The sequence below is a fragment of the Myotis daubentonii genome, chromosome 4 (assembly GCF_963259705.1).
Source record: "Myotis daubentonii chromosome 4, mMyoDau2.1, whole genome shotgun sequence".
NCBI lineage: Eukaryota > Metazoa > Chordata > Mammalia > Chiroptera > Vespertilionidae > Myotis > Myotis daubentonii.
Genome location: NC_081843.1, coordinates 79,253,816 through 79,397,994, shown reverse-complemented (window position 1 = coordinate 79,397,994; position 144,179 = coordinate 79,253,816). Strand labels below are relative to the sequence as shown.

Here is a 144,179-nt window from a genome sequence, read left to right as displayed (position 1 = left end):
TTTTCCTTTTAACTGAAGAACGTCCTTTAACATTTCTTGGAATGCAAGTCTGCTGGCAACTAACTGTATTGGGTTTGTTTGTATGAAAAAAGTCTATTTTTTACTTTTCTTGATGGGTCTATCTGCATAGTGACCTTGGACAAAAACATTAAAAGTCCTACTTGCTATTGTCCTATTTCTATAGTCATCTCCAAGCCATCTAGGAAAATAAAAATGAATGTCCGCTTGCTTTTTGTCCTGGTTTTCTGTGATTTTGCAGCAGGAAAACAAGCCCAAGCCAGTTGGTTGTTCCTAGTTTTCTCATTTACCTACTGACATTTATAATTCTCACCTATCCAAGTTAATTATTTAGGGCAGAGCTCTTTAGAATTTTCTCCCTTGGTTCTTCAGGCAGACATCATATCTAAGTTTAGAGCAGGGATGGGGAATGTCCAACCCACAAGCTGTGTAAGGCCTACAAAATCATTTGATCTGGCCCTGCCAAGGCATTATGGGTGAGTTAATTAAATGTTTGACCAAATATAATTTTTATGTTGATAATTTTGTATGGCCCCAAAAATCTATATATATAAAGAGGTAATATGCTAATTGGTCCTAAAGGTGTCCCAGTCTTTACCAGTCAACAGGCAACACGTGCACAGGAGCTGGTGGGTGGGGACGGGTGTGGGGACTTCCACCCCCAGCGAAGGTGTGCGTAGGCCTGCCCAGTGCTAACGTCATGCTGCCTGCATGCATTCCTGCCCAGCGCTGAGGGGAAGCTGCCTGCCTGCATCCCTGGCCTGGGACATGGCGCTGCCTGCATGTGTCCTCACCCAGCACTGAGGTGAAGTTGATTAAAATACTTCCTCTAATTAATTCCCTTTTAATGTGCACAAATTTTGTGCACTGTGCCACTAGTGATGTTATAAATACCCAAATGGGCTTTGGCAGTAAAAAGGTTTCCCATCTCTGGTTTAGAGAGTAATATGTCATCAGTTTCATGATGCTTGGTAAGTAGTTTTTAGAGAGTATGTTTGTGGCCATTCTTTTGTCTTCATACTGCTGGAAGTTTTAAAAATAAACCTTTTTAAAAAAATACATTTTTTTTTATTGACTTCAGAGAGGAAGGAAGAGGGAGAGCTAGAAACATCAATGAAGAGAATCATTGACTAGATGCCTCCTGCATGCCCCCTACTGGGGATTGAACCTGCAACTGGGCATATGCCCTGACCAAGAATTGAACCTTGATCTCCTGGTTCATAGGTTAATGTTCAATCTTTGAGCCACGCCAGCCAGGCTTAAAAATAAACCTTTTTTGGGGACTAATTTTAGATTAAGAGAAAAAGTACAAAGATAACACTGAGTTCCTATAATCCCACACCCAGTTTCTCCTAATACTAATATATATTACATTACCATGGTACATTTGTCAAAATTAAGAAACCAACATTGATACCTTACTATCAACTCTAGACTTTATTTGGATGTAACCAGTTTTTCTACTCTCTTTTATTCTTTGTTTCAGAATCCATAGTTTTCTTCTCTATTTTAAAAAAATTATTTTTAATTGATTTGAGAAAGCAAGAGAGAGAGACACACACACACAGAGAAACATCAATCAGCTGTGTCTGGCATGTGCACGGACCAGGAATCAAACCCATAGCCTCATATGTGCCCTAACTGGGATTAGAACCCACAATCTTTTGGTGTACAGGATGATACTCCAATCAACTGAGCTACACCAGCCAGTGCTTTCTTCTCTATTTCTGATTCTTTAGGTTCATTTTAGTTGGTTTCATGTTTGAGTGTTATCCCCCCCATTACTTTACAAAGCACTTACATTCTATTGCTGACAGCTACAGTCTGAATGTCTTGCTTGATAATGACACTGACAGAACAAATCACTAGAAATGTCAATTTTATATTAAAATTTTCCCATTAAAACTCTAACAGTATTTTTAAAAAACCTAATGCCAAGACTTACTTGCCTACAACTAATTTTATAACTTTTAACTTTTGTGCTTAGTTGTCTGTTTCTCCAAAATCTGAAGGCCTCTGCAGAAGTGATTCCAGACCTGCAGAGCCACGATGAGCTTTCTGAATTGACGGTAATGAACACCATCTTGTTTATTTTAACAGTACGTGGTTGAAAACTGTTTTTGAACAGGAATTGCTTATCCTAAATAAGTAAATAAATAAATTTAACAAGCACCTATTAAGCATCTATGATGTGTTAGGTGCAGATGGGAATACTACAGTAAACAAGATAAAATACCTCGCTTCATTAAACGTAGAGTCAATCCCTTCTACTTTGGGGCCCAGACTCTTTTAGACTCAGAGGTACTCAGATCCACGCAATCCTCACTTGGAGGACAATAAGGTCTGACTTGCTACTTGGCCATTCTCAGGGCTGGAAAGATATTTCTTTTACAAAAACAAATGACCAACGAAATCATAAACCTAGATAATAGGTTGACCCCTTTAAATGGGTCATAGTTCTCTGGGATATAAGCCATTATCAATTTCACATGTGCACACACACATACACATACACACCTACACACCTTATTTGAGGCTGTATGTTAGGTATATTAGGTTTGTCACCCCACAGAAATAAAAAGTAACTGGCTATTCATTTGATTTAAGTTTATATTTGTTAGCTGAAAAGTGAAATTGAAGAAAAAAGCTTGGGGATATTTAAATGGCTTACTTTTTAAGGAAGAAACATAACCTTCCTACACTGCAGGTATGTAATATTAAACATGTTAATAACTTAGGTCAGTAGCTGTATCTAATGATTTTTGGAGGGCTGTCTTGCTCTAGATGCTATGATTCTGATTACCTGGACAATAATCTCTGCTTGACTTACCTGTGTGTACCACTTAGGAGCACACACTTGAGGAGTTTGGAGATCATGTATTGCTCCATATTTGTAGCATTCCTCTTTTCAACAGGCATAAATATTTGAGGGTGGGTTGTGTTTCAGTAATGTTTGGTCCCCAATTGTAACATGATACCTCATCCTTATATAAATTTTTATGTAATAGAGGATTTTATTTTCAAAGGAAACCATAAGTGAAACCAGTCTTGAAGATTCAGCAGCAGTTAGTTCTCTAGTGCCAGGTAAGGATTTTGAAATAGCTCATGGGATTATATACAGGGTGCCCCCCCAAAATAATAAGGGGAGTGTTTATTAAAATACATTTGATTTTCAAAATGTAATAGAAATCAGCTGATAATGTGTGTGTATACATTTTTTGGGACACCCTGTATATGTGTACATAATTTATATGTAGGGGATTTTAAAAGAGAGAGGATTTGTATTTGTGCCTCTTTTCTTCTTAACACAGAGACAGCCCAGAGTGAAGCCCAGTGGTTTGGGGAGGCAAAAAGCCTGAACCAGAGACTGAAAGAAGCCTACACCGATGCCAGTTTCCGCCGCATGTATATGCTTGAGGTCTCTTCCAGTCTGGCCACAGACCACTTGCTGAGTTGTGATCTGTCCCTTGCTTCAAAACACATCAGCACTCCTGTGCAAAAGCCTGTACTGTTGTCTGATGTCTTTGCCAACTTGAACTCTGTCATGTGTGTGGAGGGTGAAGCTGGTAGTGGAAAGACAGTCCTCCTGAAGAAAATAGCTCTTCTATGGGCATCAGGATGCTGTCCCTTGTTAAACAGGTTCCAGCTGGTCTTCTATCTCTCCCTTAGCTCTACCAGACTGGACCAAGGGCTGGCCAACATCATTTGTGACCAACTCCTAGAGACAGAAGGATCTGTTACTGAAATGTCCCTAAGGAACATCATGCAGCAGTTAAAGAATCAGGTGCTATTCCTTTTGGATGACTACAAAGAAATGTGCTCAGTCCCTCAAGTCATACAAAAACTGATTCATAAGAACCACTCATCAAGGACCTGTTTATTGATTGCCGTCCGCACAAACAGGACCAGGGACATCCGACAATACCTACATACGATTCTAGAGATCAAAGCGTTTCCCTTCTATAATACGGTCTACATATTACGGAAGTTTTTTTCTCATGATTTGACCCGCCTGCAAAAGTTTATGATTCACTTTAAAATGAATGCAAATTTGGAGGGAATTCAGAAAACTCCTCTTTTTGTAGCAGCAGTTTGTGCTAATTGGTTTCGAAACCCTTTTGACCGGTCCTATGATCATGTAACTGTTTTCAAATCCTATATAGCATGCCTTTCCTTAAAGCACAAACTTTCAGCTGAACGTTTCAAAGCAAACGTGTCCTCCTGTGGTAAGCTGGCCTTGAAAGGGTTTTTCTCTTCTTGCTTTGAATTTAGTGATGATGACCTTGTAGAAGCAGGAGTTGACAAAGATGAAGATCTAACCATGTGCCTGATGAGTAAATTCACAGCCCAGAGGCTGAGACCAGTCTATCAGTTTTTAGATCCTGCATTCCAAGACTTTCTTGCTGGGATGGGGCTGATAGTACTCCTGGATTCCGATAGGCAAGAAGATCAAGACTTGGGACTTTATTATTTGAAACAAATCCACTCTTCCATGATGACTTTAAGTTCCTGTAACAATTTTTTGAAATATGTCTCCTGCTACCCTTCAACAAAGGCAGGGCCAAAAATTGTATCTCATTTGCTTCATTTGTTGGACAACAAAAAGTCATTGGAGAATCTATCTGAAAAAGACGATCTGAAGCACCATCTGGAAGTTTCAGAGAGCGTGCGCCTATGTAGGTCATTGTGGCAATTAGCTCCAGAAGATTGCTTTTCACTCATTTCAAAACATTTACTGACTTTTGCTATAAAAATTGCTTATCAAAGCAACACTGTTGAAGCATGTTCTCCATTTATTTTGCAATTCCTCCAAGGGAGAACCCTGACTTTGGATATGCTTAATTTACCGTATTTTTTTGACCATCCAGAAAGCCTGCTATTGTTGAGGAGCATCCGAGTCTCCGTAACTGGAAACATGAAAATCATGTCACCTGCACCAGATAGTTCATGTCTTGAGAGATGTTGGGACAGATCACAGGCACCAACTATACAACAGGACTGTGCTGCTGCCTTTGAAGATATGATGGAATGGGAGCGGAATGTAGTTGAAAAACAGAAAGACATATTGAGGTTTATGAGTATGATTGTCAAAGCACCACCAGACATCAGCACTGGCTATTGGAAACTTTCTCCAAAGCAGCACCAGATTCCCCTTCTGGAAGTCCACGTGACTAACATGGATGGTGTGGACCAAGAGATGCTCAGGGTTCTAATGGCAGTTTTTTCAGCTTCACAGCACATTGAACTTCACTTAAGGGGAAGCAGGGGCTTTATTGAAAGCCTTCGCCCAGCTATTGAGCAGTATAAGGCTTCTTTCACCAAGTGCTCCATAAATGAATCTGAGCTGAATGCAGTAGAACAGGAATTGCTTCTCAACCTGCCTTCCCTGGAATCCCTCGAAGTCTCAGGAACAACCCAGATACCAGGTGTGTGTGTGTGTATGAATATATTTTAATTGGCTATTCTGATAGTAATTTTATTTGCTCACTCTTAGTTTTAGGTGGATAAAACTTCTGAAATCATGAGACCATAAATGCTTGCTGATAGAATAGATATAATATAAACCTTCAGTAATTTATTTTTGTCAGTACTATGAATTAGTGAAAGTTTTCTAAATAGAATGTTGGAAGGTAGGGGAGGGTGGGGGTAAAGGGGAGATATCAACCAAAGGACATGTATGCATGCATATAAGCCTAACTGATGGACACAGACACCAGGGGAGTGAGGGCATGAGCGGGGCTGTCGGGGAGGGCCATGGGGGAATAAGGACACATATGTAATAGCTTAATCAATAAAGAAAAAAAATATTTTTTAAAAAAGAGCTGGAAAGAAAACAGGAGTGGAAAATTGGTAACTGAGGGAATTGTAGACCCGTTTCTTAGAATATTTCCCTGTGAATATTTCGCAGTAGAATGCATTTTGGTTTTCAATTAAAAAATAAAAGCATAACCCTAACCAGTTTGGCTCAGTGGATAGAGCGTCGGCCTGTGGACTGATGGGTCCCAGGTTCAATTCCAGTCAGGGGCATGTACCTTGGTTGCGGGCACATCCCCAGTTGGGGATGTACAGGAGGCAGCTGATCGATGATTCTCTCTCATCAATGTTTCTAACTCTCTATCCCTCTCCCTTCCTCTCTGTAAAAAATCAATAAAATATATTTTAAAAAATAAAAACATACATATATGTGTATATATATATATGTGTGTGTGTGTGTGTATCTTCTAAAAAAAAGAATGTTTTTCAATCAGCTCAGATAAAAATTAATGAAAATTAACTAATTTCAAACAACTCAGATAAAAATAATAAGTTAATACGCAGACACAAATTACTTATTAGTAAAATAATGATCTGTACGTAAGTAAAGATGATGCCTGAGGATTGCCCTCACCCTATCTGCTAAGTGGAAGGAAGAGCTTACACTGTACTGTCTGGAAAATAAGTGGGAAATAATATCTCCCACTTATGTGTGTCTCCTTTCACTGCTTTAAGTAATGTTTGCAAGTTTTCAGTGTAGGCTTTCTGTTTCTTTCATTAAATTTATTCCTAGGTACTTGTGTTTTTTAATACTTGTGTAAATAATATTTAAATTTTTTTTCCATTTCTACTTTTTGCTCTTGTGGCTTTGGTTTTCCAACAGTTTGCTATATGTCTAAGTATTATTTCTTCTGGCTATTGTAAGTCATGTTGCTATGAATATGGGTGTACATATTATCTCTTTGAGACCCTGCTTTCAATTCTTTTAGATATATACTTAGAAATGGAATTGCTGCATCATATTAATAATAGTAATTTTGTTTTTGTTGTTTGTTAATCCTCACCACAGGATATTTTTTCCATTGATTTTTTACAGAGTGGGATGGGGAGACAGAGAAACATCAACACTAGAGAGACACATCAACTGGTTGCCTCCTACACACACCCCAACCAGGGCTGGGGATTGAGCCTGCAGCTAAGGTTCGTTCCCTTGACTTGAACAGAACCCAGGACCCTTTAATCATGGACCGGTGCTCTAACAACTGACCCAAACGGGCTAAGTCAAATAGTAATTTTACTTAATTTTTGAGAAATCTCCAAATCTCTTAATTTTCCAGAGTGGTTGCACCATTTTTATTTTATTTTTAAAAATATATTTTTATTGATTTCAGAGAAGAAGTGAGAGGGAGACATAGAAACATCAATGATGAGAATCATTGATCAGCTGCCTCTGGCATGCTCCCTACCGGGGATTGACCTGCAACCTGGGTATGTGCCCTGCCCAGGAATGGCACCGTGACTTCCTGGTTTATAGGTCAGTGCCTCAACCACTGAGCCACACTGGCCAGACATGGCTGTACCATTTTACATTTTCATGAGCAATGTACAGGGCAGGGCATGGGCACAGGGGAGGGTGGCTCCAATTTCTCCACATCCTCATCAAAAAAAATTTTTTTATTATAAAGGCATCCTAGTAGGTGTGAAGAGGTATTTCATTGTGGTTTTGATTTGCATTTCCCTAATGACTAATGGTTTGTGCATGTTTTCATGTGCTTATTTATTGGCTGCTTGTGTCTTTTTTGGGAAGACATGTCTAGTAAGTCCTTTGCCCATTTAAGATATATATATATTTTATTGATTTTTTTACAGGGAGAAAGGGAGAGGGAGAGAGTTAGAAACATTGATGATATAGAAACATTGATCAGCTGCCTCCTGCACACCCCCTACTGGGGATGTGCCCGCAACCAAGGTACATGCTCTTGACTAGAATCGAACCCGGAACCCTTCAGTCCACAGGCCAACGCTCTATCTACTGAGCCAAACCGGTCAGGGCCCTTGCCCATTATTTAATTGTATTGCCTTTTATTTTATTTTATTTTTATAACATCATGACATTTTTTTTATTGATTTCAGAGAGAGGAAGGGAGAGGGAGATAGAGATAGAAATATCAATGATGAGAATCATTGATTGGCTGCCTCCTGCACACACCCCTACTGGGGATCAAGCCTGCAACCCAAGCATTGCCCTTGACTGGAATTGAACCCAGGACCCTCCAGTCTGCAGGCTGACGCTCTATCCACTGAGCCAAACCAGCCAGGGCTAATTGTATTGCCTTTTAGTTCTGAGTTGTAGGTCTTTGTATATTCTGGATATTAAATCCTTATTGGATGTATGGTTTGAAAATATTTTCTCTTTTACTGTAGGTTGTCTTTTCAATGTCTCAATGATGTCCTTCGATGCACCGTTTTAAATTGGATGAAGTCCAATTGCTAGTGCTTTCTAGTAGCATATCTAAGAATCCTTCTAAGAGTTGTATAGTTTAGTTTTTATATTTAAGTTGTTGATCCATTTTGAGTTAATTTTGTATATGGTGCTGGGAGGTAGGGAGTCCAACTTCATTCTTCTGCATGTGGAAATCCAGTTGTATTTGTTGCGACGAGGTCTTATTTTTGTGAATCTGGACAGTAGCACAAGGCTTCCCACACAGTAATCAATAAGTGCTGCATAAAGCAGTATCTTCATATATGTACTTTCTAGAAAAGAATGTTTTATGGTATTGACATCTTGTAATTAGCTAGTTATAAAAAATTGGAAAGGAGCAAAGAGAAGACCAGACATTATAAGCATGTGCCCTAAAGAACACTGGGGAGAGATCCAACAAAGGGAAGATAGACGCATGCGCAGTAAGGTTGGGATGACGGAAGGGGTTTGTCTGTCAGTCACACCTGGGGAGAGAGATGGTTGGCCAGAATGGGTGTGGCCACTGTAAGTGCTTGGAAATTTGGGATATTTAATCCCCTGAATAAAGGAGTTCACTCTCGTGGTTCCTCTTGGCACTTGGCTCATACTTGGCTTACTGGCATTCTCCTAAGTGGCCCACACACACAGTGGACTAATGAACTAATGGACTGTAGCTAGCCTAATTGTTGTATTGGGCCCAGCTGCAACATGGAACTATAATTCTGGATACCGGCTCTCATTTTAGCCCTACTGAAACTCCAGCTACACTTCTATGAGTGAAATAGGGCTTTGGAAACTCAGGGATATAATTCCTCGGAAATAAAGTTTTCTGCCATATTGTATCCTCCTGTGCAAGTCTGAGAAAATTCCATTTCTTGGCATATGGCAAGGACCCCACTCCCACTAACAAGGGAGTTAGACACGTTTTTCTCCAGTAACAGTATGTGAAAACTTTTCATGTGAAAATAGTGTGATGAATCAAAATGACAGTTTCAAATTTGCCATTTTGGAACTCTTTACATAAATAACGGGAAACTGTGTGCTGTTTTCTAGATCAACTCTTTCCTAATTTGGACAAGTTCCCATGCCTGAAAGAATTGTCTGTGAATATGGACAAAAAAAATGTTTTTTCAGTTATTCCTGAAGAATTCCTAAAACTCCACAATATGGAGAAATTATTGATTGAAATTTCCGCTGAGAATGGTCCTTCTAAAATAGGTAAGGATGGCACATTGACTTACTTGTTCTTACATCACTTGGTAGAGCTACTTGGCCAGTGATTCATTCATTTAAGAGTAAAAGCTTCTGTGGACCTGTGGGTAAAGCCTGTATCCATGGTAAATTGGGGGAATAGCACTTTCTCATTAAGAGAATAGAGAGCTATTTGTAATTATTGAGCCCTTACTACATGCTAGGAAATTATTACAAGCACTTTACAAATATGAGATCATTTAACCTTCATATCCATTCAAGAGGTAAAATACTGTTATTCTCATTTTACAGCTGGGAAATTGAGGTATGAAGAGGTAATTGCTCAAGTTCACCCCAACTAAGGAAATGGTAGCCTGTGATTCAAACACAGGAATTCTAACTACTACTAAGGCTGAGCTTTTAAAAAATATATATTTTATTGATTTTTTACAGAGAGGAAGGGAGAGGGATAGAGAGTTAAAAACATCGATGAGAGAGAAACACGGATCAGCTGCCTCCCACACACTCCCCACTGGGGATGTGCCTACAACCAAGGTACATGCCCTTGACCGGAATCGAACCTGGGACCCCCGGTTAGGGCAAGGCTGATCTTTAACCACTGGTACACTGTCTCTTCAAAATAATTTGTAGAGTTCTTTTGTTTTAAAGTTACAGATACCTGCCAAATTAGGTGGAAGGAAGTATGCTGATTGGTAGCAATTGGAAGCATTTCATTTCACCAGCCTATGCTCATGGTTAATGGACAACATGTGCAACCACCTTTCTTAAATACATCATTTAGCAAAATGACTTAGGCATCATCAATCCCTTAGTTCAGTAAAGACGGAACACTAAAGATTGAGGAAATGTAAATCTCTATGGAACTGACATGCAGAGTGGCATGCAAAAGAATTCACTGAGCTGAAGCAGGAAGAAGTTATTTTCTTAAATCCGTTAGCAATTTACGCATCAAATTTAGATTTTTGTTTCAGAGTTGTCATTGCTTTTGTTTCTTTGTATAGTATTCCTATTGTGTAAATGTCATGTGCACACTCAGAAGCATTAAGATATTAAAGCTGAAGGTGAAAAAAAAAAGAAATAAAGCTGAAAGTGACTTTACTGAGCCAATGCCCTTCTTTTACAGAAAGCTGATCCCCAGAGAGGCTCAATTCAAGTTCACATAGCTCACTAGTTAATTGCAGAACCTGAACCTCAGCGGCTTGATTCATGGTTCATTACATCGTGGTGCTTTGTTTTAATTCAAGATTGTTGAACCAAAATAACAAATTATGTGACTAATCCTGATAGAAATTTGCAGTCTTCCCTAATTTCTTAAATCCTTGATATTTTACAGTTAAATTAATTGAGAATTCGCCAAACCTTAATGTTTTCCATCTGCAATGTAATTTTTTTTTGGATTTTGAGTCTCTCTTGACTGTACTCGCTTCCTGCAAGAAACTCAAAGAAATTAAGTTTTCTGGAGCATTTTTTAAACCCATCCCATTTGGTAAGAGTTACAATTTTAAAATTTTGGTTTAATGCAGTTTTTAAAAATAGCCAAATTTTCAATATGCAATTGATGCCAAAGAACTATTGTAATAGATATATGATCTTAAATGAGTTATCAAATAAGTTGTATTTGTTTCTAAAAGTTTAAATATTTCTAGTTATCAGAATTATTTCCTGCACAAAGACTTACCTATTTAGTCATACTAATTAATTCTATCTGAATTACTGTATTATTTTCTATCACTTTAAAAGTATTCTTTAATCACATTACTTTTTGGTATATGAGTTGTAACTGACATAACTAGATTTTTATTTTCCCTTTTATAGTCACCATTCTGACAAATTTTATTTCTCTGAAGATATTAAATCTTAAATTCCAAGAATTTCCCGATAAGGAAACATCTGAAAAATTTGGTATGTATACAAAACAGTGCCTTTTACTTATTCTTTATTCTCTTCCTCCAAAATCCTTCCATCTATTTTGCATTAGCTACAACAAATCGTAATATGTATTAACTACCCTGGCTAATTAGGAGGAAGGGACAGAGCTGCTCAACTTTTACCCTCACATGCCTTGATTATTCTCAGAGTGCCTTAAGGGTCATTACACCACTATGCAATTTCATTGGCAGGTACCCGTTCCAAACATGTTAACTCTGTTGTTTTAAGTTTCTGGGATATAGATAAAACTATCTTTTAAGGTTAAGAAAACTCAGTATGTGAAAACCCAGATTTAACAAAATGACTGGCTATAAAAAGAGCTTAATTACTTTTTCATTTTTTTATGATTACAAAAATGTATGCTGATCGGGAAAAAACAAACTGAGGCATATTAACAATTTTAAGTTTATTTAAGTAAAAATGGATTTGAATTGGGGAACATCCTGTTTAGCAGACAGAAAGGAGCTCTGAGGAGCTACACAGAATGACTTTTATAGGCAGAAGAGAGCAGGAACGAGAAGTTATACCAGGTAAAAGTGTTGGTTGATGATTGCAAGGATAATTTCCTTTAGGGCAGTGGTTCTCAATCTTCCTAATGCCGCAACCCTTTAATACAGTTCCTCATGTTGTGGTGACCCCCAACCATATAATTATTTTCTTTTTTTTTTTTAAATATATTTTATTGATTTTTTACAGAGAGGGAGGGAGAGAGATAGAGAGTTAGAAACATCGATGAGATAGAAACATCGATCAGCTGCCTCCTGCACATCTCCTACTGGGGATATGCCCGCAACCCAGGTACATGCCCTTGACCGGAATCGAACCCGGGACCCTTCAGTCCGCAGGCCGACGCTCTATCCCCTGAGCCAAACCGGTTTCGGCACCATATAATTATTTTCGTTGCTACTTCATAACTGTAATTTTGCTATTGTTATGAATCATAATGTAAATATCTGATATGCAAGATGTATTTTGTTACAAATTGAACATAATTAAAGCATAGTGATTAATCACAAAACAATATGTAATTATATATGTGTTTTCCGATGGTGTTAGGTGACCCCTGTGAAAGGGTCGTTCGACCCCCAAAGGGGTCGCGACCCACAGGTTGAGAACCACTGCTTTAGGGGGATGGCAGAGTTCTAAAGGTTGGTAACCTAACCAGTGCTGCTCAGATGATTCCTGATCACCTGGTTTAAGATGCTATTTCTGGAGAGCTGAAAGCCGAAGTCTTGGTTTGGTGACATGGGACTTAGCATAAGCGACTGTATTTGGGGATTATGTCTTTTTTTTTTTTTTTTAAAGAATATATTTTATTGATTTTTTTACAGAGAGGAAGGGAGAGAGAGTTAGAAACATCGATGAGAGAGAAACAATGATCAGCTGCCTCCTGCACATCCCCCACTGGGGATGTGCCTGCAACCAGGGTACATGCCCTTGACTGGAATCGAACCTGGGACCTTTCAGGCCGTAGGCCGACGCTCTATCCACTAAGCCAAACCAGTCAGGGCGGATTATGTCTTTTTAACTCAGGAAAACATAAGGTGAGTCAGTGGAGATATGGAGTGAACAGTTAGTTCCTTTTAAACTTTAGCATGCTTAAAGATCACTTGGATCTCCTCCTCCTCTTTTCTTCCTTTGGAGGCAGCCATGTGGGTAGGGGAAGAGCAGGAGGGCTGAATGGGGCAGAGGCAGGATCAGGGGTCAAGGAAGTGCCTGGTGTAGACAACAGGTTGATTAAATACGCTCAGTATAACAAGAGCCAACTTTCCTCACTGTTAGAGAAGGAATTTATAAATATTGAAAGGGTAGGTTAGAAAGAACCTGAGGTATTAAATTAGATTTGGAAATATTGGTGTGAATCCATGATGTTTTTTAAAAAAGCGTTTTTATTGATTTTAGAGACAGAGGAAGCGAGAGGGAAAGCTAGAAACATCGATGAGAATCATTGATCATCTGTCTCCTGCATGCCCCACACTGAAGATTGAGCCTGCAACTCGAGCATGTGCCCTAATTTGGAATTGAACCGGTGACCTCTTGGTTCATAGGTCCACACTCAACCACTGAGCCGCACCAGATGGGCTGAACTCATAGTTTTATCCTATTCACATAAACAGATCAACGTATACACAGATATATCCATTTATCTATATATTTCTATACTCAAACACACATTTATATTTCTAAGCTCAGTCAACTGAGACACTAGAAAATACCTTAATAGCAATGAGCACAACAGATGCCCAGATCTTGATTTCTGAATATTGGCTTCCCAAAAAGGAACACAAGTTCTTGTAGAAATGGCTTATTTAAGAACTGGGACAGTGAAAGCAAAAGTCTGGAACATTTTTTTTTTTTAAATCCTCACTTGAGGATATGCTTTTCGCTGATTTTAGAGAGAGGAAGAGAAACATCAATGTGAGAAACATTGATTGGTTGCCTCCTGTACACACCCCAACCGGGGATCAAACCTGCAACCTGGGTATGGGCCCTGACTGGGAACCAAATTCCCAACCTTTCAGTGTACGAGGACAACACTCCAACCAACTGAGCCATCTGATCAGGGCCTGGGACATTGTTTTAAGGTAGAAAGTGTTCAAAACATCTCTAGGTGTGACGCCTCAGAAGTAGAGAACTTTTTAGGGATCAAGTAATCTATAATGTACCATGTTAAGGATGGAATCAAAGTGAAAAGGAAAAGGAAAGATAGAGTGGTGGATTGTGAGGCTTTAGTGCTGTGAGGCAGAGGGAAAAATCACTGAGATAATAGCAGGAGGTGAGATTGAAAGAAAGGGGCAGAAGGCTTTCAGGAGCTAGGAGAGTATCCAGGATGCCAGAAGTAGCTTCAATCTAAAAGAGGAAATGGGTATGTGATAGGTATTCTGCACTTCAGTGCAGGAAAGACTGGGGAGGGTGAAAAAATGGTTGTCTGGACATTGTAATGAAGATCAAGGTGGCCCTAGCTAGTTTTGCTCAGTGGATAGAGCATCGGCTTGTGGATTGAAGGGTCCCAGTTCGATTCTGGTCAAGGGCACATGCTCGGGTTGCAGGCTTGATCCCCAGTAGGGGTCATGTAGGAGGCAGCGGATCAATGATTCCCTCTCATTGATGTTTCTCTCTCTCTCCCTCTCCCTTATCTGAAATCAATAAAAAAATATACTTTTAAAAAAATGATCAAGGTGTAGGCTGACCCCTTTCTCTTGTCCTTGGAGAGGAAGAGGAACAGTCTCTATGCTACATGGGGCCTCTTGCACTGTGCATGATTTTGAGGCTAGAGACCACTGTTTGAGAACACAGTATGAAAAAGCTTCTTTTTTTTTTTTTTTGTCTTCTGATAGCCCACACTTTAGGTTCTCTTAGCAGTCTGGAAGAATTGATCCTTCCTAATGGGGATGGGATTCATCAGGTGGCCAAACTGATCATCCAGCAGTGTCAGCATCTTCGATGTCTCCGAGTTCTCTCATTTTTCAAGACTTTAAATGATGACAGTATAATGGAAATTGGTGAGTTACCCTCAGATAAAATGTTTCACCTTGTCCTTGATGGGTGGTTCAGTTGGTTGGAACATTGTCCTGTACACCAAAAAGACTGTGGGTTCAGTTTCCAGTCAAGGTGCATATCTATGTTGCAGCTCAATCCTCAAATCAGGGTGAGTATGGGAGGCAGCCCATCTTTCTCTCTTTCCCTCCCTCCTTCTCTCTTCCTCTCGCAAATCAATAAACATGTCCTCAGGTGAGGATTTAAAAAACGTTTCAGCTTGCATGAAGCCAGTGATATTACTCAAGTTTTCTGCTTCAAAATGTCGATACAGTTGCCCGGCCGGCGTGGCTTAATGGTTTGAGCGTCAACCTATGAACCAGATCATGATTCGATTCCTGGTCAAGGCACATGCCCAGGTTGCAGGCACAATCTCTAGTGGCATTCAGGAGATGGCCGATGAATGATTCTCTTTCATCATTGATGTTTCTATCTCCCCTTCCTCTCTGAAATCAGTAAAAAAATACTTTAAAAATATGTCTATACAGATTTTTCTCTCTCTAAAAATGTTCAACTCACTTCATTATCTCTATTTTATCGTTTGTTCCCTCTAATGTCCTGGTCAGATTTGGAAGTTAAACATGTCCTCCCATTTGAGACTATACAAGCTCTCAAGTCTGTGTTTTTTTTAAAAAAATTTTTTAAATACATTTGTGTTTTTTGTTTTTTTAAAATATAGTTTTATTGATTTCAGAGAGGAAGGAAGAGGGAGAGAGAGATAGAAACATCCATGATAAGAATCATGGATTGGCCGCCTCCCGCAAGTCCCCCACTGGGGATCGAGCCCACAACCCAGGCATGTGCCCTTGACTGGAATCAAACCTGGGACCTTTCAGTTTGCTGGCCGATGCTCTATCCACTAAGCCAAACCTGCTAGGGCAAATTTTTTGTTTTTATTGATTTTAGAGGAGGGATGGGGAATGTCTGGCCTGCGGGCTGTATAAGGCCCATGAAATCATTTGGTCTGGCCCTTCGAAGCCATTAGGGAATAGTTAATTAAATGTTTGACCAAATATAGCAGGATAATTTTTAAGTTGATAATTGTATATGGTACATGAGTGATAATATGGTTATAAATATCCAAATAGCCCTTGGTGAAAAAGGTTCCTCACCCCTGATTTATATGTATATATGTGTGCGTACATATATGTATGTATGTATGTATGTATTGGCATTTTCTATTTCCAGTGGTGATGAGAGAGGAGGTTGGTTCAAATAATCTAGTCGATCATTATTGAAACAAAAGTCTTATGATTCCCATTTCATAAATATTTTGCTTTTACAGCCAAAGTAGCAATCAGTGGAGGTTTCCAGAAACTTGAGAACTTAGACCTTTCACTGAATCACAAGATTACAGAAGAAGGATATAGAAATTTCTTTCAAGTATTGGACAACTTGCCAAACTTGCAAGAGTTGACAATTTCCAGGCATTACACTGAATGTATCAGAGCTCAGGCCACCACAGTGAAGTCTTTGAGTCAATGTATGTTACGGCTGCCAAGTCTCACCACAATCAACATGTTAAGCTGGCTCCTGGATGCAGAAGACATCACACTGCTTACTTCGACAAAAGAAAAACACCCTCAATCTAAACTCTTCAATATTCATTGGAAATGGAGATTGCCATTCTCTCCAATCATCCAGGAATAGAAGATTTAGCTAAAAACTACTGAATCAAGAAAAATTTTGTCAACAATTCTAAAAACCTAATTATCCAAAAACATTTTACTAAATATTGCAGGCAAAAATAATAGTTATAAAACATGTAAGGCACGTAAAAACAGTAACACCCTGCATGCCCACCACTGAGCTTAAGAAGCAGTATTACCAGTATCTTTGAAGTCTCTCAATGACCTTCCCAACTAAAGTTTATACATCTAACCCTCCATAGTCCAGCATTAGCATCAGGTTTTCAGGCTAACTGTGGTAAAGAGAAACAAAGCCAGAAGGAGAGGGTGGAGGGAGGTGCACTGATCTAGCTAAAAGTCAGTGTGGAAGAATTCAGGTTATATATGAAATGACTAACTTAAGGACTAAATCAGTTTCACACATAGGTGAAACAAGAGTTCACTTTAACAGTCTTTAACAGTCTTTTGTGGGCCAAGAGATATTCCCTAATCCTTGTAGGATCTGTTCTGTATATTTAATTTTGGTGTAGTCAAGTTTACTTATACCTTCCCTTTATCCACTGCCAATGTGAAGAAGAAATAGGATTTAGGGGAAAATGCTCTAATTCAGAGGCTTTTCATTCAAATGCCCTGACACTCACTTGTATGTTTCTAAACTTCTTCCTTTCTCACATATCCCAACCTCTCCAACTTCCTAAAATCCTTCCACTGTGCCCACATGAGTAACCTGCCTAATATCCTCAGCGTCTTTTCTAAACGTTCCCTGCACCTTTTTATTTTAACTCTGTATTTTTTCAAACTTTTTTAAAAACCAGGACCCATAGTAAGGAATAAATTCTATATTGAAAAATTTGCACATTTATATACATATTCACAACTGAAACAAGATTAGAAAAATAACTTTCTAAAACAAAGCTATATTATATTTTACTAATATGCAAATTAACAAATAATAAAAAACCACAAAATTCTTTTAAAGAGTTGTTTATATACACCACTTTCAGTTGTTTATGTATACTGTTTTCTTTCTTACATTTCCTCCCACCAGGATTTTACCTCCTCTTGGCCACCAAAACAGCTCTTATGAGGGTCACTGATGACCTCCACATTGCTAAATTCAATGAATACTTCAGTCTCATCCTACTTTTGTTATGAGCATTTGACCCATCAGTAGCTTTGATGTGGTTCATCACTCCCTCCTCAAAACCTTTTCTTCATTTGATTTCCAAGACTTCCCTTCTAATTCACTGAGAGTTCTGTTTCCTTTACTGCTTCTCCTCATATCTGATCTCTAAACACTGGGAGTACCCAAGTTTTCCTCTGACATCTCTATTAAATGCACTTCCTTGGCTATCTCATGCTGTTGAATGGCTTTAAATTCAATATCTAGGCTAACTTCTAAATTTTCATCTCTAGTCCAGATCTCTCCTCTGAACTCTACTTATATCCAACTCCCATTAAGAGCATCTCAAACTTCATAATCCCAAACCCAACTTCTACCCTTCCTTTCCACCAAAGTACTCTTTATTCAGACTTCTCCATCTCATTAAATTCCACTTGCCTCGATCAAAACCTTTCATACTCCACCTGTATATCTACTGGCAAATCCTGAGCTCCATTTGCAAAATACACTGAGCTCCAACCACTACTACCCATTGGTCCTAACGGGTTGGCCTGCTTCTTCCCTTGAAACTTACGATCTATTTTCAACATAGCAGTCAGAAGGCTCTTCATAGAAATGCAATCATGCAACCCCTTTTATTCAAAATCCTCCAATGGATTCCCAGCTCAAAGTAAATGCTGAAGATCTTACAATGGCCTACAAATGACCTGACCCCTCACTACCCGTCTTACCTCTGTCTCTTTAATCTCTCCTCCTTGCTCAATTCCACTCAGCTGCACTGGTTTCTTTGCTGCTTCCTGAACATGCAAAACATGCCGGTCTTAGGGCCTTTGCACTTGTCATTTCCTTTGCCAGGGAGGTTCTCCCTCATTTATGTGAGTGGCTCTCATTACCTTCAGAACTCTACTCAAATGTTACCTAAATAGCCCTAACCTGTTTGGCTCAGTGGATAGAGCGTCAGCCTGCGGACTGAAGGGTCCCAGGTTCGATTCCGGTCAAGGGCATGTACCTTAGTTGCAGGCACATCCCCAGTGGGGAGTGTGCAGGAGGCAGCTGATCGATGTTTCTCTCTCATCGATGTTTCTGACTCTCTATCCCTCTCCCTTCCCTCTCCCTTCTTCTCTGTAAAATAATCAATAATATATATTTAAAAAAGAAAAAAAATGTTACCTCAATAAAGTTTCCTGACCTTTCTTTTTAGAAAGGCATCCCACTTCCAATCTCACTCTGCCTAACCCATTTCCCTACTTCACTTTTCTCTACAGCATGTATCACTATCTGCCACCTTATAAAGTTCCCACCACTATAAGCAGTAATTGTTATGTCTGTTCACTGCTGTCTCCTAAGAAACTCGAATAGTGCCTAGCACACAAAGTTAAATGAGATTTAGCCAATCAATGATTCTCTCTCATCAGTGATGTTTCTTTCTCTCCCTTCTTCTCCGAAATAGAAAATATATTAAAGAATAAAAATAGCCCAACCAGCGTCGCTCAGTGATTGAGTGTTGACCTATGAACCAAGAGGTCACGATTCAATTCCCAGCCAGGGCATATGCCCAGGTTGGGCGACTCGATCCCCAGTGTGGGGCGTGCAGGAGGCAGCTGATGAATGATTCTTTCTCATTACTGATCTTTCTATCTCTCTCTCCCTCTCCCTTCCTCTCTAAAATCAATAAAAATACATTAAAAATACATATTTTTTTAAAAGAGCCCTAACCAGTTTGGCTCAGTGGATAGAGCGTCGGCCTGTGGACTGAAGGGACCCAGGTTCGATTCCGGTCAAGGGCATGTACCTTGGTTGTGGGCACATCCCCAGTAGAGGGTGTGCAGGAGGCAGCTGATCGGTGTTTCTCTCTCATCGATGTTTCTAACGCTATCCCTCTCCCTTCCGCTCTGTAAAAAAATCAATAAAATATATATTTAAAAAAACGAAAAACTCCAAAAAATAAGTAAATAAGATTTGCTGAAATAAATGACTTTCCTGAACCTCTGACCACTCTCCAACTATTAAGTATTAAGGGAGATAATATCCGAAAATATCTTAGAAGGCAAGTAAGCTGCCTTCATAACTCAATTTAACCTGGCACATATTTGGGCAAATAAAATATGCTAAATATATAAAATATTGGCTGATTGTGATGAAAAATGGTAAAAAGCTACTTAACCTGTACTAGAAAGCTTAAGCCATAGAACAACCCATTTTGCAAAGTTTACGTAACACACAATATTCATTTATTCAAAAAAATATGTACGGTTATGCTGGCATATTTGGTTTTCCCATGCAAAACCTCAGAAAGAAATAGCATTTATATATTAACATCTTCTGCAGCTAAACAGACTAGAAAATACCCCAGGTGCCATGGACTCCAAACTTTAGACTAAACTGAAACAATATCTCCTAAGAATTTGAATGGAAAGATAGAGATATAGTCAAATGAATGAGAGATGGAACTACAAGGTGGAGATGAAGAGAGAATAGCTTGGCCAACCATATTAGGTGTGTGCATGATGAGCACGTGGAGGAGGCCGGAAGAGAGAGGGGCAGTCAGACAAGAGAAGGTACAAGGAGGAAAATGACAATATGACTTTCAAGAGACAATACAGCTTTGGTTCCTGATTGGCTGGGCCCAGTCCTTGTGACACAGCTTCAGCTAGGGTTTCTTAACCATGGATTCTCATTAAGATTGTTTTATAATTGGTTGTATCTTTATAATACTACCCCCTTTACCCTGAGTAGTTTTCTTTCTACACACTCTACCCTTAACCATATATATTCCAAAGAAAAATATTCAGATAGTCAAGATTAAAAAATATTTATCATTTATTTTTAAAGGCATCAGTAAAAAGCTTAATATACTAAGAAAGTTACAATATACAAATGTGTTGACAGATTGACTTTTCTGCACTATATGTGACTTTGAGTTTCTTTTAATTACTCACATTTCCATTGTTCAGTTATTCAAACTGGTTATTCCCTACAAATACCTGGCTGGTTACTTAAGCACAAGTCACATATGACAAAGGTAAATGTAGAAGATTGTGCCATTCAACCAAGTGCTCATGAAGAAAAGATGAAAACTGTTCACATCGACCAGGGCATATCAAAACACCCTTCTCCTTGGGAGAGAGCTGCACCTTAATTTGAAAGAAAAAAAGTCTAGATATAATTATGAAACTTAAAAACCTGTTTTCTTATAAAATCATAAAGAAGAGAGGAAATGGAAAGCAATACACTCATCAAGGTAAATAAAACTAGAATAAAAATGTGCTAATATACTTAGTGTAATACTAATTTCTATATTTATGGAATAGTTAAATAAACTAATTGTGAAATTCATTTGGAAGAGTAAATGGGCAAGAATATTTTTTTAAAATTTAAGGAGCACTGGTATTTGATGTCTTATATACAAAACAATGATCAAAATCATGTGTTAAAAACAATTTGGGTCTGCTGTACTTGAATTCTCATTAAAATTACTAACAGTTATTTATCACATCTCTTTATGTTTCTGTATACTGTTTGTAAAACGAATTAAAAGGAAATACAGGTGACTCTCGTTATTCACGGCAGTTATGTTCTAAAAAGTCACCACAAACATGGAATTTATAAATACAAAGCCATCACTCCTAGAAGTGATGGCTTTTTTATCAACCAATAGATAAATAACCTTGTTTTATGTGTTTCCATTGAAACACATTATTAATAGTATTGATGCATTAACACTGAACTCACAGCCAACAGCACTACATCTCATGCCCAGAATGAAGCTTAACCAACATATGTATTTTCTCTGCAAGGCACATCTGAGTTCTTGTACCTGGGAAGCACTAGATAACCCTTCTGCATAATGTCTGAAGGCCATTTTAAAGTGTGAAATCAAAAGGCACAAAAACGTAGCACTCAGATTGTGAAAGGGCACTTGTTTATAGTATGAGTACTGAAACAAGAAAACAGCATTGCTCAACATCAGCTGGGAACATCTATGTCAGGTGACTCAAAGTTTTCACCTTTCTGCATCTGTCCATGAATTATAGCGAAAGTGCCAGAAATACTGATCCTGGGGTTACAGATAAATTTTAGCAAGTAGGCAAATTTGCAAATCCAGAATCTATGAATAAGGAGGATTTACAGTAGATAAAATTTTATAAGCAAAAATTTAAAAGAGCAAACAAATATTTAAAATGTAATAGGGGAATAACCATATAGACACAGGAAAAAAAATGAAAACATTAGAAGAAAATCCAAAAGCCATAAAAAAGGAATGAATCTGACTATATAAAAATAAAGTAGTATGACTACATAAAAAGCAAACATTTCTATCAAAATGACAACTGCTATCACTATAAGCAAGGTCAAAAAAATGATAAACTAGTTGTAGAAAAAAGTACCTACAACTCATATCACAAAGGGATGGTTACCATTACAAAGAATTTTTGCAAATCAACAGGAAAAACATATCCAACTTGAAAAGTGTGTAAAGGTGATGTTCATAAAGTTTTTAGAAAACATACATAGCTCTCAAACACATAAAAAGGCGCTAAACTTCACAATAAAATAATTATAAATATAATAAGACAATCATTTTCATCTATTAGATTGACAAAGACCTAAAGGTTTGATAAATTATTGGTTTGGCTGTGGGAAACAAACGAACAATATTGGTGGGAATATAAATTAACACAATTTTTACTGAGAACAATTTAACAAAAATCTATTAAAATTATAAATGCATATCCTCTTCAATCCAGCAGTTCTATTTATTTAATTTTAGAAATGTACTCATATATCTACAAAAAGAATTATGTAAAAGAATACTGACTATATATTAAACAGCAAACAATTGCAAACAGCCTAAACTTCCATCCATAAGAGGTCAATTAAATAAGTATTATGGCCCTAACCGGTTGGCTCAGTGGATAGAGCGTCGGCCTGCGAAATCGAGAGTCCCAGGTTCGATTCCGGTCAAGGGCATGTACCTTGGTTGCGGGCACATCCCCAGTCGGAGGTGTGCAGGAGGCAGCTGATCGATGTTTCTCTCTCATCGATGTTTCTAACTCTGTCCCTCTCCCTTCCTCTCTGTAAAAAAAAAATCAATAAAATATATTTAAAAAAAGTAAGTATGATGTACATTTATACATAAGAATATCCTGTAGAGCGTCGGCCTGCGGACTGAAAGGTCCCAGGTTCGATTCCGGTCAAGGGCATGTACCTGGGTTGTGGGCATATCCCCAGTAGGAGATGTGCAGGAGGCAGCTGATCGATGTTTCTCTCTCATCGATGTTTCTAACTCTCTATCGCTCTCCCTTCCTCTCTGTAAAAAATCAATAAAATATATATATTAAAAAAAAAAGAACATCCTGCAGCTGTTTAAAACAAGGATTTTTTTTAAAAAATATATTTTATTGATTTTTTACAGAGAGGAAGGGAGAGGAATAGAGAGTTAGAAACATCGATGAGAGAGAAACATCGATCAGCTGCCTCTTGCACATCTCCCACTGGGGATGTGCCCGCAACCAAGGTACATGCCCTTGACCGGAATCGAACCTGGGACCCTTGAGTCCGCAGGCCGACGCTCTATCCACTGAGCCAAACCGGTTAGGGCTAAAACAAGAATTTTATACACTGATACGGAATACATATACATCTAAATATAAACAAGAAATGCGGAAAAAGCACTTACTTCTTAAGGAATACTGTATGAATTACCTATAAAAATAAAAAATTAAAAGTTTAAACGATTGATACATCTTATCAGATTTATTTTAATTACATGTTATTTTTTATGGTCAATAAATGCACAGAGCACAAAAATACAAAAGGGTACATTGTGCAGTCTCTCTCACATGCCTTCGTCTTCTAGTTCCTCTTCATAGGTAACGTATCACCCTGAGATGATAATCCATGCATATACATGTACGTAAACATATGTTTACACAAATAGCAGGCAGTGTAATATACAAAGTTCTGTGTCTTATTTTCATTTAAATATATCTTCCTGTCAGGAATGATACACGTAACAAGCAACAATGTAGTTAAACAATAGAATTACAAGAACAAACTGAATATTAGTTCAAATTTTAAAACCTTTTTATAAAAAAGAATAACAATGAAGAATAATTCTTAAACTATAACAAGTAGATACTTTTTTTTTAAATATATTTTATTGATTTTTTTACAGAGAGGAAGGGAGAGGGATAGAGAGTTAGAAACATCAATGAGAGAGAAACATCCATCAGCTGCCTCCTGCACACCCCAGACCGGGGATGTGCCCGCAACCAAGGTACATGCCCTTGACTGGAATCGAACCTGGGACCCTTCTGTCCCTAGGCCGACGCTCTATCCACTGAGCCAAACCGGTCAGGGCGATACTCTTAACAATTAGACAAGTATGAAGAAATGAAGGCATTATTAACTAGTTTACTCTTTTGAGGAAGCACTATGACAACATATGATGGATCTACAGAACTATTTAGAACTTGAAGCCCAAACTTAAAAATTAACCAATACACAAAAATAATTCTACAGAATAGTGTTAAAAAAAAAAAGCCCAAAGTAGCCCTAGCTGGTTTGCTCAGTGGATGTAGCATTGGCCTGGGGACTAAAGGGTCATGGGCTTGATTCCAATCAAGGGCATGTACTTGGTTGCAGGCTCCCGGCCCTGGTCAGGGGCATGCAGGAGGCAACCAATCAATGTGGCTCTCTCATTAGTGTTTTTCTCTGTCTCTCCCTCTCCCTTCTACTTTCTAAAAACCAATGGAAAAATATCCTCAGGTGAGGATTATTAAAAAAAAAAAGGCTAAAAGTAGATTACTGCCAAATAGAAATATATATAATAACCCCAAATGTGATATATTAATCTTACATACTATAGAGATATAGAGGTAATGTTGTTTAGTACATTTTTTTAAACCACCACAATACAATAGACCAGTGACTTTTCAACCACTATGCTGCAAGAATTTTTAAAACATTCAATATCTGACTATTTAGTCAGGAGCACTGACCTCTTTTCCTTAGATAGTCAAATAAAAAACCACAACAGCCAACATAACAGCCATCCGGTGTGAATGAATAAAAGTTATTTCTATTTTGTCAGATCAGCAAAAAATACATTTTTTGATGTGTTGCAAAATTTTAGTAATTAGTTTAATGTGTTCCACAGGATGAAAAATATTGAAAATTGCTCCAATTCTAAACTTTCAGAAAACATGTAATAACTGAAAAGTCATTGTTTAAAAATAGTAGGAATAGCTGGTAGTGTACTTGTTTTCCTGCCAGATTATAAAACTCAGCACAATATACAGGGTGGGGCAAAAGTAGGTTTACAGTTGTTTGTATAGAAAATAATATAATCAGTAACCCTACTAATAAAAGACACAGATGCTAATCGACTGTACCTTCGCTACACCCATCAGCCAATCAGAGTGATATGCGAATTACCTGCCAACAAAGATGATGGCTAATTTGCATGCTGCAGGCAGGGCCGGCCCCCATGTGCCGCCTAAGCCCCGCCACCAGCTGGGACCCCCAGGTGCCGCCTAAGCCCCAACGCCAGCCAGGACCCCTGTGTGCGGCCCTGGGCAGTGGGGCTTGGCAGCACTATCGGCCCGAGGAAGCCCTATTCTTGCAGGAATCTTCCTGCAACGGGCCTCTAGGAAGTAATAATATACAAATAAACTTTTGCACTCACAATGGTAAACCTACTTTTGCCCCACCCTGTATGGCACAACTGTTTTCAGGCACTGGACAATACATTGTATAGGGCTGAAATCCTTGAGAAAGGGAAACACATAAGGTGAACTTCACTTTCACCCCTTTTTTGGCTGGACTCAATTTTCAAATTGCAGCATGGAAAGTGAAACTTGTGCAAAGAGTATTGTTCTTGGGTGGAAGAAATAGATTGTAGTTTGGGTCTTGGAATAAGGCAGCTGGAATTTGAAGACGCAAGTCTAAAGAGTGATTTGAAGAGAAGGACCTCCAGAAATTTATATAGGATTTCCATTTAGGTCCTTGACCAAATCCTAAATTATGTATACATGGGACAAAATTCCACAAAGCCTGGAAAAAACAGTTGCTAGGGTGGGGATGTGGTACGGGACTGAAAGCTGAATGGAGAATTCTGAGGTGGTACACACAGAGCTCCATCATTTGCTGTGTGGCCCAACGCAAGTCATTTTACTTCTATGAGCCTTTCTCATTTGTGTAAAACGGGAATAATTATCTAACTTGATGGTGCTATATGGATTAAATAAAATATCTACCTCTAGCAAACACATTAACGACTCAAAAAAAATTATTAAAGAAAAATTTCACATGGCAGTTTTTAGTTTCCTGTATAATAAAAATGCAAATTAATAGATACCGAAGAGTCTACTGAAACCAAGATTTATAAAGTAAGATTTTTTTACTCTTAACCAGAAGTCTTTATGTAAACACAAAGACTCAATAATACTCAGATACACTGCTTCACCTCTGTCTTCTGCCTGGAAACCAAGAACTGGTTTTATTTAAAACTAGTGGCCCAGTACATGAAATTCATGCACATTAAAAGGGCATTAATTAGAGGAAATATTTTAATATTGCTATTTGCCCTTTCTCTATAATAGACATGTCAGAGATGAAAGAAAATTAGTAAAATGTGTATGAAAATCTTCCTCCTGTCAGAGTCTGAGGCATGCCACGGGACCCAGAGTCAAGTCCCCGCACACCCACAGCACCTCAAAATCACACAAGACCCAGACCCAGCCGGCCCCACCCCCAGTGGGCAAGATCCAGACCTGGCTGACCCCACCCTTGTCAAGCCCTGCCGGGTGGGGGGGCACAGCCTCAGGTCCCCTGGCCCAGTGCCAAGCGGGGGGCGCAGTCTCAGGTCCCCCGGCACACCCTCAGGTCCCCCAGCCTCCAAAGAGGACCACACCAAGACACATCATAATTATAATGTCAAGAGCAAAAGACAAAGAGAGAATCTTAAAAGCAGCAAGAGAAAGAAACTCAGTTACCTACAAGGGAATACCCATACGACTGTCAGCTGATTTCTCAACAGAAACTTTGCAGGCCAGAAGGGAGTGGCAAGAAATATTCAAAGTGATGAATGCCAAGAACCTACAACCAAGACTACTTTATCCAGCAAAGCTATCATTCAGAAGTGAAGGCCAGATAAAGAGCTTCACAGATAAGAAAAAGCTAAAGGAGTTCATCACCACCAAACCAGTATTATATGAAACTAGGGGCCCGGTGCACGAAATTCGTGCACTGGGTGGGGGGGGGTGCGGGGGGAGTGTCCCTCAGCCCAGCCTGCCCCCTCTCACATACTGGGAAGCCCTCAGGCGTTGACCCCCATCACCCTCCAATCGCAGGATCGGCCCCTTGCCCAGGCCTGACACCTCTGGCCTAGGCGTCCGGCCAGGGCAGCGGGGACCTGCAGTGGCAGCGGGGGGTGCCGTGATCGCGTGGGCTCCGCCCCTGCCCCTGCAGGAAGCCTCTGGCTGAGGCGTCCGGCCCGGGCAGCGGGGACCCGCAGCTGCAGCGGCCCCGCGATCGTGGGCTTCGCTTTAGGCCCAGGCAAGGGACCCCTAGCTCCTGGGACTGCCAGCTTCGACCGTGCCCAGCTCCCATCGCTGGCTCCACCCCTACTTCCTGCTATCACTGGCCAGGGCGGAAAAGGCACCTGATTCTCCGATCATGGCTGGGGGGCAGGGCAAAGGCGGCCCCAGGGCCGCCTTTGCCCTGCCCCCCTGCTCTTAGCTCCCCCCTGGGTTTCTGATCACTGTCAGTGGCAGGGGGCTTCTTCCTGCTTTCCCTTTCACCTCCCTGCATTGTGCCTACATATGCAAATTAACCACCATCTTGTTGGCAGTTAACTGCCAATCTTAGTTGGCAGTTAATTTGCATATCTCGCTGATTAGCCAATGAAAAGGGTATCGTCGTACGCCAATTACCATTTTTCTCTTTTATTAGTATAGATGCTGAAAGGTATCCTTTAAGAAGAGGAAGAAGAAGAAAAAGGTAAAGATACAAATTATGAACAACAAATACACATCTATCAACAAGTGAATCTAAAAATCAAGTGAATAAATAATCTGATGAGCAGTATGAACTGGTGATTGTAATAAAATCAGGGACATAGAAAGGGAATGGACTGACTATTCTTGCGGGGGGGGGGGAAGGGGTGTGGGGGTGTGGGAAGAGATTGGACAATAATCGTGCACCTATGGATGAGGACAGTGGGTGGGGAGTGAGGGCGGAGGGTGGGGTGGGAACTGGGTAGAGGGGAGTTATGGTGGGAAATAAGAGTAACTAATGTAATAATCTGAACAATAAAGATTTAATTTTAAAAAAATGGGGAAAGTGAAAAAAAAAAAATGAGATGTAGTGCCTTGCCTCTAATGACAGAGGAAAGAAATATATAAATATAAAGATAACATAATGAGAAAAGGTATGTAATAGAAACAAGTAGAGAGCAGATTGAAAGAGGGAAAATTATACAAATGGGGAGATAAGAAGGCTGACTGGCATTAGGAACAAAGGTAAGACATTTGAGCTAGCTTGGGCCTTGAAATATACAATGCCTCTGAAGGCTTTGTATACTTTCTGTCTAGAAGACTTTAACCTATTTCATCCCCTGCCTAATTTTTCTCTTCACCCTTTTAGACTTGGCTCAATAACCTAGCTCAGTGGTCGGCAAACTCATTAGTCAACAGAGCCAAATATCAACAGTACAATCGAAATTTCTTTTGAGAGCCAAATTTTTTAAACTTAAACTATATAGGTAGGTACATTGTTATTAACTTAATTAGGGTACTCCTAAGCTGGCCTTTGCTAAAAACGTCCTCAATCAGATTGAGGTACGTTCGCTGAGGTTGATCCCTTCCAACTCTCCCATCCACACTCGTCTTGTATACTTGTTTCGCCCAGGCCGAAAACCGACTTTTGTGCATGGGCCATGAAGTTTCAATCGCACGTGCGCGCCTGCAAGTGGTATTTTGTGGAAGAGCCACACTCAAGGGGCCAAAGTGCCGCATGTGGCTCGCGAGCCACGGTTTGCCAACCACTGACTTAGCTGAAGAAGAACATCAATGAAATAAAAAATGACTGTAATCAAAGAATAAAATATAGGCAATTATCATTTATTTATTATATCTTAACCTTATTGTTGAAATGACTACAGATGTTCCTCCTCTTTGCCTCCCTGAGTAATTTTACTTTCAAATGTGATGTATGTAATTTAAAAAATACCCCACCCAGAAATGCATCTCCCATTTTGAAAATCAAAAAAAAAATATGGTTTTCAAAATTTGCTTTTCAAGGCAACATGGAAATATCTACCAAAAGTCATAATAATATCCACAACTTTTATCAAATAGCCACAACACAGAATTTTACCTTAAGGCTATGACAGAATAGAAACAAATCACTACACGTAAGGAAGTATTTACTGCAGCGCTATCCAGAATGCTAAACTGAAGGAACAGTGGCATAACCTATCAACAGGCTCCATCTCTGGTAGGGGGCATGCAGGAGGCAGCAGATTAATGTGTCACTCTCACATTGATGTTTCTCTCCCTCCCTCCCTCTCTCTTCTTCTCTCTAAAAATCAATATAAAATCTTAAAAAATAAAAAAGGTGATGCTGGCCCTGGCTGGGTAGCTTAGTTTGTTAGGGCACAGTCCCAATACGCCAAGGTTGTGGTTTCAATCCTCAGGGCACATCCAAGAACCAACTAATGCATGCATAAATGGGTGGAACAACAAATCAGTATTTTCATCTCTCTCTCTCTCTCATTTCAATAAATAAAAATTTTTAAAAAATGTAATGTTAAGTGGGTGCGCGCACACACACACACACACAATGATGGCATCCACATAAAAATATAGATGAATATGAGTCAAAAGTGTAAAGTAATATGTGAAAAAAATACAGCCCTAGCTGGTTTGGTTCAGTGGGTAGAGCATCAGCCTGCGGACTGAAGGGCTCTGGGTTCAATTCCAGTCAAGTGCATATGCTGGGTTGCGGGCTTGATCCCCAGGAGGGGGCATGCAGGAGGCAGCCGATCAGTGATTCTCTCTCATCATTGATGCTTCTATCTCTCTCTCCCTCTCCCTTCCTCTCTGAAATCAATAAAAATATATTTTAAAAAAGTACATCTGGCTGTCTGACCACAGTGATGCAGTTTTACCAATGATTCTAAGGATCTCTTTATTGAAAAGTATGTTTTTCTTTTTTAAAATATATTTTTATTGATTTCAGAGAGGAAGGGAGAAGGAGAGCTAGAAACATCAATGATGAGAGAGAATCACTGGTCGGCTGCCTCCTGCATGCCCCCTCCTGGGGATCGAGCCTGCAACCTGGGCACGTGCCCTTGACCAGAATCGAACCTGGGACCCTTCAGTCTGCAGACCAACGCTCTGTCTACAGAGCCAAACTGGCTAGACCAAGTATGTTTTTATTTCCACACCACCAACCAACAAGTATTTGATGAGATGATAAATACCTTGATATCATGACAATTCTAGAGGGGATACAGATAAACCTTTTATCAAATAGCTTTGGCATCAAAATGTCTTTAATATTGTTTTATATTAACTTTTCTACATTTTAAAATTTTTTAAAAATATGTTTTCCACAAACTATAAAATTTATACAAAAGATTTCTCTTCTATAATAATGGCATACTTACTCCTTAATTAAAATGTGAGCACCTTCCTTCTTTTTGATTTTGTTTGAAACCCTGTAAGGAAAACAAAGAAATTTAAAGAATAGCATATACATATGAATAAACATTTTGTTTCACGTAGACATTTTACTAATTCTATTTAATAAAATAATGATGAAAAATAAGTTTATAGCCTTCCAATGCTCTTTAAAAGTGATCACAGCCATGGCCAGTATGGGTCAGTAGTTAGAGTGCTTGCCCTTGAACCGAAGCCGGTTTGATTTCAGATCAAGGGCACATACCTGGGTTGCAGGTTCAATCCCTGGACCTGGTCAGGGTGTGTGTGGAACATAACTAGTCAATGTGTCTCTCTCACATCAATGTTTCTCTCTCTCCCACCCCCTCATCCTTTCCTAGATTCCACTCTCTAAAAAATTAATGGAAAAAATATCCTCACATGAGGATTAACCAAATCCCCCTGCCCAAAACAGGAAGACTAATGAAATTGAAAAATAATTTAGAAAGAGTGTCATCAAATTAGAAATTGTATAATCAAAATAATGTAATAACATGAAAGATTTTAAAATATATATGTATTTAAATATATTTTTAATTGATTTCAGAGAGGAAGAGAGAGAGATAGAAACATCAATGATGAGACAGAATCATTGATCACTGCATGTCCCCCACTGGGGATTGAGCCCGAAAACTAGGCATGTACTCTGACTGGGAATTGAACTGTGACCTCCTGGTTCAAAGGTCAATACTCAATCACTGAGCAACAATGGCTGGGCACATGGAAGATTTTTAATTGCACTATAATTACATTAAATGGGGACAATAGAAGAATAATTTAAGCCTTAGGCAAATAGTTGTATTTTTTCAACTTTAAGGTAGTTTTAAACCCTTAGGATCTGGCTAATGTAACAAATCACCTTTTTAGTCACAAACACAACAAAGTCACAACCACAAAGTGTCAGGAAAAGATGTTGAATGATCACTTACCATATAGTAACCAGTGTGATAGCCACTCATGTACCAAGAGATTAACATACTTCCCAAAGCATCAGCATCGTCAAGAGAATCTGGACATATGGGAGGAGGTGGGGGAATTATCTGGAAATGAAGAATAATATACTTTAAAGTCAGTAAACAAAAATGTGAAGTCTGGAGATCCATTTTATAGAGACAATGCTGGATGTTAACTGTGTCTTTCCCTAAATTCCATGTTATCTATTAAAATTATTTTTAATCTGACATTTGAAGAAAGTCAACCAGTAACAACAACAAAATTAAATTGAACAACAATAAAAAAAAATAGGTCACATAAAATGTTTAAACATCTTGGTTTGATTAGATATATTTTTCTGTTCCTTTATGAAACAATGGGTAAAAGACCAAGCATAAATACTTTGATGGTTTTCCTTAAAAAACACCCTAACAGTATTTCAAATAAAGGTGTTGGGTGAACATCTGCACTGCCCCCAACCCAACACACACAGTTGGCCAAAAAGTATCTTTGTATCTAGGTTACTGTTGTTATCTAAAAGTCTACCAGTAGATATCCAAATAGTCTACTTGATCACAAGCTAACATCCAAGCACACCTGGAAAGACAACACATAAATCCCTGTATGCAGTATACTTAAATTCTTTCAAATACGAACTACCTCCCTATAGAATAAGGGATACAATTTCTACCAGGAAGGATGCAGGCAATATAGGACTACGAGCTAGGGCAATAAGAGGAATGAATGAGTCTGGTAGAGAAGGGCATTAAAAATTAAAAAAAAACAACCCAAAAAACACAAAAAATCCCATCCTGGCCAGGTGGCTCTGTTGGTTGGAACATCGTCCCATACACTGAAAAAAAAAAAGGTTGCAGACTTGCCCTAGCTGGTTTGACTCAGTGGATAGAGCGTTGGCCTGCGGACTGAAGGGTCCTGGGTTTGATTCTAGTCAAGGGCACATGCCCAGGTTGCAGGCTCAATCCCCAGTAGGGGGCATGCAGGAGGCAGCCAATCGATTCTCTCTCATCATTGATGTTTCTATCTCTCTTTCCCTCGCCCTTCCTCTCTGAAATCAGTAAAAATGTTTTTTTAAAAAGGTTGGACACTTAATTTCTAGGTTTCAGGTTTGATCCCTGGTCCGAGGGCATATGGGAGACAACCAATCAATGTTTCTCTCTCACATCTATGTTTCTGTCTGTCTCTCTCACTTTCTCTCAAAATCATTAAATATATCCTTGGGTGAGGATAAAAACAAAACAAAAAAAACCCGAGGTTTGGTTCAAATTTTTACCCATTAGAACCTATGTATGAAAGCAAAGTTTCATCTGAATTGTTTTGTACTTACTGGTGGTCCAGAAGGAAACGGAGGCAGCCAGCATGATAGGAAGGGAGGTGGTGGAGGTGGTGGTGGTGGTGGTGGTGGTGGTGGTGGGCCATTAAATTTTAGACCTGGCTGCAAAAGTATTTCAAAGGAAGATTAATTTACCAACTTCAATATGAAAAGAGGAAAAAATATTTAATGTCAAAAGAATTTAAATAAAAAATAAAAAAGATTAAATAGAATTGCATGTACCAAATGCTGAAATCAAATAGACTCATTAATCTAGATTTTTCTCATTTCCTTTCTATAGAGATTCAGGGAGTAAAATCAAAGTAAGAAAATATTTTAATTACCTTATAAATCAAGAGATAGTGTTTTTAGCAAGATATTTCAATCATAAAACAATATATCCCATAATTTCATTATCTAGACTGTATAATCTTTTTATTGATGTCCTTTTAGTAGTTACATATGCTAATTTAGAGCATATATTGTAAAAATTAGTAAACTCTCATTTAACAAGAAAAATCAGGCCCCTTAGACCAAAGTATGAGATACACATACATATATACAGACACACACATAAATTGATTTGATCATTCTAGAAACTCTAATATAATGTAAATCTCAAGAAAAGCCTTGCAACCCTGGTTCAGTAGTTAGAGCATCAGCCCAAGCACCAGAGGGTCTCAGGTTTGATTCCTGGTCAAGAGCATGTACCTGGTGCAGATGTGTCTCTCTCGCATCAAAGTCTCTCTCTTGCATCAATCCCTCTCTCTCTCTCTCTCTCTCTCTCTCTCTCTCTCTCTCTCTCTCTCTCTCACTGCTCCTTTCCATTCTTTCTAGAAATCAGTGGAAAAGATATTCTCACGCCTTAGGTGAGGATTAAAAAAAGAGAGAGATCTTGAAGAAAATGTTAAGGAAATGTTTTAATAAATCATGCTTGATATCTTTATTTTAAAAATTTATTATTTCCTCAATACCATAACCTCCAAGGAAATCATTGCTTTAGACAAAACAAATAGGGACATACTTGGGTTCCACAATGTAACCTAGAATATAAATCTTTTTTAAAGTTTATTTGTTACTTATAACCAAAAGAAGCATTAAGGAAAACAATATTTACTCTATAACAGTTTGGGAGCTCCTTAGGATTTTACCCGTATTAGATGTAAATACTGTATTCTCTTCCAATTTTTATATATTTTATCCAAGTGACTTCGGGAACTATGAGGATAGTCAGCTGATAAAATATACTTTCTAACTTAAGTTCACTACATTATTAGTCTAATACAGGGGTGGGCAAACTTTTTGACTCGAGGGCCACAATGGGTTCTTAAACTGGACCGGAGGGCCGGAACAAAAGCATGGATGGAGTGTTTGTGTGAACTAATATAAATTCAAAGTAAACATCATTACATAAAAGGGTACGGTCTTTTTTTTTTTTATTTTAGTTTTATTCATTTCAAGCGGGCCGTAGTTTGCCCACGGCTGGTCTAATACCTAATACTCCATAAAAGTAGTTGGAAAAGCTTTTCATTATAAAGTATTCTGCATTACTATCATATTTCCTCTCTGAAGAATTCTCAAGTGTGTATTTATAATACCTACAGAAAGCCACAAGTTTCATGGGAAAATCTACAATGCTCCTAATGGAAGGTTTGAAAATGTGTTGAATGTTTCAATATTAACTACTAGAGGCCCGGTTCACAAAATTTGTGTATGGGGGCGGGGGTTCCTCAACCTGGCCTACACCCTCTCCAATCTGGGACTCCTTAAGGGGATGTCCGACTGCTGGTTTAGGACCGATCCCTGCTAAACTGGCAGTTGGACATCCCTCTCGCAATCCGGGAACGCTGGCTCCTAACCGCTTGCCTGCCTGGCAGCCTGATCCCTAACTGCTCTCCCCTGTCTGCCTGATCCCCCTAACTGCCCTCCCCTGCCAGCCTGATCCCCCTAACTGCTCTCCCCTGCTAGCCTGATCACCCCTAACAGCCTCTGCCTCGGCCCTGCCACCATGGCTCTGTCCAGAAGGATGTCTGGTCTAATTAGCATATTACCCTTCTATTACTATAGATTTTCTGGGAAACCTTTTCTGTGTAAAAATTACCTTTCCTGGTCCCAGTCCTGATCTTGGCATGGGGGGTGGTGGAGGGAGAAAATAGTTCCATGGAGCAGCTCTTGACTTGATGTTATTTGGTTTATTTCCACGAGACCTGGAGGAGTTCTCACTTTCATCTGTTGAAATTTGACTTTCATTTTCATTCTTTAAAAAGAAAAAATATATGTATTGTTGTTATATAGGTTTCATTAAGAAAATTTAATGCCTCAGTGGATCAAACTGACAAGTTGTTATATCACGTAGTTTCTCATCTCGTCTCTACTTTCAAGAACTTTATTTTTTGTATCCTTACCTCCTGAGCATTCTGTTCTATATTATTAGCTACATCAGTCGTTGGGGAAAGTAGATCAGACAGATTTTGCTGCTCTCTATTTCCATATCCAGTGTAAACCACAACACAGGTTTCTCTCTTAAAATCAACTGAAGCAATGGTAGCTGGGTAAATGCAGCCATCTTCTGACCAAATGGCTGAACATTTGTCACCAACTTTCCACTACAAAAACAAAAAAAGACACACATACACATAAACACATTTATTTCAAAGAGGGTAAACTATTTTCTTGTTTGGGTGGGGTTGGATGGGGGATGGGGGTAGTATCCAGTTAACTAATCTGGAAGGCAGAATGAAACAGTGAAAAAGACTTAGAGCCCAAAACACATAAATGTGAACTCCAATATAAATATAATATAATCCTGTCATATAATATAAATTCTGCCATTTTTATAATCATGGGCAAGTTTTTTAACCTCTTTGAATATTATTTTCCTGATCTGTTAAGTGGACATAATATAACCTACCTCACCTCATTTATTTGTTGTGAAGAATAGAAAAGAGGGAATATGTGAAGTGTCCAGCATCTCTGGGCTGACATACAGCAAATGCTTAACACATATTAGTTCTCTTCCCCTTGGTAATGATGAAACTAAAGTGACTAATGAGACACTAAAATATTTAGCTTCCAGGTCTACTGTTTTAAATAGCAGAAAAAACTCTATCTAGAATTTTAGGTTTCTGAGTATTAACAGGTTTAGGATTTTTGAAGGGGAAAAAAGGCTGGCCACCTCTCAGTTTAAAAAGTAAAACACTGCCAATTCAGTTCCAGGCCCTCAGGTACTGCTCTCAAATAGCACTGCCTTCTTCCCTTTCCTTCCCATATAAAGTGAACACTGTACTGAATTTAGTATTAATCAGTCCCACCTAAGTTCTTATACCTTTATTGACAGGCATGTTCCTAAACAATAGAAAGTTTGATAGTTTTAGAAATGTTATAATTACATGCCAATGGAAAACACTGAACTAATCACTTAAGTTAAAGGTATTTTACACTATTTAATAAGAATGGTATGAAGAAAATCTTTGAAGTTAAATCTCAATATTTTAAAAATAACCTGCTTCAAGGGAGTTGTGGTGTTCTTTTTTTGGCTTTTATTCTTCTTAGCAGGTTTTCTTTTAGGGGTGCCTTTTGGTTTATTTGAAGCTTCAGAAATGTCACCATTCTTTAGAGCGTGCTATGAAAATAAGAATAAAAATGTGCATGTTACAAAATGATACAGAAAAAGTCACGATTCAGTTATTATAAACCTCAGACAGCCTCTACTTCCTATTTCCACCATCTCACATGCTACAGAAACTGCTCTCAAAGGCATCATATATCTGATAATCAGCTCTAAAGACCCCTTTGTCAGCGAAGAAACTTGCTTAGAGAAGAACAGAGGCCCCCAGCACACTGCCCTGGCTAAGCCCTTAGCAGAAGGCAACACTAACCATGTGAATGAACCATCGTGAAAGTAGATCCCTCACCCCCAAGTGAGACACCCCAGCTGATGTTGGCTTTGAACCCCATTTTAATCTGCACTTTACTGAACTGTCATGGTAACCCTAAGTTAGTGTACTTCTAGTTTAAGTGCATACTGGAAAGCATGCTATTGACAAATTTAGAATTCAGCTTCAAGGATGACACACAGGTTTGATCTTTCTACCTTATGGTACAGGAATGACTACATGAAGGAAGTGGACTCTATTCTTGGTGTTCTGTATGAGCCTATGCTGTGCCTGAACTAAGAGGGCTCACATATGGTGCTCAATAAGACCAAATACCTGAGACTGTGAGTCAAGTGATGATGTTGGACAACTGTGTAAATGTCTTGTGTGGGCCACAAAACAGACTACACTCCCCAAAGAACTGTACATTCCAACCATCAAGAAAACCTGACTTGAAACCCAACTAATTGGATTTGGGGGAGATTACGTTAATTTAACATATGTAAAGCAGTTAGAAAAGTGCCTAAAACACTGTATACACTCTACAAGTATTAATTACTGCACTACTGCTATTTTTTACCATTATTTCAATAAAGACTTGTTAAATGTTTAAAAATTAAAATTCAACTATCCTTCCAGTAATCTGAATTAGATAACTTCCATAGGTTTATGCAATGTAAACAAATTAAAAGCAACAAATGTTTAAAATTCCAGTTAAATCTCCTCTTAAAAGGATCACGTACAGACAGGCTACCTACCAACTTCTAAAGGAAAATATCTAATTTAACTAACCAATGTTATCTTTTAATCTTCAAAATTAGAACTAAATAATACGTATTTTAATACTTTACTGTAAATGTTATCAATTAATTTTCCCAAGTGACTAACATGAGGACCTAAGCAAAAATGTAAACATTTCATACCTTAAATGAAGCCACAGCTTTATCATATGCTTTTATCAGTGCTGTATCATCCCAAATGTCAGAATCATCACTCTAGGAAGGATAAAGAATAAAAACAATTCATGTTTGGATAGGTTTCATAAAAAAAGTATGCCAAGAGCCATCTAATCCAAACATAAAATTAAACTAAAAAATGGGTACTTTAAATCCTAACTATAACCACAAGAAACCTACCTGCTTAGAGATTTTGTAGCATTATCCCCAAAGTGAAACATATGTAAATGTTCTAAGAGGTGTGCCATGAAGTGAATGCTCTACAATTTAACCCCAATCTACCAACCACAAGGGGATCTGTTCAAGAATAACTCACATTTCAATCTTTTCTAAGAGCAGATAAAGGGTGTAGTTTGGCCAACCAAGTAGTATAAGATAAAGGGCCTCGTTTTAGTGGGAAAAAATATATTAAGTAATCTGGAAAAGACCTAAAGCTTATTTCTATTTTTGAATTTAAATTTAATGAATACTTAGTAGAACTTAAACTTAATTCAATTAAAAAATGTTTTTGAGCACCCACTAGCTACTAAGCACTCATCATTGAGAAGTATATGAAATCATGCTACCTGCTCCCAAGACAGACATTCTAATCATGGATTTAAAACACAAAACAAAAAAGAATATAAAACAAATATAATAAAATACTTAAATGTGAAGTACAAACAATGTTTTAAATGGAAAGAAATGGATTTTCTCATTTCAAGATGAAGATACAGAAGATTCTGAACTCACCTCCTCCCACCAACACAATAAATTTACAGTTGTCTGAAACAATACCCTCTGAAAAAATCTAAAAATTAGTTGAGCAACTCCTACACATTGGGCAAATGAGGAAAAAACAACAACAACATCAAAGCAGGTAGGTTTATCTCACGATAAACCCCAACCCTGGGGCAGCAACCCATAATTGAGAGGAAATTCAAGGCCAGAAGCTCCATCCAATGAGCCAAACCAGCCAGGGCTAAAAAAACAGTTAATTGACTGAAAAACCAAGCCACAAACTGGGATAAAACATTTGCAAACTACCTATCTGATAAAGGTTTTATATATAGCATATATGAAGAACTCTCAAACCTCAACAAAGCAAAGCAAACAGCCCTAACCGGTTTAGCTCAGTGGATAGAGCATCGGCCTGCAGACTGAAAGGTCCCAGGTTCGAGTTTGGTCAAAGGCATGTACCTTGGTTGTGGGCACATCCCCAGTAGGAAGTGTGCAGGAGGCAGTTGATTGATGTTTCTCTCTCATCGATGTTTCTAACTCTCTATCCCTCTCCCTTCCTCTCTGTAAAAAAAAAAAAAAAAAAAAAAAATCAATAAAATATATTTAAAAAAGAAAGCAAAGCAAACAAACCAATTCAAAAATGAGCAAAACATCTGAACAGACACTATACCAAATAAGATATATAGATGGCAAATAAACACATAAAATGATGATCAACATCATCAGTCATCAGAGAATGCTAATTAAAACCACAAGATGCTACCACACATCTATTAGAATGTTTACAATTCGCACAAGGCTGACCATACCAAGTGTTAGCAATGAGGTGAAGCAAATGACACGTTCATACATTGCTAGTTGAAATGTACAACCACTTTGAAAAGTTTGACAGTTTCTTGGAGTTAAAATAACGGACCCAGGTATTTACCCAAGAGAAATGAAAGCACATGTTCACATAAGTTTTCTAAGCTAGTAGTCATGGCAGGTCTATTTGTAACAGCCCCAAACTGAGAACAACCCAATACTCATGAACAGTAAATGAATAAACATAGAATAAACATTAGAAAATGCAAGCTAACCTATGGTGACAGAAAGTGGATCAGCAGTTGTCTGGGGACAGGAGATGAGAGATGATAGAGAACTATAAAGGGGCATAAGGAAATTCAAACCAGCCCAATACCGAGATCACATATAGAAGCCCTGAGGCTATAAGAAAAGATATGGCCAGCCAGTCCCTAGCTGCAGGGACTCAGCTATTGTAGCTTCAGCCACTACGTGGATGCAACCACATGAAAGTTCTCAAGGGGAAATACCCAGCAAGGCCTTCACAAATTCCTAACCCACAGAAACTATGAGAAATAATAAAATGATTATTTTCAAGCTACTAAGTTTTGAGTAATTTGTTACACAGCAACCAAAACAGACCACTAGGGCTGCCTTTATATTTGTTTCTCAGTCACCACCAGTAGGATGACCTTCCGGATGAAGCCCAGGTCCGGAGGGAAGCCGGCAGCCGGGGGAAGGAAGGCCTACTCTTGCACGAATTTCATACATCGGGCCTCTAGTTATATTATAACCAGAAACTACAACCTCTCCATAAATCCTATTCTCCAACCACCATCTTCCAGGATCTACACAGCTTATTCCTTCTAATAGTTGACAATCGTTCCACTTCACTGGGAATAGCAAAACACTGATCCTCTCACTTTTCAAACTACCTCTCACTGTCCTAATATCCTCATATCCTTTCTTAGCTTAAATTTCATAGTCAACCATTAAGTTAATTCCCCCGTACCCCTCTCTCTTACTTCCTCATGCTCACTTGGTATCAACTATAGGCATACCTCAGAGATATGGTGGGTCTGGTTCCAGACCACCCTAATGAAGTGAGCATTGCAATAAGACAAGCCGAAACGCTGTTGTAGGAGGAGGGTCTTGCCTTCAGCCTGTAGAACTCACATACCTGTGAAGCCAATGAAGTGAAGTGCAATAGAACGAGTCGTGGCTGCCCAACCCTATTCACTTCAACCACCAGCTCACTCTCTGCCTGCCCTCACAAACTTGAAGTGGATGAGCTGGTGGAAAACACAGTCATGCTGTCTAGTCTTTAAATTCACGACCGCTAATCTCAAGTAGACCTTTAATGTTGCCTCGGAACATTTCCATGACATTTCCTTACTCCAACACTCATCCACTCTCCTAGAGGCCTACTTTCCACCTTCTCCCGCTCAAACCCCCAGCATCTGCCCTGTCCTCACTCCTGGCTGACACTTCTTTTACTGACAGAACAGCAACGATCCAAAGAGAAGTTCCAGCTCTGTACCCATATAACTGTGACCACGTTAACTGTCAATGTTCCCAACAGAGGCCAAATCCATCCCTCTTTCCCACTCTGAAGCACTACTTCAGCGGTTTTCTCCTGCACCCTCCATGTTTCCATCCTTACCGGATCTTTCCTATCAGCCCACAAACAAACTGAAATCTGTTTCTCCCATCTTAAAAACACAACATAAAAAAATTAATAATCCTCTTTATCCCATTTCCCCCTCCAACTATTGGCCAATTTCTATACTTTCTATTTACAGTAAAACTCAACTATTTGTTCACAAACGTTGCCTTGAATCTCTCTTCTCCCACGCCTGGACTCACCCTCAACCAGATTTCATCGCCACTATTTCACTCAAAATGAATTTCTGACCTTCACCTTTATACACCTGCTCTACTTTCAGTCTTCTCCATCTCAGCTCATCCGTAAAGGCGACTAACTTCATCTTTTCAGGACAATCTTGAAGTTAGCCTTGACTTTCCTCTCTCAAATCTCCACGACTGGGTCCGTACGCGACACCTGTTGCCTCTGGTCCCAAAATATACCTAGAGTCCAAGCAGTCTGTTCTCCTCCGCCGACACCCTGATCTGAGTCTGGATCGTTTTAATAGACTCCCACCGGGTTCCCCGCCTCGCCAGGCCCGCTCCGCTCACAGCCCCCAGTCGGAACGGACAAACCAAAGTACGAGTAAGTTGCGGGAGGGCCTCGGCTCAAAGCCATCGAGGCGCCCAAGCTGCGCAGGGGAGGAGCTGGCTGCTGAGGTTCCCAAACGGGAAAATCTGCAGAAACGACGAGGCGGACCACCGTCCTGCAGTGAACGGACTGGCCAGGTCCTGCCCCGCGCGCGGCTGGGGACGCAGCGCAGGGGCCGGCGATGGGCGCGAGGAGCCCGCACGGGCGCCTGCGGGAGGCCGCGCCCTCACCTGGCCGGCGCCGCGCCGGAACAGCACCGAGCCCTCCTGCTCCGGGACGCCGCCGCCACCTCCGCCCCCCATCGCCATGGCGAGGATCCCACCCGCGCGCGGCGTGGGCTGCTTGCCTCGGAGAATGACCATTTCCGCCGCAGGGCCCTCTGGGAGCGGAAGAGTACGGTGGCCCGGAAGCAGCCGGCGGCCCGGAAGCAGCCGGCGGCCTGGAGCCTTCCGCGCCCTATCTCCCAGCGGTCTCCATCTTCCATGTTTGTTTTTCCTCTCTGCATTCTCTCAATTCTTCGATTTCACTGTTTGGTATCTTCGTAGGTTCTACCAGGGTATTTTTGTTTTGAACAGTACGTTTTCTTTGAGAATGGTGCTCATTGCAGTGGCTGGAGTGGCTCAGCTGGTTGGAGCAGCCTCCCATACACCAAAAGGTTGCTGAATGGGAGGGCACAGAGCTTGGGGGTTGATTACCCCCCGAAGGGCGCGTATGGAAGGCAGCCCCATAGATGTTTCTCTTACATCAGTGTTTCTCTCGCTCTAAAATCAATAAACAATTCTCAGGTGAGATTTTTTTTTTAAGTGTTCATTGCAGGTAATTTAGGAAATATGGGTAAACCAATACAATAAAAATCACTCCATAGGCCAAGAGGTCCCCGGTTCAAATCCGGGTGCCCCCTCCAAAAAAACGAAAAAAAATCACTCCATAGGTAACCGATAATACATTTCTTAAAGTGCTTTAGAGAGGGTTAGCCTCGCCCTAGCTGGCTTGGCTCAGTGCCTGCGGACCAAAGGATCTGGTCAAGGGCATGTACCTTGGTTGAAGGCTTCTCCCCTACCAGGACCCTGGTCATGGCACTAGCAGGAGGCAACCAATCAAGGTGTCCTTCTCACATTGATGTTTCTCTCTGTGTGTTTTCCTCTCTCTTCCACTCTCCCTAAAAATCAATGGAAAAATATCTTCGGGTGAGAGTTAAAAAAAAAAAAAAAAAAAATGAAATAAAGCAGTGGTTCTCAACCTTCTGGCCCTTTAAATACAGTTCCTCATGTTGTGACCCAACCATAAAATTATTTTCGTTGCTACTTCATAACTGTAATGTTGCTACTGTTATGAATCATAATGTAAATATCTGATATGCAGGATGGTCTTAGGTGACCCCTGTGAAAGAGTCCTTAGACCGCCAAAGGGGTCGCGACCCACAGGTTGAGAACCGCTGGTTAGAGCATTGTACTGATGAGCCAAGGTTGCAGGTTCCATCCTGGATCAGGGCACATACAAGACTCAACCAATGAATGCATAAGTAAGTAGAACAACAAATCGATGTTCCTTTCTCTCTTCCTCTTTCTAAAAATCAATAAAAAAGTTAGATCCAGAAACAGAAGCATCGAACAGCATCAAACCTCAGAAGGTGGGGAGGGTGGCTGGGGGACTTGTATGCTTGCATATAAGCATAACCAATGGACACAGACAGTAGCGGGGGTGAGGGCACGTGCTGGGGGGTGGGAGCGGATGGGGGAGAGGTCAATGGGGGAAAAGAAGACATATGTAATACTTTCAACAATAAAGAATTTAAATTAAAAATAAATAAAAGCAAAAAAAATTTAAATCTTAATTTTCCTGGGCAATTGATCCAATAACAAGCTATCTGTGAACTTTTAATGTGTATAATGAGCGCTTTGTAAAAGGTTTTGTTTTTAAGAAGCAAAGTTGTAAGGGAAAGCCTAGAGTAAGTTTTAAATATTCCTGGAATTAATAAGGAAGTGCATTTGAGCAACTTGTAAGTCATTCTTCTTATCTCACTGACATTTTCATGACTTGGCCATCTGAAAAGACAACATCTTTCAATATGTGATTATTATAAAGCAAGTATTTTAGCAGATGAAGCTGTAGGAGGCAGTTTAATGACTGTTCTTATTCAGTTTTGATCTAATGAAAAACCATGACAATCATAAAAATAATTCAATTTTAATTGAATTTTTGGTGTTTATAGATCTTCATCACAAAAGGCAATTAGGAATTTACCTAAGGAAGTTGACATACTCCCTGCTTAGTTGCTCTCCTTGTTAAAACCATTACACAGATGGTAAAATGTACAAATCATCTGATTGTCAAAGCCAATTTTATATTAGGTTTCCACTTTAGGGATATGTCCCCCCCACCAAGTTTTATTGAGGTATGATTGAAGAATGAAAATTGCATATGTTGTGATAATTTTATATATACTGATTCGCCAGATTATTATGACCACCCCATCAGTACTTCATTGACACTCCAAAAATACTGAATATTGAAAACTTCCTAAGCAAATACTCTCAAGGTTTTGTTATTATTATTATTTGCATAACTAATTAACTTCATTGTACTGATGGGGTGGTTATAATAATCTGGCCGGTCATAATAATCTGGCCACTCAGTGTATACCATTGTGGGGGATATTCTTTTTAAAATTCAGTAGTTTTGAAACAGATTATAGACTCAAAACAAACAGCAGTAGTACGCCTGACTTAAACAAAAAAGCTCTCTTTATAAGGTGGAACTTGAAAATATAACAAAAAAATATATTTTCACTTTCCAGAATGGGTAAACTCTTTCCATCTATAAAAATATGGGGAAAAAGAGCAATATGATATATATATTTAAAGTTAGAAAAATAATGCTAGTAATCAATAGTTCCTTTTAGCCCAATTTCAGAAACAGCCTAGTTTGATAAGTGGGTAATAATTTCTTACACTGCCACTAATAGAAAAGGCATTCGAAAGGAATCAAGTAACTGATGAAACTGACCTCAGTATATCACCTTGGGCAGTAGCAGCTGCTCCCTCTTATTTTCAGCAGGACTTACGAAGATTGCTAATTATAATGCACTACCTCCTATTAAGGATGATGTAACGTAGTATTTTTAATGTTTATAAGGGTGTTTCATGGATTTTGGTATTTTTCAAATTACATTGTAAAGTTGGTACTACTTCATCTAAATAATTTTATCTTGCTTTGGTAACAACTCAAAGCAATAACTTTGCTGACTTGTTCCAATTATTCACCTGTATTTTCCCCTTAATATTTTGTAATTAATCAGTTTCCCTCTTTAAAAGTTTAGATATTTTAATTACTTTGTTTAAATATGCTACATGAAAAGAAACTAAAATGTCAGTATAGTCCTACCCGGTTTGGCTCAGTAGATAGAATGTTGGCCTATAGACAAAGGGTCCGTTGCAGGCCAAGGGCATGTACCTAGATTGCAGGCTCGATACCTGGCCCTGGTTGGGTTTCATGCAGGAGGAAACCAATCAATGTGTCTGTCTCACATCAATGTTTCTCTCTCTGTCTCTCCCCCTCCCTTCCACCCTCTCTAAAAATCAATGGAAAAAAATACCCTCTGGTGAGGATTAACAAGATAATAAAGTGTCAATATAGTTCAGCAATTACCCTTAATTTTCTCCCTCTTTTCTATAAGAAATGTCTGGTGATGTTGAAGGTACAAATCAAACCCTGTATTTTAACAGTTAATTTATTCAAGTAAATACCATAACATGAATAACATACAGTTTGGATATGTCTCAATGATTAATTATAACCCAGAGATCTTCTTTATCCTAATATTTATGTTCTTTGGGAACTGTAGTTTTCCCTAGATTCATAAGAATTGTTTAACTTTTAAAAAAGTCCAGCCCTGACCGGTTTGGCTCAGTGGATGGAGCGTCCGCCTGCAGACTGAAGGGTCCCAGGTTCGATTCCGGTCAAGGGCATGTACCTTGGTTGCGGGCACATCCCCAGTGGGGGGTGTGCAGGAGGCAGCTGATCGATGCTTCTCTCTCATTGATGTTTCTGGCTCTCTATCTCTCTCCCTTCCTCTCTGTAGAAATCAATAAAATATTAAAAAAAAAAGTCCAAAGTTATTCCACTACATGGGCTATCTTAAATATGAAAATTATTCATAAAAGAAAGCAAATAAAGGATATGGCTTAAAGCATAAAAAGTTCTCTGTACTCATGGCTTATCACTCTGTAGAAATTCTAGAGATAGAATTACAGAAATCAGACCCATAAAGAATCTTTGTGGTACAATAAGACTTCTTCATTATTCTTTTCATTAGAATGAAACCTAAGCTATTATAATCCTTTCTCCTTGTGACTACCCTCATATAACATTTTGAAGACTGAAATTAACTGAATAAATAGAACAAAGCTTTACTTTAACTGAAAATCTGTGCTAATATGAAGATAAAAACTGAAGCTAAACAATTTCATGTTTGCCTCATTCAGTATTCGAGACACTTAGAATTCTGTCCTATTTGTGGGTAGTACAGTTGGTTAGTGACCTATCACAAGATTACCAGAACCTTCATTAAGACACTAAGAGAATTCTGAAGTTCTGGCCATTAGCATAGAGGTAGACATATTAGATGATAAGTAAAAATTTGTTTGTGTGATGTGAAAATTCAATTTGAATAATACTTTAAAGTTATCTTATTTACTACTTCAATGGCATTTTTATTCTTTTGCAATAATTATGCATATTTACTTCAGAGAAGAACAAAGTCTCTAACCTTAGTTACTCTAGGTTTATTTTCAAATTTATAAATATCATTAAGTCACCAGTTTTTTTGTTTTGTTTTGTTAATTCTCACCAGAGGATATTTTTCCATTGCTTTTTAGACAGAATTGAATGGAGGGAGGGAGAGAAACATTGATGTGAGAGAGATACAATGATTGGTTGGCACTGGCACGCACCTGACTTAGGCTGGGGATAGAACCCACAACCCTTTGGTGAGGGCCATCACTCCAACCACTGAGCACAATGGCCAGGGAAAGTCACAAGTTTTTTAAGAGTCTCAGAACAGACTGAAAAACTGGCACTGTTGTCCAGCTGGAGTGGCTCAGTTGGTTGAGCATCACCCTGTGCAAGGAAAGGTATCGGTTTGATTCCCAGTCAAGACACATACCTGGGTTATGGGTTTGATCCCTGGGGCACATACGGAAGGCAACTGATCTATGTTTCTCTCTCTCCCTCTCTCTCTAAGTATGTCCTCGGTGAGAATTAAAAGAAAAAAAGGCACTCTTACAACATAAAAGGTGAATCCTAATGTAAATTATGTACTTGTGTTATATTATGTGTTAATGAAGGTTCATCAATTACAACAAATGTACCACTCTGGTGGGGGAATATTCATAATGGGGGAGACTATGCAGGGGATATATGTAGGGGCAGGGGGCATATGAGAAATCTCAATTTTGTTGTAAAACTAATTCTGCTAGAAAAAATTATTATTTTTTAAAGGCACTAATTTAAAAAATGTTAAAGCTCTAAAGTAAAAGTCTTACTAGTACTGAGACCCATTTAGTTTATGGTCATTTAGTTCCAGGTCATTTGTACTATGTATTGTAAATTCTTCAAGCACACCAGTTGATTATAAAGCAAAATTAGATAAATGCATCTTAAATTCTATTATATAATAAAGTTGACTTTAAAAACCTACCTTAACAAAGTTTTAAGACAAAGATTGTAGATTTATATAAGAACTCCTATTATCTGATCACATTACCTCTCTACTTAGTTATATATGTGCTCACTGCTGATAAAAAATGTTCACCAACATGTCACACGCATGGTTAGTGGTTTATTCTTTGAAGAAAGGTTCTGTAACATTACACTAAGTCAGACTGAAAGGTAAAGTTTAAAATAGTTTTTATAAAGATATGCTGTAACATGTAATGACTGTTCACTCTACAAAATCTTGATCATAGAGCTTATAATACACCTAGTTGGCAGTAGTACCCAGGTTTTCCAAATTGTCAGTCATCATTTTTCTCTTGTCTGCATAGATTTCTTCTCATTAGCTGCTTTCTGCTTTTGTTGCATGATCTCAGAGTCTCTATAATGGGAGAAAAGGCTGTAAGTTATTACAGAAAAGCTGATTACGTTCTCATTTGTGTTCCGTATATAACCCATTCAGTATATTAGATGGTATTTTTGCTAAATGAAGTTCTAATGGTGTGACAGAGTTGCATGAGGTTCTTTACAAATTATAGCTTAAGAACTTTAAGTTCTTTATCCATGGGCTGGGATGATAATTATCCATATAGTTTTAGTACGCCTGGCACACAACAAATATTCAACTGTTACCCCTTTCTGCAGGTTAGGCCTAGTTCTACCAATAATTTAAAAAAATGCATTCCATTCTCCACAAAGAAAACTTCAGTGACTTGAGAATTTCATTAGCATCACTTACCTCTGTTTTCTCTGAGAGGCAGTCAAGCTATCATCTTTTCTTTTTCCCTTGCTAATTTCCTGGGATTTCTTCATGTTTTTCTGGCGGGCAAGTTCTCGTTGATTTCCACCTACAAAGAAAAACAGTCATGCTCTGTACCCATCTCCAAAATCGTTAATTTCAGTATAAGGCTCTTAAGTGCATCTGAAGTTTGCTTTTTAATAGAGGAGCCAGTAAAGTACGGCACTGAGTGGTGTTCTCAGTGTTCTCAGATCTGACTACAAGGAGGAAGCATAAAGGTAAACACTTAAGACCTTTAAGAGTATTATACCAATCAAGGTGTTCACTGGCTGCAAATGCCAGATCTCTTAAAAGGGCATTCCATTCCAACCGTCTATATATGCGTCAGTATTCCAAAGTTAGTTCTGGCTTCTGCGGGGTGTGGGTGGAGTGAGAAAGCTAGATACACAGAGACCACACTTCGCACAAGCTGGCCCATCACAAGACAACTCTTAAGCAGAACGCCTGTGAAACATTACCTGCGAGGGCTAAACAAAAGAACTAGGGAGGAGACTGGGTCGGAGCTCCGGGTGTTTATTAGGCCTGATGAGGTTCAGTACCAGCTATAAACCACCTCCGGACCCGGACCCCTCCGGAGTGGCCGTCTCACACCCCTCGCCTCCGGGCAGGGGTTCCCCACCGTGTAATCCCGCACCAAGGGGCAGGCACCCTCCCAGGCCCGATCGGAACCCAGGGTCCCTCTCTGCTGTCTGAACACAGGGTACGAAGGGGATTCCCCGCCGGCCCCTGGCCCCCCGCCTGCCGCGCCGGGGTGACCCACTGGCTTCCCTACCGCTTCCCCAACCCGTCCGCACACTCACGGGCCATGCCGACCAGCGGACGGAGCACGGAAGAGCGACTCGAAAAGCACCCGCTGCCTCGCGCGCTCAGCGGACGTCCCCGCCAGCGGGTCGTCCGCCGCCCCGCCCGCCGCTGGGCCACGCCTCTATCCGCCCTCCGCCCCGCCCTCCGCTGGGCCACGCCTCTGTCCGCCCGCCGCCCCGCCCTCCGCTGAGCCACGCCTCTGTCCGCCCTCCGCCCCGCCCTCCGCTGGGCCACGCCTCTGTCCGCCCGCCGCCCCGCCCTCCGCCCCGCTCTCCGCTGGGCCACGCCTCTGTCCGCCCGCCGCCCCGCCCTCCGCCCCGCCCTCCGCTGAGCCACGCCTCTGTCCGCCCGCCGCCCCGCCCGCCACTGGGCCACGCCTCTGCCCGCCCGCCGCCCCGCCCTCCGAGGCCCGACTTCGGCGCCCGGCTCGGCTGGTGAGCCCCTGCGCGTGCGCGGCGGGGCGGCGGGCGGGGCAGCCCTGGCATCATCTGCCTTGCACGTGGGGTAACGTCCCGAATACAGGTCTTGTGTATGAGAGGGGTGTGTGTGGACTTTCCCCAACATGTACCGGGCACTGCAGCTTGACCAGCCCGCATATCTTTCCGACAAAGAACGTTAGCTTTCTTCATCTCCTTGCAGCGGCGGGAAGGGGGTGAATGGGACGGGACAGATGGAGGGGTTAACTGCGAAAGGCAGTGTCTGGCCCTTAATTTCCTTGCTTATTCTCGCACCAACCCTGCAAGGTAGGCAGGCTTCATTGTTCTCAGTTAACTCAAGAGGAGACTGAGCCCTCGCTGGTTTGGCTCAGTGGATAAAGCGTCGACCTGTGGACTGGATGCTACTGAGTTCAATTCGGGTCAAGGGCACATGCCCAGGTTGCGGGCTTGATCCCTGGTTGGGAGGGGGGGGCAGTAAGGAGGCAGCTGACCAGTGGTTCTCTCATCATTGATCTCTCTCTCTCTCTCTCTCTCTCTCTCTCTCTCTCTCTCTCTCCCTATCCCTTCCTGGCCTGGCCTGTGCCCTCTCACAATCTGGCCTGAGGGACCCATCCCCACCCCAGTGCCAGAATTTAGTGCAGCGGGCCTCTAGTAAAAATATACGGGGGGGGGGGGGGGGGGGTTGGGGGGGGAAGGAGAGGAGACTGAGACTCAGACTAGAAGTTACTGACCTAACTGTTATAGAAACTGTAGAAGTGAGAGTCAAATTTAAGACGGACTCTAAAGTCTGTTCATTTCCCATTTTATTCCAGTGCCCTGTCACAGTCGATGGTATTTTAAGAGTTTTAGATTAATGGTTTTGTACTTGGGTTGTGTGATGGGGAGATGATAGCAAGGGATACAGTCTTACCACACATTTAGAATAGCCCAGAATAACTTTGGAACCTACCTTAAAGCTGTAGAGTATCTGCTATTGCTAGAAACAGACCTGTAAGAATGCCTATGGTTCATTTGGTTGGTACCTATTTACTTCATCTATTCCATTAGTCATTATAAACTGAGATGTGTAGAATTAGTCTGGATGCCCTAAAATTACCCTCAATTAGCACTCAATATGCTAGCTATTATTGTCCTTTCAATCTCTGAGAGTCTTGCTTATGGTCCTCCACCTGCCTTCCCTGCTCCTAAATATAGTTTACAGGCCAAATGGAACCACTTAGAAAACCTCTTCTGGAATAACTTGAGCAGGGGGGAAAGATTGACTTTCTAACCAGCCTCTTTTTAGAGATAAAGACATTATGAGGTGCTGGAAGCTGGTCCATCCTTGCTGCTTGACACAGTCGCTGCAGGGAAGAAACATCTGCACAGCATATGTTTCAAGGGACCTGGTGTATATGGCATACTGTTCTTAATATGTTTGCTCCCCTTCTTGGCGCTATGTGTTTTAACCAAGGTCACCTCTCCGAGAAAGGTTGTTTCCCCAGGTAGGGATTTTCCCCTGAAGTTAGGGAGGGAATAAAATCCCTTAACTAAATGCCAGGCGGGTAGTTAATCACTTTAACTACGAACAATCACCCTTAAGCTACATAATCTTTACTTCCTGGAATGGAGATAAGAAATGCCCTAACCTTTGGAATAGAAATTGACAGGATTAAAATCAACTGGAATAAATGCAGATGTAACAAGACAATAAAAGACAGAACTTGGCTGGAGATCCTGGCTAGAGATCCTGGCTAGGCTGCTGATCAACTGAACACTGACTGTCTCTATGTCATTTCTTCTTCACTGACTCCGTCCACACCTTTGGGACCCCCTGGACCTGCTGGGGCTGGACCCCAGCAATGAGGTCAACAAATGATAAGTGCTGGCAAGGATGTGAGAAAAAGGAACCCTCATGTACTGCTGGTGGGAATGCAGACTGGTACAGCCACTGTGGAGAACAGTTTGGAGTTTCCTCAAAAATTAAAAATGAACTCCCATTTGACCCAGTAATCCCACTACTAGGAATATATCTCAAGAAATTAGGAGCACCAATCAGAAAGGATATATGCACCCTTATGTTCATAGCAGCACAATTTACAATAGCTAAGATTTGGAAACAGCCTAAGTGCCCATCAGCAGATGAGTGGATTAAAAAAAACTGGTACATCTACACAATGGAATACTACACTGCTGTAAAAAAGAAAGAACTCTTACCATTCGCAACAGCATGGATGGACCCCGAGAGCATTTTGTTAAGCGAAATAAGCCAGGCAGACAAAGATAAACATCATATGATCTCACTCATTTGTGGAATACAATGAACAACAAACTGATGAACAAAAATAGATCCAGAGACATAGAAGCATCCAACAGACTGTCAAACCTCAGAGAGATGAGGGGGCGGGGGGGGGGGGGGAGGAGGGACAGTAAGAGATGAACCAAAGGACTTATATGCATGCATATAAGCATGACCAATGGACACAGACAACAGGGGGGTGAGGGCATGTGCTGGGGGGTGGGAGTGGCCAGGGAAAGGTCAATGAGGGGAAAAGGAGACATATGTAATACTTTAAACAATAAACAATTTTAAAAAATAAATAAAATAAAGACATCCTGAGGAAGGGCTGGAAAGAATTTGGGATTGAATGGTAGGTGGCAGAGTTGTTCTTGTATATGGTCTTAATTTACAGTCTAATTGAGCTTTTTCTTTGCAGCTGAAAATACAATTTTCAAGTTGTAGGGATGCACATGATGTGCAACATGTACATGAGAAACGTTGGGTGTGTCTTTTGGGGAAATTGGAGACTTTTTAAGTTATTATGATGCCATTAAGAATTTACTCTGCCCTGACCAGTTTGACTCAGTGGCTAGAGCGTCGGCCTGTGGACTGAAGAGTCCTAGGTTCGATTCCGGTCAAGGGCATGTACCTTGGTTGCGGGCACATCCCCAGTATGGGGTGTGCAGGAGGCAGCTGATCGATGTTTCTCTCTCATCAATGTTTCTAGCTCTCTATCCCTCTCCTTCCTCTCTGTAAAAAATCAATAAAATATATTTTAAAAAAAGAATTTACTCCATAAATTTGGGTGTGTAACAAATATTTTGACTTTAATAATAAAATTAAATCTGACTCTGTTCTCACACCTTTACTAATGGGAAATTAAATCTTGGTCATTATTGACTTCCTTAACTGCAGAATACCCTAGACCAGGGGTGGGCAAACTTTTTGACTCGAGGGCCACAATGGGTTCTTAAACTGGACTGGAGGGCCGGAACAAAAGCATGGATGGAGTGTTTGTGTGAACTAATATAAATTCAAAGTAAACATCATTACATAAAAGGGTACGGTCTTTTTTTTCAATAGTTTTATTCATTTCAAATGGGCCGGATCCAGCCCGCGGGCCGTAGTTTGCCCACGGCTGCTCTTAATGTGGAACAAAACACTTGAAGAAAAGCCTTGTGTCTTCAGTTTATACCAGAATATGCTGTCCAAAGCTATATGGTCCTGGCAGTGGCTCTAAGATTTTTGAGACACCTCCCAAATCTTTTTGATTTCTTTTAAAATATATTTTTATTGCTTTCAGAGAGGGAGAGATGACCCACTCTCTTGCCATTTTTCCTTCATCATAGAGGCCTTCTCTAACCATGCAACCTAAAGCAAGCCAGTCTCCTATTAACCTCTGTCATATTACACTTTATATTTCTTTTATGAATTTAATTCATTCTTTAAAAAATATTTTTGATTTCAGAGAGGAAGGGAGAAGGCGCGCGCGCGAGAGAAACATTAATGATGAGAGAGAATCATTGATCAGCTGCCTCCTGCATGCCCCACATTGGGGATCGAGCCTGCAACCTGGGTGTGCCCTGATCAGGAATCAAACTATGACCTCCTGGTTCATTGGTCGACACTCAACCACTGAGCCACGCAGGCCGAGATGAATGCATTCTTAAGTTATCTTGTTCATTTGTTTATTGTATTTTTTCTTCTGCTACCAGAATGTCTTGTTTATTGCTCCACTGCTACCTCCTGAAGCAGATTGATTTACAAAGTTTTAACTATAATAATTTTTGAACAGGGAACACATTCACATTAAAAATACACAAGCACATACAGTGAATGTTCTTCCACGACATATTTCCCTGAAACTCAGTTTCCCTCCTAGGAGGTAACTATTCTCAGTTGCTTCACATCTGAATTTCTAATCCATTTCTACTCAATTTAGAGTTTCTAAGCCTGGGGATGTGCTAGTACACAGTCCCTGCTCTACAGGACCCTCTAAAAACACAACCGGCCAGCGATTTTAGTAGTTCCCGTAAAATCTGGGGCCGAGGGGTTGACTAGCTTTCCCCCTTCTTTTCAGCAATTTCTAAGGACGCCTGGAGAGGGCAGAGCACACAGCCTGGCATCTCCGTTTCTGGCTCACCAGCAACCCGGACTTCGCAGTTTTGACAGTTACCATGGCTGCGGGCGCTGTGCGTCTGACGTCATTGCGCAGCGCTGGCTGATGATGCTATTAGTTTAGGCGCCTTGCAAGGGCGGGGAGCTAGGGATTGGGGGGAACCCTCCTCTGAACGTAGCAGGGTCATGAGGAAGAGGCGGCGGCGGGAGGCAGCCGGAGGCGGCGGCGGCGCGAATCTCCGGTAGCTGCCCGCTGGGCCGGCTCGCGGCTTCGTGGAAGGCGTAGCTCCTTTCCCCTCTCGCGCCGCGGCCGGGGCTCGGGGCTGAGAGCGGCCGTGGGCCGCCTCCCCGGGCCCCCTGGCTCCGCCATGTTCCGCCGGGCACGCCTGAGCGTGAAGCCGAATGTCAGGCCTGGTGTGGGCGCTAGGTGCTCCGCCGCCGGCCATGCCCAGCGTGGACGGGAGGCCCCCAGGCCGCCGGAGCCGGCAGCGGCCGCGGACCCCAAGCCGGCGGAGATCACGGATGTGCCCCCGGTGGATTGCGGGGCCGCAGAGCCGCCAGAAGAGGCTCCCAGGAGCAGGTACGTGCTCGGAGGGGGGAGCATTTTCACCTCCGGGCCTGTCCGCCGAGTTAGTGAACTTCACAGTAGGAGCCAGTCCCTCGCTAGAACTAAGTTTTACAGTTGAGGCCGCAGGATGTAGATTCTGGGGAGAGAACCAGGCCTTCGGGTGGCTGTGGGAGGAATCCAGGTGTAACAGTGTTGAGGTGAATAGCCACACGTGGTATTATTCATTGGAGGGTTTAGATGACAGTAGTTTTCATTCTTCTGGAGTACTTTTGCGGGGGTAAGTAGTTTTTTTAAATTTTAAAAACATTTTTATGTATATTTATTGACTTTTAGAGAGAGGGGAAGGGAGAGAGAGAGAGAGGGAAACATCAATTTATAATTTCACTTTTTATGCATTGATTGGTTGCTTCTTGTATATGCCCTGACTGGGGATTGAACCCACAACCTTGTCTTAGGCAGCTTTGCCTTATCTGGAGGATGCTCCAACCAACTGAGATCCCTGGCCGGGGCAAGACATTTATTATTATTTTTTAAATTTTATTTTATTTATTTACTGGAGGCCTGGTGCATGAAATCGTGCATGGGTGGAGTCCCTTGGTGTGTGGCCTGCTGGAATCAGGCCCCAGCTGGCGCTCACAGCCCCACCTGGCACCCTGCCTTGGCCTGGCACTGCCCCCTCACCTGCTCCACCATCCTGCCTGCAGGGCGATCAATTGGGGCTGGTCTTAGTCCCCCCCTTCCCCCCCAGCTCCCTCAGCACTTGGGAGCCTGAGAGTGGCCCTGTCCCCTGCTGCTGCTGGTTGCTGTCGGTTCCGCAGTGCCTCCACTGCCACCTGCCATGCTCTACGTCGCCCCCTGGTGGTCAGTGCACGTCATAGCGAACGGTCAAACTCCCGGTCATTCAGTTTGCATATTAGGCTTTTGTTATATACGATTTAGTTTATTTTGTTAAATATATTTTTATTGGTTTCAGAGAGAAAGGGAGAGGGAGAGAGAGAAGCATAAATGATGAGAGAGAATCGTTGATAGGCTGCTTCCTGCACACCCCACACTGGGGATCCCTGTCAGGGGAATCGAGCCCCGACCTCCTGGTTCATAAGTCGAAGCTCAACCACTGAACAGTGCCAACTGGGCTAGTTACTTATTTATTTTTAAAATTTATTTATTTTTAAAAAATATTTTTATTGATTTCAGAGAGGAAGGGAGAGGGAGAGAAAGATAGAAACATCAGTAATTACAGAGAATCACTGATTGGCTGCCTCCTGCACACCCCACACTGGGGATCGAGCCTGTAACCCAGGCATGTGCCTTTGACTGAAATTGAACCTGGGACCCTTCAATACACGGGCTGATGCTCTATCCACTGTGCCAAACGGGCTAGGGCTTTAATTTTTTTTAAAATATATTTTTTATTGATTTCAGAGAGTAACAGAGAGAAAGAGAGAGAGACAGAAAACATCAGTGATGAAAAAGAATCATCGATTGGCTGTTTCCTGCATGCCCCCAACTGAGGATTGAGCCCGCAATCTGGGCACGTGCCCTTGACTGGAATCGAACCCAGGACCTTTTGGTCCACAGGCTGATGCTCTATCTACTGAGCCAAACCAGCTAGGACTTCTTTTTTTTTTTTTGTATGTTTTTATTATTATTATTTTTTTTAGAGAAAGAGAGGGAGGGAGAGGAATAGAGAGATAGGCCCAGCTGGTGTGGTTCAGTGGTTGAGTGTTGACCCATGAACCAGGAAGTCAAGGTTGGATTTCTGGTCAGGGTCCATGCCCTGGTTTCAATCCCCAGTAGGAGGAAGGCAGGAGGCAGCTGATTGATGATTCTCATCACTGATGTTTCTATTTCTCTTTCTCCCTTCCTCTCTCTGAAATGAATAAAATTTTTTTTTTAAAAAAACATTGATTAGAGAGAAACATCATCGAGTGGCTGCCTCCTGTATGCCTCCTGCTGGGAATCGAGCCTGCAACCTTGGGCATGTGCTCTGATCAGGAATTGAGCTAGCCACCTCTTTTTTTTTTTTTTTTTTTAATTAAATCTTTATTGTTCAGATTATTACATTTGTTCCTTCCCCCCCCCCCATAACTCCCCTCCTCCCAGTTCCCACCCCACCCTCCGCCCTCACTCCCCACCCACTGTCCTCATCCATAGGTGCACGATTTTTGTCCAGTCTCTTCCCACATCTCCCACACCCCTTTCCCCCCCAAGAATAGTCAGTCCATTCCCTTTCTATGTCCCTGATTCTATTATAATCAACAGTTCATTCTGTTCATCAGATTATTTATTCACTTGATTCTTAGATTCACTTGTTGATAGATGCATATTTGTTGTTCATAATTTGTATCTTTACCTTTTTCTTCTTCTTCCTCTTCTTAAAGGATACCTTTCAGCATTTCATATAATCCTGGTTTGGTGGTGATGAACTCCTTTAGCTTTTCCTTATCTGTGAAGCTCTTTATCTGACCTTCAATTCTGAATGATAGCTTTGCTGGATAAAGTAATCTTGGTTGTAGGTTCTTGGCATTCATCACTTTGAATATTTCTTGCCACTCCCTTCTGGCCTGCAAAGTTTCTGTTGAGAAATCAGCTGACAGTCGTATGGGTATTCCCTTGTAGGTAACTGAGTTTCTTTCTCTTGCTGTTTTTAAGATTCTCTCTTTATCTTTTGCTCTTGGCATTTTAATCATGATGTGTCTTGGTGTGGTCCTCTTTGGATTCCTTTTGTTTGGGGTTCTCCGAGCTTCTTGGACCTGTAAGTCCATTTCTTTCACCAGGTGGGGGAAGTTTTCTGTCATTATTTCTTCAAATAGGTTTTCAATATCTTGCTCTCTCTCATCTTCTGGCACCCCTATAATTCTGATGTTGGTACGCTTGAAGCTGTCCCAGAGGCTCCTTACACTATCCTCGCATTTTTGGATTCTTTTTTCATTTTGCTTTTCCGGTTGGATGTTTTTTGCTTCCTCGCATTTCAAATCGTTGACTTGATTCTTGCGCTCCTCTGGTCTGCTGTCGGGCGTCTGTATAATATTCGTTATTTCAGTCTGTGTGTGCTTAATTTCTAGTTGGTTCCCCAATATAAGATCGAGGGTCTTATTAGTTTTCGTGTAGATCTCATTAAGTTTATCGGCAGCTTCTAAACAGTTCTTGAGAGACCTTAAAAGTGTGGTTCTGAACTCTATTTCTTCCATTGACAATTTTGTCCTGTTTCTTTGTCTCCGCATTTTGTTATGCTTCCTTGGTGCACCCCCTAGTGGTCTTTGTTCGCAGTCTTATAGATAAATCTTGATTGTTGTAGCTAATTCCAGGGAGGGTTTGACCTCCAGGCCAGGTGGCTATGAGAATCAGCTGTGTCAGCAGTGAGAGAACTTCTGTCCTCTAGGGAGGTGCTAATCTAGCCTTTGCCTGAGGCTATCCGGCAAATGCCTCTGTGCAGGGCTTGGGCGGGGCGGGTCGCACAGGATCAACAGGGTGGGCCGGGGAGAGCAGTTATGGCGGCTCTCAGTCCTGTCCCAAGGGGCTCTGCCTCTCTGAGTCCCAGCACCCGCTGCAAAGCTTGGAGAGAAAGCTGCACTCGCTCTGACCGAAGCCAGACAGTCCCGCTTCTCCCGTTTGAGTCTGGGTCCCTAAAGACTCGCCCGGATCTGGTGCTCAGAGTCTGCGACTCCCTCCCGATTGAAAACAACAACCGCGCCCTCCGCCGCCAGCCCGCTCCTCGCACTCCGCACCTCAGAATTTGACTTCAGCACTGCGCCTCCTCTGAGTGTCCGTGTGCGTTTCTCTTTCCTCCTAGTTGTAGGACTTCCGCTCAGCCAGCGTTCCTGTGGTTCTGGGTGATGTTCCTTCCGTTTTTTGGTTTCACTTTTGAAGTAGTTGTTCAAAGCAGCAAACTCCGGCGTTAACCTATGCCGCCATCTTGGTTCTCCTAGCCACCTCTTGATTCATGGGTTGATGCTCAACCATTGAGCCACACTGGCCAGGCTAACCTCCCCCCCCTCCCCCTTCTTGACTTACCTTGCTTTCAAACCATTCCTGAAATAGTTATATCCAACGTGAACTGTATCTAGTATCTAATTTGGAGTGACTGAGCACATTTTTTGGGGTGAAGAGTTTGATAGCTGTATAAATAGAGTTGTGCCTGACAAAAGACAAATGATTTCTGCCTCAAATAGAATTTTGTTTGATTAACATAGCTAAGTGTGTATCTTCAAATACTGCAATTCAAATATTTCAGAGGTTTGATGTGTATATTTGGTTTAACTAATCTCAGGTTGATAATTAAAGTAAAATGCCAAAATTTAGATCAATTTAGATGGATGTCAGTGTGGATTATAAAATGGATGTCAGTGTGGATTATAAGCTTAACTTACAAAAAATAACTTTGGCTCAGTGGATAGAGCATTGGCCTGCGGACTGAAAGGTCCCAGGTTTGTTTCCAGTCAAGGGCATGTACCTTGGTTGTGGGCACATCCCCAGTGTGGGGTGTGCAGGAGGCAGCTAACTGATGTTTCTAACTCTCTATCCCTCTTCTTTCCTCTCTGTAAAAAATCAATGAGATATATATGCTTTGTTATCTGATGATTCAAACTAGGTTAACTAAACTTTGTTTTTGTAAGTTAGGTTTTTGTGTTTGTGTGTTTTCTTTTTTGAGGGACTCAGCATGAACATAAAATTGTGCTGTAATGTGCTTAAGGACTTAGACTTTACATATCTGTTAAAATGATTTGCTAAAAGTTTTTATTCCAACATCTGTTACAACAAACATACATCTCAAGTCAATGATTTTTTTAAATAATGAGATTTTACTGTTTTGGATTTTTACCAAATTAGTTTAAAAATATTTTTATTGCCCTAGCTGGTTTGGTTCAGTGGATAGAGCAACGACCTGTGGACGGAAGGGTCCCGGGTTTGATTCCAGTCAAGGGCACATGCCCAGGTTGTGGGCTCGATCCCCAGTGGGGATTGTGCAGAAGGCAGCCAGTCAATGATTCTCTCTCATCATTGATGTTTCTCTCTCTCTCTCTCTCTCTCTCTCTCTCTCTCCCTTCCTCTCTGAGATCAATAAAAATATATTAAAAAAAATAAAAATATTTGTATTGATTTTGGAGAGGAAGGAAGAGGGATAGAAGCATCAATGATGAGAGAGAATCATTGTTCAGCTGACTCCTGCACGCCCCCTACTGTGGATCAAGCTTGCTACCCAGGTGTATGTTCTGACCTGGAATCGAACCAAGACCTCCTGGTTCAGAGGTCAACACTCAATCACTGAGTAACACCAGCCCGGCCCAAATTAGGTTTTAAAACTAAAATATTTAAAAGAAGATCCAATATACCCTTTTTATTTTCTTTTTGAATTTCAACAGTAATGAAAAGACTGATGGTAAGAATGATGTTGAAGAATCCAGTAAATCTTCCTCTGCTGTTTCACAGAGAAGAAAGCGAATATCAAGTACTCCTACTCTGGTTAAGCCTAGTGTCAGTGTTCCTTCAGAGCCTCATCCCTTATCTACAGTTAATCAAGAAGATCCACAGCCACACCCAATACCAACAAAAGAGAAACAGCCATGCTCCGACAGATACCGAATATATAAAGCCCAGAAACTGAGAGAAATGTTAAAAGAAGAATTAAGAAAAGAGAAGGTAAGAGAGGAAAATCAGAATTTTGACTGCCTGCCAGATTTCAGTTTTTATGTCAGTTATCATTGGGAGGAAAAATAATCATTTGTAGCATTATATGGGGGAACAAAATCAAGTAACATCCTTCATGTTAACAGAATATCCCCTTTTCTCTCTTTTTTTTTTTTTCTGAAATATTTTTTTATTTTAATTCTTTATTGTTGACCCCTCCCCTCCCTTGTCCTCTACCAGCCTGGTCCCATCCCCTCCCCCAGCCCCGGCCTTCACCACCCCCCGCCCCCATTGTCTGTGTTCATTGGTTATGCTTATATACATACAAGTTCTTTGGTTGACCTCTTCTCCCCTCCCCTTTTCTTATCAGAATGATTAAGATGCACTGTGGATTTAACCTTTTTTTCCATTATACTAATTTTTATGTTTTATTTATCTATATTTTGATTGTTTTTGGTGAAGGCTACAAATAGAAGCTTCATGCATGCACACAGATACACATATAAGCATATTTATAACTTTGTTGTTTTTTTAAATGTTTTTATTGATTTCAGAGAGAGGAAGGCAGAGGGAGATAGAACATCAATGATGAGAGAATTATCGGTCAGCTGCCTCCTGTAACACCCCTTATTGGGGATTGAGCCTAAAACCAGGGACTATGCCCTGACGGGGAAATCAACCACCATATCCTGGTTCAGGAGTTGACTCAACCACTGAGCAACACTGGCCAGACTGTGTTTTATTTTTTTAATTGTTTTTATTTTTTATTTTAATTGATTTTTAGAGAGAGAGGAAGGGAGAGGTACAAAGGGAGAGAGAGAAACATCAACTGACTGCCTCCTACAGATCCCCTACTGGGGGTTGAGTCTGCAACCCAGGCACTGCCTTGATAGGGAATTGAAACAGCCAGCTTTTGGGCAAGTATGGGGCAATGCTTAGCTAACTGAGCTACACCAGCTGGGCATACTTATAACTTTTAATCAGATTTTTTTATGAGGATGTCCAAGTGACATGAGTTACATTCATTTGATTTAAGGCAAGTATAATTGAGCAAAAATGAATTAGAAATATTTTCTAAATTGACAATATGGAAAATTATAAATGGAAAAAATATTCATGTATGCATATAGTAGAGTCCATGTCCTTTTTCATCTTGAAGCTTATTTTTCTAAGAGGGCAATGTAACAGCAGTGAAGCATGCAAGCTCTGGAGTTAGTTACTAAAGGTTTGATATTAGATTCATCCATTACTGACTATATGACTTTAGGCAATTTAATTTCTTTCTATGTGTATTTCCTCATCTGTAAAATAGGACTAAAAATAGTATCTACCTAATTGAAGGATTGTGAAGATTAAATGCATTAATACATGTAAAACTCATTTAGATTAGTGTCTGGCAAATAATAAGAACTTAACAAATGTCAGCTTTTAATTATAGCATTCTCTTCTTTTTTTAATTAAGAGGAAGGCACTTAGCTTGGTGCTTTACGTTTGTTATCTCAGAATCACTCTTTTACACCAAAGGAAACAAGCTCAGAGAGGTTATTTTTTTTATGTTACACATTTGAATCCATATTCTCTAAAACCTAAGCCTGAAAAATGTTCTGTTTTATAGAATATGCTTAATTAGATTTATTTTGGGCAATTAAAAATTAAACATTTGCTTCAAGAATTTTATAAAATACACAGAATTAGAATTCACTGCAGGGTAAGCAAAAGCTATGTATTTATAAATTCTCAGTAAATTATTATAGTTAGAAGGCACCAGTAAGCATGATTTTATACATTGGGCTTTTATCCAGTCCTAGTCACTTTAGTTTTTAAAATTCCTTAATATGCAACAACTTCTTAATGTTCAGCTTATAAAATTTTCCCTAAAATTGTGCATAATTGTGGTAGGAGTAATATTCAAGCATTTGCAATGAATGCAGTAGTGGACTGTATACTTGAATATAGTTACATTTGAAATTCTTCTATATTTAAAAATAAAAGTGGATTGATCTGTCTCCTCTGTCTTCTCTCTTTCCCGTTCTCTCTCTCTGTATCTAGAAACAGTGGAAAAACAAATATGCCATAAATGAAAGTCAGAGACCACCAGATCGTTCAAAAATGACTATGAGAGACTTCATATATTACTTGCCAGATAGCAATCCAATGACGTGAGTAAACTTTTTGTCTTACTTTCTTTGAGTATCATCTATAGAGTAGTTTCATGTTTTCCAAAAGCACGTTGACAAAATTTATAGCAAATCTGATGTCCTTTTAAATAGAATTTTGCAACAAAAATTAGTGGTATTTCAAGTAACTGCTTTCTTGGTGGTAAATGATCCCTTTACCTCTGAGCTTCAAAGTAAGTTTCCTTTGTTACATTATTAAGATGTAGTAAAACTAAACAGCTTTTCTGTAATCATGATTGCAATTTCTGTTTCTTGTACACTATAAACTGATCTAAAGGGGTGATCTGTTTATTAAATGAAGTAGCATTTGATTAAGAAATTCTCTGCCGAAACCGGTTTGGCTCAGTGGATAGAGCGTCGGCCTGCGGACTGAAAGGTCCCAGGTTTGATTCCGGTCAAGGGCATGTACCTGGGTTGCGGGCACATCCCCAGTAGGAGATGTGCAGGAGGCAGCTGATCAATGTTTCTCTCTCATCGATGTTTCTAACTCTCTATCTCTCTTCCTTCCTCTCTGTAAAAAATCAATAAAAAATATATTAAAAAAAAAAAAAAAGAAATTCTCCAAGAACAAAGCTTCTTTAATCAGTTAGTCTGGGGAGGCCAGATTATGACAAATCTCCTCATTTTTGTGCATTTCATGGTTTAGCGAGCCGGTGGATGTAAGAGTAGTGGCATATTTTTAGTATAGCCTTTTTCATATTCACAAGGTCTTTGGCCTAGTTCAGCTATTTTCAACTGATGTGCTGCAAGAATTCTTAAAACATGTAATACCTGACTATTTACTCAAGGGCACTGACCTCTCTTCCCTGAGATTATTTAAAAAAAAAAAAAAAATGACAACAGCCAACACAATAATAGCTGTCTGGTGTGAATGAATCAAAATGATACCTATTTTTTTATGTCAGCTCGGCAAAAAATATATTTTTTGATGTGCCGCAGAACTTTAGTATTAATTTACGTGTGCCATGAGATGACAAAGGTTGAAAATCACTGGCCTGGTTGAAGGTAAGTCCAGAAACCTAGGTTTTGAATGGTTTGATAAGGCCACTCGGTGGCTTCATGCCTTTGGACTGGTAGCCTGTCTTCACTGCGGAATTAGAGGGTAAGAGAGTTTCCTACTTAGGGCCTAACAAATTATTTATACTTGGTTTTTGACTAAAGAATTGACTGTTGGGACACACCATCATTAATAGTAGTGTTATGCTATATTATTAAAAAAATGCAAGTTAAAATAATTCTTGCCTACAGATAGAATTGACAAGATGTAAATTAATTATTTATTAAGAAGTATTCTGTTATTTTTGTTTAATAGTTCCTCACTGGAGCAAGAAAAGAAAACTGAAAAGTCATTGACACCAGTTCAGACAAGAGAGTAAGTGTCTCATCTTATTCTTTTTAAATATATTCTGGTATGGATACATTAAAAAAAAAAAGAAATCAAATGATACTTTTTATAGTCAGATTACATGTGATAGCAATTTTTAAGTAGAATTGTTGATAAGAATAAAGTTAGTTTGATTTTAATCAGTAGGAAAACCCCAGACTACTCATGTATTACATATATATGGCCAATGTTATGATTTTACATTAAAGCTTTTAGAATTAAAAGGGTTTTGTTTTGCTTTAAAATAATAATATATTCACATGCTACAAAATTCAAAAGGAACAAAGATATACTGAGAAAAATCTCCAATTCTGTTTTTCGGCCATTTAGTTTCCCCAGAGGCAGCATGTTACCATTTTTAATGTATTGTTCTAATTCTAGCCTATGTTTATTCAAGCAAACATGTATATAGTATTTTTCTTTTTCCTTTCCTTTCCCCCTTTTTTTCCTTTTTTTCTTCCCTCTTCCTTCCCCCCCCCCCCCTTTTTTTTAGCATTCTGTGTATGCCATCCTGCAATGGATGGAGTTTTGATGTCACTAGTGAGTCTTTTTTTGTATAAGCTGCCCGTTGCCTTCCACATTGCACTGTCATTTTAGTTTACCAAAAGGAAAGCCCTCTAAGAGACCCCTTAGGAAGTTATTGTAGCCTTGTAATTCATGGTGGGGGATCGTGGAAAATTAGCACAAACATTGGGCTTTTCTGGTTGGTACTTCAAAGCTTATTAAGTAATGATTACTGTTTTGTTTAGAATCCACATTATTTTAAAGCAGAACTCTCAAGCTTTACAAATGCATTATGTTTTTATAGATTTATAGGTATGTTTGTTTTAGTAATACCTTAAGGAGACAATGTAATTAAATGGAAGGTATAATGGATTTGGAGTCATATTCAGAAAATTGTGTTTGGTTTCTTAGTGTAGCCTACACAAATAGTAATGTTTCTGTAATCTAGAGGAAAAGTTACTTGTCTTCTCCAAGCTTCAAATGAGTATGAAAGTACCCATAAATGTTTTTCTGAGAGTTATTAAAATGATTTGGGAACTAATGCTATATAACTGTAAGGGTTATTTTAGTTACTTCTAAAATGCGTAGAAGGTTTACTCTGATATTCTTTTGAGATAGAGAAGAGGAGCATTTATTTCTCTTTATTTTTTATTTTATTTTTTTAATATATTTTATTGATTTTTTTACAGAGAGGAAGGGAGAGGGATAGAGAGTTAGAAACATCAATCAACTGCCTCCTGCACACCCCCTACTGGGGATGTGCTTGCAACCAAGGTACATGCCCTTGGCCAGAATCGAACCTGGTACCCTTCAGTCCACAGGCCGACCCTCTATTCATTGAGCCAAACCAGCTAGGGCTCTTTTTTTTTTTTTTTTTTTTTTTTTATTAAATATATTTTATTGATTTTTTTTTTTCATAGAGGAAGGGAGAGAGATAGAGAGTCAGAAACATCGATGAGAGAGAAACATTGACCAGCTGCCTCCTGCACATCCCCCACCGGGGATGTGCCTGCAACCCACGTACATGCCCTTGACCGGAATCGAACCTGGAACCTTTCAGTCCGCAGGCCGACGCTCTATCCACTGAGCCAAACCGGTTTCGGCAGGGCTCTTTATTTTCAAAGAGAGTAAGGCTTCTTATGAAATGCTACCAGATGAAATTTGAGAAAATCTTATGACCATGTCATTAACAAAATATAGTATTTTCTTTTATTTATTGATTGGTTGATTAGAGAGAGAGAGAGAGAGAGAGAGAGAGAGAGAGAGAGAGAGAGAGAGAAAGAGAGAAAAAAGAGACATGGATTTGTTGTTCCACTTTTTATGCATTTATTGGTTGATTCTTGTATGTGTCCTGACTGAAGATTGAACCTATATATTTGGCATATCAGAACAACTCTAACCAACTGAGCTACCGGGTAGGGCAACACATAGTATTTTAGGTTTTAGGGAAAGTTGGAAATTGCTAGAAGGTTGAATTTGCAATAATTTATTTTAGAAGTCCGTAGTAGTCAGAAACACTTCTCATGGATATATGAATCAACTTGTGTTTACCTTTGATAGGCAAGAAGATAAGAGTACACCTGATGTTGAAGATAATGAAGAACTGGAAGAAGAGATGGATGATGGCCCATTGCTGGTTCCCCGAGTAAAAGTGGCAGAAGATGGTTCTATAATTTTGGATGAAGAAAGGTAAGTTAAAGAGAGTGAGAGATTATGGTTTCATGAGAACAAAAGTGCTTTGTCTAATGAAAGAGATTGGGTTTCTCTGTCTTTGTCATTTAGACTCTGATGTTTATATTAGCATAATGGATGTTGTACATAGAAGGGTATGTTAGATTCATTTATAATTTTTAGCAGTTTTTATTTTTATTTTTTAAAATATATTTTTATTGATTTCAGAGAGGAAGGAAGAGGGAGAGAGAGATAGAAACATCCATGATGAGAGAGAATCATGGATCGGCTGCCTCCTGCAAGTCCCTCACTGGGGATCAAGCCCACAACCTGGGTATGTGCCCTTGACTGGGATAGAACCAGGGACCTTTCAGTTCACAGGCTGACGCTCTATCCACTGAGCGAAACCAGCTAGGGCAGCAGTTTTTATTTTTAAAATGTCTTTTAGCCAGGCCGGTGTGGCTCAGTGGTTGAGTATCGACCTATGAACCAGGGGATCACAATTCAATTCTTGGTCAGGGCACATGCCTGGGTTGTGGGCTCGATCCCCAGTGTGGGTTGTACAGGAGGCAGCTGATCAAGGATTCTCTCTCATCATTGATGTTTCTATCTCTCTCTCCCTCTCACGTCCTCTCTGAAATCAATAAAAAACAAACCAAAAAAGACATTTTAGAATTGCTTTTAGAGAGAGAGAGAGAGACAGAGACAGACAGGCATCTATTTGTTCTTTCACTTATTTATTCATTCATTGAGTGATTCTTGTATGTGCCCTGAGTAGGAATCAAATCTGCAACCTTGGCATATCAGGATGATGCTCTAAGCTAATCGGCCAGAGCTATATTTTTTTAGCAATTTTTATAACTTTGTATTCTGTATGAGAAGATAGTACTTCTGACCATTAACCTACCATTGTTGTTTTACCAACTTTACTGGTAATTGGGATGAGCTATTGAGCTAATCATATGCTTTCTTCTTCTGAGGATAGGTTTCAAAGATTGACTCAGCCTTAAAGTCAATATTCAAGTTTTCATACTATTAACTAATACCATATTCTGTTGGATGGTGGTAACTAATGAAAATGCAATGAAATGTAGGTTAACATGTTTTCTGATTTTTGTTATAGTGAGGTTTAATTCACTTCTGGCTTAATTTCTCAGTTATGATATTAAATTTCTCATATATGGCATTGTGGAATTTAGTTGTCTTTCCAAAGTATGTTATTTTATTTTTATTTTTTTCAGTGTATTCTTTTAAAAAGTAGATAATTTTTAGTAAGTAAATAAAAAAGATAGAAAGTTTCCTGATCATTTAATTAGTAAGAAATAACTTTATAGCATATAGATTCTCTGGTAATTAAACATAAATGTGATACTGTTAATGATAATTATATTTGCATGTTGTTTTCCATTATTTTGTGATGATAATTTTACTGGTCATTAAATAAATAGTTAAAAGCATATTTAACTGATTTGTGTGCAGGAATGTAAAACAAATATAAAATGCTTATATTTCTTAATATCCTTTTTTGAGTCTAGCATAAGATAATATATATTAAATACTAGAGGCCCAGTGCACAAAATCGTGCGTGGGTAGGGTCCCAAGGGTACCCTGTGACAGGGCCATCTTCCGCCCACTCGCCAGTCCCCAGTCCCACCCCGCCATCACCCACCCCAGTTCCCTGTGGTTTCCCGTTCGCCATCCTGCAATCAGAGCCTGTGGGCCGGGGCGGGGCGGGGTGGTGGGGGGGTGGTGGGAGGGGAAGGGACTGAGAGGTGGTCAATGCACCTCATAGCGACTGATCAAACCGCAGCTCACGAGCCACATGCGACTCTTTGGCCCCTTGAGTGTGGCTCTTCCACAAAATACCACGTGTGGGCGCAAACATACAGTGCGATTGAAACTTCGTGGCCCATGCACAGAAGTCGGTTTTCGGCCTGGGCGAGTTCTATTTTGAAGAAGTGGCGTTAGAAGAAGTGGGGGGTTTCGGTCAGTCGGGCGACGGGATACGCAGTGCAGGGGAGGCGCGCGCGATTCATGCACGAGTTGAGTGAGACTGGCTACAAGACGAGTGTGGATGGGAGAGTTGGAAGGGGTCGACCTCAGCAAACGTACCTCAATCAGATTGAGGATGTTTTTAGCAAAGGCCAGCTTAGGAGTACCCTAATTAAGTTAATAACAATGTACCTACCTATATAGTTTAAGTTTAAAAAATTTGGCTCTCAAAAGAAATTTCAATCGTTATACTCTTGATGTTTGGCTCTGTTGACTAATGAGTTTGCCGACCACTGCTCTAACCAACTGAGCTACTGGCTAGGACCCCTGGCAATTACATTTTAAGTGAAACTTCGATTCATAGAAAATAAGCATACCTTAAATGTATTTGTACTTTTGATATGACTCTGCCATGCTGAATTTAAAGGTATCACTATTCAAATATTATTTGCTATGTGTTTCTTGTTTTTAGAGTGGATCTATCTAAAAATGTGTTTCTTTCAGTTTAACTGTAGAAGTTTTAAGGACCAAAGGCCCCTGTGTTGTTGAGGAAAATGACCCCATATTTGAGCGTGGCTCTACAACTACGTATTCCAGCTTTAGGAAAAACTATTATTCTAAACCATGGTCAAATAAAGGTAACTAATTTTCATTTTAAATTATGTAGGTCATTTATTTGAAATGTAATGAATTATTTTCTCTGTTTTTGAATTACACCAGGTCTTCCCTAAGTAAAGTGCAAACTACCATGTCGTTTCTGTCTAGCTAATTTTATTGACATTCCCTCCAATCCCTGTCCCATGGAACTATAACTCCGACTTTATCTTAGAAAGTTTTTTAGAAATTAACATTATGGTCATTTTGGTTAGAATGTTTCTCTGTCAAATTCCTATTCTACCTTAGATAATATTGAATAATAAAGTTTCTACAAATAAAAATTATGCCGTTAAAAAAAGTATATCTATTGCATGCTGTTGCTTATTATTTACATTAAAAAATATTTTTATTGTTGATAGTATTACAGATGTCTTCCATTCCCCCCTCCCCTTTTCCCTCTTCCACCCAGACCCTTCCCCCCTCCTCCCCCCACCCCAGGTCTTCACCTATTGCCTGTGTCCATGGGCTATGCCTATAAGTATATAAGTTCTTTATTTTATCTCTTCTCTTTCCCCCAATCCCCTATTGTTTACTTTTTATTGTATAAATAATAGCTTGTTTTGGGGAAAAATTCAAACACAATAGAATAATATAGAGTGAAAAGAAAATTCTCTACTTTCCTTCTCTGACTTCCCCCAATCCTATTCATTTGAGGTTACTTTTGTCAATAGTTTATGTATTTTTCTAGCTATTTTATTTTTTTAAAATTTGTTAAAATATATTTTTATTGATTTCAGAGAGGAAAGGAGAGGGAGAGAGATAGAAACATCAATGATGAGAGAGGATCATTAATTAGCTGGCTCCTGCATACTCCCTACTGGGGACTGAACCCGAAACACGGGCATGTGCCCTGACTGGGAATTTCACTGTGACCTCCTGGTTCACAGGTGGATGCTCAACTGAGCCACAGGGGTCGGGTCTAGCTACTTTCTTTCATGTACTAAGCACATCTTAGTAATATTGTATTGGCTGTGACATTTGGAGAGCAGAATGTCTTTTTTTTTTTTTAAATTCTAGCTGCTTTGGTATGACCATGCAAATTTCTTATACTATGTTTCTATATAAAAGTGTAAAGATGTTTTTAATTAAAAAAATTTTTTAAATTGACTTTTAGAGAGAAAGGAAGGGTGGGGAAGAGAGAGAGAGAGAAACATCGATGTGAGAGAGAAACATTGATCGGCTGCCTCCGGCATGTCGCCTCCGGGGTCAGTGAGGTAGGGATGAAGCCTGAAAACTGGGTATGTGCCCTGACCAGGAATCAAACCAGCAATGCAGGGGACAAAACCCAACCAACAGCCACACTGACCAGAGCTAAATTTTTTTTTTTTAATTGATTGATTTGAGAGAGAGAACGAGAGAGATCAATTTATTGTTCCATTTATTTATGCATTCATTGGTTGTTCCTTGTATGTGCTCTAACCAGGGATTGAACCTACAACCTTGGCATATCAGGACCCTGCTCTAACCAGCTGAGCTACCAGGCCAGGGCTTAAAGAAGATGTTTTTAGATCCATGAGGTTCTTTGCAACAAAATTTTAATATGTTTATAATTTGTGTGTAGACGTATTTCTATGACTGAAGAATTTACCGGACTGTAATAATAAACTACTAAGTACTATCAAATTTATTTTAACTCAAAGTGCATACTTAGGTAAGGTTTTTTCTTCTGAAATATTGAGAATGTTAACTTTTAGTCTTTCTAAATCTTTTATTTTTACAGAAACAGATATGTTTTTTTTAGCCATCAGCATGGTAGGAACTGACTTTTCTATGATTGGACAACTTTTTCCTCACAGAGGAAGGATTGAAATTAAGGTAAAGTGAACACATTACATTTGTTGATTGGAAAGAGACTAAAAATTATTAATATTTTTTTAACCATTGATATAAATCTCAGTTTAGCCCTTTTTCACTATTACGTTTTTGGTACACCTGTTTCTTTTTACAGCTCAAAAAGTAATGTAATTTTTCTGAGTTCTGTTATGAATACAATTTCCTTAATTTTAGTATTGTATTTTTTTATTTATGTCTTGTCCAATTCTAAATGTCTTTGAGAGTATACCAATACAGCCACTGAAACTAAGATAAAAGAAGAGTTATGTAATGAAGAGGGAAGATAAATGTACTAGAATATTTGGGTTAAGGGTAGTTTTTTGATCGCAAAATAAATTTTTGTATCTCCTAGGGAGGAAATACATTTCCAATTGATAGTGAGATCTTCTTTCAATAGTGGGCTTAAACTTCATTAATTAAAGGGACCATTTGGAAAGATAGATTTTTCCCCCCTCCTTGGGCTAGGCATGGATTGGTCACCTGAGGAACATTGAACAGTGTAATGGTCATTGTATTTCTACAAAAGATGAGAATTTTTTTTATATTTTTTTAATATTGAGGATAAAATATTAAAGTTCTGTGAAGGCCAGAAATTGATTGTCTAGAGGAGCTGATCTGAGTAATTAATGATAAATTTGTCACTAGATGATTTCTCTCAAAAATTGTTTAGACTATTCCCCTAAAAGTTTATAGTGTAGTTTCAGCAGGTCTTTGGGCAAAATGTAGAAAAGTGAAAGTGGACTACTGATTTTGAATGTCAAACCAACCTTGGATTCCAGGGATAAATGATTAATATAATATAGTCTTCAAAAACTTTTAAATAGTATTTTAAATCAATTAGGTAAAATAGATGTAGCAATATTTTAGAAGTCAATACTGCATAGAGCCTATTGGCATTTTTATCAGAATGTTTAGTGATCATAGCCAGTCACCTTTTATGAATGTAACTTTTAACTTTTGAGATGTTTAAAGATTAATATGCTCTTTTAAGGGAGAAAGATGATCACTGAAAACTTTTATATTATTTAGTAAAAGTTTATGAAGAAAAATAAAGAATGGAAATGAGGGGTAATCTGTAGATTTAAAGATATTTAAGTCATAAAAAGTTTTTTAAAAAATTGGCAAGGATAAACTGGAGTCTAACGATGTTCTCTTGAATGGTAAACAGTAAGAAAATGCAAGAAAGTAATTGCTTTAAAAGTCAGGTTATTGGTTGGGTTCTTTCGGAGGGAAGAAGAGGGCCATGAAATAGTTCCTTTGTTTTCTGTGCTTTTCGCTTTTTTTCAATAATAAGTTTTATTTTTATATTTTTAATAAGAGCATTATTAGACCACTGATCTGTAGAAGGGAGCAATTAGCAGGTTGTTCCCAGACCCAGGATGTATATGCATGATTAGACATCCTGGGACACAAACTTATGCCCTCAGATATCCTGATTTCCTTAGGATGGATTGAGCCTTAAATCTTTTCTATCTTCATTTTAATGGGCTTAATCTGGAGTGGAACTGGCTTTGGGGCATGAGAAAATGTGCCCTAATATAAAGAAGGTTCCAAAGATAAACCTGGCCTGTTTCAAAATTTTGCTTAGGTGTTTCTTTACAATCTCTATTCCATGCCATTAAAAATATATTAGCATAATAATATAATAGGTTTAACTTGATATGAATATATTAGTTTTTAAATTTATATATATTTTTATTGATTTCAGAGAGGAAGTGAGAGAGAGAAACATCAGTGAGAGAGAATCATTGATCAGGTGCCCCCCGCATGTCCCACACTGGGGATTGAGCCTGCAACCCAGGCATGTGCCCTGACAGGAAATCGAATTGTGACTTCCTGGTTCATACGTTGACAATCAACCACTGTGAGCCATGCAAGCTGGGCAATATATTAGTTTTTAAAGAGTTAGTTCTGGTTAGCTTAACACATTTCGTACTGCTCAGGAGTTTTCTCGTGTTTCGCGCGCCATCTGTTAAGGAGGGCTCATGAGTGTTCTCGTTTTTCATGCCCATGGAAAAAGGAGCGAATCTAGATACTTATGTAAATTTTGTTTGGCCCCTCTTCATAGAGGAAAATGTTTTACGCAGTACCATACATTAAAAAAGTACTAGGAACTTTAATTGCTTAATTGTTTTTGTAAATAAAAATGTTACAATTATTGAAAAACAACACCTAAAGTGCATTATGATGATTTAAATAACGTGCAGTTTGCCCAAAAACATGCGGTCCCTGGCATATGTCTTAGAGATTTCTATGCGGTATGCAATGTGTTAATTGATTATAGGTTTGATCTGTTTCCGTGCTAGTGGACTTTAATTGCTGATTCATGCTATTGATTATACGGAAGATCAGGAAGCTCAGTATAAATCTTTCATCCCCATTTTTTCAAAGCTAAAGGTTTATTAACTTGTCTGTTGGGAAAGACATTTTTATTTATTTGGGTTATATGTTACCATAAGTTTCATTTTAATGGTTATTTTTTTTTAAATGTAATCCTAACTTGTTTAATAGGAGAAAATTACTGTAGCATTTCTTGTTTTGTTAACAGAATAAATTTAAACGTGAAGAGAAAACAAATGGATGGAGAATAGACAAAGCATTCCGTAAGTATTAAGACCTCTTTAATAAGGTTTCATATGAAGATCCTAAAAAGTGATCACTCTCTATCTTTGGATCTAATGTGTTATGTTTTTGTTTTTAATATATTTTTATTGATTTCAGAGAGGAAGGAAGAGGGAGAGAGAGAGAGAAATATCGATGAGGAGAGAATCAATGATCGGCTGCCTCCTGCACACCCCCTTCTAGGGATCAAGCCCGCAATTTGGGCACGTGCCATTGACTGGAATCAAACCTGGGACCCTTCAGTCCACAGGCCTATGCTCTATCCACTGAGCCAAACTGGCCAGGGCAGGTTCTAATGTGTTTTAAATTTGTTTTGTCCTTATATTGGTATGGAGTATATAATGGTGACGGGACAGGTGAGAATCCTGCTTTTATAGTGTTCAGTGTAATTGGGTGGGGGAAGGGATATAGTCTGTAAGCATGATAATTTTAGATAGTGATTAATTTCTAAGCTAGGTGGGTGGAGAGTTAGATAGATTGGGTGGTCAGGGAAGTTCTGTCTGAAGAAATGACACTTGAATTTATGCCTGATTTGAAGGAATGATGTGTGCCTTTTAGTGTCTAACTAATGGCCTCATTAAAGTTCACATTTTTTTCTTTTTAAATCTAGAGAAAGATATCAAAGGATCTGTAAAGCAAAACAAATGTACTATATAAAGTAGTTCCTCTATTCTTTGGAAGATAATTATCCAGTGCTTCATGATGAATAAATGTATTTAGTGTTTATTGTAGTGCTTATCTTAGAAAAAAAACTAAAGAGAGGATCTAAATTTTGGAGCATGTATATTTATTTAATGAGTAAATACTAAGGTAGATGAGTGGACCCACACCCCATATTGTATTGGGTCCTCAGGAAACCACTTCCAGGAATGGCTTTTGGAAGATCTGGAATACTATGGTTCTCAACCCCCTCTGTTTTAGGGAAATGGTCCAGAATGTTTTCATTATGCTTTAAGTATTATAATAAGAATTTATAAACCTATAAATCTTTTATGGGATGTGGAGCCGTTGTTAAAACCATTATAATAGACTAGAGGCCTGTTGCAGGAAGATTCCTGCAAGAATAGGGCTTCCTCGGGTCTATTACTGCAAGAATAGGGCTCCCTGAGGCCAAAGCGAAGTAGAGAAGGGAGCGAAGCCCACCTCGGCTCCCTCCTGTCTCCGCCGCCTTGGCTGCCTCCCTTCTCCGCTGCTTTGCTCCCTCCCCTCTCTGCTGCCTTGCTCCCTCCCGTGTCCACTGCCTCGGCTCCGTTCCCTTCTCCACCACTTTGTTCCCTTCTGCAGTGCTTGGCTTCCTTCTAGCTGTCTTCAGTCTTCACTCCGTGCCTGTGTATGCAAATTAACTGCCATCTTTGTTGGGTTCATTTGCATATCACTCTGATTGGCTGGTGGGCATAGCGGAGGGACAGTCAGTTTGCATGTTTCTCTTTTATTAATGTAGATACCTTTAAAATTCATCGATTTTGGTTCTTTTAGTGGAAAATTAAAAAAAAATTTAAACCTAAATGGTATTTTCTGGAACTTATATTTTGAATTCTTCTGAGAACCTTTATGGATTATTTTTTATCATCATTGTTGTGGAAGGCCAGAACACATAAAGGCTGGGTCTACAATAAAACAGGGCCTTCAGGAATCCCAGGTGTGAGCTTGGTTTCCTAAGGCTAATTTATTTTTGTTTTGTTATATATCTCTTTTTCTGAGGTCAGCTTCTAATCATCTTATAATCAAACCAATCTTGGAACTTATGTATATAGAGCACCATTTTGTCTACATTCACTATATTTTGATTTAGTTAATTAATTAATTTTACTCTACTTTTTTTAAAAAAAATATATTTTATTGATTTTTTACAGAGAGGAAGGGAGAGGGATAGAGAGTTAGAAACATCGATGAGAGAGAAACATCGACCAGCTGCCTCCTGCACACCTCCTACTGGGGATGTGCCCGCAACCAAGGTACATGCCCTTGACCGGAATCAAACCTGGGACCTTTCAGTCCGCAGGCCGATGCTCTTTCCACTGAGCCAAACCGGTTTGGCTACTCTACTTTTTTAAGGTTTTTTTTTTTTTTTTTTTAATTGATCTTAGAGAAAGGTAGGGAAAGAGAGAGTCAGAGAGAAACATTGATGTGAGAGATAAATATCATTGGTTGCCTCCCACATGAGCCTGGACTGTAGATTGAACTGGCAACTTGGGTATGTGCCCTGATTGAGAATCGAATCCACCACCTTTTCATGTACAGGATGACACTCCAACCAACTGAGCCACACCATCCAGGCCTTTACTACATTTTTAGAGTAGAGCTTAACTTAGGCAAGGGTTTAACTCCTGTAATGGATTTATTCCTGATTTGTTCACAAATTGCGCTTTCTGATACAGTGCTGTTGATGGGTATTTAGTGAGAGTGGTCCTAATCAGTATTCATTTGCTTTCCTCATGCTAGTATTTGGAAGAGTAGAGTTAATAGTAATATAGAGCAGGCATATAGTGATGCATAGGCACTGAGGATTTCTTAGTGCTAGGTTTTTAAAAAAGTTGATTTATAATTTACACACAGTGCAATTTGTAATTTGAGTTTTGACAAAGAATTGGTGGTGTTACAACCACCCAAAACAACATTTTCATCCCTCCAGAAAGGCCTTTTACTTACTTTTCTAGTCAATCTCCACTTATATCCTGACCCAGGCAATCACTATTTTAATTTGAAGCATCATAGATTAGCTTGTTCCAGAATGTCTTATTCATGGAATCATACAGTATGTACTTCTTTATGTCTGCCTTCTTTTACTCATTATGTTTGTTTGTTTGTTTGTTTATTTTAATCATCACCAGAGGATATATATTTTATTTATTTATTTATTTTTAGAGAGAGAGGAAGGGGGAGAGAGATACATCAATGTTTGAGAGAAACATCGATCAGTACATGCCCTGACTGGGGATCAAACCTCCAACTTTTTGTTGTACAGACGATGCTCCAACCAGCTGTGCCACCTGGCCAGTGCTCATTAATCATGTGCTTGAGATTTACTGGAATTAATTGCTTTTATCAGTAGATCCTTTTTTTTAAAAAATATATTTTATTGATTTTTTACAGAGAGGAAGGGAGAGGGATAGAGAGTCAGAAACATCAATTAGAGGGAAACATCGATCAGCTGCCTCCTGCACACCCCCCACTGGGGATGTGCTCACAACCAAGGTACATGCCCTTGACCAGAATCGAACCTGGGACCCTTGGGTCCGCAGGCCGATGCTCCATCCACTGAGCCAAACCAGTCAGGGCCTTTTTTTTTTTTTAAAGTTTGTTTCTTTTTATTGCTCAGTGGTCTATTATGTGATGATAGTATAGTGACTGGAGTTGTTTATTCATTGTCTCCTGTTGATAAACCCATTTGCTTTTTTTTTAAAATTGATTTTTAGAGAGAGAGAGAGGAAGGAGGAGAGAAACACTGATTTGTTGTTCCACTTATGCCTTCATTGATTGATTCTTATATGTGCTCTGACTGGGACTGAAGCTGCAATCTTGGAGTATCTGGATGATGCTCTAACCAGCTTAGCTACCCAGTCAGGACCCCATTTGCTTTTGATCTTATGCTACTTAAATAAAAATTTGAAGGTTCTTTTTCTTTTTTTTATTAAACAGAGGAAAAGCGCCCTTTTGACTTCGATTTTTTTGCTCATTTGCTTCAGAAAGTTCTTGCTGAAGAAGAGAAAAGAAAACAAAAATCCCTTAAAAATCAGAGTTTAAGGGAGAAGAAATCCTCTAAACCACGGAAAAATGTAAAAGGTATTTATTTTAAAAGGAAGTGTGTTACTTTACTTAATAGACTTGCAATATTAAGCCTTCGAGTGTTCACATTTAGTTCAGGTAGTTGAGGTTATCAGGGTCCAAGACAGCATCTGTCTTTTATTTGTTCTTGTTTTTTCTTTTAAATTTTCTAGTTGTCATGGCTGTTTGATATCTTCCTTGCATAGTCTTAGTAATAAAGAGTATCAGAATTTTGGAGTGTTATGTTTGGTTACTTATTATCATTTTCCTCTCTAAAGCAAATCTGGTACAACATTTTAACATTTAAAAAAAACCCACTCTAATACTTTGGACTTGTGATTAAATTGTGTAGTTTGAGCTTAACTTATTTCTTAGGGTTAACCTTGACTTGCACCAGGTAGAAAATTGTTTTTATGTATGTTTATTAAATTTTTAGTTTTATATTTTATAAACTATTTAAATTCTGATCTATGAGGACAGTGTTTAGCTATAATCACATAATGTAAAGAATGTTGGAACTTTAGGGAACCTTATGTTAGCTAGTCCATATTCCAGCCCTTTTCTGTTCGTTTTAATCACCCAGAAATAGTCCTGCAGACCTAAGTCACTTTTTTATAAGGTCTCGCAGTGTTAGTAGTGGCAGAGGCAGGACTCAAACCTAGGACTGTGAGAGCCTGTGTTGGGGGTTCCTAAGACCACCCTCCAGGTTCGATTATTTGCTGGGAGGACTTATAGGATTTATTGTTTAGTTGTACTACCAGCTAAAGTTTATTATAGTAACAGGATACAGAGCAAAATTAGCAAAGGGAAAAGGCCCATGGGTCTTTGTTGATTTTAAAAAGTTGGTTTATGTAAAAGTTTCCTACCAGGGAAGCTTGTTAGAAACTCATTGCCCAAGGATTTTATTGGAGGCTTGTCATACCCTTTGCTTGGCATGTACCAGAATTCAGACTCCCAGAAGGAAAGCCAGTTGTTCAGCAGAAACTGCATTATTTGTACAAACAGTTTAGGTAGGCAGATGGGACTCTCCCCAAGCCCCAGTTTCTAGACAGCAATGCGCCAGCCTTTTTAAGTAGACCTTTCAAAGGATAGCCTGCTAGTTAATTCTCTTCTGCACAGAGCCAATCTCGAAGATCCTTTTTTGGAGTATGGTGTCTACATGTTTTAAAAAGTAGTATTGATAACTGCAGAGTTTTTACTCTTTAGTCATTTTTCTTTACTTACTATACATAGCCCTAGGAGATTAAAATCGATGTATTAATATTGTGGTTATCATGTAACAGTTGATAGCACAAGTAACTCACTGTATCTCATTAATGTGAGAAATTTTCAGATGTATTATTACAAGTCTCAGAAGTTAAAAATTGCTAATTATTATTCTGATAGAGAATAAATCAAGTATTATTTTCTTAGTTTTAAAATCTTGTTTTGACTTTTTCACAAAAATAAATGACATTGAATTTTATTATTTTTTTTAAAGATTAGATATTTCTAGAGATGTTTGATCAGCCATGGTTGTGAAGTTAAGTTTGCTTTTGGTTTGGATGCTGTTTCCATGGTGATCTCTATTTTTGCTTTTTAAATTATTTCATCTTTAAAAATTAAAAAAAACAAAAAACCCTCACCTAAGGCTGTGTTTTTTTAAAAATTAAATTGATTTTTAAAATTGATTTTAGAGAGAGACGAGAAAGAGAGAAACATTAATTGGTTGCCTCACATATGATCCCTGAGGGGGGATTGAAACACAATCTAGTTATGTGCCTTGATGGGAATTGAACCCACTCTAACCAAGTAAGCCATGCAGCCAGGGCTGTTTTCATCTTTTGATACAGTTGACTATTTATATGCCTTCAAAGAAAAAGCACTAGAAATTGTTTAAAAATATTTGTTAAAAAGATTGTTCATTGAAAAATCATCCAGGAAATAAAATTCTTTTTTTTTAAATTAAATCTTTATTGTTCAGATTAATACATTTGTTTCTCTTTTTTCCCCCCCATAACACCCCTCCTCCCAGTTCCCACCCCACCCTCCACCCTCACTCCCCACCCACTGTCCTCATCCATAGGTGCACGATTTTTGTCCAGTCTCTTCCCGCATCTCCCACACCCCTTTCCCCCCCAAGAATAGTCAGTCCATTCCCTTTCTATGTCCCTGATTCTATTATAATCACCAGTTCATTCTGTTCATCAGATTATTTATTCACTTGATTCTTAGATTCACTTGTTGATAGATGCATGTTTGTTGTTCATAATTTGTATCTTTACCTTTTTCTTCTTCTTCCTCTTCTTAAAGGATACCTTTCAGCATTTCATATAATCCTGGTTTGGTGGTGATGAACTCCTTTAGCTTTTCCTTATCTGTGAAGCTCTTTATCTGACCTTCAGTTCTGAATGATAGCTTTGCTGGATAAAGTAATCTTGGTTGTAGGTTCTTGGTATTCATCACTTTGAATATTTCTTGCCACTCCCTTCTGGCCTGCAAAGTTTCTGTTGAGAAATCAGCTGACAGTCGTATGGGTATTCCCTTGTAGGTAACTGGGTTTCTTTCTCTTGCTGCTTTTAAGATTCTCTCTTTGTCTTTTGCTCTTGGCATTTTAATTATGATGTGTCTTGGTGTGGTCCTCTTTGGATTCCTTTTGTTTGGGGTTCTCTGCACTTCCTGGACTTGGAAGTCTATTTCTTTCACCAGGTAGGGGAAGTTTTCTGTCATTATTTCTTCAAATAGGTTTTCAATATCTTGGTCTCTCTCATCTTCTGGCACCCCTATAATTCTGATGTTGGTACGCTTGAAGCTGTCCCAGAGGCTCCTTACACTATCTTCGTATTTTCGGATTCTTTTTTCATTTTGCTTTTCTGGTTGGGTGTGTTTTGCTTCTTCGTATTTCAAATCTTTGACTTGATTCTTGCACTCCTCTGGTCTGCTGTTGGGAGTCTGTATAATATTCTTTATTTCAGTCAGTGTATGCTTAATTTCTAGTTGGTTCTTTATCACAACATTGAGGATCTCATTAGATTTCTTGAGGATCTCACTATATTTATCGGCGGTCTCACCAGTCTTTTCGAGGGCCTTACTAAGTTTATCGGCGGCTTCTAGACAGTTCTTGAGAAACTTTAAAAGTGTGGTTTTGAACTCTATATCCTCCATTTCTGTCAGTTGTGTTCTGTTTCATTGTCTCCGCATTTTTTATGCTTTCTTGGTGCACCCCCTTGTTGTCTTTGTGCGTAGTCTTGTTGTAGTTAAGCCTTGGTTGTTGTAGGTAATACTGGGGGGGATTTGACCTCCAGGCCAACTGGCTGTCAGAGGAAATAAAATTCTTGAACTTTCCTACCCTGCCAATCAGAATCTTCAGATTTCCTATGGATAACTATTACTAAACTCTTTCCTATGCATATATGTGTGTGTGTGTGTGTGTGTGTCTTAGAGTATATGTAATTGGTTTTGTTTAATAGAAATGAGGTCATACTATATATGTTGTTTTGCAACTTGATTTTTTTAACACATTGTATGTGGGAAACGTATTTATGTGTTTTACGTTGACTGGTAGTAGAGCGCGGGACATGTATTTTATAGACGCGGGATACGTTTTTTATAGACTAGTAGTAGAATGCGGGTAACGTATAAATACGTAAACTAAAGTTATCCAAATTTTACTGAACGTTGCCATTTGCGCAAAAAATTAGCAAAAATGTCCTGCGCCACCTGTTAGCGCGCGATAAAAACTACCCGCAAACAATGTGTTAATGTAACAGTACATTTTGAAATCTTTTACATCACTACATATGAGTCTATGTCATTATTATTATTTACTGCATAGATTTTTATAGCATAAACTAGAGGCCTGTTGCACGAAGAGATTCGTGCAATAGGCTTTCCTTTCCCCTGGCTGTTTGCACCGGTTTGCCTCTGGCACCTGGGACCCAAGCCTTCGCTCTGGCTGGGCTCTGGCTGGAACCGGCCCCAGAACTGTCCGGCTTTGCTCCGGGTTGCACACGGGAGGGCCAGATGGCGGGCGGTCGGGCGGGCGGCGGATCGCTGCCGTCCCCCCCGGCCACCCTGGGTCGCACACAGGAGGGACGTATGGCGGCCTGGTGGGCGGCGGTTGGCACTGTCCCGCCCTGCTTGTATTATGCAAATTTAATGGCCATCTTTGTTGGGTTAATTTGCATACTCTCCTGATTGGCTGATGGGTGTAGCGAAGGTACAGTCAATTAGCATCTTTGTCTTTTATTAGTGCAGATGTATAATTTAATTTTGTTCTCTGTTGGGTGTTTTATATTGTCTTCAAAATTTTGCTTATACAAATAATATTACAGTGCTCGCTTCGGCAGCACATATACTAAAATTGGAACGATACAGAGAAGATTAGCATGGCCCCCTGCGCAAATAATATTACAAAGGATATACTTGGGTATTTACCTTCTCTACTTTAAGAATTTTTCATAGGTTGTTTATGTATTTATAACCATTTCTTTTATTTTCAGTGAAAAAAGTTGCCAGTGAAGGAGTGACTGATAATCCGGATGAGTCTGTGAGTGCTACAATTTCAGACACAGAAGAGTCTCAAAAGGATGCTCAGACAGTTCAAGAAGAACTGCAGTCTCTGACTTTATCAGGACAGGATTCAGAACAGATTGCATTAGAACCAGACCTAAATCTAGAGAAAAGAAGGAAAAATCAAGATGAAGTTGGTAAACAAGAAGTAAAAAATCTTTCAGGAAATGTCACTGTTCAGCCAGGACCTTCTAAAGGAGAAAAACAGAAAAGTAAGTTTCTTACATATTTTAATAGCCGCTGATTATTTGAGGACATACATATAATAATTTAGTGTATAAATTAATTGCCTGCCTTCTAGATAGTAGTAATTACTAATGTTTATTAATTGGTTCTGTATTTATGTACTGTGTTAAACACATTTATTTTGTTTATTTTTTTGTTAATCCTTACCTGAGGATATTTCCCCCATGATTATTCATTTATTAAATATGTTTTTATTTATTTTATATAGAGGGGAAGGGAGATGGGGAGAGAGAGAGAAACATCAATGCGAGAGAAACATTGATAGGCTGCCTCCTGCATGCTGCCCAATGGGGATTGAACCTGCAACCTGGGCATGTGCCCTGAATGGGAATCAAACCGACAGCCTTATGGTTCATGGGTTGATGCCCAGACACTGAGCCACTCCAGCTGGGCTTCTCCATGTTATTTTTAGAGAGAGTAGAATAGAGGGAGGATGGGGGAGAGAGAGACAGAGACAGAAAGAGAGACATCAATGTGAGAGAGATTAGTTGTCTCCCACACTCACCCCGACTGGGCTGGGGTCAAACTTACAGCCCAGGTAAATGTCCTTGACCAGAATCAAACCCGGGTGTATGGGACGATGCTCTAACCATTGAGAAGCACGGGCCACAGCAAAACACTTTTATTTTTAATTTAGTAGGAAAAAGGTTGTTAATAAAAACAAAATAAAAAACACAAAGCTACATGGGGACATTTTTCTCTACAGTTTGTCTCTAAGATTTATTAACTCCATTGTACTCCCATTAACAATGCTAAGAAGTCACATGTATATACTGCAGGTCTTCAAATAATGTGGTTTCACTCAACATCATTTTTTTACAACTTGATGAAATGCCTTAGGAACTTAACTCTTGTTAATACAGCAGTTAGCCGCTGGTAAAATTGGTTCTGTTATATGTAATTTTGCCTCAGTTCCAGGAACTAACCTACTGACAATGTAAAGTGAGGACTTACTATAGTTAAACGTACATTGCTTGTATCTGCTAATAAATCACAGGTTTTCATGTTACCTTTTCATAGCACCTCTCTGAACCCATAATAAGTTGTTTAATTTCTATAAAAGAGCTACCTTTTCATTTTTTAAACTTTCTTAGAATGCAGACATATTGACACTTATGAGTTTTTAGGGAACGAGGACTAAGCGTTTAGGGAAGTCTTGGTCCCTTTCCTTAAGAGTTCATATATAGTCCTAGCCACATATAGTTTGGCTCAATGGATAGAGCGGACTGAAGAGTCCCAGGTTCGATTCCCTTCAAGCACACATACCTCGGTTGTAGACTTGATCTCTGCCCCAGTCAGGGCTCATGTGGGAGGCAGCCAATCGATGTGTCTTTCTCACATGGATGTTTCTCTCTCTGTCTCTCCCCCTCTCTTGCACTTTCTCTAAACATCAGTGGAAAAATATCCTGGGGTGAGGATGAACAACAAACAAAAGAGTTCATGTATAGATTATTTAAAACAGATAATCAAGTAAAGAGAGGAGAAAAAAATAGCAGAGCAGAACAACTTTTCTATAGAATTTAAATTTTATGTAATTCAGCTTCACCTATATGATTTTTTATTTATTATTATTTTTAAAATATTTTCTTTTTTTTATTGCTTGAAGTATTACAAAGGGTATTACATATGTGTCCTCCCCCCCCCCCCCCGCCCTTGACAGTCCCCTAGCCTCCCCTATCCCCCAGTGTCTTATGTCCATTGGTTATGCTTATATGCATGCATACAAGTCCTTTGGTTGATCTCTTACCCCCCTATTATTTTTAAAATATTTTCATTGATTTCAGAGAGGAAGGGAAAGAGAGAAAGAGAAAGATCAATGATGAGAGAGAATCATTGATTGGCTGCTTCCTGTATGCCCCCCACTGGGGATTGAGCCCACAACCTGGGCATGTGCCCTGACTGGGAATCGAACTGTGACCTTCTGGTTCATAGGTCGACGATCAACCACTTAGACACACTGGCCAGGACACCCATATGATTTTAATAAATGAGTCCTGGTTGGTAGCATAGTATGGTTTATAGGCATTACAATATTATGCTCTTTTGTGGCTTACTAGTAAAGATATTACATGTAAATTGGGGTAGCTCAGTGATTAAGAAATTGGACTTTAGTTTAAATTAGTTCTTTTATTTGCTAAGTATGACCTTGGGCAAATCACTTAATATCTTTCAACTTAAATTCATTTTCTCTGTGATGGGGTTAATATGAATAACTTTTAGTAGGATTGTTTTGAATTATTGAATGAGATATTTGATGGACTTACAGTTCTATCACTTAGTAAGTTCTGAAATGATTAGCTATTACTGTGTTATAATTATGACACTTATGAAGGAGCAGAAGCGCCAAATCCACTTTGTTTCATAACTAGACATATTTAACCACTTAAAATTTAAGCAAGATAAAAGGAGGATGCTACAGACTGTCTAAGAAATTTATGCTGATCCTAAAAACACAGTTGTAAATTGATTGATTTTTCATTAATGCTCTTAAAGTATGATCTATCTCTTGCATATAAGAACTTAAATGTTGAATGGATTAATGATTTATAGGAAGAGATGATGTTATATGTAAATTCCTTTGAGCTTTAAAATTTAGATGTTTTTGCTGTCAGTTTTTAGAATAACATGTATTTTGTATTCATAGATAAGTGTCCATTTTTAAGGCCTGAGAGAAATGAAGATGAAGGTAATAAGGAACAGAAGCTTTCCTGTGTACAGACCTTCAATGAAGTTGAGGATTTATCCTCCAGGGACAAAGTTGTGAATAAAACTGACCCACTTCTTTCATTAAGGTATTTTATATATCTTTTCTGACTTTGTTTACATTTTCTGTCAGTTACTGAGAGAGGAGTGCGAAGTCTCTGACTGTAATTGGGATTTGGCTTATTTCTCTTTTCAGTTCTATTTGTTTTTCTTTATGTATTTTCAGGCTCTGTTATTAGGTTTTATACTTATCTTGAATTGTCTCTTCTAGGTGAAGTCATCCTGTTATCATTTGTGTGATATCATTCTGGTATTGTCTTTTGTTCTGATGCTTATTTTGCCACACAGCTTTCTTGTGATAGTGTTTGTATGGGTTTATCATGTTCTATAAAAATTTTCTCTTCGTTTTTGTTTTTTAGCAGTTTAAATGTGATGGATCCTGCTGTCTGAGTTTTTGTTGTTGTTGTTTTTTAATATATTGATTTTTTTACAGAGAGGAAGGGAGAGGGATAGAGAGCCAGAAACATCAATGAGAGGGAAACATCGATCAGCTGCCTCCTGCACACCCCCTACTGGGGAAGTGCCCGCAACCAAGGTACATGCCCTTGACCAGAATTGAACCTGGAACCCTTCATTCCGCAGGCCGACGCTCTATCCCAGCCGTGGGCAAACTACGGCCCACGGGCTGGATCCGGCCCGTTTGAAATGAATAAAACTAAAAAAAAAAAGACCGTACCCTTTTATGTAATGATGTTTACTTTGAATTTATATTAGTTCACACAAACACTCCATCCATGCTTTTGTTCCGGCCCTCCGGTCCAGTTTAAGAACCCATTGTGGCCCTCGAGTCAAAAAGTTTGCCCACCCCTGCTTTATCCACTGAACCAAACATGTTAGGGCAATGTTGTTGTTTTTTAAATTGTGGTAAAAACAACAACATGTAACATAAGATCTCTCCTAACAAATTTTTAAGTGTATTAGTACAGTATGTTAACTGTAAGCAGTGTTGTAGAGGAGATCTCTATAACATTTTCATATTGGATGACTGAAACTATATCCATTGAACAGCAACTCCTTATTTCCTTCTTACTGTTAGCCCCGGGCAACCACCATGCTAATTTATATTTCTACTAGAGGCCTGGTGCATGAATTCGTGCATGGGTGGGGTCCTGACAGGGGAAGTGGGGAGGAGGGGGGCCCGGGAGGCGATTGGCCCTCTGGGTGGGCAGTGGGACACCATTGCCAGTCCGTCCTACTGACATTTGCGCTGGTTGTTGGTAGCCATCTGGCAGCCGCCTTTATATAATTTCTTCCTTGCGGAGCATATAGGGAGGGGAAGCGGCCGTGATGCCCCAGGCCGACTTCCAGGAGGTTGGCAGTACTGTCAGGATCATCCTGGTGGTGCTGGTCTGTTGGTGCCTGGCCTGTTCTCCGGAGATTGGACCTGTAGGACTACTGATGGTGTGAGTGGCTGCCGCCAGGCTGGTGGGCCACTGGACGGGTTGGTCAGCTGAACGGTGCTCCTGCTGTGGAAGCACACTGACCTCCAGGGGGCAGCTCCTGTGTTGGGCATCTGTCCCCTGGTGGTCAGTGCACATCAAAGCGACTGGTTATTCTGGTTGTTCGGTCATTCTGGTCGTTCAGTCGCTTAGGCTTTTATATATATAGATGAGTTTGATTACTTTAGATACCTCATTTGTCCCTCTGTGACTAGCTTATTTCACCTAGCATAATGTTTTTAAGGTTCATGCATGTTGTAGCCTATGATAGGATTTTTTTCTTTCTTAAGGATGAATAATATTCCATTGTATGTATGTATCATATTTTTCTTTATTCATCTGTCAATGGATATTTAGGTTGTTTTAATCTCTTAGCTATTGTGAATAATGGTGCAATAAAACATGGGAGTGCAGAGATCTCTTTGATATTCTATTTTCAGTTCTTCTGGATAAATACCCAGAAGAAGGATTACCAGATCAAATATATGATAGTTCTATTTTTACTTTTTAATTATTTTTAAATATATTTTTTATTGATTTCCTAGATGAAGAGAGAGAGGGGGGAGAGACAGAAACAACAATGTGAGACAATCATTAATTGGCTGCCTCTGGCTTGCCCCTTGTTGGGGATTGAGCCTGCAACCCGGGCATGTGCCTTGACTGGGAATTGAACCCGGGACCTCTTGGTCTATGGGACAACGCTCAATCCACTGAGCCACCACAGCCAGGCTAGTTTTACTTTTTTGAGGAACTTGCATACTGTTTTCCATGTGGCTACACCATTATATTTTTTCACCAATAGTGCACAAGGATTGCAGTTCTTCACTTCCTCTCCAACACTTAAAAAAAAAAGGCAATACTAACAGGTGTGATGATATACCTCATTATGGTTTTGATTTGTATTTCTCTGATGGTTAGTGATACTAAGAATCTTTACATATACCTGTTAGCCATTTGTATGTCTTCTTTGGAGAAATGTTTCAAGTTCTTTTCCCATTTTTAAAATTAGGTTATTTGTGTTTTTGCTATGAGTTATAGGAGTTCCTTTTATATTTTCGATATTAAGCCCTTGTCAGATATATGCCTTACAAATATTTTCTCCCATTTCATAGATTGGCTTTTGACTCTTGATTATTTCCTTTGCTGTACATAAACTTTTTAATTTGATGTAGTCTCACTTGTTTATTTTTGTTTTTGTTCCTGTTGGTGTGATAGCCAAGAAATCATTGCCAATACCAATGTTATGAAGTTTCTTCCCATGTGTCCTTCTACGAGTTTTATAGTTAAAGTGTTTCCTTTAAATCTTTAATCTGTTTTAGTTGATTTTTGTGTATGTTATAAGATAAATGTCCAGTTTCATTTTTTTGCATGTGGATATTCAGCTTTCCTAATATCATTTGTTGAAGAGACTATTCTTTTCCTATTGTGTAGTTTTGGCACCCTGTCAAAGATCATTTGGCCATATATACATGGTTTATTTCTGGGCTGTCTATTCTGTTCCACTGGTCTATATGCTTATCTTCTGAAAAATTTGATGTAAGTTATTTATTCTCATGTAGAAAAATACACATATGCACATATGCTGATTTTTTCATATAGTTCACAATGTTAATAATGTATTTGAAGCAGAGGATGGACTGAGACCCACCCCTGTGCCCACCACAGCCTTGCGGTCCACTATTTCTTTCAAGGTTCATGAATTTGTGCACTGGGCCCTTAGTGAATGTATAAATACATGAAACAACAAATCGATGTTTCTCTCTCTAAAAATCAATCAATAAATAAAATTTTTAAAAAGGACCCAGAGGTATTCCTGCCAGGCCCCTCCCGCTGCGGCCCCTGGTCACCTGTCTGCCGGCAGCTCCGCTCCCGCCTCTGCTCCCACGTGCTGATGGCACCGGCCCTGCTCTTACCCGCTGATGGCGAGGAGTGATTGGGGCCGGTGCCAGCAGCAGGTGCGAGCAGGGCCCGTGCTGTCAGCGGGTGTGAGCAATGGCTGCTGCCCCAGTTGCCCCTCAGGAGCAGGGGAGGTGGAAAAGCCCTCAGGGGCGATTGGGGCCGGCAGCCGCCACTTGCACCTGCTGATGGCACTGAGCAATTGGGACCTGCACCTGGCCCTGGCAGTGGGTGTGAGTGCCTGGTGAGACCACGGTGCGTGGGGAAAAAAGAATTTTCAGTAACCACCAGAGGCTTGCCCTGATGACAGTGACTGGTACACTGCCTTGGTCTGGCGCCCCCACTCACCTGCTCCACCATCCTGCTGCGGTCGATGTCGCCATGTTCCACACACGCCCCCTGATAGTCAGTGCACGTCATAGCGACCGGTTTGGTTCAGTTCTGCCGTTTGGTCTATTTGCATATTAGGATTTTATATATATAGATTGGTTGCTTCTTACATGTGCCCTGTCCTTGGATCAAACCTGTAACCTTGGCATATGGGGATGATGCTCAAACCAACTGAGCCATACTGGTCAGGGCTATTTTTGAATTTTTATAAGAGTTTATTTGAGCCAAACTGACACATATTCTGGGGAGCAAGATCTCAAATACTTTCATAAAATTTTAATGAAAGATAATTCCTAAGTATTACTATGAACTTCATATAATGAAGGGATTTTCCTTTTGTGACTTTTTGAACACTTTCCCAGCTTGTTAATTTATGGTGGCTACTTTCTTTGAAGGAACAGTTCCTTTTTTTAAAAAATATATTTTTATTGATTTCAGAGAGAAAGGGAGAGTGACAAAAACATCAATGATGAGAGAGAATAATTGATATGCTGCCTCCTGTAAGCTCCCTACTGGGAATTGAGCCCACAACCCGGGCATGTGCCCTTGCCAGAATCAAACCTGGGACCCTTCAGTCCGCAAGCTGATGCTCTATCCACTGAGCCAAACCAGCTAGGGCGAAGGAATAGTTCTTAATAACATGGTGCAACAAAGATCACAAAAAGCCAAAATATTTGTTTTAATTCTTTCATAATATGAAGAATTATTGTTCACAGTGTTGGTTAGTATATAACATTTTAAAAGTCTTTTAAATAATTAGTTTAAAGTATGCATTACTAAGAATTCCTTTCCCCCCTGATGTTTTCATTTCCTTAGTAGTCAACAAGATGCTACATCAGTAACAACTGGGGCTTCAGAATCAATCACTTCAGATTTGCATTCATCAGAAGTTGGAATTAGAGTCTTATGTGAGGTGAATAATGCTGAGAGTAGTTGTACAGAAGAAAGAAATGTTGAACTAAAAAATACATCACTGTAAGTATTTTACATGGTAGGACTTAAAAATTTATTTTCAAACTTTTGATAATTTCTTATCATTTAACAAATGATAATGTTGCTTCCTTTAGGGATGAGGAGGGAACTATAGACCATTTAATATGTCTGTGGTCTGAGTGTGTATATTTCATTACTGAAAGAGCCTCTTTCATATATGATGTCTTATAGTAATACGAATTTTAACAAAGTAGTAACTTAAGAAATTGTAAAAATAATTTAGAAGCTTAACTATTTGCTGAGATTTTACTTTTATTTGGTTTGAGTTAATATTCATGCCTGTGGGCAAAGTAGTGGATTTTGATATTTATGACTTTGAAGAGATTTTCATGTTTTTTAGTATATAGATACTGGTTAAGTTGATATCTTCACTAAAAATGGAACAAAAGCACCACAGAATTTCCCTTTGAAGAGATATGTCAAAAATTCAGACGTCCTTTTTGTCTCCCTCATAACTTCTCATATGATCTTAAAAGCTATTCAGTTTATAAATTATTTATATTCAGTAAAGCAAAGCCATATTGAGAATCAATCTTATTTTTTAAAATAAAAATTGAAATTAGTCTTTGGTATGGATAATATATTCTTATGGTTCAGCTGTCTAAAAGTGTAAAAAGGTATTGAGTGAAATATTCTTTCTACCATATCCTTATTCACTCTAACCAGTACCAGTTTTATTTTTTCAGAAAATTTTTAAAAAGTATATTAAAGCTAATACAAATAGCCCCGCCCATTGTTTGCTTAGTGTTTAGAGCAGCCGTGGGCAAACTACGGCCAGCGGGATCCAGCCCGTTTGAAATGAATAAAACTAAAAAAAAAAAGACCGTACCCTTTTATGTAATGATGTTTACTTTGAATTTATATTAGTTCACACAAACACTCCATCCATGCTTTTGTTCCGGCCCTCTGGTCCAGTTTAAGAACCCATTGTGGCCCTCGAGTCAAAAAGTTTGCCCACCCCTGGTTTAGAGCGTCGGCCTACACACCAGAGGATTTTAGGTTCAATTCCTTGTCAAGGGCATATACCTGGGGTGCAGGCTCCATCTCCAGCCCTGGTTAGGGCGCATGCCAGAGGCAACTAATCGATGTATTTCTCTCACATCTGTATTTTTCTCTCTCTTTCTTCTTCTCTCTACCTCCCTTCCATTCTCTCTAAAAATCAGTGGAAAAAATGTCCTTGGGTGGGGATTAACAACAAGAACAAAAAGCTAATACAAACATTTTTTTAACTCTTTAAAAACCTAGTGGTGTACATACCTTTTGCATTTTTTTCTTACATTTACATACCTTTACATAAAGACCTTTATTATTTTTATAGCTGCATAGTGTTCTTGTATGGAAAAATCACATTTTATATTATCAGTTCCCTATTGATGGCTATATAGGTTGTTTGTTTTTTTTTTTTTTTTTTTTTTTACAAATAATGCTTATAATCTTATTGTACATTTCCACTCATTCATCTTTATGCAAGTGTATTTGTAGGGTAAGTTCCTGAAAATGGAAATGCTTGCTTCATGGATATATATGTGTGTACACTTATGATTTTGATAAGATAGTGTCAAAATGCTACCCATAGGAATTATACTAGTTTACATTCTCACCAACAATGTAAGAGAGCACCTCTCTTTCTTAGCAACTAATAACGTTGTTATCAAGCTGGGAATTTTGGTGGCCTTGATAGATTATAAAATAACACCTCAGTACAATATTTCCACCTCATTCCTTTTTTTTGGGGAAGGGATATGTAATTCTTTTATTTATTTTTTTCAGCTTTTTATTTAAATATTTTCTAACCTAAATGCAAGTCAAAGGAATAGAATAATGAATATCTATATATAATTCCAGGTAGGTTTTCAGAATTTTTTTTTTAAGATTGATTTTTAGAGAGAGAGAAAGAGAGAGGGAGAGAGAGAAACATCGATGTGAGTGCAAAACATTGATCGGCTGCCTCCTGCATGCCCCTACCGGGGATTGAGCCCGAAACCTGGGTATGTGCCCTGACTGGGAATCAAACTGGCAACCTTTTGGTGCATGGTACAACACCCAAACAACTGAGCCACACTGGCCAGAGCAAATTTTCTGATTTTTAATGTCTTGTCACATGCTCACTCATGTTGTTTCTTTATATATATATATATATATATTGATTTCAGAGAGGAAGGGAGAGGGGGAGAGAGATAGAAACATCAATGATAAGAGAGAATCATTGATCATCAGCCTCCTGCACGCACCACATGGGGTTGAACCTGCAACCCGGGCATGTAGCCTGACCGGGAATCAAACCATGACCTCCTGGTTCCTAGGTCAATGCTCAACTACTGAGCCATGCCAGCCGGGCTAATATTTATTCTTTTTTTTTTTTTTAAATATATTTTATTGATTTTTTACAGAGAGGAAGGGAGAGAGATAGAGAGTTAGAAACATCGATGAGAGAGAAACATCGATCAGCTGCCTCCTGCACATCTCCCACTGGGGATATGCCCGCAGCCAAGGTACATGCTCTTGATCGGAATCGAACCCGGGACCCTTCAGTCCGCAGGCTGATGCTCTATCCACTGAGCCAAACCGGTTTCGGCTAATATTTATTCTTAAGAATACATTATTTTGTATTTCATCTTATCCTCACACTTTTGAAATGCTGCCCTTTTTAAATATTAAAATCATCTTTATTTTGGAGTCATCTCAATTTTCTTTTGTGTTTCATTTATCTGTTTCTTCATATATCAGTTCCACAGTGTTTTAATTATTGATGCTGAATACTGTGTTTTTAACATCTGATGGAACAAGTTATTGCCTCATTGCTGTTTTTCAGTTTTCTTTGCTACACTTATTGTAATATTCTTAAAGGAGTTTTTTTCTGACTCTGAGTGAATTTTTAAGAATTTCATTTAATATGCCTGAATGAAAGTGCATAATGATATTTTTGTAGGGAAACTGATCAAGCAGAAAATGTTAAACCTATGGTAAGAGGACGATTCCAGAGACCTAAACCCAATTTATCAAGGGCTGTTGGGAAGAAACCAATTCTTTCACAAGGTAAAACAGATGCCAAGAGCAAGAATTTACATCCAGAAGCTTCAGTTGAAAAGGTATGGAGCAAGAGACTTTATAGATTTTAAAATTACAAAAAATTTTTCCTAAATAGTTGGAAATAAAAATGTTTAGTTGTAATTAAAAAATAATGTTAGTGATACTAACACAAAGATACAAGAACTTACACATTAATATTAAATGTTTTACTAGTGTCTTGATTATGCATTTTCTTCAGACCAACTTCCCCATTCATATTAAATTTGTCTTAGCCAGGCCAATGTGGCTCAGTGGTTGAACATCAACTTATGAATCAGGAGGTTGTGGTTCAATTCCCCGTCAGGGCACATGCCTGTTTGCAGGTGCGATCTCCGGTGGGGAGCATATGGGGGGGCTGGCCGATCAATGATTCTCTCTCATCATTGATGTTTCTATCTCTCTCTCCCACTACCTTCTTCTCTAAAGTCAATTTAAAAAAATATTAAATTTGTCTTACTAGGCTCCTGCTTTATTTTATTTTAAAAATATATGTTTTTATTGATTTTTTGAGAGAGGAATGGAGAGAGAGAGGAATGGAGAGGGAGAGAGAGAAAAACATTGATATGAGAGAGGAACACCGATTGGTTGCCTCCTGCATGCAACCTCTCTGGGGATGGAGCCCATAACCTGGGCATGTGCCTTGACCAGGAATGGAACTGGCGACCTTTTGGTATGTGGGACGATGTTCAACCAACTGAGCCATATCGACCAGGGCTTATGCATATTTTTTTAGAACTAAGACAAATTTCAAACATCCTCAATAATGACATACCTGACTTTTCCTATATGAAATTATTATTCAAAATATTTTTTTTTCTCTTTTATCAAGTTTTTAATGTATGAAATCTGAATCCTGCCTGTGATATACATGACATCAACTTTTTTAGGTCAGAGTTGTGGCTAACATCACTTTTACATTCAGTCTTAAGCAACTGAACCAGCTCTCTATACCTTGACTGTCTGTCCTCCTAACATACTATAACAGCCTGTACTAATTCCAACATAATATGTATTACATTGCATTTTAATTACTAGTGTGTGGATCTTATCAGATTGGGGTTCCTTGAGAGCAGACTTTCATGTTCACTGTGCCTTGAATACCAATTATTTACTAAATGAGAAATGAATGATAGAACAGTGTTTCTATTCAAATGGTATGTATCCATAATTATTGAGCATTAATTTCCAAATATTCTATAATTTGATTTAGAATCTTCAAATTTAAATAATAAACTTATACCAAGGCTTTCACTTAGTTTGTGCTAAATCATTTTTAAAATGTGTAGCTTCAGAACATTTATTATAAAAAGCTGTTTTCATATACATGACTAACAACTTAAATTCACCATACATTTACTTCATTTTTTGGCTTGACCGTCTAGTAAATCTTTAGCTTCATTGATTTTGGCTGCTATATAAGGAGATCCTCCCTTGTCTGGGTGATTTAAAAGCATAATTCGTCGGTGAGCATCTGTTATTTTTCCTTTATTGGCAGTAGGGCTTACACCTAGTATTAATGCTGCTTCTCGTTTTGTCATTTTGGGTTCAAACCCACCTCTGTAATAGCCACCACTGAAGGCAGATTTTGGTAGACTTTGAAAAACTTGTTTCACTTGAGGCTCCATATGCTTCATGGCTTGCAAAACATAACGGCCTGCAAATCCTGCAGCAGCAATGGTCAGTCCAACGGCTACCACTGTACTGGCCATGGCTCCGGCTCGGCTCCCCTGCCTCCGCCGAGAGCGCGGTTCATCCCAGCCCGAAAGGCCGCGGCCACAGCTCCCCGCCGCTACCAGAAGGCGAGGGCGCCATCAGCGGGGACCCAACGTCCACGCTCGGGCGCCCGCTCAAAATATTTTTTAAACCATAAAATTTTATCTACAACCTTTTCATCTAAACACAGATACATTGCTCTGTTTATCCTTTATAAACGTAAACTTTCTTTTTATGTATGTAAACATTTCTATAGTTTTTTTTATAGTTTTTAATCATAAAATTTTGTTTTTGTTTAATATCCATTGATGTTTTAGAGAGAGTGGAAGGTAGGGAGAAGAGAGGAGAGAGGGAGAGAGAGGGAGAGGGAGAGAGAGAGAGAGAAAGAGCGAAACATTTATGTTAGAGAAACATCAGTTGGTTGCCTCCTGCACTTGCTCTGACCCAAGGACAAACCTGCAGCCCAGGTACATGCCCTTGAATAGGAATCGAATCTTCAACCCTTTGGTGTGGGCCGGTGCTCTAACCACTTAAGTCACAGCAGCCAGGGAAATCATAACATAAAATTTAAAACTTCTCGCTCTAAATTTATTCATTTTAGTTCTTGGGAGTAAGTGATCTTTTTAATTAAGGTTAATTTATCAATTTACTAACCGTTTCCCTAATGGTGGATATTTGGGTTATTTCCATTTTTTAAACTCTTGAAATAAAAGCAAACAATTTTTTAAATAGGGCTTTCTTAAGGTAAGACATAGGATAAATTTTCAGGGGTGGTGAGAGTAATGGGTCAAATATTTTTAATATTTTTATAGGTCTTGTGCATTGTCAGACTGACAGTCAAAAACATGACTCTATTTACATTGCTACAAGCACCAAATGAATGTTCCTGTTTCCTTATATTCATGCTAGCATTATATTGTTTTAAATTTTTTATTTTTGGTAAAATACTTTTTAAAATGGTAGTCTACATTTTTTCCTATTATGTAAAATAGCTTTTTTTATCATACTTTTTATAATTTAGTTTTATTATAATTATATAAGGTATTTTTAACTTCTAGAAAATTAGGGAAATATACACTCATGTAAAAATTAAAACCTTCCTGTCCGGTGTGCCTCAGATGATTGGAGCCTCTCAATCAGTGTTCTCTCTCCCTCTCTCCTTCTCTCTAAAAATCAATGAAAACATATCCTTGGGTGAGGATTTGAAAAAAATGAAAACAAAAACTACTTGTAATTTCATTATTCAGATGCAACCAACATTTTAATTCTTTCAACCTTTCTTAATTACAAAATTGAGTAGTAGTAGTAATTCAGTTTTGTATTCTTTGGTATTTAACTTCTATAAATATTTTTCCATATCATTAAACATCTTTTGAAAACATGGTTTTTTAATTTAGTAAATTCATAATATTCTATCAGTGGATGTGAACTGAGTTTATTTAACCATTCACTCATTGTTGAATATTTTGTCTATTTACAGCAGGGATGGGGAATCTTTTTTCTGCAAAGGGCCATTTGGATATTTATAACATCATTCACGGGCCACACAAAATTAAATTAGCCTGCTATATTTGGTCACACATTTAATTAACTCACCCCTAATGCCTTGGCAGGGCTAGACCAAATGATTTTGTGGACCTTATATGGCCCATGGGCCAGACTTTCCCCAACCCTGATTTAACAGTGTTTGCTATTTTGTATAATATTCCAGTGAACATCTTTGTACTTAAATTTTAGTCTAAATATTTTAGAATAGAGTCTTAGCAATCATATTACTGGGTCAGAAAGGATGAATATTTTTAAGGTTCTTGATTTATATTGACAAAAGGCTTTCCAGAAAGGATATACTGATTTGTGATTTGTCAGTAATGTATAAGGTTATACAGGATTGGGCAAAAGTAGGTTTATGGTTGTGAATATGTGAAACACAATTTTATTCTTGTATTTTTTATTAATTATTGTATTATTTTCCATATGAACAACTGTAAATCTACTTTTGCCTCACCTGTTATTTTTTCTAATACTTTCATCTGTATGTATGACTTTAAAAACTCTTCTGATTAGAAGTACAAAAGAATTTTTTTCTTTAAATTTCCTTTTACTTATTGCAAAGTTTCAACTTTTTTGTGTTAAGTAGATTAAATGTAAAACATTGAATTCATAGACTCACGTGGAAAAGGATAAAATGAATTCATTTGACATTTCTGGAATGGAGAATACAGCGAGAGAGAACTCAGAAGCTGATACTGTATCTAAGTAAGTATTTAGGAAGTAGAATACAAATAGTAACTCTTAGGAATGATTGTACTAACTTTTCTACTTGATACTGTCTGAAGTTTATTTTCAGTTATGCACTTTAAGTCCATTTTTAACTATTGGAGTTGTTGAAACATTTAAATAATGCTCGTTATGCTTAATGTTGGCATAGGCAAAGTAGGTTTACAGTGTGAGTATGCAGTTTATTTTTGTATTATCTATACTAATAATCTATACTAATAAAAGGGTAATATGCAAATTAATCATCATTCTGTAACAGGGATGGCGGCGCCCATAGCCTCAAAGGTGGCGGCGCTGAGTGGGCGGGATGCTTGGCTTCCTTCGGGTGGGACGCTTAGCTTCCTTCATCGCCCCAGCGATGAAGGAAGCCAAGCCTCCCATAAGCCCCAGCCAGCCGCCAAGGGCCAGCCTCTGGGCGGCAGCCACGGAGCCAGCCGGAGCAGGCGGGAGGCGAATCTGGCCCGGAGCAAAGGCGGAAGACGGCGGCCAGAGTGAAGGCCTGGGTCCTGGGTTCTGGAAGGAAGCCGGTGCCGGCAGCCAGGGAAAGGAAGGCCTATTCTTTTTATATATATATATATATATATATATATATATATATATATATATATATATATATATATATTGATTTTTTACAGAGAGGAAGGGATAGGGATAGAGACTTAGAATCATCGATGAGAGAGAAACAACAATCAGCTGCCTCCTGCACGCCCCCTACTGGGGATGTGCCCGCAACCCAGGTACATGTCCTTGACTGGAAATCGAACCCGGGACCCTTCAGTCCACAGGCTGATGCTCTATCCACTGAGTAAAACTGGCTAGGGCGGAAGGCCTATTCTTGCACGAATCTTCGTGCATTGGGCCTCTAGTTATAATCATAACTTGCATGTCTTTTTCCTTACAAGCAACTGTGAACCTACTTTTGTCCACCCCTGTGTTGTAGAAATAAATTATTATATGGATCCATTGATTTAGCAATTACATTTCTCCCTCAACTTATTAACAAGCTTATTAACAAAGTCTTGTTATATAAGTTAATGGGTAAGATAATGTGTTTCTGGATAATTTTACTTACAACAAGGGGTTTCAAAAGGGAAATTTAATTTATAATGGAGATCTAGAATAGACATTGATTGCTCCAGTATGAATCTGAACCAGTGGATTTTGGACTGTATATTTATGCCATAATCTGTTTCCAGTGCCCTGGTAATGTACACTATACAATATTATCCTTAGTGGGGAATTGTAGTGCATGCTTATCAGGTGTAAATTTTCTAATTTTGTGATGAAAACTTGATTTTAAAATGCTTTTTATAGTCAGGTTTCCAGAATTATGGCTTGGGTTCCAAAGATTCAAAGTGTAGAAGTATGAATATCTTTGAAGGATATTCTTGAGGATACTTGTGAATTATTTTATATTACAAGTTATTTGTACCTGAGAGAAGGGAATACTAAAAACAAGCAAGTATGTGACTTCAGAATAACTATTGATTTGATTCCTTTGTAATTGTTTTAGTTTGAGTGGAAAAATGAATCTGCAGGAAGATAATCAACCAAAGGCTTTCATACCTGCACGACTGAGGGCACGATTACAAAGACCAAAGCCAAATGTAGTTAAAGCTGCTGAAAGAAAAGAAATCCTTGCATCACAAGAAGAAATTGGGGCCAATGTAGAAAAGAATGAAAATGAATCCTGTGTTGATATAAATGTAAGTATTCTGATTCTTCCTAGTGTTTTTGTTAAATATATAGCCTCCTTTCACCTTCTATTTATATACTTTCATTGATTTCAAAGAGGAAGGGAGAGGGAGATAGAAATATCAATAATGAGAGAGAATCATTAATTGGCTGCCTCCTACATGCCCCATACTGGGGATTGAGCCAGCAATCTGGGAATGTGCCCTGACGGGGAATTGAACCAAGACTTCATGGTTCTTAGGTCAACCCTCAATCGCTGAGCCACGCTGGCTGGGCCTCACCCGCTTTTTGAACAGTAGTGTTATACTATTGTGTACATTGTTCATTAAATAGAAGTCTAAAATCTCATAGGCAGCCACTTTGCTATTGTAAAGCCATGTAACTCAGCTCTCTGGATTTGGGGCATTTATATGATGGATCATCGACTTTCATCTTACCTCATATTTGGACTTGCTTTTCCCCATTACTCTGCAGATTTTGAATTACACTTCCTTTTGAAAATATGGCTCGATATGTGAATTTTAACGCTGCCAGAAACAAAATGTTAAAATCTTCCTACTAAAATATAATTCTAAGAACAAAGATTATGGATTTTAGTATATTTACATAATAACTAGTCTTTGGGATAAGGGTAACAGTTGGCATAATTTCCAAGGTCTGTAATGTGATTATAATAATAAGATAGATTCAGAGAGATAGACCCCAGGGTATAATTCTTACAGATGAGACTAATGCAGTTACTTGCTTTCTGATTGGGAGGAAACAAGGGCCTTTGAGATGAGGTAAAAGCTGTGGCTTAGGAAATTTTCTAACATATCTAAAGAAAAAACAACATCATTGGACTATCATTTTATGGTTTTGAAATGTTACTGGTTTTTTTGTACTCAAATTAGACATTATAAATGATTGTTTCATTTTAAAAACTAAAACTTTTAAAAAAATTGTGTTTGTTATCAAGACTCCTCAACAAACAGAAGATCAGTCATGTGACATCACCTCACAATCTGAAAAAAAAGATACTTCTTTTCAAAATGTGCAACCAGATGAGCCCAAGTCTCTTAATGAATGTCTAAGGTAAGCATCATCTTATTATATAATTTCAAAATTTTGTATAAAGTTTTAGAAATTGTTAATTTTTAAAAACAAGCAAATCAGACTTGATTTTTTTGTATATCAAATTACATAATATCTATAATAATAAAAATGTATGCTAATTAGACCGGACAGCCAAATGACCTTCCAGATGTCCTTCCAGACGAAGCTGCAGCGGTGGGGGCCGAGGCAGAGGCGGTTAGGGGCGGTTAGAGGCAGGCACGTGAGCAGTTAGGGGCAATCAGGCAGGCAGGTGAGTGGTTAGGGGCAATCAGACAGGCAGGAGAGTGGTTAGGGGTGATGAGGCAGGCAGGCAGAGTGGTTAGGGGCAATCAGGCAAGCAGACTGGTGAGCGGTTAAGAGCCAGCGGTCCCGGATTGCGAGAGGGATGTCGGACTGCTGGTTTAGGCTAGATCGGTTTGGCCTGTGGGATTGAGCCAAACTGGCAGTGGAACATTCTCCGAGGAGACCAGGATTGCAAGAGGGTGCTGGCCTGGCTGAGGGCCCGGGGCCTCTAGTTTAGAAATATGACTTCATTTTTCTTTTCTTTTTTAAAATATGTTTTTATTGATTTCAGAGAGGAAGGGAGAAGGAGAGAGAGAGATAGAAACATCAGTGATGACAGAGAACCATTGATCGATCGGCTGCCTCCTGCACACCCCCCACTGGGGATAGAGCCCACAACCCGGGCATGTGCCCTTGACCGGAATTGAACCCGGGACCCTTCAGTCCACAAGCCGATGCTCTTTCCACTGAGCAAAACCAGCTAGAGCTATAACTTCATTTTTCAAGGCAATTTATGTCATAGCCTTCATGTCAATTTGTCAGTTTTGGGTGATTTGAAAAGAGCTACTCATTATAAATTAGACCTTGAGTTCACATGGATAGGATTACCATTTAACATGCATGTTAAATCGTATCTTTGTCCAAATGTGATAACGTTTCTTATTTTTTAAATATTTTTGATTCTTTGAGATTTGATTGATCCCATATTGCCTTAAGGTTTACATAAATTTTATGTAAAACATATGTAAAAACCCATACTTCTCACAGCCAAAGCTCTTTTATATTTGTTATTTCCCTTCTGGAGGGCACCAAGCCAGATTGATGAAATTATTAATATACTTTAATTTCTTTTTCCTTTTGGGAATATTTAATGTGCAAAAAGAAGTGAGCATAGACTAATGGACTCCCATGTATACTTACTATCTAGTTTCAACAATTATTAATATTTTTCCAATCTTTCCATTTAAATTCTGGCCTATTTTATACTTTCTTATAGCAGTATTAGCCTGTTTACTATCTAACCTCAGAGTGAAAGCTCGGTTTCCTGAACTATTTTAAAGATCTTTATTTGAAAAATTCCTTTATTCTTCACTTCTTCCTTCCTCTATTCTTTTGCTTCCTATTTCCCTATACTGCTTTTCCCCACCCCCAAACTATTTTACTATTCTGCTACAGAATCTCTGGGTAGAATTCTGTACAACAACATTATTTGGTACATATCTCTGATATAGATATCTCGTATCTGACAGTTTGGATTTTTTGTTTATATTTTTTTTCTGTTTAAACCATATTTCATTAAAAAAAAAATCCTCACTATAGAGGACATGCTTTTTATTGATTTTTAGAGAGAGAGGAAGGGAGAGAAAGAGAGAGGGAGAGAGAGTGAGCGTATCATCGATGCGAGAATGAAACATTGATTGGTTGCCTTTCACATGTGGCCCTACTGGGGATTGAACTCATAACCTGGGTCCGTGCCCTGGCTGGGAATCGAACTTGTAACCTCTTGTATTGGATGATGCTCTAACCAGCTGAGCCACACCTGCCAGGGCTAAACCAAACTCCATTTAATAGTTCATCTTGGCTTGATAGAAAATTAAGTTTTTCTCTTAGTGGTCTTTGGGTTTTAGAACTCTGGTAGATATGTTTATAACTAACTAGAGGTCCGGTGTATGAAATTTGAATTGGTAGGGTCCTTAGGCCTGGCTGGTGATCAGGGTTGATCTGTGGGGCAACAGGCGGGGCGATCATGGGGGCCCCCGCTGGCACCGGCCTTGGCTGGCCTGGGTCCTGCGGGCAGCTCCTGCATTGAGCATCTGCTCCCTGGAGGTCATTGCTTGTCATAGCGACCGGTCGTTCTTCTGGTCGTTCCATTGTTTGGTCAATTTGCATATTAGGCTTTTACTATATAGGATAACCAGTCTGATCTCAACAACTATTTCTTTTCAAGGCAGTGTCCTTTCTGTTTTATCATGTGGTCTTTCTGGTCTTTGCATCTCCAACATTCTTAAAAACAATTCTAAGATTCTATGTTTTATTAAACCATATGTCTCTTTGTATCTAATAGGCAGTTCTCCTCCCTCCCAAATACTTTGAATTGTCAAGGTGCTATGTAAGAGAAAGAGAAAATAAAGAAAGAGACTCTGAGATGAAGAATGCATTAAAAATTCTTCTTGATTATATAAATTAGCAAATATATCTAAAACATTTCTCTAGGCTAGTTTGGCATCCTGTGTACTCATATGATTATTTTATGGAGGTTTATAAATATTTTGTTGATTCTTAAACTATTTAGAAAAACACATGTGGACCATGGAGTAGATTTGTAATTTTGTGCACATTCTTCTCCTGTCTTCTCCAGTGATGATCCTCTTTTTTCTTTGCCTTTTTCTTTAAATTTTGTGATCTTGGAGAGTTGTGGATCCATTATATGTTTTAAGTTGAGGAATAATTGAGTACAACTTCATATATGATTACTAATCTTGGGTACTGATCTTCAGTTAGCTATGCAGGTGATAATGAGCTCTATAAGAGGAGATCTGCCTCATTCACCATTGTATTCTCAGTTCCTAGCACATGCCTTCCTGGCATGTAGTAGGTGCTCAGAACTATTTGTTGATTAGTTATTCATGAACTCCAAGTAATGTGGTACTGATTATTTATCCATAAAAGTAAAGTTTATTGTCCTAACCGGTTTGGCTCAGTGGATAGAGCATCGACCTGTGGACTGAAGGGTCCCAGGTTCGATTCCGGCTAAGGGCATGTACCTTGGTTGTGGGCACATCCCCAGTGGGAGGTGTGCAGGAGGCAGCTGATTAATGTTTCTCTCTCATCGATGTTTCTAGCTCTCTATCCCTCTCCCTTCCTCTCTGAAAAATCAATAAAAAATATATTTAAAAAAAGTAAAGTTTATCCAAGACCTTTGATTACTCAGAGACTATTTAAGCACATGGAATATAATCGTAACATTGTGTATTTGTATCTTAAAATTTGAATTGATACTAAAATAATGATATTATTAATAAATCTTTTGCTTAAAGCATTTACATGTTTTAAGAATATGCTAGTGTTTAAAATATGACTTTATAATGATACTAGAAGCCCAGTGCATGAATTCGTGCATGGGTGGAGTTTCCAGAGGTAGGGTAGGGGGCTGGGATGTGATCAGCCCTCCGGGCGGGTGGTGGAACACCCTTGCTGGCCCGGGATCCGGATCCGTCCTGCTGACATTCGCTCCTGTTGTCGGGAACCACCTGGCGTTTTATATGGTTTCTTCCTTATGGAGTGTTTATGGAGGAAAAGCAGCCATTGTGCCCGAGGCCGACTTCCAGGAGGCCAGCAGTGCTGTCGGGATTGTGCTGGCGGTGCTGGTCTGTCGGTGCCTGTACTGTTCTCTGGAGATTGGATCTGCAGAACTACTGAGGGAGTGAGTGGCTGCCGCCTGGCTGGTGTGCCACACTCGCCACCAGTGGGCAGCTCCTGCGTTGAGCATCTGCCCCCTGGTGGTCAATGTGTGTCATAGTGACCGGTCTTTCGGTTGCTTAGGATTTTATATATATAGATTTTATCTTTTCCATGATAACCAAACCAAGGTTGCTAGTACACAAACCTCACTAAAAGCTAAATATTCCTGGATGGAGATGAAAAGTATCATAAGTCAGAAAATAGAATAAAACCCACCGAGGACTAAGTAAATTAAATTTTCTTTACCAGTTGGTATTAATTTTTCATTGAATGGTATCTGTTCCTAAAGTTAATGATAGTTGAAAAACACCTCAGTTACATAAACAAGTACAATTTGAAAATTAGTCTTACACTAAGAACCTGTCTTGTGTTATCAAAAATTGCATTGAAAAACATGTTTCAACAAAGAAAGATAGGTTGGGACATAGACAAGTTCAAACAAGCACTAACATAGTTGTAAATAATTTAAAAAGTAAACAAAATTTTTCCTTTTGTTAATCCTCACCCGAGGATATTTTTCCATTGATTTTTAGAGAGAGTGGAAGGGACGGGGAGAGACAGAGAGAGCAAGAGAAACATTGAGGAGAGAGAGACACATCGATTGGTTTCCTCCTGCATGGCCTGACTAGGGCCAGGGATTGAGCTTGCAACTGAGGTATGTGCCCCTGACTGGAATTGTACCTGGGACCCTTCAGCCGGCTGGCCGATGCTCTATCCACTGAGCCAAACCACCTAGGGCAGTTTTAACTCATTTTTTAAAAGCTGTTGTATACACTTGTTCAGACTAACATTGCTGAAATGCCCAGTAACACTCAGGAAACTGCAAAATACTGTTCATTTAATCCTTCCTTTTAGTCCCAATTTGTGTTCTCTTAGAGAAATGTCTGTACAGGAAATACCATTTTAAATTGTTTTTAAAAGTGAGGTGTGAACCTAGTTCTTAGTCATAAGGCTATATCTTTTTCAAATCATGCCTCCATCCAGCTGTTTGGAATGCCAGCCAAGTCTGGCCATGTAAATGGGGCCCTTAACTCTATGGTAAGTCATATGTCTGTGTAAATGATAGTAGGGGCAAAGATGTAGGAATAGCGTACACATTGGGCTAGCTCCAATGTAGAGCCTGGAGGAGAGTTTTTCTTCAACAGTGTTTGTGAAGAATGGTGTGAATGACAATTAGTAGGAAACTACTCAGGGCCAATTAGCTGCTAATCTAATTGACCTAACTGATGACTTTTTCTTTATATATGTCTATATGTAAATAGATATTTTGTTATTTTAAAATTTTACCATAATTTCAAAAGATGCAATTTTCCTCTTGATTTTTATTTAAATTTAATTTTATTATTTTTAATAAATTCTCTACTTAATTTTGTTTTTTAAATTTTTATTTATTGATTGATTTTAGAGTGAGAGAGAGAGAGAGAAACATCAACTTGTTGTTCCACTTATTTATGCATTTATTGGTTGACTCTTATATGTGCTCTGACCAGGGATTGAACCTGCAACCTTGGCATATGGATCAATGCTCTAACCAACTGAGCTACCTGGCCAGGGCTCTCTCTTAATTTAATTTAATTTTTATTGATTTCAGAGAAGAAGAGAGAGGCAGAGAGAGGTAGAAACATCAATGATATGAAAGAATCATTGATCGGCTGCCTCCTGCACACCCCCTACCAGGGAATGGGCCCACAACCGAGCATTTGCCCTGACCAGGAATTGTACCATGACCTTCTGGTTCATACTTTAGTACTAAACCATTGAGCCATACAATCCGGGCTCTCTTTTAATTTTTAAATTTTACTCAGAGATTCCTTGGGCTTTCTTAATTTTCTTATTTTTTAATTGGAAAGTCCCTTGTGTTTCAGTAGTGAGTTCGCAACCATCATCTCTTCAACAGACAGTCTGGTTTAAAATTCAATTGTGTCTTTTGTTTTTATAGTATTCAAGAGGATAATGAAGCAAATATACTCAAACAAGTTCCAGTTCTAAAGAATCGATTTCAGAAACCAAAGCCAAATACAGGAAGAAGAACTGGAAGAAGAGACATTTCCTCAAAGGAAGAGGTGCCAGAGGAGATTGTTGTTTCTGGGAAAAAGACAGCAGCAAGACTAGACACCTCGCCAAAGGAGAAGGTACCAGTGGAGGCTAGCACTACAAAGGAAACTGAGTCAAAGTTAAAAGAAACTGGGAGAAGAGACATCTCTCTCAGGGAGAAGAAACCAGAAATGATTGACTTCACTGTGGAAACGGAGACAGATTTGAAAGAAACTGGAAGAGAGATTTCTCCAAGGGAGAAGATTCTAGAGGTGACTGGTGCCATTGAGGAAAGAGAGCCCGATTTAGAAGAAACAGAGAAGAGAGAAATATCCACACAGGAAAAGGGCCCAGAAGTCAACACTGTAGGGGAAGCGGAGGCAGGTTTGAAAGAACCTGGAAGGGAGATTTCTCCAAGGGAAGAGATACCAGAGGTGACTATGACTAATACCAATGCGGAAAGAGAGACCGACTTGGAAGAAACCAGGAGAAGAGAAATACCCACACAGGAAAAGGGCCCAGAGGTCTACACTGTAGGGGAAGAGGAGGCAGGTATGAAAGAACCTGGAAGGGAGATTTCTCCAAGGGAAGAGATACCAGAGGTAACTATGACTAATGTCACTGAGGAAAGAGAGATGGATTTAGAAGAAACTGAGAGAAGAGAAATATCCACACAGGAAAATGCCCCAGAGGTCTACACTGTAGGGGAAGTGGGGACAGATTTGAATGAAACTGGAATGGTGATTTCTCCAAGGGAGGAGATACCAGAGGTAACTATGACTAATGCCAATGAGGAAAGAGAGTCGGATTTGGAAGAAACAGAGAAAAGAGAAATATCCACACAGGAAAAGGCCCCAGAAGTCAACACTGTAGGGGAAGCAGAGGCAGGTTTGAAAGGACCTGGAAGGAAGATTTCTCTAAGGAAAGAGATACCGGAGGTTACTATGACTAATACCGCTGCGGAAAGAGAGACAGATTTGGAAGAAACCAGAAGAAGAGAAATACCTACACAGGAAAAGGCCCAAGAGGACAGAATTATAGAAGTGGAGGCAGATTTGAAAGAAATTGGAAAAGAAACTTTCTCAAAGGAAAAGGTATTAGTGGGGATCAGTGCCATAGGGAAAAGGGAGATTAACTTGAAAGAAACTGGAAAAAGAGACATTTCTCTGATGGAAAAGATGGCTGTCTTTAAGGTAACAGAGGCAGATTTGAAAGAAACTGGAAGACAAATTTCCTTGAGGAAAATTGGATCAGAAGAGATCAGTGCTACAGAAGAAATGGTGGCAGGTTTGGATAAAACTGAAAAAATAGGTATTTCTCTAAGGGAAAACGAACCAGAGGAGACTGGAACCTCACTACAAACTGAGACAGATTTAATGCAGAGCAGAAGTGCTGATTGCAGTGCTGTGCCTTCACTAAATATCAAAGTATGTACTTTTCTGTCCCTAAACATTTTTTATATTAAAAGAGAAACCTGTAAATTGACCGTCCCTCCGCTACGCTCACCAGCCAATCAGGAGTAAGTATGCACATTAACCTGACAAAGATGGGTTAATTTGCATACACAGGCGCCGGGCGGAGAGCAGAGCGGGAAAGCCGCCGGAGAGTAGAGAGGCTTGGGGAAATTGGCTCCCAAGCTGCCAGATGGAGAGCAGAGAGGGAGAGCTGGTGGCTTGGAGGACTTGGCAGAGTGGGAGGCCATGGGACGGAGACAGAGCAGGAAGGGAAAACCAAGATCACGGGGAGCAACAGGAATTCTGGGAATAGTAGTTTTGGTGGCAGCCCCAGGACCAGAAGCCCAGAGCACGGGGAGCACCAGGAATGCTGGGAATCGTAGTTCTGGTGGCAGACGGATCTCCTAGACCAGAGGTCCTCAAACTTTTTAAACGGGGCCAGTTCACTGTCCCTCAGACATTCCACACATGGGCACTGAGGGCCCAGGACGAGTCAGCTGCTAAGCAGGACAGGCAGCGGCGGCAAAAACACCCAGCGGGCCGGATAAATGTTTTCAGCGGGCTGCATGTGGCCCCGCAGGCTGTAGTTTGAGGACCCCTGTCCTAGACACTAGAGCAAAGTGAGCCTGGAGCAAGTTACTGCTGTGGTGGGGGATGGAGGGACAGCAAAGGTGAGAGACATAAGTAAAATCAGAGGGTCTAGGAAAAATTAAAGGGAAGATACCCTAAAATTTCCAGGAAATCTCCATCAATGAAAAAAAATGCCTCTATTATTCCTCTATTATTCTGGGAGCAACAAACCAAACTGAGTTGGGGTCTCAGACAATTCGCTCATATGATTGCAAAGACAGACAGAAACTCCCGGATTGGAGAGGGCTCCCAGATTGGAGAGGGTGCAGGTAGGGCTGAGGGACCGCCACACCCCCCAGTGCACGAATGTTGTGCACCAGGCCTCTAGTTTTTTTTTATAATGCTCTTTCAGAGAAACATAAATATAATTGCATTTCTGAGTCCAACAATGTTTAAAATTTCTAAAGCCTAAAAAGTCTTTCTTAGTCCTAAATTCTATGTTTTGGGACCTCGAAGAAAAAAAAGAATAATTAAATTTTTTTAATTGTGGAAAAGATACTATTCTTAATGTCAATTTGAAGTTACTCTTTTAGATAAAAAGAATAAATGAAATTGGAATTATTTCTTTTGACTATAAATGTATCAGCTTTTCTCTATTTTTCCTGTCCCACCCAATTTACTCCACTTTTAAAAGTTATTTTTATTAAAAGTTTTCAGTTATTTGAAGTTCATCCTATTCTGACATTTTCAAGGACTTTTTTTTTTAACGTACAGCAATGGCATTTGTGTCTTGGAAATATAAATATGCAATATGTAAAGAAGAGTTAACGGAATTTTGTGTTTTAACATTTGTAAATTTTGTTTTATTTAAAAATTAAAAAAATAAACTTCTGAATTTTTAAAGAAAAGTGTTTAGAATATAGTAGGATTTTTGTTTGAGATGCTCAAGGAATCTTGTATATGTGCTGATTTACTGTGACTATTCTTCCAGAACATTAGCAATGAAGTCCTATCTGTGGTGCATACACCTGTAGAGGAAAAGGGAAATTCTGAAAAGGAAGTGTCCAGCCAGTTGAGTCATTGGAAGACTTCTTTGAAGACTTCTGAACTTGCTAAAACAGAAGACCAGGGGACACCATGTGCAGATGTTCCAGAGCAATTTTCAGATATTAATTCAAGGTATAATTTTATAGGTCTGTGTGCTGTTAAAGAGCATATAAAGTTATATTTACAGTTTATGTTAATTAAGTAAGATTTCAAGACAATCTATAGCATAGTGTTAGAGAGTTTAAGCTAGGTTGGAGAAGAGTGGGAGAGAGGATTGAGGATATTCTGACAGTTGATTGTGAGAATTACTAACATACAGAGTTGTATATAATACATACTAAATAAATTATATGGGTGTGATAAACCTATATTTTCCTTGTGCAAAGATGATATAGTTCCTAGGCTTATATCTATTTGGGTTGTACCACTCATTTTTTCAGAAGCTACCAAATAGTCCAATTTGTTTTCTTGTTAAGAATCAGAATTAAATATTTACTGCCAATCTCTAAGGTTGTCCTAAGACTCCTCTCCCACTGCCCCTTCAGTTCATTCTAAAGTTTGATAATCCTTGTTCCAAAAGCAAATCTCTTCCTCAAGAACAGAAGCCATTTAAACCAGCACCTTTTATGAGAAGTCGATTCAAAAGACCAAAACCAAACTTATCAAGAGCAGCTTTAAAAAGAGAGACTATGGAAGCAGAAAAACATGTACCTGGGAAGAAATTGGAAGTGGATAAAATAGAGACTATTACGATACAACAGGATGGTGAACAAATGAACATTCTCCCTTCTCTATATGTGAGTGATATTTAAGATGGAGGTTCTTTTGTTTTAGTTAATAAAGTAAAACGCTTGGAATTGAAATTTCGCAAGTATTTCCTCATACAATTTTTACCATGTGTGATTTTGTTGTAGCTGTACTTAATGTGCCTCATTGTTCCACATGGTTTGTGTAAGAATCTCAGATCTCTGTGATGGGCAAGTATGTCATGGAACGAATTTAAGAAGCCTGGGCTGTATGTAGTTTAAGTTCTGACCTTTGTTTGCTGTGTGATTATAGCCAAATGATGAACCAGTTTCTTCATAGGGAAAATGGGAATGACAATTTTTTATTTCAGTCTGTTGTGAAGATGAAATAAAAAGTTAAGAGCTTGGCCCTGACCAGTGTGACTCAGTTTGTTGGAGCATTGTCCCTGAAAGGTCTCTTGTTTGATTCCTGGTCAGGGCACATACCCAGGTTGGGGCTTTGATCCAGTCGATGTTTCTCACATTGGTGTGTTTTTTTTTTCTTTTTCTCCTTTCTCTCTCTAAAATCAATTAAAAATACATATCCTTGGGTGAGGATTTAAAAAACAAAGAGCTTGATAAGAGTTAAAGGAGTTTATTTACTTGGTTCATAAATTTAAGATTATGTGATGTAGCATCAAAAACTTTGAAATGAGCCCGGCCATTATTACTCGGTGTTTGAGCATTGATCTAAGAACCAGAACGTTGTGTTTCAGTTCTCCGTGAGGGCACATGCTCGGGTGGCAGACTCGATCCCTAGTAGGGGTTGTGGCGGAGGCAGTAAATCGATGATTCTCTCTCATCAGGATGTTTCCATCTCTCTTCCTCTCCCTTCCTCTCTGAAATCAATAAAAATATATATAAAAAACTTTGAAATGAAATAACACTCATAAATTCTAAACATGTGAAGTACTTTTTTTGAATTAAAATTCTTATTTTGCATCTTAAAATAGCTTAGTTCTTATTATACTTGAGCATTTGTATTTTATTCTTCTAATCTTATATTTTAAAAGATAAATCACTTTTTATTGATTATAAAAATTCCAAATTGGAAAAAGTATAGAATCTAAATAGAGAAAGTCCCCTATAATGTTCCATCTGTCCTTGCCAAGTTAATCATGTAGCAATTTTGAATCTATCCACCGAGACTTTTTTTATTTAAGATTTTTAAATTGCTTTTTTAGAGCAAGGATAGGGAACCTTTTTTCTGCCAGGGGCCATTTGGATATTTATAACATCCTTCTTGGGCCATACAAAATTATCAACTTAAAAATTAGCCTGCAAACATTTAGTTAACTCAGGTTTAATGCTTTGTCAGGGCCAGACAAAATGGTTTTGCAGGCTTTACGTTCCCACCCCTGTTTTAGAGAGAGAGGAAGGGAGAGAAAGAGAGAAAGAAACATTGATGTGAGAGAAACATTGATTGGCTGCCTCTGGCATGCCCCACACCAAGGGATCGAGCATGCAATCTGGGCATGTGCCCTGACCAGGAATCGAACCAGCAACACCTTGGTGCATGGGTTGACGCCCAACCAACAAGCGACATCAGTCAGGGCAACACAGACTTTTCTAAGTATAGTTACATATTATATAAATAATAACGTGAGGGTATTTTCATTGTTTTACAAAAACGACATCATAGCTTGTCTGATTTTTTCCACTTACAATATTACGAACATCTCTCTTTTTTTTTAATCCTCACACGAGGATATGTTTTTATTGATGTTTTAGAGAGAGGAAGGGGAGAGAGACAGAGAGAGAGAGAGAGAGAGAGAGAGAGAGAGAGAGAGAGACAAAGAGAGACAAAGAGAGACAAAGAGAGAGAGAGAAACATAATTGGTTACCTCCCGTACACACCCGACGGGATTGAACCCGTAACCTAGGTATGTGCCCTTACTGGGAATTGAACCTGTAACCTTTTGCTGTATAGGATGACACTGCAACCTACTGAGCCACCCTGCCAGGGCTGTGAACATCTTTTTGGATCAGTATTTAGAAATTTTTAAATACGTTTTTATTGATTTTTAGAGAGGGAAGGAGGGAGGGAGGAAAGAAGAAAAGGAGAGAGGGAAAGAGAGAGAGAAACATTGAAGTACGAGAGGTATCGATTGGCTACCTCATGCACATACCCTGACTGGGGATCCAGCCTGCACCTGGCCTTGTACCCTGACCGGGAATTCAACCAGTGACCTTTCAGAGCATAGATGACGCTCAGCTGGCTGGAGCCACATCGGCCAGGGCAGTATTTAGAAATTTATCTTTTGAATAGCTCTATACTGTTTTATTATGAAGAAATTATAATTTATTTATTCAGTCTCCTAGTGATAGATTTGTGGTGTTTTCAATTTTTTATTTGTATTTTCTTTAGCGTAATGCCCTTTTTTTTTTCTCTCTTTTTTTTGGCAGCGGGACACACACAGAATAATATTGCTATAATAAATATCCTTTTATATAATTTTCTAGATACTTTTTGAATATTTTTATAAGATACATTTCTAGAAGGAGAATAGTTGGAAAATAAAATTTTTAATAGATCTGTCCCATTGTTCTCTACAAAGACTATACAAATTTATTATTCTAATAGTATATGAAAGTTCCTATTTCCCTATATTGTACCAACCCTCAATGAAATTTTTTTAATCTCTTTCTAGGATGCATCTTCCCTGATGACATCAAGAGAAAAAGACAAATCAGATCACAGGCAAGAGGAGGCTGGGATGTTACCATGTGAACTGACAGAAAAGAACCTTTCACCTTCAAGTTTTTGTGAATCTGAAGAGGCCTCTCAGTCTACACAAGCCCAGGAAAAGGAATTACTTATTTCTATGGGGTAAACAGTGATAGTCCTTTGAAAATCTAAAATAAGACAGAGTTCTTTCAAATACTTCTTTTTTTAAAATTAAGATGTATTAATGTATTTTAACAGTGAATATAAAGAATTTTGTATTTGATTTATTTTTATTCATATGGCAGACTGCCTGTAAAATTGAAAATCAGATTGAGTTCAACACCTTTTATGCTTGTCTGCTTATGTTCACTGTTCACTGCTTAAGATCTTACACAACACAATGCATTTAAGAAATATATGTGTATAAGGTATTATTTGTCTTTTAAAAAATTGTGGTAAAAGCCCTAGCAAGTTTGGCTCAGTGGATAGAGTGTTGGCCTGTAGACTGAAGGGTCCCGGGTTCGATTCCGGTCAGGGGCACATGCCTGGGTTGCGGGCTCAATCCCCAGTACAGGGCGTGCAGGAGGCAGCCAATCCTTGATTCTCTCTCATCATTGATGTTTCTATCTCTGTCTCCCTTTCCCTTCCTCTCTGAAATCAATAAAAATATATATTTTTAAAAATTGTGGTAAAATACATAGTAGATAATATTTAGCTTTTAACCATTTTTTAAAGTGTATAATCTAATGACATTAAGGACATTCACATTGTGCAACCATTGCCACCATCCATCTCTAGAACTTTATTCTCCCAACCTAAAAGTCTGTATTCATTAAACAATAACTCCCCTTTCCTCCCTTTCTCTAGTTCTTGGCATCCAGGATTGTACTTTCTTTCTATGAATATGAATATTGTAGGTACCTCATATAAATTCATAACCCTTTTTTTTTTTAATCCTCACCCAAGGATATTTTTCCATTGGTTTTTAGAGTGGAAGGAAGAGGGAGAGACAGAGAAACATCGATGTGAAAGAGACACATCGATTGGTTGCCTCCCACATGCAACTAGACCCAGGACTGGGGATCAAGCCTGCAGCCGAGGTACTAGTATGTGCCCTTGACCAGGTGGAATCAAACTCGGGACCCTTCAGTCCGCTGGCCAACGCTCTAACCATGGAGCAAACCAGCTAGGGCTCATTACCTTTTAATAATTGAAATAATATGTCCTTTTATAAAACAAGGTATATTTATAATCAGAAAGTAAATTGTTATTGAGAGGGTAATTTTATTAGAGGATACTCAAATTTTACATTTTTACAGTAGTTTTCATCTTTTTACAGTCAAGTTCCTCTATTTTTCTTTGCCCCTCTTTCTAGGACTCATAATAATATAAACACTTTTCAACAAGAAATAAAGGAAAGTATTATCCATCCTACTCGACCAGTTAGGGGCCGCCTTCAGAGACCTAGACCAGATATAAAAAAGGCTGGACAGAGGCAAATGGTAGAAAAAGGTGAAGCCAAAGGCATAGTTGAAGAAGAAAGGACAAAATTACAAAAAGATGAAACTAAAAAGAAATTCCTGAGTGTGGTGAGTTATTGTCATGTAATTGAGTTGAGCCTTTTAATGCAAATTAAAATATTAAATGATAGCTCAGTCTTGTCTTATGTAATTTGACACTTACTCTATTCAGTGATTACATAATCTATCTAGTTTTGTTTCAGATTTACCGTTCTGAATGTTAAAAAAAAGTAAATATAGGTTTATTTTTTCCTTACTAATGAACTATTCATTGTGAAAATTTTCAATAAATACAAAATAATTACCCCAAATCTGACCACATGAGATTACCACTAAAAAACTGTTGTTGTATCTTACCAGATGTATCCCAACGCATGCATATGTGAATACGTATGTAAATTTAAATACTCAAATGATTACATGCATGCTATTTTGTGACAACTGTTTTTCATTTAATATATTAACTGACTTTCTGTGTCAAGAATACAGGGATACATTATTTTTAACTGCTGCATAAACATTCTGCTCTTTGAATGATAGTTAAACCATCTCTTACTGATGATGGCTCTTGTGATATTAGAAGGAAATCTTAGTAGTGTAATGTCCGTTTCAACAGTTCTTGTTTTTCTGTTCTTTTCTCTGTCTGTTATAGTAAAAATCTAGATTTAAAGTGATTCTAATTTTTATTTGAACCTCCTGATTCTTTAAAAAAACCACAACATTAAATTTCTTTTGGGGGGGTTCATAACAGATGGTTATTGTACTTTTAAAAGCATCACTTAAACATATTACTGCAAAAATCTTTTAAGCTTTCTAAATTAGGCAACTATGTTTTGGGCAGCAAATCATGAACATATCTAGTTTGAGTTTTCATTTTAAAAAACTAAATGTCTATCTTAATGTTCAAAATAATTTAGAAAGCATATTCTGTTGTTTTTTAAAAAATACACAAGTTGGTTTTGTCATTTCAGCCAAATTATCAAATTGGAACTGAAGTTATATCCTCCAAAGTTTCTGAAGGAAGAATGTATGAAAATCAGAGTCACGTGGCTCTTCTAGAAAACCTTCATGTTAACAAAGTTGATGTTTTAGATAAAAAGATGAGGTGAGTGTGTCTTTAAATCAGAAAGCATCAAACTTTCCAAAGATAAAGGTTGGGTTTTTACATAATTAATTTTATATAACTTCACATCTTAAAAATTTATGAAAGTATAAAGTAATAATTATGAACTCGAATATATTTTTATTGATTTCAGAGAGGAAGGGAGAGAGAAAGGTAGAAACATCAATGATGAGAGAGAATCATTGATTGGCTGCCTCCTGCACGCCCTCCACTGAGAATCGAGCCCGCAACCCAGCCATGTGCCCTTGACTGGAATCGAACCTGGAATCCTTCAGTTCGCAGGCAGACGCTATATCCACTGAGCCAAACTGGCTAGGGCAGTGGTTGGCAAACCGCGGCTCGCGAGCCACATGCGGCTCTTTGGCCCCTTGAGTGTGGCCCTTCCACAAAATACCTGCTGGGGGGAGGGGCCACGGGATTTTGGTGGGGGGTGATTGGGACCCTGATAGGGCCATTTGACCACTGCAGTGCACGTCATAGCAATCGGTCGTTCTGTCGTTCCATTGTTCTGGTTGCTGGGCTTTTATATGTATAGATTATACTTAAGTTAGATATAATTTGTTTTCCCAAATGCATTAGTCTGCACTAGATGTATTAGTTAGCATCATAACCTTGTTAGAACTTCTGTGAACTTCCTTGGTGTTTCACTGACAGAAGAGCTTAGATAGATACATTTGAAAATGTAACTAAGTACTTTTTCTGGGTAATTTATTAGAAATATTACTTAAGAATAGTCTTTAATATAGATCATTTAGAGAACCAATGATAGGCACATATCCAGTTATTCTTATAAATATCCACATTTATATTAGTTTTAAGCTTTCTAATTCAGAATTCACATCTTTGCCAATTATTTCTTCCCAGGAAGCCTTAAGACTTGGGTTGCCTTGGAGGCTATGGCTACTCTATTAAATGTTTAAATCTTGTGTTTCTATGTTTTGGCAGATAAAATGGGTTTTATTGAGATTCTTATGACACTGACTATCAATAAACCTTTTTCTATGAGCTGATAGGCATGTGGAAGGAGAAGAGACTCTAGCTTTCAAGCCTGCTCGTGAACCAGTAGGACCATCTATGCTTGTTGTGACCACTGAACATTTGTTCATGCTTCAGAGCCCAGTTGAAGCATTTGTTTAAAGTGCTGTTATGAATTCCATCTTCAACTACTAGAATTTTTTTCCTAGTTATTACTCTGAAAATTTCTTAAAGTAGAATGAAACCACAAACCAGGATCAATGAAAGTAACAAAGATTAATATTATTGTAAAACTATTTCCCAGGCTATACAGAAAATGGATGTTATACTGTAAAAGCTTTTATGTTCTTCCTTTCATATTAGCATAGCGAATTTACATATAGTCCTTTGAACATAGGATTGGTTTGTGTAAAAAAATGTTTAACAGCTGGTACATTAAAAAAGAATTCTGGTTTTTGTTCTTCAAGATGATTTGTACTTCATTCTAGAAATGAACATAAAACTTATGTTTCTAGCCCAGCACAATTGATAAGAAGGCAGTTCCAAAACCCTGAGCAAAATTTGGGAAGAGCACATGATAATAAAGAGGAAAGAGTTATAGAAAAAGACAGAGCAGATCTGGGTGAGGCCTGGAAACCAGAAGATAATTTGCTGCAGCAAGGAGATTCTGACACCCAGCTCCTTCAGAAAGTAAGTTTGAAAATATATAATTTTTATCAGTGGGCTATGTTTTGTCAGGATCATGAAGAAAAACATTAAAAATATTTAATTTTGTATTGTCATTATTTTCTTGAAAATTGAGTGGCATTCTAATATTATAAAAACTTAGAAACCAGTCATAGGGTGTGTGTGTGCGTGTGTGCATGTGTGTGTGTGTGTGTGTGTGTGTGTGTGTGTCTAAGCAAGCTTGGGACTCTAGGTCAAACTACCAAATCAAATTGCCATAGAGATTGTTTTTGTGGTAATATTAGCTGTTTCTTCTTATATTGAAGGAAAAAGCTGAGCTTCTGACATCTCTGGAGGTTTCAGCAAGAAAAGATTGTGTAGGTTCCGAAGAGGCTAGTTTGGCCAAGAAAGATCTTCAGTCAGAAGTTGAACCATCAGGAAGTGTTGGACAGAAAACTGTAGGGGATAATTCTGTGTCTTCAGTTGTTGAAGAGCAGCATCTCAGTAAATTAGCAAGGTAAAATTTTACATGACTACTTTAAGCAGAAGAAATAAAAACTTATTCTTTATAGATGTCCTACCTTAATTTATTTTTTATGTATTTTTTAAAAATATATTTTATTGATTTTTTTCAGAGAGGAAGGGAGAGAAATAGAGAGTTAGAAACATCGATGAGAGAGAAACATCGATCAGCTGCCTCCTGCACATCTCCTACTGGGGATGTGCCCGCAACCAACGTACATGCCCTTGACCAGAATCGAACCTGGGACCTTTCAGTCCGCAGGCCGACGCTCTATCCACTGAGCCAAACTGGTTTCGGCTACCTTAATTTATTAATAGAGTAAAAGATGTCTTGTTAACAGAAGTGTAGATTGTTTTTTATCGACAGGTCTATTTTTCTTCCCTTTTGATTTTATTTACTGAATATTTACTTCCTTTGGATCTTTTTAGGAAGATTTTCTTTACCCTACATTTAAAATCTATGGTTATTAAGTATGGTAGATATGAGCAGAAGCCTGACCAAAGAGTAGTATGCAGTACCTAAATAATTAGAGTACTAATTCAAATAGGGGTACAAACACCGGTGAAGGGTACCCTCTTCCATCATTTTCAAGAAAAGTGGAAGGGAACTAAGTTCTTAAAACCAACATTGTTTTGATGGATATTTTGCATCCTCTTGTTTTCTTTTATCCTAATCTGTTTACCAAATAGGAATAACCAGTATCATTTTTTAACCTCCTATTCTGTATTTATTGGCCCATTGACTGTCATTCCTTTTTCCTCTGACAATTTCCAGTCTTGTGTTTTATCTCCACTTAAATAGCAAGGGGGAAAATAGCCCAGAAATAAAACTTACTATGAAAAATTTGTGGGTAGATAACTAAGACTTTTATTTATTTTTTAAGAATTGTATTTTTTATGTTTTTATATTCAGATAACTCTGAATGAGAAACTAATAGTAAGTTTCTTCTTTTCACAGTATAAGTTTTTGACAGAATGAGTGGTGGGAGTTTTCATTTTAAGGCTTGAGTTGGGATTTCAGTCTAAAAGTTTGGTTTTCCTTAAAATTATCCTGTGTGTGCAATGACTATGTTGTTATTTTGATTAAACCTCCAGCCATTCACAACTGTTAAAAGAATCAAATTACTCTAAAATTGCTCTCAATCAAAGAACAGCTGTCTCTTCTGCCTCTGGATATGAGATGGATCATACTGAAAGGAGAATGCATCGAAAGATCAAACCAACTGTGAACAAAGGGCGTGGATCAAAACGAATTCGGAGTAAGACTTCTAAGAAGGAACCTAGAGCTCCCAAGGCCATGCTGGTGACTCTTCGGGCTTCCCAGGAAGAGGATGAAGATGATGTTGAAGATTTTGAATCTGCCTATGAAGAAGAAAGCTATCATCTTGCTCCAGAAGAAATAAACAAAGCTCCAGTGTTTGTACCTGTTGGTCTCAGATCTCCTGAACCTGTTTCTACTCATATTGAGGAAACGATGGAAGAGGTAGTTTCTTTTTGAGGGCTTGGGACTTTATCTTACTTGTATTTTTCTCTTAGTGGATCATTTTTTCTTCTCTTAGTGAATATTAGGATTTGGAGAGTTCATTCTCTAAGTTACCTCTACCAAATGTAATTTTTATAGGCTTAGGCTGAGTTCTGGTTAGTAGAGAAGGTAGAAGAGACACATATCTGTATACTCTTAATTGTGGTAAAATACACATAACATAAAATTTACCATGTTAACCATTTTTGAGTCTATAGTTCAGTGGCATTAAGTATATTCATTGTGCTATACCATCATCACCATCCATCCCCAGAACATTTTTTATCTTGCAAAACTGTACAATAATTCCCCATTACCCTCTCTCCTTTAGGTTGTGCTAACCACCATTCCACTTTTGTCTTATGACTACTTTAGGTACCTTGTGTAGTATTTCTTGTACAGTATTTATCTTTTTTGTTAGTAGTTTCACTTAGCATAATGTTTTCAAGATTTATCTATGTTTGGTCATGTGCCAGAATGTCCTCCTTTTTAAAGGATGAATAATATTCCATTCCACGTTTTGTTTATCTATCTGTCAGTGGACAGTTGGGTTACTGCCATCTTTTGGATAAAATAAAGAATGCTGCTATGAACACGGGTATACAAATATCTCTTCTAACTCCTTTTAATTTTTTTGGGGAATATACCTAGAAGTGGAATTGCTGGATCGTATGGTACATTATAAATTTATTTTAATTTTTTTAAATGTTAAGTTTCACTGATTTTTTAAAAAATACGTTTTTATTGATTTTAGAGAGAGTGGTAGAGAGGAAGGTTGGGGTGGGGGAGAGAGAGGGGGGGAGAGAGAGAGAGGGAGAGGAAGAGGGAGGGAGGGAGAGAGAGAGAGAGAGAGAGAGAGAGAGAGAGAGAGAGAAAGAAATATAGAAATATCGATGAGAGAAACATCAATAGGCTGCCTCCTGTGCACCGATCACTGGGGATTAAACCCACAACCCGAACATATGCCCTGACCTGGAATCGAACCGGCAACCTCACAGTGCATGGGACGATGCTCAAACAACTGTGCCATACTGGCCAAGGCCCATTTAAACTTTTTTTTAGCAACCACCATACTGTTTTCCGTAACAGCTGCATCATTGTACATTCTCATCCATAGTGTACAAAGGTTCTAATTTCTTCACATCCTCACCAACACTTGTTATTTTCTTTTTCTTTCTTTCTTTCTTTTTTTTGGATACTTGCCATCCTAATGGATTGAGATGGAGGAATATACTACTTTAACTTACTTTATTATAAAAGCTCCTTACTCCTTTGCCTCTAGGTCTAGTATTTCAACTTTGTAACTTTAAAGTTTTCTGTTTTGCCTCAGTTTTCAATGATTTACGTGGCTTATAGAGTAGCATATATCAATCAGTTTTGTAGTAAGTACTCATGATAGTTTCTGAGTCATTTGAAACAGAATCAGGAATGAACTGAGATGGTATTGATGGTAATAATAAAAGAAGTAGGATACATAAAACAATTCAAATAATGTTAAGTTACCCAGAATTAATGGATTACTGAATCTATAAATTTACATTTATGAATGGTGGTCCAAACCAACTTTTTTTATTTTTATTTTTATTGATTTAAGAGGGGAAAGGCAGAGGGAGAGAGAAATAGAAACGTCAATGATGAGAGAGAGCCCAGCCAGCATGGCTCAGTAGATGAGCATCTACCTATGAGTCAGGAGGTCATGATTCAATTCCCCATCAGGGTACATGCCTGGGTTGTGGACTTGATCCCCAGGTGGCAGCAAATCAGCGATTCTCTCTCATCCTTGATGTTTCTATCTCTTTTTCCCTCTCCCTTCCTCTCAGAAATCAATAAAAAAATTTTTAATGATGAGAGAGAATCATTGATCGTCTGCCTCCTGCACACCCCCTACTGGGGACCGAGCCTGCAACCTGGGCATGTGCCCTGACCAGAATCGAACCAGGACCCTTCAGTCCGCAGGCTGATGCTCTATCCACTGAGCCAAAGCTAGGGCCCAAACTATCTTTCTTCACTGTTAATAATAACACGTTAAGTGTTGTAAAGCTATTGAGTTAGAATGGTTGAAGGTAAACAAAAATGATGTAAATTCAAGTTGTTTCTTGTAACTAAAAGTTAAAAGTAAAGATAGTGAATTTAAGCTTTAGTTGACACTAAGAAATTGCAAAAGGAAGGTTAATTTTGTGCAAGGATAGCTGTTTAACACTGCATATGAATTTAATTAGCTATATGTTTTATAATTTACAGATTTCTTTGGGTAAAAGGCAAATTGCTAGTCAAAACTAATGTCAGAAATTTCTGAAAATCAGGCTTCAGGATTTATCCCTGAATTAATATAGAATGCCTTCTTAAATAGCATTAATCATAATAATTGAGTAAAGAAAGTTAAATTTTTATTCTTTATGGCAAGATTACTAAGGCAGGGAAATTGTTTTTGTTAGAAAATGTTTTCTTAAAAAGCATTGAAATACAACGGCATATTATCCTATATAATAAAAGTGCAGTATGCAAATTATCCCCTCAACTGGAGTTCTTCCGGGAGTTTAACCAGGGGGCGGGCTGGCCTGGGGAAGGGAGGGAGGCCCTGGTGCTGGCAGGTGGCTGGGGGAAGGGAGGAAGGCCCTGGCCAGCAGCGGTAGCAGGTGGCTGGAGGACAGGAAGGAGTACCCGGCCCGTGGCTGGCAGCTGCTAGGGACCCTACAAGTGCATGGATTTCATGCAATGGGCCTCTAGTTAAATCATAAAGGAATATAAAGTATTGATATATACTACAGTATGAATCGTGAAACCTTGAAAACATTGTGCTAAGTGAAAGAAGCCAGTTACCAAAAACAAATCACATATTATATTATTCTATTCATATGAAATGTCCAAAATAAAAAAATTTATAGAGGCAGAAAGTAGATTATTGGTTTCCTGGGATGAAGGTATGGGTTTCTTTTTTGAAGCAGTAAAAGTGTTCTAAAGTGACTGGTGATGGGTGTACATATTTGTGCATAATCCAAGAAACATTATATTATAGTAAAGGCCCAGTGCACAAAATTCATGCATGGGTAGGGTCCCTAGTGGCTGCCGGCTGCCGGCTGGGGTGCCTCCTGTCCCTAACCGCCTGCCACTGCCAGCCCACCCCCTGGTCATTCTCCCAGTCAAACTCCCAGTTGAACTCCTGGTCGAGGAGACAGTTTGCATGCATACACACACACACACACACACACACACACACACACACACGCGTATATACTTTAAATGGGTGAATTTTATGGTGTGTAAATTATATCTCAATGAAGCTGTTAAAAAGTAAAGCTTTGACACTGGATGGTGTTCAAAGAACCAACTCTCAATTATCTGGAATATTCCCATTTTCGTGCAACTTTTCAGAAAATATTTTGTCTTTTCAAATCACTTGAACTTTTTTATCATCCCAGGCCTGTAGGACATTAGCATAGATTTTTCTTTAATGTTTGCTTCTGAGGATACAGACACAGAACACACAGATGTTACTATAATATGTCTTGAAGGCAGATTTTCATACTTGACTCTGTATTCAGTTCCTACTGAATCACACGGTCTTTTATATTCTTTTTTCTGTTAATAAGGGAATAAGAGCCACACTCTCTTATATGTAGTCTAGGAGAGAAATCTTAGTCTTTTTAGTTCCCAGATTATAGGGATCTTTGACCAGTAACGCTGCTAAATGAAGGGTAAATGTGAGTAAACCCATTATTTTACATAGCCATTGACATGACTACCAAGAATTATACAGGTTTTGGGTTGCGGGAGAGGGTAGTTGCTTTGGTGGGGGAGAGGGTAATATCCTATATAATAAAAGCCTAATATGCTAAGTATCTGTTAACCAGTCAGCTGTTGAACCAATCAAACCGTACTATGCTAATGATATGCTAAGGCCGCTCAACTGCTCGCTATGATGTGCACTAACCACCAGGGGGCAGACAATCCGATTGGTAGGTTAGCTTGCTGCTGGGGTCTGGCCGATTGGGACTGGGCGAGACAGGCTGGACATGCCCTGGAGCCCTCCAGCGGTCCCTCCCCAGCTGGCCAACCTCCCACATCTCTCCCTGGCCCCAGCCGTACACCAATGGGGTCCCTCAGCCTGGCCTGCTCCCTCTTGCAATCTGGGATCCCTTGGGGGATGTTGGAGAGCCAGTTTTGGCCGATCCTGCAGGCCAGGCCGAGGGACCCCACTGGTGCATGAATTCGTGCACATGGCCTCTGGAATATATTTAAGAGCTTTCAACTCACCTCTATTTTAGTACTTAAGACAGTGTATAGTTAGTTGATTATAAATCTGTTTTTCTTAGATTGTGAGTTCCTTGAGGGCAGGGACCAAACTTGTCTCATTCAGCTTTGTATCCTTTTATCTGCAGCCCTCTAATTTTTAGGAAGCACTCCATAAATGCTAACAGACTGATGAGATTAACTATGTGAAAGTAGGGACAAAGTGGGGATAATGGAAAATTAAATGCTAGGTACTAGGAAAATAAGCCTTGGAAAAGTTGCTTACTAGCTATAAGACTCACAGCCCCCTCAAAAGCCTTACATGTTTTACTTTTGCCAAGTTGATGTCAAATCAGTGTAAAAATGACTATTATTCAGTTTTTTAATTGTGTATGAATCTGGATTATTTTTTTCAGTTTACCATTTTATTTTACTTGTTTGTCTGTGTATGGTATGCCAATATGAAATAATGAGACTTTTCATTTTGACAGCTTGAAATAACCGTGAATGTCCCAGATATTGGATTCATAACGGTTGATGAACATCAGCTCTCAAACACAGATGTGACCACTCAGGAAATGAAACAGGAAGAAAACTTGAATGTATTATCAGTTGTAAGCATCCATTTTAATGTTTTGTGTTTAATTCTTTGTTTACTTTCAAAAGACTGGAAGCTCGGTGCTCTCTCTCTGGGGAGCACAGCCATGCCTCTCCCCATCCCCCTCTTTCCCTCGGTGCATCACCTTTGCTTTTCTCTCTCTGAAGCTCCAGGGCCCTTCGTTTGCTTCTATAACTTGTTTCCCAAGCCTCCACAGCCCAGCTGGCTCACTTCTACCTTTGTAACTTTGTAAAAAAAGACTGGAAGTTTATTTTGAATACTTTAGGTTTACAAGCAGTTTACTCATTTTTGTCATCTAGGGAGCTGTAAGTGTGAATAGTAGAACTAATGAATAATCTATAGGTTTTGTATTTGATCTGAAGAGCAGTGATCTTTGTGTATGTTTCTGGGTATAGCTCTTAATATGCTCATAATCTTATGTTGCATTAAATCTATACCAAATATAAATTATTTGGAATGTATTTAATTGCATTTTGCTTGGTATTCTTTCTTATTTGGTTAGAATTTATCTTAATTTTGAAAATGAAGACTTGAAATTACAACTTTTTAAAAACATCTTTATTAAGACACAGTTCACACACCATACAGTTCACCCATTTAAAGTGTACAATTCAATGATTTTTAGTATACAGTTATGTGCAAACATCATCACAGTTAATTTTAGAACATTGTCGTCACTTCAAAAAGAAACCCCATACCCATTAGCAGTTGCTCCCCACTGCTTTCCATCCTTCCCCAGGTCTAGCCAACCAAACTACTTTTTGTCACTATAGATCTGTGTATTCTGGACATTGCATGTACACTGAGTGGCCAGATTATTATGACCACCCCATCAATAGTTCATTGACACTTCCAAAAATACTGAATATTGAAAACTTCCTAAGCAAATACTCTCAAGGTTTTATTATTATTATTATTTGTATAACTAATTCACTTCATTGTACTGATGGGGTGATCATAATAATCTGGCCGGTCATAATAATGTGGCCATTCAGTGTAAATGGACTCATGGTTTTTGTGTCTGGCTTCTTTTAGCATAATGTTTTCAAGGTTCATTATTGTAGCATGAATCAAGGTCAGTGATGGCTCCTTCTGGAGGCTCTGAGGGAGAAACCATCCCAGGCCTTTCTCTTACCTTCTGGCAGTTATCGCGGTCCTTGTCATTACTTGGCTCATTGCAGCACAACTCCAAACTTTTCCTTCATTGCCATGGTTTTCTTTCTGTCTGTGTGTCTGTGTTTCTTCTCCTCTTATAGGACAGCAGTCATACTGGGTTAGGGCCAACCCTAATCCTGTCGGGCCTAATTTTAACTTGATTACCTCTACGAAGACTGTGCGTCCCAGATAAGGTCATATACATGGTACTGGGTGTTAGGACTTCAACATCTTTCTGGGGGACACAATTCAATTTACAATACTTTCCAACCTGGATGTTCTTTATTTGTTTTGCTTGCCGAATTGCCCTGGCTAGAACCTCCAATACAATGTTGAATACAGGTGACAAGAGTGGACATTCTTGTCCCCTTCCATGGTCTTAGCAGAAAACATTTAATCTTTCACCATTAAGTTCGATGTTAGCTATGGTGTTTTTCATAGATGTCCTTTATAAAATTAAAAAAGTTCTATTTCTGGTTTGTGTGTGTATTTTGTCATGAAAGGGGATTAGAATTATATGCTTTTTCTGCATCTATTGAGATGATCATGTGATATTTGTTTTTTATTGTATTGATACGATGTATAATACTGATTGAATTTTGGATGTTAAACAAAACATTGCACCTCGGATAAATCCTACTTGTTCATGATGTGTAATTTTTATATGTTGCTGAATTCTGTTTGCTTGTATTTCATTGATGACTTTTGTGTCCATATTCATATTAGATATTGGTCTATTATCTATTATGAATCTTATACCTGCTCCTCTTAGGAAGAAAGCCCTCTAGCTGGAAGCTGCAGGGAGAAAGGGCCCTGTTTTCTTGGCTGCAGCAGTTTGAGGTGGAGTCTCTGTCTGCTGAGCTGGGAAGAAGGAGGAAGAGAACAATCTTTGTTCAAATACCACGGATCTTCCCTTTGTTATCAAGTTTTCATGAATAGATGATCTTTTATCCTATGTTCTTAGGATCATTTCCAGAGGCCTTAATGGTTGCTTTTAAATAAATTTCACCATTTTCAGTGGGGAGAGGGTCAGCAGAGCTCCTCATGCTGTCATGCTGGACATCAGTCCTATAACTTCTTAGTAGTGTAAAAAAAATTCTGATATTTTTCAGACCGTTGTTTCCATTGAGTCAAAACTTATGCCAGCTATGACTAAAGCTGAAGTATTATGAAGTGAAGAACTAAAGTAAGAATGGTAGATGCAGATTGCAGTATAATCATAATTAAAATTTATACATAATACAAAAAAAGTAAAATAAGGAGCAATAGACAAAAGAACTTGGATTTTTAATTATTTCTGTTCTATTTTATGAATAATTATTATTAAGGGGGGAAAACCAGTTCCCACTCCATTGTAATTAAAAGCACAGATAGATATGTACAACATAGTGTTTCTTGAGATACAGAACAAATAATTTGGGAAACTACATAAGATATTACTTTTCCTCTTTTAGGAAATGACCACAGGTGAACATACCCAAGATGAAACAGGTAACTTTTAATAGGAAACTGTTAAAAACTACTTGGTTAACACTAGCACAATGATATAGTAGTGGTGGTAGTTTGTAAATGAGTCATTTTGCTGGAGAGTTGAACAAAATGATTCAGCTTTTGAATGTGTCACCTCTAGGAGAAATGTGAATTCTTGGAATGTTACTGTAGAAAATGAATTGAGTTAAATGTTTAGTAAAGAAGTATTTTTTCCTCTGATCTGCATAGATGCATTTTTTTGAAGATACTAAGTTACTTAATGGGAGGGAGGCATTTGCAGTGAGTAAAAGCCAACAGTCAATGATTTCTTTACTTACAGTAAATTAATGAAAACATTACCTTATTAAGGGATTAGTGGTATAGAGGATATTGAAATTTGTTACGAGTGGATAAACACCTGAATTTAAAAACTTTTTCTAAGTAAACAAACTTAAATTTCCAGATTCATTCTTCTGTTTTAATGTTGGTATATTTTCTCACAAGAAACCAACGATGGAAGCACTGAAGCTGCCATTACTTTACTTACAATGGGAGATCTAGTGTTGCAGTCAGAGATCAGTACAGAGCAGAGTGATGGTAAGAATGAAAAATAAGTCCTTAAAAAAAGAGAAGCTTTTAAAGTCCAACTTTTAAGAAATTATACCCACATTTGCATAATAAGTGAATACCTGCCTGTTACATTTGAAGTTGGCACCACTTTGTTGTTTTTCCAGGAAAGATAATATATATGCAATGATCCATCTAACTGCCCCTTTAGATGTAGTGGCCACCATTTCAAGATAGTGCACTTGGTTTATTAAGAGTAATTTGTATTTGTGGAATAGTTGTTCAATGCTGTATCCCCAGCACATAGTACGTGCTCAGTTACCTTTGTTATCGTAAACATCATTGGTTAACTGCACTTACTGATCACTGATTACTTTATACATGTTTCTTTAGCAAAGGAGCTGCTTCTTTGGGTAGTTCCACAATTACGTGACATTCGAATACAGTATGAAGGGGCAGTAGCCATCATTGAGATTATTTGGTTTAGAATGTTCTGTTAGTTTGGACTGAGCCAAATTATATGTCAACCCAGATTTTTAATATTTTAGGCTAAGAAGCAATGGTATTGACTATTTTACTCTATGAATATGACATGCAGATACAGAAATGTTTCTTTTAAAAATGTGTAAACCGTAGATGATATGAGGTGAACAGAGTCATGGTTTATCTTTCTTTGTTTTAATCCTCACTTGAGGATATGTTTTTATTGATTTTAGAGAGAGGGGAATGGAGAAGGAAAGAGAAACATCAGTGTGAGAAGGAGAGAGACATCCATCAGTTGCCTCCCATACCAAGGATCAAACCCACAACCTTGGTATGTGTCCTGACCAGGAATTAAACCTGTGACCTTTTGGTGTGCTGGATGATGCTCCAATCAATTGACCCACCTGGCCAGCGCGGGCTTCATTCTTTTTTTTTTTCAGGCTTGATTCTTAATGGCAGAGTATTGCATTGGAGCCTGTCACAAATCTCTAGGACATAAAGTACAGGTTTTTAAAAATTATAAATAAAGGTGATTTTCTTAATTCATTTGAGGTTATAGTTATTAAAAGTAACAAAAAGATTCATTTTTACTTATAATAACCCAAATATTTCAGTCTATAAGAATTATTAAGCTTAGAAAAGGTAAAATATTTGGCATGAAGAATGGGATCATAAATTTAATTTAGGAGCCCAAAAGAGCAAACTTTAAAAACGGTATAGAATTTTGCAATTGCTGAATGTTGAAGGATTTATTTTATTTTGACATCTATTTGTATTTTCTATTTTTTTCTGCAATAGGAATATGTGTACTTCCTGGTGTTCATTCAAAGGATAAAAGCCATATTCCTTTTAACCCAGATAATGTCAGTGACAAAATTGTTTATGAATGTCAGGAGCTTTCTTCACCTGTCCATAGTATACCTCTTTCATCATTAGAAGAAAACAAGATTGAATTGGAGGAACAAAGTACTAAAGAAGAAATTGGTTTAATGGAGAAAGTAAAGGAAAACGCTAGATCAACCAGGTTTATTTTGCTTTATTAAATTATTATTTCTTTTGAGTTTTACCAAAAAATATAGTAGCCTATTAATAAATATATTTAAACTAACCATCAATTTAGTTAATAGTTTTGAATAATACTTGTATAAATGTAAAGTAGGCAGTACTGATTTCTTATCCTTTAAAGTAATAATTGCTGATTGTGATTTTAGTTTAATGTTTTGAATATTAAAATTACTGCAATAAGCGTGTCTTTAAAGCTTTAATGAAATAGTTTTATATAAATAGTTTTAGTCTCTGTTTTACAAATATGGTCCGGAATCTCTTCCCTTCTCAAGACCTTTAGAAAAGTTACTACCAGGTAATTTTAACATTAAAAAATGAAACTTCAGATGATGTGGCTCCTTAGAAGGTGGCACATATCTGTCTGTATCAGTGCTAGTCAGAATGTATCAATGTGAGAGAATTCTTACACATTGATAGATTTCTCTCTTTCCCCCCTCTTTTTCTAGGAATACAACTTCAGAGGTGACCAGTAATCTCAGAATGAGGAGGAGATTTGCCAAGCCTAAGCCAAATCTTAGGAAGATTTTAGGGACCAACAGATTTGGTGCTCATCAGGAAGTTCCCAGTTTGCTTGTAACCAAAGGAGAAGTGGAAATTCAAAGAGGTAAATTTTATTGTTCCCTTGAGACTTACAAAATTACTTTGACACAAGAAATTACATAACATTTCAAATGGAATATTCAGTTGTTAAACTTATTTTAACTTACTATTAATTTCAAATGTACAAAAAGTAGAATGAGCTATAAAATAAATACCTATAAATCCAATTGGTTTCAATAATTATTACCATTTTACTATATTTACTTGATCAAACTTTCTCTTCACATATATATTTTTTTTCTGTGTGTGAATGTGTGTGTGTGTGTACATGAATGTTCAAGCACACATTTCTTACAAAGGTATACATGCGTGTGGCAGAAAATAAGACAGCGCCCAAAAGGCATACGATTTTAAAAACTCCTTCCTCCTTAGGTTCCCAGCCCTCTAATCCAACTTCTAGTGGTAAACTGTTTTTAACCGTTTTTATTATAGACTTCCAGAAAAATTTTATACACATAAGTATCTAATGAGGGTGTGCGTATGCCCATACAATCATATATACATACATATGTATATTTCTTTCAGGAAGAATAAAAATATATGCATACGGTACACTGTTCTGCACTTTTAAAAATGTACTTAGTGGTGTTGATCTATTTACTGAGATTGTGTTAAACCCTGTATGTTGTATGTAGAAGGTCTGGATAGTTAACATCATCATTTCTGTTTTGGGATTCCTGATTTCTGGGGTTTCTCTTTCAACCAGCAATGCCTGTTACTCTGGCCTGAGCAGTGCCTGGAAGCACTCTCCTGCTGGCTCAGGTTACCTTTCCTATATAGAAGTCATTTTCTTGCCCTTTGTAACATTATTCTTTGTAGAACAACTCCTTCCCAGTACTTTTCCCAAGGCGGAGCTAACCAGACCTAATGTATACCCACCTGTAAACTTCTTTTGTTGGTGGATTTCTAATTATACTTCTATTACCATTAAATGGAGATGCAGTTTTTGTGGTAGCCAGGAGTGAAATATGTGCCCTGTCAATAAACTTGCATTTTAGCCTGGCAGGCATGGCTCAGTGGTTGAACATTAACCTGTGAGCCAGGAGGTCATGGTTTGATTCCTAGTTGGGGCATAGGCTTAGATTGCTGGCTCGATTCCCAGGAGAGGGCGTGCAGGAGGCAACCGATCAATGATTCTCTCTCATCATTGATGTTTCTCTCTCTCCCTCTTCCTTCATCTCTCTGAAATCAATAAGAATATATTACCGTAACCGGTTTGGCTCAGTGGATAGAGCGTCAGCCTGCCGACGGAAAGGTCCCGGGTTCGATTCTGGTCAAGGGCATGTACCTTGGTTGCGGGCACATCTCCAGTAGGGGGTGTGTGGGAGGCAGCTGATTGATGTTTCTCTCTCATCGATGTTTCTAACTATCTCTTTCCCTTCCTCTCTGTAAAAAATCAATAAAATATATTTTAAAAAAAGAATATATTAAAAAATAATAATGAACTTGCTTTTTGGATTAAGAGATGTTTGAAAGAGCCCACTATATAGTGATCTGTCTTTGAAGAGAAAATATGTTTCTAATGTGGAGATTTTAGCTGTACTATTTTGGATTATATCTTAAATGTTTTTTTATTTAAGAAACGGAGAAAAATGCTCCTAAAGCAATGGGATTAGAAGATAAAAACCTTGAATCAGAAACAATAGCAGAGAATAAGGAGCAGAGCAGATTGGCACATGACCATGGTATTGAAGAGACCAGTATTTTGCAGGAAGCAAGCCTAAAGGAAAGGTAAAGAGGAGAGATTGTGGGATGAATTTAATTTAAAAACAAACAAACATCCAGGTTCTGTTGCATTAATATAATATAAAAGTTTAAAAAACAATAAAATAGATGAATTTGATGTACCTAGCTCTAAACATGCTGTGGTTGTCTGCTTGATTTCAAATAAAAGTATACTGAAATTCTAATACATACTAATTTCTCTTTCAGAAAGGAAGATCAAGCGCAGGGATCTCAAGAAGTTCAGATCTTGTCATTTGCTCCAGTTGTTTCCTCTGAGACAAGCTCCCACACACTTGGTTTGGGTAGGGGTCTTAGTGAGAATTCTGTTGGAGAGCCCCTGGGAAAGGACTCGAATGGAGACAATGTGCTTACACCTTATGTGCCAGAGGTAAAGGAATGAAAAATATAGTAAGTGGTGGCTAGGTGTTTGTTCCTCATTTAAAAAAAAAATTTAGGTATAATATAAACACAATACCTTTCACCCTCTTTAATGTGCAATTCTATACATTTTTACAAACACATAGTCATGTGACTAATACATGAACAATTTGATCATTGCCCAAATTCTCTGGTGTCCTTTTTTAGTCACCCCTCCTCTCCCACTCCCAGCCCCTGGCAACCACTGATCTGTTTTGCCTTTGCAAGAATGTACTATGATAGAATTTTTATTTTGTTTTTAGTCTCTGGAGCACAGTGATAAACTAGCCAATACCTAGCTTTGTTGTAAAAGCTTTGAAAAGTGAAGTGTTTTGTACATGGAGAATTCACCTCTTGCTACTTAGCCCCTGGATCTGAGAAGCTATGTGTCTAACACTGTGAGATATGGGGTAACAATTTTATTGATTTCAGAGAGGAAGGGAGAGGGAGAGAGAGAGAGAGAGAAACATCAATAATGAGAGAGAATCATTGGCTGCATTCTGCAGATCCCTTACTGGGGATCGAGCCCGCAACTCAGGCATGTGCCCTTGACCAGAATCGAACCTGCGACCCTTCAGTCCCCAGGCCGAAGCTCTATCCACTGAGCCAAACCAGCTAGGGCTCCCTTTTTTGTCAAAATTCATTTCATAGACTACACATATTAATTCAGTCGGAATTTCTGTGTGTAAATGTTAATCAAAAGTTTATTGGTACAATCAAGTTTCCAAAAACACTTTGAAAAATTGCATAGGGTTAGATAATTGTGTTGAGTTTTGAAACCATAACTTTCAGCATATCAAATTGTCAGGAAAACTTTTTAAAACTGAGATTTGGTCAACCTTTTTCATTTTAATTTTTATGGCAGTGTATACCAACTAGTACTCCAGAAGTCCAACAAGAGAATGTAAGCAATCCTCAGGATTTAGCAGGTATGGTAATCTGCTTCAATAAAGTATCATAGAACCTAACAGTATGGTTTTTACTCCCCAATTTGACTGTGGAAAAAACAAAACAATTGTGTGTTTTTTTGGCGGGGGGAGGTCTATGATGGCCTTAAATTAAAAAAAACAAATAAAAAACAACTTGAAGTATTTTGTTGCTCAAAATTATAAATTTCCATAGTGAATCATCTTTATCCTTTATAAAATTACTTTTTTATTTTTGGGGGTGTAATTCAGCTTTTATTCTTAGTGATAAGTTGTTTTGAGACTTTTTAGAAATGAAATGATTTTCTGTACTTTCATGGTTCAGCTTTTCATTACTAACTTAAATTTTGATAGTCAATCTAGTTGGTAATGTACATCATGATGCTGAGGAAGAGCAAGCATTCATTTTAACTCTGGTGGAAATTCCAACCGATGCAGTACAAGAATTTACTGAAAACTCTACACAGTTAATGCCAAACCCTTTACTGCCAGCGCCCATATTGGTCAAATCAGTGACTACAGAAGAAAAGGGCGACATGAGGTAATGGATGAGCTAAACTGTTTTTGCTAGGAGAAAAATTACTTTATGAATCAAATAGTATTGATAGGAATGAGCCATTTACCAACATTTGTAATTCTAGATATCTTATTTAGTAATCATGTGGTAGAGAAGAAATAATTTATTTTATATCTGATGAAGATGTCACAAATGTATAATATTTTTTGTATGAAGCTTGTGTGGTATTTTATGTATTTTGAAAGCTAAAAACACCTATAAATGTAGATCATAAAGTGGCATCTATTAAAGGTATGGTTACTTTGTAAACATTTATATATATCTTAAATTTTGTTACTTTGTAAACGTAAATATATATTCTAAATACACTCACAGAAAGTTGCAAAAATAGTAGAGGTACCATTTCTATATATTTTTGATGCTCATTTTAATTCTTTACAGTAGAATTCTTTTTTTAAAAAAATTTTTTTAATATAATTTATTAATTTTTTACAGAGAGGAAGGGAGAGGGATAGAGAGTTAGAAACATCAATGAGGGAGAAACATCAATCATCTGCCTCCTGCACACTCCCTACTGGAGATGTGCCCCCAACCAAGGTACATGCCCTTGACCGGAATCGAACCTGGGATCGTTGAATCCGCAGGCTGACGCTCTATCCACTGAGCCAAACTGGTTAGGGCTACAGTAGAATTCTTTTTTTTTTTTTTTAATATATTTTATTGATTTTTTACAGAGAGGAAGGGAGGGGGATAGAGAGTTAGAAACATCGATGAGAGAGAAACATCGATCAGCTGCCTCCTGCATGCCCCCTACTGGGGATGTGCCCGCAACCAAGGTACATGCCCTTGACCGGCATCGAACCTGGGACTCCTCAGTCCGCAGGCCGACGCTCTATCCACTGAGTCAAACCGGTGCTGGCAACACTAGAATTCTTAAGTTGCACTTTAACAGTCACTGATTAAGATGCTTAATTGTCTATTAAATAGAATTAGAAATTGAAGTCTTTTATATCAGAAAGAGACATTTTGGATTAAAATTAAACTTTACAGACATTTTTTATACCTCAGATTTCATTCAATATTATGGAATTTAATTTCTAAGCCTTTAAGTATTAATGGAGGCTCACTAACATTTTTGTGGTCATGGCCATGTATGTGTTTAGTTACTTTGAAGTGTTTGTGGCAGTTTTGATTGGAATAGCTCAGTCTTTAACCTCATTAAATCACCTCTAATTAACTGGTTTAATGTGTATGTATTTTCTATGCAGTATGAATTTTCCAATAACTTCAGTTGGTCAGGATGCCATGTGTTTATCTAATTCTGGAAGTGATGCTTCTGAAAAGCCTCCTGCTAATTTGGATCTTATATCTAGGAAGAGATTTCATTGTAGGTCTGATGAAAGTGACCATGTTCCTCCTGCCAAAAAACATTCACTCACTTTAAGAGATGATTGTCAAGAATATACCTCTGAGGTAAGAAAGCCACTAAGTAAGATGGCCATATTATAACAGATTGATTTGTTTTTTCCCTTTATATTCTTTATATAAACACTAGAGGCCTGGTGCATGAATTCATGCACGGGTGGGGTCTCTTGGCCAGGCTTGCGTTCAAGACCTATTGGGGGGCCGGCTGGGAGGAGGAACCCCGGAAGATTGGCTGTTTGGCCCCCTGATCGGGGCTGATGGGAGGGCCAGCCAGCCAGGGCAGGGGGCGGGGAGAGGCTGCGGGGAGTTGGCCGGCTGGCTCCCTGATTGGGGGGGAAGGACCATGGGAGGTTGGCCAGCCAGGGGGCAGTGCCGCAGGAGTTTGGCTGTGGGAGTGCACTGATCACCAGGGAGCAGCTCCTGCGTTGAGCGTCATAGTGACTACTCGACCAGTCGTTCTGGATGCTCAGTCATAATGGTTGCTTAGGCTTTTATATATATAGATAGTTTTAATACTTTTCACCCTAAATAATTACAGTAAAACTGGTTTTGTATTTTTACTTTCAACCTGTTCTATAAGAAAATTGATGGACATTAATCAGGAAGTCCATTCCTGGCTCTGTATCGTTAGCTAAAAAGTAGGCTGAAAGCATCATACAGATCTGGATCTTGGTTGTACCACTTAATAGCTGTGAGACCTTTGGCAAGCTACTTCACCTCTCTGATTGAGTTTGCTATTGTATAAAATGATGATACTAATATCACCACCACCATTAAAATGCTTAAAGCTTCTTATTGCTATTAGGAATAAAAACAGAACTTCTAAGGCCCTATACTTATCTGGTTCATTTATGTCTCTAGTCTTGTGCTAATCTCTACCTTACTCCCTAACCATATTGGCCACCTTTTTTCTCAAAAGCACAGGACTCCTTCATGTCCCCGGCCATTTTTTTTGCTATTTCTTTTTCTGAACTGTTCCCTTAAAACAGTAGTGGGGAACCTTTTTTCTGTCAAGGGCCATTTGGATATTTATAACATCATTCTCATAAATATTTATAACATCATATTTATAATTATCAACTTAAAAATTAGCTTTCTATATTTGGTCAAACATTTAATTAACATGCCGAATGCCTTGGCAGGAACAGACCAAATAATTTCACAGGCCTTATATGGCCCATGAGCCAGACGTTCTCCACCCCTCCCTTAAAACATACAAACCTCTTTAACTCAGTGATCAATCACTACCTTAGGGAAGCCTGATAATACTATGCAGATTCAATCAACATGCACTGTGTTGTATGTTTCTTAGCACCCTCTGTTTTTTTATTTCTGGTACTTATAATGTATGTAACCACACTATGGCAAAGTTAATTTAGCCATAAATCTGTATTCTCAAAGGGACACTTGAAGACCAATAGTCCTTAGATGATAGCAGACAACAAAGGCAGTGTATCCTTGTATATCTGATAGGTGAAAAATGGTCTCCCAGAGTAGTTTTAATTTCTCTTATTATGAGTAAGGATGGAGCATCTTTTCATATTTTTAAGCCATTTGTGTTTTCTGTGAGATGACTCTCTGTATTCCTTACCCATTTTTTCATGGGTTTTTAATCTTTTTCTTATGAATTTGAAGGAACTCTCTCATATATATATATATATATATATATATATATATATATATATATATGCCTGAGATATGAGTTGCAGATATTTTTTCCCAGTTGGTTATTTTTCATTTGACTCTATTTTATGTGGTTTTCACATGCAGACTTTTTTGGTTAACTTTTTAAAAAAATTCTTTATTGTTGAAAGTATTACATATGTCTCCTTTTCCCCTCACTGACCTCTCCCAGCCTGCTTCATTTTATTTGATAAATGGATTTCTAATTTTTTTTTGTAAATTTTCTTAAAACAGGTATGTTCAAAGGAATTAATAAATGTTTTTGAGGAAGCAGGTGAGTGAAATAAATTGTAATGTGATTATATTTTCCTAAGTACCCCTGATTATTTTTGATGCATCTTGTTCAAATTTGGGATTGAAGCAGAGTCTTGCTCACTGTTCTCTAAGAATCATGCTTTTATTATTAGATTTTTTTTTCCCCTGCTGACATTATGGATTTGGCACTTTGGTATCCATAAAAGTCTACGTTCTTCCCTTATTTATTAGAAAACCACATCTCTACAGGATTTCTGAGAAAGCTCAACAACTACATTTTAGGAATTAGAAAGCTGGCTACAAAGGAGTTTTCATAGGTCCTTCGCTATACCCTGAGATTAGAAAATGATCACTTTGTTAGTTTAAGAAATATTTACGGAGAAAGATTTTCTAGGTGAAAATATATTGATAAGACTATTCTTGAGAAGCTGTTACTTTAACTTTTAGCTAGTTAAATTATTCTTAAGCGTCTAGGTAACTCCCTAATTTATAATTTAGCTTACTCTAATTATAATTTAGCTTATTAGAGCTGTTTAGGATAGAATGTCATGGGTTTTTTCCTTCAGCTATTGAAGTTCCATTGGTTGTGTTAATTTCAATATATGTACTTACCATTTTTTTTCTTTTTTTTAAGGGAAGTCTTACAGGGGACAAAATATCTTCCCTACTTCAGAAAGCACACATACAACACCAGAACCTCAGAAAGAGCAACTTGAAGCAACTTTTCAGAGTATGGGATCTAGACCTCTTGATAAAATAATAGATACACATATAGAAAAGAATACACCTCAGTTACCTCAGGATAAGGTGATTGTGTCTGATAAGGAAGAAGGAACTTGTGCAACTTCTAAGTCTGAACAAGTGGATAGCATCACATCATCTTCAAAAACCCCACTATCCAGGTATCAGAGTTTAGTATTATACATTTGGTTTTCGACATTGTCCTTGGTTATTTTGATCCTTATTTATTCTATCATATAGTAGCTGCCAGTGCACATGTAGATGATCTGAGACATAGGGTTAACATCAGAAGTAGTTCTGGATATTGTTTTATTGAGGTCCCAGAAAATGTGCATTTTTCTCCCTTATGGCATAGCAAAGAGGCAAACCATGGCTTTGTCTCTATGAGAGTAAGTGTGGAATTTAAGCCCAAAGCCGGCTTTCCCCACATTATTTTCCTCATATTCTAGAAGTTAAGCATTCTGGGTTATGGATAATTATTGTTCTTGTCAGCAGTATTAAAGTCATTAATACGGTGTTGGTGAGTTGAAGAGGGAGGACATGCACTAACCTCCACAAAAGGAAAGGGGGAAGGGCATGTGTAGCTTACAAAGGCATATGTAATGAATCTACCATTCTTGTTGTCTAAACTACAGAAAGTGAAGCTCAGCAGTATCTTTTCTGGTCTAAGAGATGTGCTGAATATAGAAGGAGGGAGGCATCATGGGGTTTTGGGTTAAAACCGATTGAGAAGCAGTATTCTAGAATATGGGTCAGCAAATTTTTTTGCTAAAAATCGTGTAGTATATATTTTAGGCTTTGTGGCCTTTATGTCTTTGCAACTACTCAACCGTGCATTTATAGTGCAAAAGCAATCATTTAAACAGATGATCACAACTGTGTTCAGTAAAATTCGTTTATAGAATCAAGTGGTGGACTACATTTGGCCTAGTTTGCTGACATCTGCTCTAGAGCCTTGCTATTCAGTATGGTCATGGGACCAGCAGCATGGACATCATTTGAGAAGTTGTTAGAAATACAGAACCCAGGCTCTACCCCCCATTAATTCAGTCAGAATCTTCATTTTAATAAGATACCCGGGTGATTTGTATGCATTTTTAAGCACTAACTTATGCACTAATGATGTATTACTAGTACCTATGCCATTGTAGGATTAATGGAAAGGAGTTGTTATTAAGAATGTGTTTTCCTAGATATTCTTGAATGTCTTTATGTTTGTATTTCTAGATCTGGCAGAAGACCCCTGGGATTTTTGTCTTTAATATGTTCAAAGAATAGTTTGGAGTCTGATGAACCTACTCAGGTTCATAGAAAGAAACGCCTAAAACCCCTTATACCTATATCAAGACAGAATTTGAAAAGATCTAATCCACTTAGTGAAAGCCAGAAAAAAGTTCAAGAGTCCTCTAATATGCTTCCATCTCCAAGTGTTGTTAATACTCAATCTGAGAATATTGGCAGTTCAGCAACTCAGGTATGCATGTTTTAACTACTTGCTTTGTTGTTTATGTAGAACGGGTTGGATATCAGACTCAACTAGTAAAAACATGGCAATCGTTATTTTTATTTGGGTGTCAGAAATTATTGCAGAGAAAATCTTATCTATCTCCTTCCCATCATCCTCCCCACTCACCACTATATTGAAAGAAGATAATGTAGGATGTTACAGCTAGTTTATTAGTGCAGAGCCATTGAACTAGCTGTAAATAGACCCTTAATTGCCATTTCTTTAAAGCAAAGACCCTTCTGACCTATGGAAGCAAAACAAAGCAGTGCTTGCATTTTATTTACTTGCCGAGAAATATCCTGACAAATAAGAATTCAAGGTAAAATTAGAATTTGTTTGTATATTTTATTTTTATGCATTCCGAAGCTGTGCATGTGGGAAGTACTGGGATGGAAATATTTGTGAACCTGTGTCAAAGACTTCAGAAGAATATTGGGGTGACTTAAGATCTCAATAAAGGCTGGTGATCTCTAATGGGTAGCATGAAACTTGAAGGAGTACTTTTGTAAAAAAAAAACAAAAACCTTTAAAATTTTTTAAATTTTTTATGTTGTTTGCCAGAATTATTTTCTGAGACCAAGATTTTCTGTCTTTATTATTATTGCCAAATTACTTTGGAGAACAGTGCTGTCATTACCAGCAGCACTGCAGTGCCAGTTTAATCACGTTCTTGCCAGCATTAGGTAAATAACTCTTTCAAATAAAATTTTTTCTTACTTAATATAATGGTAGAGGTGTGGGCATGTCATTTCATTTGTTTATTTTCATTTCTTCAGTTATTAGTGACTTGTTTTTTTTTTCAAAGTATTTACCAGATATTTTATTTTTTCCTTTTTTATCTTGCTAATTTATAGCTTTCAGGATCTTAGTATTGGTTTTTCTTTTTTTTACCAATTTGTGTGAGATTTTTATGTGTATAAAAAAGCCATGTACCTTCTAGCTCAGGGGTCCTCAAACTATGGCCCGTGGGCCACATGCAAATACAAATATTGTATTTGTTCCCGTTTTGTTTTTTTACTTCAAATAAGATATGTGCAGTGTGCATAGGAATTTGTTCATAGTTTTTTTTAAACTGTAGTCCGGCCCTCTGATGGTCTGAGGGACAGTGAACTGGCCCCCTGTTTAAAAAGTTTGAGGACCCCTGTTCTAGCTCTTTGCTGCAAGTAGTTTTTTCAAGTTTACTTTTTAAAAATTTTGAGTTTTTTTTTATATACATACTAGGGGCCCGGTGCACGAAATTCGTGCACTGGGTGTGTGTGTGGGGGGGGGGGAGTGTCCCTCAGCCCAGCCTGCCCCCTCTCACATACTGGGAGCCCTCAGGCGTTGACCCCCATCACCCTCCGATCGCAGGATCGGCCCCTTGCCCAGGCCTGATGCCTCCGCCAGAGGTGTCAGGCTTGGACAGGGGACCCCCATCTCCCCCCGATCACTGGCTCTGGCCCCCGCCCAGGCCTGAGGCCTCTGGCCCAGGAATCATGCCTGGGCAGGGGACCCCCATCTCCCTCTGATCGCTTGCTCCACCCCCGCCCAAGCCTGACGCCTCTGACCCAGGCTTCAGGCCTGGGCAAGGGGACCCTCATATCCCCCCAATCCCCGGCTCCGCCCCCCACCCAGGCCTGATCTCAGCCAGAGGAGTTGACCCTCATCACCCTCCGATCACCAATCACCGGATCGGCCCCTTGACCAGGCCTGAGGCCTCCGGCAGAGGTGTCAGACCTGGGCAGGGGACCCCCAGCTCCCCGCGGTTGCAGGCTCCGCCCCTGCCCAGGCCTAACACCTCTGGCCTAGGCGTCCGGCCCGGGCAGCGGGGACCTGCAGTGGCAGCGAGGGGTGCCACGATCGTGGGCTTCGCTTTAGGCCCAGGCAAGGGACCCCTAGCTCCTGGGACTGCCAGCTTCGACCGTGCCCAGCTCCCATTGCTGGCTCCACCCCTACTTCCTGCTATCACTGGCCAGGGCGGCAAAGGCGCCTGATTCTCCAATCATGGCTGGGGGGCAGGGCAAAGGCGGCCATAAAAATCTTAGAGGAATCCACAGGCAGCAAAATATCAGACATATGCTGAAGAAATACCTTCACTGATATAGCTCCTAGGGCAGTGATGGCGAACCTTTTGAGCTCGGCGTGTCAGCATTTTGAAAAACCCTAACTTAACTCTGGTGCCGTGTCACATAGAAATTTTTTGATATTTGCAACCATAGTAAAACAAAGACATATTTTTGATATTTATTTTATATATTTAAATGCCATTTAACAAAGAAAAATCAACCAAAAAAATGAGTTCGCGTGTCACCTTTGACACATGTGTCATAGGTTCGCCATCACTGTCCTAGGGCAATGGAAACTAAAGGAAATAAACAAATGGGACTACATCAAAATAAAAAGCTTCTGCACAGCAAAAGAAACCAACCATCAACAAAACAAGAAAGCCCACTGCATGAGAGAACATATTTGTCAATGTTATCTCCGGTAAGGGCTTAATCTCCAACATTTACAGGGAACTCATACAACTTAACAAAAGGAAGATAAACAATCCAATCAAAAATGGGCAAGGGACCTAAATAGATACTTTTCAAAAGAGGACTTTCAGAAAACCAAGAGACATATGAAAACATGCCCAAAGTCACTAATCATCCAAGAGATGCAAATCAAAATGACAATGAGGTACCATCTCACACCTGTCAGAGTGGCTATCATCAACAAATCAACAAAGGACAAGTGTTGATGAGGATGTGGAGAAAAGAACCGTCCTTCACTCCTGGTGGGAATGCAGACTGGTGCAGCCATTGTGGAGAACAGTGTGGAGTTGCCTCAAAAACTAAAAATGGAACTCCCATTTGACCCAGTGATCCCACTTCTAGGAATATATCCCAAGAAATCAGAAACACCAATCAGACAGGATATATGCATCCCTATGTTCATAGCAGCACAATTTACCATAGCGAAGATCTGGAAACAGCCTAAGTGCCCATCAGCAGATGAATGGATTAGAAAACTGTGGTACATCTACACAATAGAGTACTATGCTGCTGTAGAAAGGAATGAACCACCATTTGCAATGATGGACCTGGAGAGCATTATGCTAAGTGAAATAAGCCAGTCAGAAAAAGATAAATATCACATGATCTCACTCATTTGTGGAATATAATGAACAACATAAACTGATGAACAAAAACAGATCCAGAGACAGAGAAGCATCGATCTGACCATCAAACCTCAGAGGGAAGGTAGGGGAGGGTGGGTGTAAGGGGGAGAGATCAACCAAAGGACTTGTATGCATGCATATAAGCATAACCAATGGACACAGACATAGGGGGTGAGGGCATGAGCGGGGGTGGGGTGGTGGGGTTGTGTGTGTCATGGGGGGATAAGAACATATGTAATACCTTAATCAATAAAGAAAAAAATAAGATACTGTCATTGTAGATTTAATGTTATGTTTTTCTATTGTTAAAATTTTTTTCATGGAAATTAGCTTGATGTAAGGGATCATGGATACACTACAATTAACCTAATCATGTCATGCTATTTTATTATAATTAATGCTGTCTTATTCACAAAACTCTTACTGTGTTTAGGATTATTTTCTTAATGTAGTTGCATAGAAATGAAATTATTAGATCAATGAGCATATGTTTATGTTAGATTGCTTTTCAAACATATCAATTTAGACTAACTTTGCAATATAAAAATGTTATATTGCATACTTATTTTTATTATCTTTTTAGGTTTCCTGTGATCGTTCCTTACCAAAAGAAGAATGTAAAAGTGTCCAAAACCAGGTACTTGAAGAGGAGCCAACCACAGTCTCTGAATATTTCTTTAGTGATATTTTTATTGAAGTGGATAAAACAGAATGAAAGTTGTTTTTTTTTAAGTCTAGGATTTCCAGACTTAAAAAAGCATCATGTTTGTTTTTCTTTATGCTGATTTTGAGTATTTAATGAGCTTGATTTGAAGTTTTCATAATCAGTGGGAAACATTGCTAAAATTCCTTCTATTCTGACTGATTCAGCAATTTGGAATTACCAAGCAATTAAGACTGCTTTTTCAGACAGAAATAGTACCTCTTGTTTACATTTTGACTCTTCCTGTACTGAAAACACATGGACATTTTGGAATGTTGTTCGCCGATAAACGTCTGTATAAATCTCAGTGCTGATGTATTTGGAGGTGGGTTATATTTAACACTTAGCAAACTACTTTTGTGAAGGTTCTTTCTGTTTGGATTTTTCTTTGGGTGATTAGGCCTTTTCAGTTGCCTCTAAGTATATGACAGTCAATTGTTAAAAACTTTTCTATTATCAGCTATTTGACTGACTGAAAAATATGTATTTTTCTAATTCATGTTAACATTAGTCCTAATTGAAAAACTAGTATTTAAACTTATTATTTATAAAGATGAAACATCAAAAAGCTTATTTATTTTTAAAAATTTTATTTAAAAGGATATTCAGTTTTAATTATTTTCACCCTTCAGAATATGGGTAAAGAAGGCATTAACAATTTGTCTCCTTTCCCTCTTTAATTTTAAAGATATTTAAAGTGATATAACAAAGTATTTGGATAGTGTATATGTTTTGAATACATTTTTTCTCATAGTTTTAGTATATTGACTTTGTACTGTGAATGTTTTGTTTTTCTTATTTCTTGGATAATCTCAGGATTTGTATGGAAAAGAAAATACCTTACCTTCATTTATGAGGCAAATTTCCATACAAAAGTCAATCTCCTTTCCACACACACACACACACACACATACTCACACACACACACATTCCTTTTTTAAAGAAAAATAATTTAATAGTTTTCCCCCCATTAAATTCTGCTTAAGGAATATTTAGGCCTTTAAGTACAGAACATAATTGTGATATTAAAAACAGAAAATAAGACTATTAAGTCAGTAATTATCAATATGAATTTGAGTTTTCAATTTTGTGATTTACATATGTAATTCTATTATTCACCCAAGTAAATCTTCAGTGTAGTTCAATTAAGCTTCTCAAAAAGCAGATTTACCCTGAGTTGATAAAAAATTAGTCAGGAGTCAGAAACATGTTTTCACAAAATAGTTTTGAGTTTGTTTGAGCCAGATGGCCTCTGTGGCAACTACTCAACTCTGCCATTTCAGTTGAAAATAGCCACAGACCATACGTAAATGATGGACATGGCTGGATTGCGATTTTAGTTTGACCCTCTGTGTGAGACAGTAATTTTCTTACCTTAAGGTGCTGATGTCTTTAGCTATGAGATATTTTTGTCATTGAAGTTATAAGTTGTGCCTAACTAAAGTATTGATTGCGTTATGGGATGATCAGTATTTCATGGAAAGATACTTTAATGTCTAGATAATTGTGTTTGTATATTGAAAAAAATGGAGGACAGTTTTCAAGTTCATTAGTAAAATAGGATATGGCTCAGGAGGAAGTACAACAGTAATCCTAATTAATTAAAACAATTGATATTAGAGCATTTCTTCATTTTATTATAGTGAAATTTATAGTTTAACTTTTTTTCATAAAGGAGGATCTATAAATATGAGTGGAAATTCTCTGTAGGTATGCATTTATTTCATGTGATCACAAGAATCATGGTAATAAACCACATTGCTATTTTAATGCCTTGTTTTTATAAATTTTTAAAAATCTCATTCTGAAAGGTTTCTATCATTTGATTAATATTAATTTGGGTGTTAGGTTGCCACAATCAAACTATTATTTTATCTCTTGTATAGTATTTATGTTTTAACTTTGTTAATGTCTGTATCTTGTTCATCTGCAGTGAATTAATTTTATGAAAGATTCTTACTGTATAAAGATTAATTTTATCTTTTGGGCATTTATTGTAATAGAGAATCAAGTCACCCAGCTAAATTACCCTGCTATTATATCCTTAAAACTAATCTTGGAGAAAGAGAACCTTAATCAGTGTATTTATTTACCCTTTAAGGTGGAAAGACGTGTTCATACCTGTATTTAATCTAATTCATGTAAAGATGATGCTGGGAAGAATTTGTATTTTATGAATCTTAAAGGAGATATGATTATAAAGGTCTTTATTTTTTCTTGATTTTTTCCTCCTGAACACTTATATCTTAGAAAATGGTGAACATGATGGATTAAAAAACTAATTTGTTGGTAAATGATTGAGGCACAAATAAAAATATATCTACTGTTTACCACTATATTAGTTGAAATAGAAGTGACCATGTATACATACTATCTTGCTTGAAGAAGTCTTTGACAAAAAAGCAATATCTGTCATTTGTAAATTTTCTTGTTTTAAAGAAAGCAATTATGTTCTACAGATATAAATTATGTAAATAAAAGTTATTTTATATTATTTTTGTTATGTCCTTTTCTTAATGTTTAGTTAACCAAAACTAGAAGTTTTCACTACAGCTTATACTTTCTTTCTTCTGTAAAAATATAGTACGGTCATCCCTTGGTATCTGTGAGGATTGGTCCCAGGACCCCACGTGGGTACCAAAATCTGAGGAAGCTCAAGCCCCTATATAAAATTGCATAGTGTTTACATATAATCTATGCATATCCTCCATTATACTTTAAATCATCTCTAGATTACTTATAATTCCTAATACATAGTAAATGCTAAGTAAATAGTTGCTATACTGTATTGTTTAGGGAGTAATGACAAGAAAAATAAGTCTGTACATGTTCAGTATAGATGCAACCATTCTAGGCCTAGCTAAGTCAGCAACAACATAAATATTTTTGTTGAATATTTTGGATCTGCAGTTGGTTGACTATGAAGTCGGTTGAATGCAGATGTGGAATCCACGGATATGGAGGGCCAACTGTAAAACTGGAAGAATCCATCTTTTTTCTTATATGCATGCTGTGAAGAATATTTTTTTGATATTGCAAGTATACAGAATAGACTTTTCCCTACATGGGAGACATCTAAAGAGTTGCTTTTTTATTTACTCTTTGTATAATAAATTTTTAGGTATAAGAACTCAATCTTTTATTCTTTTTTTCTTCCCACTTTGTTTTTTTGTAGAGGAAATGGGAAACATTAGTCCTAGATACAATATAAACCTGAATTTCTGAAATGGATAGTGGCAAAGTATTGGTCCAAACATTTAGTTGGGAGAAATACTTGTGGAAACTTTCCTAAAGGAGTAGTTTAGTAATTTCTCCGGATACACAAAATTTTTGTCTTGGATTTTTGTCAGATCATTAAAGAGCTATGAGACCTGGCTCAGTTGCTTGTGCATCATCCTGTGCACGGAAAGATGGCCGGTTCAATTCCAGGTCAAGACACATGCCCCGTAGGGGGCGTGCAGGAGGCAGCCTATCAATGTTTCTCCCGCTTTCTCTGAAAATTCAATTAAAAAAAAAAAAAAGCTATGACTATGGACTACATTGTTTTGTCTACTCATGTTTAGGGACATTATGTGAAAGAGTTTAAAAGCTTGAAGAAATGAATTTTGCTACAATGAAGTTGTAGACTTTATCATCCAATAGTCTACCTAGGAATCTATAGTAGATACTTCTCTTTGGCCTCAGTGCTAGGAATAATTGGGCTTCTGTTGAATTGTTATTATTATTATTTTTTTTTAGTTTTTATTTTATTTTTTTATATGGGCTGTGTGAATCCTTGTGTTGTTTACTTTCGCAATGCAAAGCTAAATTTGGGGCCAACGTGTAGCAAGGGAAAATACTTCATAGCACACATTTTGTATATTAAACTCACTCTGACTTTTTTTACCTTCATTCCCCCCTGCCCAGATTTTTAAAAACCTGTCACTTTTCAAAATAAGAACCTACCAATTATGCTAGGTACTGTACTAACCTTTTAATATGCATTGTTGCATGTTTGTTTGTTGTTTTAAAAAGTAATACACATGGCTTAAAAAGTTA

At 38.5% G+C, this 144,179-nt stretch overlaps 5 protein-coding genes and 1 non-coding gene across 25 annotated transcripts in view; 3 read left to right on the top strand and 3 right to left on the bottom strand.

Moving 5' to 3' along the window:
* NAIP (NLR family apoptosis inhibitory protein) overlaps nucleotides 1-16,692 on the top strand; it is a 37,340-nt gene extending 20,648 nt beyond the window's left edge. For 2 of the 4 annotated variants that reach the window (XM_059694390.1, XM_059694389.1), the window contains 8 exons: nucleotides 2,006-2,087; nucleotides 3,045-3,102; nucleotides 3,330-5,444; nucleotides 9,287-9,451; nucleotides 10,779-10,931; nucleotides 11,261-11,347; nucleotides 14,713-14,877; nucleotides 16,197-16,692. In XM_059694390.1, coding sequence (XP_059550373.1) covers nucleotides 2,006-2,087; nucleotides 3,045-3,102; nucleotides 3,330-5,444; nucleotides 9,287-9,451; nucleotides 10,779-10,931; nucleotides 11,261-11,347; nucleotides 14,713-14,877; nucleotides 16,197-16,561 — 3,190 coding nt within the window. In that variant the 3' untranslated portion in view covers nucleotides 16,562-16,692. Of the gene's footprint in view, nucleotides 1-2,005; nucleotides 2,088-3,044; nucleotides 3,103-3,329; nucleotides 5,445-9,286; nucleotides 9,452-10,778; nucleotides 10,932-11,260; nucleotides 11,348-14,712; nucleotides 14,878-16,196 lie in introns of those variants that run through there. The other 2 variants (XM_059694392.1, XM_059694393.1) reach the window with 2 other exon arrangements.
* The window catches only part of LOC132233556 (survival motor neuron protein), a 48,272-nt gene extending 6,662 nt beyond the window's left edge, over nucleotides 1-41,610 (bottom strand). Inside the window, exons 1-12 of one of the 8 annotated variants that reach the window (XR_009452658.1) lie at nucleotides 41,454-41,593; nucleotides 38,664-38,765; nucleotides 37,452-37,523; nucleotides 36,156-36,275; nucleotides 35,059-35,259; nucleotides 34,755-34,910; nucleotides 32,669-32,776; nucleotides 31,320-31,430; nucleotides 30,339-30,389; nucleotides 23,506-23,548; nucleotides 23,343-23,368; nucleotides 20,459-20,796 (exon numbers count right to left, since the gene is read on the bottom strand). Coding sequence is in view for 7 of the 8 variants with exons in the window: in XM_059694395.1 (XP_059550378.1) it covers nucleotides 30,342-30,389; nucleotides 31,320-31,430; nucleotides 32,669-32,776; nucleotides 34,755-34,910; nucleotides 35,059-35,259; nucleotides 36,156-36,275; nucleotides 37,452-37,523; nucleotides 38,664-38,765; nucleotides 41,454-41,585 (1,050 nt within the window). In the remaining variant the exon portion in view is untranslated. Of the gene's footprint in view, nucleotides 1-20,458; nucleotides 20,819-23,342; nucleotides 23,369-23,505; nucleotides 23,549-30,338; nucleotides 30,390-31,319; nucleotides 31,431-32,668; nucleotides 32,777-34,754; nucleotides 34,911-35,058; nucleotides 35,260-36,155; nucleotides 36,276-37,451; nucleotides 37,524-38,663; nucleotides 38,766-41,453 lie in introns of those variants that run through there. The other 7 variants (XM_059694396.1, XM_059694394.1, XM_059694395.1 and 4 more) reach the window with 7 other exon arrangements.
* A 5,432-nt stretch (nucleotides 41,611-47,042) lies between these two features.
* Nucleotides 47,043-48,675, bottom strand: LOC132233554 (small EDRK-rich factor 1). The gene is made up of 3 exons (XM_059694388.1): nucleotides 48,535-48,675; nucleotides 47,675-47,783; nucleotides 47,043-47,317 (listed from the first exon to the last, which is right to left on the bottom strand). Exons 1-3 carry the CDS (start codon nucleotides 48,539-48,541, stop codon nucleotides 47,245-47,247), a joined length of 189 nt encoding a protein of 62 aa, XP_059550371.1. The 5' UTR covers nucleotides 48,542-48,675; the 3' UTR covers nucleotides 47,043-47,244.
* Nucleotides 48,676-53,483: 4,808 nt separating this feature from the next.
* BDP1 (B double prime 1, subunit of RNA polymerase III transcription initiation factor IIIB) lies at nucleotides 53,484-142,637 on the top strand. 10 transcript variants are annotated; one of them, XM_059694377.1, is made up of 39 exons: nucleotides 53,484-53,933; nucleotides 59,285-59,561; nucleotides 61,599-61,708; nucleotides 63,039-63,098; nucleotides 65,175-65,303; nucleotides 67,782-67,915; nucleotides 69,655-69,749; nucleotides 72,316-72,370; nucleotides 76,029-76,172; nucleotides 80,636-80,917; nucleotides 83,596-83,743; nucleotides 88,259-88,414; nucleotides 91,362-91,521; nucleotides 95,379-95,470; nucleotides 97,005-97,197; nucleotides 98,145-98,260; nucleotides 103,965-105,486; nucleotides 107,075-107,262; nucleotides 107,711-107,927; nucleotides 110,567-110,745; nucleotides 111,959-112,172; nucleotides 113,075-113,208; nucleotides 114,690-114,891; nucleotides 115,194-115,384; nucleotides 116,485-116,872; nucleotides 121,633-121,755; nucleotides 124,370-124,406; nucleotides 124,890-124,982; nucleotides 126,234-126,459; nucleotides 126,947-127,104; nucleotides 128,681-128,831; nucleotides 129,033-129,213; nucleotides 130,108-130,171; nucleotides 130,523-130,709; nucleotides 131,954-132,158; nucleotides 134,028-134,067; nucleotides 134,683-134,950; nucleotides 136,017-136,263; nucleotides 140,022-142,637. In XM_059694377.1, the coding sequence occupies exons 1-39, from the start codon at nucleotides 53,722-53,724 to the stop codon at nucleotides 140,151-140,153; spliced, it is 7,710 nt and encodes a 2,569-aa protein (XP_059550360.1). In that variant the 5' UTR covers nucleotides 53,484-53,721; the 3' UTR covers nucleotides 140,154-142,637. The 10 variants fall into 10 exon arrangements, with proteins under 10 accessions (XP_059550360.1, XP_059550361.1, XP_059550362.1 ...); XM_059694378.1 differs by having other exon boundaries at nucleotides 88,256-88,414; nucleotides 114,717-114,891; XM_059694379.1 differs by having other exon boundaries at nucleotides 88,256-88,414; nucleotides 116,539-116,872.
* Nucleotides 80,467-80,569, top strand: LOC132233926 (U6 spliceosomal RNA). The gene has a single exon (XR_009452776.1). It is a non-coding gene; the product is annotated as a U6 spliceosomal RNA (small nuclear RNA).
* LOC132233553 (mitochondrial import inner membrane translocase subunit TIM14-like) lies at nucleotides 92,785-93,343 on the bottom strand. The gene has a single exon (XM_059694387.1). The coding sequence runs from the start codon at nucleotides 93,208-93,210 to the stop codon at nucleotides 92,860-92,862; it is 351 nt and encodes a 116-aa protein (XP_059550370.1). The 5' UTR covers nucleotides 93,211-93,343; the 3' UTR covers nucleotides 92,785-92,859.
* Nucleotides 142,638-144,179: the final 1,542 nt, after the last annotated feature.

Bases quoted from the DNA above. Each gene is read 5' to 3' on its own strand.
- LOC132233554 (XM_059694388.1), bottom strand. The intron at 47,318-47,674 runs GTAAGTGATGCT...CTCCCATTATAG, and splicing joins GCCTCTCAGAGAAAACAGAG to AGACTCTGAGATCATGCAAC.
- BDP1 (XM_059694376.1), top strand. From the start codon at position 53,722: ATGTTCCGCCGGGCACGCCTGAGCGTGAAGCCGAATGTCAGGCCTGGT. The intron at 59,562-61,598 runs GTAAGAGAGGAA...CTCTGTATCTAG, and splicing joins AAGAATTAAGAAAAGAGAAG to AAACAGTGGAAAAACAAATA. The intron at 83,744-88,255 runs GTATTTTATATA...TCATTTCCTTAG, and splicing joins GACCCACTTCTTTCATTAAG to TAGTCAACAAGATGCTACAT.
- LOC132233553 (XM_059694387.1), bottom strand. From the start codon at position 93,210: ATGGCCAGTACAGTGGTAGCCGTTGGACTGACCATTGCTGCTGCAGGA.